The sequence below is a fragment of the Lampris incognitus genome, chromosome 14 (genome assembly GCF_029633865.1).
Source record: "Lampris incognitus isolate fLamInc1 chromosome 14, fLamInc1.hap2, whole genome shotgun sequence".
NCBI classification, from domain to species: domain Eukaryota; kingdom Metazoa; phylum Chordata; class Actinopteri; order Lampriformes; family Lampridae; genus Lampris; species Lampris incognitus.
In genome coordinates, this window is record NC_079224.1 from 19,831,559 (window position 1) to 19,970,966 (window position 139,408).

Sequence of the window (139,408 nt, forward strand, 5' to 3'; positions counted from 1 at the left end):
GCACCAACTACCAGAGTTTTAACTGATGAGAAAAGCTGACCTCTTGTGCGTCACCTGACACGCTGACGGCACTTTATGGAAACCCTCCTATCAACTGCATGCACCTACCACTTGATAAGCTGCTCACTCAACACTCCCTGGCAATCAGGAACACATTCATCATCAGCAATTACTCATCTTAAATAAACAAGTTCACTCATGTCTCACGTTAGCCGTCATACGTTCTTCCTTTCCTCGTCACCTACCAGTTGCCTATGTTGTCATGACACCCAAACCTTTGCATCAAACATGTGTTGTTTCAATACACCCGGTGACGAACAGCGTTCCTCACATCATGTTTGTTGAGGACTTTCATCCATCCATTATCCAAACCGCTTATCCTACTCTCAGGGTCGCGGGGATGCTGGAGCCTATCCCAGCAGTCAGTCATTGGGCGGCAGGCGGGGAGACATACTGGACAGGCCGTCACAGGGCTGACACAGAAACACAAACACACACACGCCTAGGGACAGTTTAGTACGGCCAATTCATCTGACCTACATGTCTTTGGACTGTGGGAGGACTTGCTGAAGTTATTTATGTCTCCGGTGAGAGGGCGGTGGTCATTTTGCCCTGTGTATTAGGGGTTACACTTTTATTATCCACCAATATCAATGCAACATGTAATACCAAGAAATCAACACGTCAAAAGGAGATTTGTGGGTTATTTTTCCACCCTTAAACCTCCTCCTCCTAATCCTCTAAGTCAGTTCATTAAGCAGACAGCTGTGCACTATGTACACACACACACACAACACATGGGAAAAAAATAATTTTAACTTCCATTTGACGAGTCTTGATAAAACAAATTAAAGAAAAATAAATCCTTCGAGACATTTGAAATTCTTAATTAGCTGTCAGTTTTACTCATTTAAGCAAATGTTTTCATCCCAAACAACTTACAACACGGTCAGCAATTGGCAGATAAATATGAGTGTCCCAGACTGGCTTCATACAGCGCTACAAAGTCTTTACTATGTCCCAATAAAGTGGCTCCTATCAGCACATACCATGATAATGTATGAAAAGTTTCATTATTCACATTACCACGCCAGTAGTTGCTCAATAGGGGACATCTCACATCTCATTACAGATGAGCCTTTAACTTCAACATAAAAAAGCGTTTCTGTGCGGACATGGCAGCTTACAATATGTTGTAATTTGGATATATTTAACACTGGCACAGGTTGAGTAAAATAAAGTAGACATGAAGCTGAGGATGTAAGAAAGGGGCACAAAATAAATGTGATGGAAAGTGTAAAGCAAGCCCCATTAACACTTCAACATGCATTACTACATTGTGGGCTGTCTGCTCTTCCTTTCAGATCAACAATTAATAATTATAAACAAGCAATAACACATTTCACAATTCACACTTTTGACTTGGTCCACAAGTTCAGATTGCACAACAAACTGAGCTGAACAAAAAAAGCAAGTACAAATGGCTCTGCAAACATCACCACTGCTGGGATATGAGTATTGAAGAAGTCAGGTCAAAGAACACACATGTTCAATAAAGCACTCGAGCACAACTAACCCATAAAAAAAAAAAAACCAAAATGCCACACGTACAAATTACAGCAGCATTACAGGGCGTACAGAAATCATTCCCATATCTTTTGTTAAAACAATCACAGATAATCCCTTATTTTACTTATGCCTAACTCACATACAGACATACACAGACATTAGTTTTGCACCCAAACGAGGATGGCAAAATCCCATTTAAATATTTCAAATATGTAGCCTTGCTTTATATATGGTACATATTTATGAACCCAGCCACACTTGGCAAATGAGAGCGACACTGGACTCAAAAGTGACTTGGATAATGAAGCACTAGACACACCTGAATGCCAGGGCAATAAAAAAACTAAGTCGCAGTAAATAGTGTTGGCATGCTCTTGTGTATGTTTCCAGGAAATGCAATCAATGCGACACAATTAAGAGCTTTTCACGCTGCTACATTTTAAAAGCTAAAAAAAAATTAGTTGTACTCGAGAGTTAAGTCAATTTTATTTATTTTCTATTTATATTATATTATATTTATTTAATTAAATGTTGCCCAGTATCACAAATTTGCCTCAGGGGGCTTTACAGCAACACAACATCCTGTCCTTAGATCCTCGCATCATATAAGCAACAACTCCCTAAAAAAAACCTTTAACAGGGAGAAGAAATGGGAAGAAACCTCAGGGAGAGCAACAGAGGAGGGATCTCTCTCCCACCATTGAAAGATGGATGGATATATATATATATATATATACATATATATATATATACATATACATAAAACTTTGTTTAAAGAAACACTCAACGGTAGGGAATATGCTCAACAAATAAGGAGCAAAATAATCCAGTGAGTCAAGTAAATTCTTTATGAGACAATACAAGCCTGTTTTAGGCCATAAGCAATCATCAGCTGGCTGATGATTTGCCTACCGGCATGGGGATTGCCAGTTCGGGTCACTGTGTTGCCTCCGGCTTGATTGGGCGTCCCTACAGGCACGGTTGGCCATGTCTGCGGGTGGGAGGCTGGATGCGGGTGTGTGTGCTGGTCGCTGCAGATTCAAGTTCCCGAGGATGCCCTTTGGCATTAACACTGCCTCTGAAGTTTTCCAAAGAACAACGGAACAAATCTTTGCTGGATACCCATGCACAATAATTGTGGATGACAGCATCGTTGGCAGCAAAGGAGTTGAGGAGAAATGACGGAAACCTGAAAAAAGTGTTGGATCGAGCCGGACAGGTAAAGCTCAGACTCAACCCAAAAAAAGTGCACATTCAAGCTCAAGGAGGTGAGCTATGATGGACACATGTTCACAGAAAAAGGCCATTAGAATAAAAAGAAAAGATGCACTGATCACCAAAAATTCCCGGACAATCACCAAAGCAGATATGAAAGGTGGTGGTGGTGGTGGTGGTGGGGTAATCAAATTGTCACTCATACTCTATGGGGCTTTTTATTCCAAACTTCTGCCATGTAGGGGCTCCACTTAAAAAACAAACCTGACCTTCAAAGAGGCACTCTTGCAAAGCCTTGAACAAGATAAGTGAAAATAAAATGTGTGTATTGCTGTGAAGGCTAAAACAACTTTCGGGGTGGTGGTGGTGTGTGTGTGTGTGGGGGGGGTGTCATCCATTCTTGCACAGGGGAGACAGCTAGGAAGGTACTTGGTGTGTCATCTGGACAGGAGGAAGGAAGACAAGGAGACTTGGTGGTGGAATAAGGAAGTACAGGAAAATATATGGAGGAAGAGGTTGGCGAAGAACAACTGGGATAGTCAGAAAGATGAAGAAAGACAGGAGTACAAGGAGATGCAGTATAAGGCAAAGAGAGAGGTGGCATAGGCAAAGGTCAATTTTATATGTATAGCCCAATATCACAAATTTGCCTCAGGGTGCTTTACAGCAACACAACGTTCTTTCCTTAGACCCTCGCATTGGATAAGGAACACCTTCCTAAACAAAACAAAAACCTTCAAACAGGGAGAAAAAATAGGGAGAAACCTCAGGGAGAGCAATGGACAAGGGATCTCTTTCCCAAGACGGACAACGTGCAATGGATGTTGTGTGTACGCAATTTATAGAATACAACATTGAAAGAGGACAAAAGAATTATAATGGAATTATAAAATATATGAAGAATATCATGAGGAGGATGCCAAGCAGTGTCCAGACGCCACTGGAACAGCCCAGGACTCAAGCCACTTGACCACCATCACCATGTAGACAAAAAATAAATAAAAGGTATATGATGAGTTGTATGAGAGGTTGGACACTAAGGAAGGAGACAAGGATTTCATCGACTGGCTAGACAGAGGGACCAAGCTGGGAAGGATGTGCAGCAGGTTAGGGTGATGAAGGATAGAGAAGGAAATGAGGAGTGGAGTGGAAATGAGGTGAGGAGTGTGTTGAGAAGGTGGAAGGAGTACTTTGAGGGGCTGATGAATGAAGAAAATGAGAGGGAGAGAACACTGGATGATGTGGGGATCAGGAAGTGCAGTGGATTAGCAGGGTGAAGCAAGGCCAGCTATGAAGAGGATGAAGAGTGGAAAAGCGGTTGGTCCAGATGACATATCTGTGGGGACATGGATATGTTTAGGAGAGATGGCAGTGGAGTTTTTTTAGCAAGATTGTTTAACACAATCTTGGAAAGTGAAAGGATGCCTGAGGAGTGGAGAATAAGTGTACTGGTACCGATTTTCAGGGGAGTGCAGAAGAGAGGTGAAGAAGAGAATGCAGGCAGGGTGGAGTGGGTGGAGAAGAGCGTCAGGAGTACTTGCAACAGAAGGGTACCAGTAAGAGTGAAAGGGAAGGCTTACAAGATGGTAGTGATACCAGCTATGTTATATGGTTTGGAGACGCTGGCACTGATGAAAAGACAGGAAGCGGAGATGGAGATGGCAAAGTTGAAGATGCTAAGATTTTCGTTGGGAGTGACGAAGGAGGACAGGATTAGGAATGAGTATATTAGAGAGACAGCTCAGGTTGGACGGTTTGGAGACAGAGCAAGAGAGGCAAGATTGAGATGGTTTGGAATTGTATGGAGGAAAGATACTAGGTATATTGGGAGAAGGATGCTGAAGATGGAGCTGCCAAGGAAGACGAAAAGAGAAAGGCTAAAGAGGAGGTTTATGGATGTGGTGAGGGAGGACATGCAGGCAGTTGGCATGACAGAGGAAGACACAGAGGACAGGAAGAGATGGAAATGGAGTAGCCTAAAGACAGGAGTAGCCTAAAGACAAAGAAGAGAAGAGTGAGTAGTTTTGCTACAGAGTTTTAGACTAACGCTAACCAGTTAACAGCGTCTTGGCTTTGGCAGGAATAAAGAGCATTACAGTAATCTAAGTGGGAGGACACAAAAGCATGGATAACCATCTCTAACTGCTGTAAAGGTAACAATGGGCATATTTTTGCAATATTCCTCAGGTAAAGGTAGCAGGACTGAATAACTGTCTTGACGTGGTTATCAATTTTCAACTGGTAGTAAAAAATGATGCCTAGGTTTTGGGAAAAAGATTTTCTATTGGTGGCCAGTGAATCGAAGTGTTGGAAGATGTGTAAGGTTAGGACTGTGTTCAGGATTAAATAATGTTCTGCTATTAGTTATTTTAAAAATGGAGAAAGCATGGGTAATATGACATGTATTATGTTAGTCAATGTAGAGTAGTTATACGGGTTTTAACTGCTTTGCTTTAAGTTCCAAGGGAGTGTTCTTGGTGGGAGCATTTTTAGTAAGGAACATGAGTAAGAGACAGCAGGCATAGTAATAAGCGAGTGGTATACAGAGTGGATATCTGCTGTTTGGCCAGAAAAATAAAAAATAAGTCAACAGAACCCGATCGTAATCCGAGTGGTTTATCTTCACCCCGGAGACTGTGAAGGAGACTGTATATAGTGTCAAACCATAGATTACAGACTGGCGGCAGCTGGGTTTTCTTCTCATCATATCTCATCTATGGCCAAGGCAAAACTACATACCCAGTGGATCCAGTGAGCCAACCTACATGGTGAGTGGACTGGTGCAAAGTTTCGCAACTGAAGTGTCAACGTTTGCCAGAATACATTTGCACATTCCATTGTTGTTTTTAAGTTGGATAATATAGCTCGGCTAGCAAGATGTCGCTTGCAGTGGACGTAGAGCACGAGGATGTGCCATTGCCTGTTGACAGGGTAGACGAGGCAAACGGCAATACTATGAGGGTTATTCACTACAGAGTTTAACTCCCTCTGTGTTTCCACAGAGATGGCAAAGACAAGGACCGTTTTTCTTTCAAGAAAGCTAGATTGGAGCTTGCTGTGAATGCTTGTGCTGATGCACAGAAGGAAAATTTGGCTTCCATTCTACCTACCAGATTAAATGATGATGCACTGGCATAATGACTCTCTCACAATAGCTGTGCAGCAAAATTATGATCAAAGTGTAGCTAAGCTGAATGTTGTCTTCGGTAGGATACAATTTTTGCTACACTTTCAAACTTTAATGAATGCAAGGCTATGCATGCCTAAAGAGCCATTAGAAGTCCTTGCAGTTAAGATCGGAAGACTTGTGTTGGAAGCTTTTCCAGACTATGGTGTGCCTGCAATTGCTATGGAAAGGTTCAGAGGATTCGTCGCTGGTCTGGAGCCAACTATTAAAGTAAAATGACATAAGCACGGGCCTACCACGTTAGAGGAGGCTTTATCCATTGTATGCAAATGGAAACACACACAGGAGGCTCTGTTTGATACTGGCTGCCCCAACCAGCATACACCCATCAAGTTTGTCCATTGCCACCTCCTTGGGTGAGGTCACTGCAGGCATGGTGTCCTCAAAACACAGTTCATCTGGCCAGTCTCCTGAACTTTTGCAGGCGGTGAAAGACCTATCTGCTGATCTCAAGGCCTGAAAGTGGAAGTGACTCAGCTAAAACAACACAGCCCTGGCATATGCAACCCTTCTTGTTGAGACATGCTTAGAGACAGGCACTACTCACTCGACTGGGCCCATGTAGAGAGGAGCAGGGACGGTTATCGCCATTCTCCACATCCATCTCCTGAAAGGTATGCCCACACTTCATATAGCTGCCACAGTACATCTCCACCACCAGGCGACCATGCATGGCACAGTTACTCCACAGGTCAAAGAGAACAGCGAGGGCATCCGGGTAGCATAGCAGTCTATTCTGTTGCCCACCAACACGGGGATTGCCAGTTCGAATCCCCCTGTTACCAGCGGTTTGGTTGGGCGTCCCTACAGACACAATTAGCCATGTCTGCGAGTGGGAAGCCAGATGTGGGTATGTGTCCTGGCCACTGCACTAGCACCTCCTCTGGTCGGTTGGGTGCCTGTTCCTTGGGGGGGGGGGACTAGGGGGAATAGCGTGATCCTCCCTCGTGCTACATCCCCCTGATGAAACTCCTCACTGTCATATGAAAAGAAGTGGTTGGCGACTCCACATGTATCGGAGGAGGCATGGTCTGCAGTCCTCCCCGGATCGGCAGAGGGGCTGGAGCAGCGACCGGAACAGCTCAGAAGAGTGAGGTAACTGGAAAGGTACAATTGGGGAGAAAATCCCCCCCCCTCAAAAAAAAAAGACAACAGTGATACTCACCCACACCTCCATTTTCCCCATGACGTCCATCTGCTTGCCCGGAGAACCAGGCCCCTACGACTTTACAATCACCTACGCTACATGACACCCCTACATTGTACTTGTTTGCTGTCATTAAGAACACTGCTGTTAAAGCTTTTCTTGACACGGGATCTGAAATTTCGTTGATCAGTGAAGCTCTGTGGATGTCAATACCTGCTCTACAGACAAAGCCCATTCATAAGTTATATATACTGGCAAGGTCAGTGACAGGTGAGCCTCTTAATACACTTGGTATGTTGCCCATCACTATCAGACTAGGGATGAGTGTGTCACATACAATGCCCAGGTAGCGAGGAATGCTACTCAATCAGTGATTCTTGGATGGGACTTTTTGCTGAAACATCATGCAGTCATTGACCTGACAGAGAATCATCTGAAACTCTGGAATTGGACAGTTCCTCTGCTCCACACAGATTGCCCCTCTCAAGTGTAATACTGTGTCTTTAGCACCTGTGACTATTCCCACCATGTCACAAACGAACATGTTAGTCAAGATCTGATCTGCCACAGGTGAGCTATACCAAACCCCTAATCACATGGGCATCTTGGAACCTGATCCCATCACTCTGCCAGGCCTCTTAGTTTTATGCACATCAACCCATGTCAAAAAAAGGCATCAATTGTGTTCATGTGATGAACCCCACCAATGATGATTGTCATGTGTCATGTGACACAAGAATAGGGGAATGTTACTCTGTTGTAAATCAGTGTGGAGAAGAATTCTCAATTGTCGGATCAACAGTAGCTGAAACACAGGCACAGTCATACCCCATTGTCAACCTCAGCCAGGCAGCACTGGACCATGAACAATGGGGCCAGCTGCAGAGTTTAATCAGAAAATATTCTGTCTTCAGTGCTCACAAGCGAGACTACGGAAGAACTGATCAAGTCAGACACCATATCAAGACAGGTGATGCGGAGCCCATCAAGCAGCGAGCCTACAAAGCATCACCCAACATCCGAGGTGAAATAGAGAGGCAAGTTCAGGAGCTACTTGATAATGACATCATCGAAGAGAGCTGTAGCCCATGGTCTTTGCCTGTCGTTTTAGTGAAGAAAAAGGATGCAAGTTAGCGATTTTGTATTGATTCACTGTGAAAGATTCATATCCCTTGCCATGCCCAGCAGATGCCTTAGATAGCTTGTTAGGGTCATCTGGTTCTGCGCCATGGATCTGTCCAGTGGCTACTTGCAAGTGGGACTGGAATCCAAGGACAAACAGAAAACTGATTCACCGCTGGAAGTGCTTTATACCAGTTTAAAGTCATGCCGATGGGAGACGAATGCACCCCGACGTTTCAAAGATTGATGGAGTTGGTGCTTCGTGGCCTCCACTGGAAAGAGTCTCTCATTTATCTGGACGATGTGCTCATCTTTAGCCCAACCTTCCCTGACCACCTGAAAATCCCTGAAGAAGTCTTCAGCCGTTTCCGTTCCGCTGGCCTCAAGCTGAAAGCCGCCAAATGCTGCTTTGCATGCAGCCAAGTAACTTTCGTAGGGGATACTGTTTCCGGCCAAGGTCTCCAGCCTGACGCAAAGAATCTGGACAAAGTTCGTGAGTGGCCAACCTCCAGAACGACCACTGAAGTAAGAGCCTTTGTAGGTTTGTGTTCGTCCTAGATGCTTTGTCAGGGACTTTTCAGTGATTGCATCACCTCTTCATGCTCTCACACAAAAGGGTTCTCTATTCAGGTGGACAACGTTATGTGAAGATGCTTTGAAGTCCCTGAAGTATGCCCTCACCAATCCCCATGTAGTGGCTCATACCATCTTCTCTTAGCCATTCCTGCTATACACTGATGCATCCCAGGAGTCTGTGGGAAGCATGCTGGCTCATATTCAAGACCACAGTGAGTGAGTTATAGCATATGCGAGTTGCACCTTGACCCCATCACAGCGAAAATGGTCCACATATGATCGTGAGTTGTGGGGTATTGTGTGATCTGAGACATTTCAAGCATTTTGTCATAGGTACCGCAAGATCATCACTGACATAAGCTGCTGCTGAATCTGAAGAGAACACCTGCTGACAGACCTGACAGGTAGACACGGACGATGGATACTGGAGCTTGATGTGTATGACTACACTATCGTTCACAGGGAAGAAAACATGCATGCCAATGCAGGTGCCATGTCGACGGCTTAATTCAGACACAAAATCGAAAGCAGTTCAGCGTGTATTATCCGCTTCCGGTACTACGCCAACAGTGACATCTACTGGTGAGAACTCAGATAACGCCACAACAGTTCCAAATACCTGCCCCACACTTCAACTGATCTGGATGTGTTACGGAGACAACAGCAAGAAGACAACTCCCTCCAGACTGTAACTGCCTGGAAAGAAAAATACAAACACCAGCCACATCGTGGACTGTTGAAGCGCTCATCTGCAACTGTGAGGAAACTCTGGCATGAATTCTCCAGATTTCTCATTCAAGATGGCGTACTTTGTAGAAATTCAAATCACCGCACACAGCACCTGTCTATCAAGTGGTGCTTCCTGAGGGCCTTATTCCCACAGCATTGAAAGCTCTGCATGACAATGAGTTTAGTGGACATTTGGCAGCTCATCGTACTTTGCATGGAACGCTTGCCATGTCAAACCCAGAGTTCTCCATCTCCTCACGAGTGAGCCACATTGCAGTCAATTCAGCAGACCATTCTTTCCAGAAGGTTTCTGTTGATATAACAGAGCGTCCAGTCAGATCACAGGGAAATCAGTACGTGTTAATCATTATGGACTATTTTACACGCTGTCAATCTTTTCCCCATGAAAGAGCAACGTCCGACCATGGTTGCACAGTGTATTTTTGAGGAGTACATTAGACACCATGGCATTCCCGAGTCCATCCACAATGACTTAGGTAGGCAGTTTGAGACTGACTTAGTTAGACAGCTGTGCGGCATGCCGGGAATTGAGAAGACCCATAACTCTCCATATCATGCTCAATCCGATGGTATGGTTGAGAGGCTTAACAGGACGTTCAGAGCAGCTTGCATATACATGTCTCAGAGTGGGGGTGAATGGAACAAGTATTTGCCACAGGTGGAGCTTGCCTATAATTCTAGCACACATTCAAGCACTGGGTTCTCTCCCTTTTTCCTCACCCATAGGAGGGACCCACACTTGCTTGTGGGTATATTGTTGAACTGTAGTCTGACTGTGACGGCCTCCACACCAGGAACACCGGCAACATATTCTAGTTAGCTGACCGTGCAGTTATCTCGGGCATTTGGGGAAGTAGCACAGAAGTCCGCCATGTCAAAACTATGGCAAAGACACCAATGACAAGAAAGTGGTGTTTTATCCACACAAGATGGGAGAGCTTGTGCTGCTTGATGATCCAGCTCAGCATATGACCAAGTTGGCACCCAGATGGAAAGGATCATTCCTCATTGTGAGGCGGACGGACAAGGATGGCAGCCCAGGTGTGACGTATGAAATTACAGATCCACAGAATGAAGCTTAGCAGAAATTAGTAGTTCACCATAACCGCCTTAAAGCTTTCAAGGGAACTTTGCCTATTGGCCCAGTCAACCCCAGTACCTCAAAGTGATCTGATGTGAGTATGGGTCAGGTGCCACACCAACCTACCCTCACTACATTGTCTGGCGCTCTTCCTTATCATCCTGCCACCCCCTCCATACGTGCCCAGACGAACTGTTCCAACGACGAGTAGGCCTGCCCAGCCTGTTCCAGTTCCCCATTCTCGCCTTCCCCCATCTGCTGCTGTTGGTGCAGATGACAGCAGGCCCCCCTTCTCCTGCCCTGGCTGAACCCTCTTACACTACGCGCAGTGGCCGCATGGTCAGGCCACCCAAGAAGTTTGGAGACTTTCTTGTTTGGAAAAAAAAGACAAGTCTTTTGGATTTTCATGTTCAGTATCTCCCCTCTTCATACATTTTATTGTAATTTGTGTACATGCATTGTGTAGCCTCATGCAGTTAGCTGGATTGATGTCAGGATTTAATAATGTTCTGCTGTTAGTTATCTTAAAAAAAAAGAGTGAATGGATATGACTTGTATTGTGTTAGTCATTGCATAGTGGTTTATACATTTCAGGGCTAATGTGAACCACTGAAATGAGCAAATTTCTTTTGCTGCAGGGGATGACTGTGAGGTTAGGGTTAGGTTCAGGATTAAATAATGTCACTATGGTCTGCAGGAGGCTAGCGAGGCCTACCTGGTGGGTCTGTTTGAAGACACCACCCTGTGCGCCATCCATGCCAAGCGTGTCACCATTATACCTAGACATCTTGCTGGCTCGTCGCATCCATGGGTAATGTGCTTAAACACTGTCCTCTTCTGCCTCCTTCTCACCTCTTCTCCTTCCTTCACCAGTCCATCCTTTCCTCACCCTGTCCTTAGCCTGTTCCCTTCTTTCCCTATGTTGGTAGTATGTAGAGAAAAAAATTATATTATGAATTAAGTGTATAGTTGTGGCCCTGTGATTCCAAGGTTTCTCCCCGTCTGCCACCCAATGACTGCTGGGATAGGCTCCAGCATCGCTGTGACCCTGAGAGCAGGATAAGCAGTTTGGATAATGGATGGATGGATTAAATAATGTTCTGCTATTAGTTATTTTAAAAATGGAGAATGCATGGGTAATATGACATGTATTGTTAGTCAATGTATAGTAGCTATAAGGGTTTTGACCGCTTTGCTTTAGTTCCGAGGGAGTGTTCCTGGTGGGAGCATTTTTAGTAAGGGACACATGAGCAAGAGAGAACAGGCGTAGTTATAGGTGAGTGGATATCTGCTATTAAGCTGAAAAATAATAAAGAAGTAATCCAAGTGGTTTATCTTCATGCTGGAGACTGTGAAGTGTCAAACCATAGGATTACACATGTTAGAAGAGACCTGATCTGGGGCGAAAACCAATACTTCAGTTTTACTGATTTTAATTGAAGAAAATTTTGAGACATCCAGTTACTAATCTCAGCCAGACACTTGTGCAGAGTAGCTAAATTTGAGAGGTCAACATGCTTAATGGATAAATAGAGTTGTGTATGATCAGCGCAACAATGATAAAACACACAATCACATTGATGGATCAAGCGTCCTGAGGGGAGCATATATAATGAAAATAAAATGGGTCCAAGAATTGAGCCTGAAGCACCCCACAAGTCAAAGGCTTGGATATCTTGTCATCAACGGATACAAAAAAAACTTGCGGTTATATAAATTAGAGGAAAACCGGTTTATAGCTACATCAGATCCAATGTAAAAATGCCCAGCACAATCCAAGCCGTAAGAAGGCAGGTGCTGGGCCGAAAACAAGCAAACAATGAAAAGAACAACAGCTCGCACACTGCAGGGCTCCAATTTCCATTTATTTATTGAACCAACACCACTGTGACGTTTCGAGTACCACTGCTCATCAGCCGATCAATTAGAATGGCGTGATCAATAGCGTCAAAGGCCACAGACAAATCTAGAAGAACTAAAATGGAAATTTCTCCGGGGTCGAGCTGCATGAGAATATCATTCATGACCCATAGCAGAGCTGATCAGGGCTATGTTTGATGAAAGCCTGATTGGTATTTGCAATTGCCATTTTCTTCAACCAGTCCCAGAACTTGCTTGCAGACCAATTTTTCCAAAATCTATCTATAACATTAAATCAATAAATGGCCCCATAGGTTTGAGTCATCCATCCATTATCCAAACTACTTATCCTGCTCTCAGGGTCGCGGGATGTTGGAGCCTATCCCAGCAGTCATTGAGCGGCAGGTGGGGAGACACCCTAGACAGGCCGACAGGCCATCACAGGGCCTGAAGGACACAATATTTTCAATAAATTCCAGTCCAGCTGTCATCACAAACGCAGTACAGAAACAGCACCACTATGAGTGACAAATGACATCCTCATGCGAGCTGACAATGGCGAACATTCTATCCTGGTCCTGCTTGACTTAACTGCTGCTTTTGATACTATTGATCACTCCTGCAAAATAAAATTCATTACAGTCTCGCACTTTCTGACCTGAGCCCAAGTATTGTCTGTAATCTATTTTCAACAGACTTTCAGTAATTGTGTGAATGATCTTTGTTTGCTATTAAACCAGCCCTCCCAAAAAAAAAAAAAAAAAAAAAGCAAATTAACACTGTTGGGCCGTTTATGGAAAGTCAAACTAATACTGAAAATCACTGTGATAAATTCAAGTACAGCTTTTTTATATGGAGTTGTTCTTTATCTGATGCGAGGGTCTAAGGACGGGATGTTGTATGGGCTAAAATTGAAAAGCTTGATTCAGGTCTGGTCACAGTGTGTTTAAAGAAGAAAAAAATTGCAAAATAACTGGCACATAGGCGTCCGGGTAGCGTAGCGGTCTATTCCGATCACCAGTTCATATCCCCGTGTTACCTCCGGCTTGGTTGGCCGTTCGCTACAGACATAATTGGCTGTGTCTGCAGATGGGAAGCCGGATGTGGGTATTTTTCCTGGTCACTGCACTAGCGCCTCCTCTGGTTGGTTGGGGCGCCTGTTCAGGGGGGAGAGGGAACTGGGGGGAATAGCGTGATCCTCGCACGTGCTATGTTCCCCTGGCAAAACTCCTCACTGTCAGGTGAAAAGAAGCAGCTGGCAACTCACCATGTATCAGAGGAGGCATGTGGTAGTCTGCAGCCCTCCCCGGATCGACAGAGGGGTTGGAGCAGCGACCGGAACGGCTCGGAAGAGTGAGGTAATTGGCCAAGTATAACTGAAAAAAAAAGGGGGGGGGGATGCAAAAAAAAAAAACAACAACTAAATTCAGTTCAGTAAACTTTGTTGGATTAACAAGGCCTTCTTAACACCGCTAAAGCTTAGGTGCTGTCAGGTGAAAAGAAGCGGCTGGTGACTCCCCATGTATCGGAGGAGGCATGTGGTAGTCTGCAGCCCTCTCTGGATCGATAGAGGGGGTGGAGCAGCGACCGGGACGGCTTGGAAGAGTGGGGTAATTGGCCAAGTACAAATGGAAGAAAAAGGGGGGAAAAGCAAAAAAGAATAAAAAAGTAAGCTTTGTTGGCGCAACAAAGCCTTCTTAACACTGCTAAAGCTTAGGTGCATAATACATGTCTAACAGGTCACCATTGTAGCAAAAAAATAAAAAAATAAAAAGTATACATATTGTTAATTTAGATTCTTCTTCGTTGGATTTTAGAGGCTGTTTGCATCCAAAACGTTGCAATACTGCCTTCTACTGGATTGAAAATAAGAGTAGATTCTCGACCAGGACAGCTCAGAAGAGTGGGGTAATTGGCCAAATGTAATTGGGGAGAAAAAAGGAGGAAAAATAAAAAACAAACAAAAAAAATCTATGACAGACAAGTTTTGTAGAAGGCACAGTCAATCTTAGCCAGCTCTGACCACCAACTCTTGGAGGAATTTATTCTTCTCCCCTCTGGGCGGAGACACAGGTCCCCCAGGGTAAAAATCAATCAGTTTAAATTTAAATGAACTAAAAAATGTTTTTAATGTAGTCTATGGCACATCTGAGTCTTCATTAGGATCCCTCGTCACCAGGCCTCTTCAGCACAGCATTATATTTGACGGCAGCACCATCTGATCTTAGCTGCACCTCCACTATGCTGAAGACTGAAATGACCTGCGGAGAACACACAAATTAGTCAAAACAGTCTTGGCTGTATAATCTGACTGGTCAAGGATCATGTTAATGACTCCCATTATGCACAGGGAGCTCTGCCAAATCTTTGACCCAGGAGTGTTTTGTTCAGCTTTCTCCTTTTGACTTCCTCTTCTATTATTCTGTTTTTAAACTTTTTTGACAAAAACATTGACAGCACTGAAATCACAATGCCTCAGGACCTTTTTCTCAATGTGATAAGGTAAACTTTGGTACACAGCTGTGCCTCAGTGACTGTTACCATTGTACAAATAACGAAAAGAACACTTTTTGGGTATCACTACTAGGTTGTTTGCTTTGGAAAATTGACTTCTTTAAAAAAGATACCTCCATCTAATCAAGGGTAAGACCTAAGAATAAAAAGCCTGGAATTAAGCCTGGTTTCCTTATTTGTCCGTACAAGCTTCTTTTTTTTTTGTGGTTCTTACCTGCTGTGCTGAGGATTTCCTTGGGTCCTCTGATGCCCAGATTAGAGTCAGCTCTCCTTTTTTACCCACCTTGTGATAGTGGAATGTCTCCAGTCCTGCCAGAGACTGAGACAAAAAAACATGGATGTTTTCAAATGACAACAAATTTACCGCAAAAAACAATCTATCTTAGCCTAAAGTATGACGTATAATGAGATAAACTGCAAAATATACCAGGACATAGGATGAGACAAAAGGCCTTTTTATTTACAAATGAGAAGGCTATATGATCATAAATAAGGTACAATTTTAATGGTCCTCTGCGTGGAAATTAAAAATGCAAAATGAAAAAAAAAAAAATTCAAGACACGTCAAAAAATGGCTTTGGGAGAGCATTTTTCACCTCAAAATCTCTACTTTGTTGACTTGCACATTCTTTATTTCATGGATCTAAGAAGGTAACATTTATCTGGCTGAAATTGGACTTTAGCCCAAAAAAACCCAAACAAACAACCGTCAATTAAGGCTGAACGATTAACAGAATTCAAACCGAAATCGCAATGTAATAGAACACAATTTTCAAATCGCAAAGGCTGCGATTAAAATAAACAGTTTTTTTTAATGTTATATAATCTAACCAACCAGAGGGTTGGAAACACCCGGCCATATGGGGTTCATGTACACACATGCTACCCTACGTTCACGTGACATGTGAGTGAGAGCAGTAAATGAAGAAAACAACTTGCCACGCTACGCTGTGATTGTAGCAGTAACATTACTATCTTGTGAACATGGCCTCTGCAGAACCGAACACCGAGGAGGTGACTTTACTGTCAAAGAGGACCAGTACGTCGGTTGTCTGGACCTATTTTGGATTTAGGAAAGACAATGCTGCACAGAGTCAGGTATTGTGCAGAATGTGTCTTGCTACCATAACAACAACACAGGGCAAGAAGGGTGGCGTACAAGAGTGGAGGAAAGTGCACAGGTGGCTATATCTTATGTAGAAGGCGCAATCTGAAAAGGATTGGACACCGCAAGGTGGTGACAGGGGAGAACGTAGCTAGGCAGAATCGGGTGGTGGTCTGTAGGATGACTTTGGAGACCAAGAAGAGGAAGCAAGTGAAGGCAGAACCAAAGATCAAATGGTGGAAGTTGAAGAAGGAAGACTGTTGTGTGGAGTTCAGGGAGGAGTTAAAGACAGGCACTGGGTGGTAGCGAAGAGTTGCCAGGTGGTTGGGCAAGCACTTCAGAAATAGTAAGGGACACAGCTAGGAAGGTGCTTGGTGTGTCATCAGGGCAGAGGAAGGAAGACAAGGAGACTTGGTGGTGGAATGAGGAAAGCACAGCAAAGTATACAGAGAAAGAGGTTGGCAAAGAAGTGGGATAGTGAGAGAGATGAAGAAAGTAGACAGGAGTACAAGGAGATGCAGTGTAAAGCAAAGAGAGAGGTGGTAACGGCAAAGGAAAAGGCATATAGTGAGTTGTATGAGAGGTTAGACACTAAGGACGAAGAGAAGGATTTGTACTGATTGGCTAGACAGAGGGACCGAACTGGGAGGGATGTGCAGCAGATTAGGGTGCTCAAGGATAAAGATGGAAATGTGCTGAAAAGCGAGGAGAGTGTGATGAAGGCGTATGAGTTTAAATACTTGGAGTCAACTGTCCAAAGTAACAGGGAGTGCAGAAGAGAGGTGAAGAAGCGAGTGCAGGCAGGGTGGAGAAGGAGTGATTTGAGACAGAAGGGTACCAGCAAGACTTGAAGGGAAGGTTTACAAGACGGTTGTGAGACCAGCTATGTTATATGGTTTGGAGACAGTGGCACTGATGAAAAGACAGGAGGTGGAGCTGGAGGTAGCAGAGTTGAAGATGCTAAGATTTTTGTTGGGAGTGACAAAGATTGAAAGGATTAGGAATGAGCATATTAGAGGGACTGCTCAGGTTGGACGGTTTGGAGACAAAGCAAGAGAGGCAAGATTGTGATGGCTTGGACATTCGAGCAAAAACATAGAATAAACAAATGGTTGCTACATGTATCCACATCTAGGTTGTGATCCAACATGGCAGCAACGAGAAAGTCATGTGACCGATGGGAATAATGAATTGAGAAGAAGATCCCTTGCCCTGGTGGAAGCTGCACAAGATCAACTTTCCATGACTAAGCAAGTTGGCCTGCAAGTATCTTTGTGTACCAGCCACAAATTCTCCATCAGAATGTCTGTTTAGCTCTGGAGGGAATATAGTAACTTAAACTTGTTCGTCCTTAAAACCAGCAAAAGTGGATATGGTTTTCCTGGCAAAAAAACCTGTGAGTTACTGAGAACCATACAGTAAGATGACATAGTGGCTGCCAGAGCCACACTCCTGGTGCACTTTAGTCTTTGGTTTGTTACTGTCAGTAAGATTAATATTTAATATTTATATTAATTTTCAGTTTCTTTTTAGATTTTATTAAAAAGCAAAATCCAGATGTTTACATTTTACATGTTTATTACAATGACTTTAAGTTATCTAAATATTTTTAGAGTGGTAGAGCCACAGATTTGTTCTTTTTTATGTTTATGTACTTTAGTTTGTGTGATTAGTTACTGTTACTGACTGGCGATCAGTAAGATTTGTATTTTTCATTTTAATGTTCATACCAGGCCCATTTTTCTGCAGTGTTTTTTTTGTTCCTCTTTCAGATTTTATTAAAAAGTTCAGTCATAATTATATTACCTGTTTACAAGGCCTGAAGTCAGTCAATATTCTGTGATTGAAGGTTTTTATTTTTACAATTCAGTATTTAAATAAAGACATGTTATTGATATCAATTCATGCATCAATTCATCTCAATTTATCATAACACATAGGCCTGGCCTACAGGAAAGAGCAGTTTATATGTTGAGTGTATCCAATGTTGTTTTGATCATACTATGGAGTGATTTATTACTCGTGTTTAATGAATAATACAGGAGATAAGGAACTTTAAAAAAATTCCATACTAAATCACAATCGCATTATCGGTCTAAAAAAAAAAATCGCAATTAGATTTATTTTCCCCAAATCCTTCAGCCCTACCATCGACTGGACTCAGCCAGTCGCCCAATGCCGATATTTTCGTCCAATTGCCCCAAATGTACGTCTTCTGGAAAGATGATCGATAATCTGAGAAAAAAAGAAGGTTAAAGTGAAAATTTTACTTGTAAATGGATTGAAATCCAACCAACCTTGCAATAAATACGTTTTTGAACCCCATAGCGAAGCACCAGCACATCAAAGGACTGATCCAGCACTCCCATCACCATGGCCTCAGAGTCCAGAGGACCACACTCCTGTTGAAAATATTGTAGGACGACTTATCAGTTATATGGCTGTCTTGGATACTAACACTTAGGTTGTGAGTTGGTATCATGAACATAGCATCAAACAACTTTTAAGTTTACATTTCAGGAAATTAGCTGACAAATTTTACAGCTCCACCCAAATTACAAGAAATCTTTAAAAAGGAGGAGTGCAAGGGTCAAAGCCATTGTAAAGTGGAACTCCGGTGACCAAGGCAGTCCTTAATAGAAAAAAATGTGCTTCGACAAAGTCATTAAAAAAATGATAAGGAGGGGGAGAAAAGGGACGTTTGTGAGGAGTTAGTGATTAGAGGTTAAAAATGGGGAAATGGCATTGGACCGGGTTTATTCAATGTTCGTAAAACAAGCTTTTTATAACAAGGATTATATTGTAATCTGTTGTATCATGTCCACGATAATATGGAAGAAAAAAAACAAGCAAGTATTTATTTAAAGTCCTATTTTCAAACATCGTGTTGTGATGTGGCTCCGGTACCTTGACAAATGCTCCAAAAAACAAATCTGTGCTGAGCTCCTGGACTCTCTTAGAGGCAGTTTTCTTGTCATTGCAATGTAATGCCTGCTTATGGACCTCCTCTCCTGTCAAACCTATACAGGGTACGCAACCTACAAGACGCAAACATTCGTTGGACAGATATGGACAAATGTAAATGAGAATAAAAAAGAATAACAAAAAGCACAAAAATAAATAAACCGATTCAAACAGTCACAAACATGAGCACTCGCACACAAAGGAGGCAAAGACTGGGGAAACAATAGTAATTCAAGAGAACATGACAAATGTTGAGTTCAGTTTGAGATCTGAGGCTGTCTTGTGTTTTGTTCACATTTGCAGTTCTACAATATCACCCAACAATGTCCAGCATCACAAGAGAGACACTATCCAAAAAAAGAAAAAAAGAAAAAAAAAAGACGTCTTTTGTATTGGTGTGTGGGTAAGAGAGGGATGGATCCAAAGCACGATGCAGAATATGAGCCCCCCCCCCCCGACACGGCTTGTTATGGCGGCAAACTCCACCAAACTGGTATCACTGAAGGCTCTAGTACACTCTCCTATACATTCTTCTACTTCTCCCTATACTAAAAACACAATTGTTAAAACCTCTCTTGGGATCTGGGTTCAGTTTAAGTGCTATTTTGGTCTACAATAATTTTCTACCTATGCCCCATTAGCTGATAATCACCCTCCTTCCCTGGCAGACTGTGCTTTCTTGATTTGGTCAAATCTTGGTATCAACACTTTTAAAGACTTGCATATTGATAACGTTTTTGCATCCTATCAGCAACTTTCAGACAGATTTTCACTTCCTAGGCAAAAATTTTTCAGATATTTACAGGTCCGTAGTTTTGCCCGTAACACATTCCCCATGTTTCCCAACCTACCAAATGATTCCATTGACACCAGTCCCAACCCTGAAAGGCTCAATTTCATATACAGTGCATCCGGAAAGTATTCACACCCCTTCACTTTCCCCACATTTTGTTATGATACAGCCTTATTCCAAAATGGATTAAATTCCTTTTTTTCTCATCAATCTACACACAATACCCCATAATGACAAAGTGAAAAAAGGTTTTGTAGAAATTTTTGCAAATTTATTAAAAATAAAAAACTGAAATATTGAATGTACATAAGTATTCACAGCCTTTACTCAGTACTTGGTTGAGGCACCCTTGGCAGCGATTACAGCCTCAAGTCTTCTTGGGTATGAAGCTACAAGCTTGGCACACCTATATTTGGGGTATTTCTCCCATTCTTCTCTGCAGATCCTCTCGAGCTCTGTAAGGTTAGATGGGGAGCGTCGCTGCACAGCTATTTTCAGGTCTTTCCAGAGATGTTCAATGGGGTTCAAGTCTGGGTTCTGGCTGGGCCACTCAAGGACATTCACAGACTTGTCCTGAAGCCACTTCTTCGTTGTCTTGGCTGTGTACTTAGGGTCATTGTCGTGTTGAAAGGTAAAACCTTCGCCCCAGTCTGAGGTCCTGAGCACTCTGGAGCAGGTTTTCATCAAGGATCTCTCTGTACTTTGCTCCATTCATCTTTCTCTCGATCCTGACTAGTCTCCTAGTTCCTGCTGCTGAAAAACATCCCCACAGCATGATGCTGCCACCATCATGCTTCATTGTAGGGATGGTATTAGCAAGGTGATGAGAGGTGCCTGATTTCCTCCAGACGTGACGTTTGGCATTCAGGCCAAAGAGTTCAATCTTGGTTTCATCAGACCAGAGAATCTTGTTTCTCATGGTCTGAGAGTCCTTAAGGTGCTTTCTGGCAAACTCCAAGCGGGCTGTCATGTGCCTTTTACTGAGCAGGGGCTTCTGTCTGGCCACTCTACCATAAAGGCCTGATTGGTGGAGTGCTGCAGAGATGGTTGTCCTTCTGGAAGGTTCTCCCATCTCCACAGAGGAACGCTGGAGCTCTGTCAGAGTGACCATCGGGTTCTTGGTCACCTCCCTGACCAAGGCCCTTCTCCCCCGATTGCTCAGTTTGGCTGGGCGGCCAGCTCTAGGAAGAGTCCTGGTGGATCCAAACTTCTTCCATTTACGAATGATGGAGGCCACTGTGCTCTTCGGGACCTTCAAAGCTGTAGAAATTTTTTGTACCCTTCCCCAGATCTGTGCCTCGATACAATCCTGTCTCGGAGGTCCACAGACAATTGCTTTGACTTCATGGCTTGGTTTCTGCTCTGACATGCACTGTCAACAGTGGGACCTTTATATAGACAGGTGTGTGCCTTTCCAAATCATGTCCAATCAATTGAATTTACTACATGTGGACTCCAATCAAGATGTAGAAACATCTCGAGGAAGATCAGTGGAAACAGGATGAACCTGAGCTCAATTTTGAGTGTCATAGCAAAGGGTGTGAATACTTATGTACATGCAATATTTCAGTTTTTTATTTTTAATAAATGTGCAAGAATTTCTACAAAACATTTTTCACTTTGTCATTATGGGGTATTGTGTGTAGATTGATGAGAAACAAAAAGGAATTTAATCCATTTTGGAATAAGGCTGTAACATACCAAAATGTGGGGAAAGTGAAGGGGTGTGAATACTTTCCGGATGCACTGTATATACAACCAAATCAATCTTTTACGTCCAGAGTCATTAAACTCTAGTATAAAGACCCATTGGGAGGGGGATCTGGGGGAGGTAATACCAGAGGAAGTTTGGGTGGAGATTTTAGAACGTGTACGTGGCTCATCTATTTGTGCAAGACATGGTCTTATTCAGTGTAAAGTGGTACACCATACTTACTACACTAAGGCTCAGTGGCTAAGGTCTATGACGGTATATCACCAGCCTGTGATAGGTGTCAACAATCCCCTGCAAACCTCATACACATGTTTTGGCTTTGCCCATCCCTACAAAATTACTGGACAGAAATGTTCAATACCCTGTCAGAGATAACTGGGGGAAAAATAGAACCAAATGCTCTTGGTGCTTTGTTTGGGGTCTCCACCCCATCGCCCTCCCTCTCTAAATCCAAAAAAGACGTTTTGGCTTTTGTCACCCTACTGGCTAGAAGATTAATCTTGACCAGGTGGAAATCAGCTGTAGCTCCCTCTCATACCCACTGGATAAGAGACATCCTCTACTTTCTGAGATTAGAAAAAATCAGATTTTCGTTAAGTGGCTCCATTCTTCTTTCAATTTGATCAGAAAATGAATTTCCAATTTATCCCTGATTGAGGCAGCTCTTGTGGTTTAGATGGGCACTAATATTGAGTCTGTTTTGACGTGGGTGATGTGTTGCTGCACTGACTATTGGTGTCTACTATTGACAAGGTTTATTGTTGGTCAACCGATGGGGGCTTTTTTTTTTGGTTGTGTGGTTTGTTTGTTTTCTTGGTTTCTGTGGGTTGTTGTGGTGTTTAGCAATGGGTCAATTGTGACTTTTTGTGATGTGTCTTTGTAAAGGGAATGTGTACTTTTCACCCTTTTTGAATGCTCTGATGACACAGGTGTATTTTTTGTTGTTGTTGCAAATCCCAATTAAAAAAAAAGAGATGCAGAGAAAATGTCTTGTGCTTACTGTGTGGAGGCAACTCACCCAATGAGGAGGCCAGCAGCCTGTGTACAATGACATCTGCGTAACGTCGGATGGGAGAAGTGAAGTGGGTGTACAAAGGAACGTTGAGGGCGTAGTGTTTAAACAGGATCTCATCTTTCAGCACACTGGTGCAGAAGTACACTGCCATCTAGGAGAAACAAATGACCCACGTTAAAGACATCATCTAGTGACTTTAATTCATAAGATCCCTTAGATTGCTATGAAAATACCTGGAATGTGCAATGATTCAGTAAGAAATGCTTTCAATGACGTTTCCACTGACAAACTTATAATGCTGAATCACTTAACCCTCCTCAGGCTTCACCATAAAACTTCAAGATAAATCTATACTTATTAGGATTTTAATTGCATATCAGCGCTTCAGTGAGTAGAGAGCAGGTTGAGGAGAGCCTTGAGAGTTGGAATGATGCACTGGAGAAAAGAGGAATGAAAGTCAGTAGAAGCAAAACGGAATACATATACATGAATGAGAGGGAGGACAGCAGAATAGTGAGGATACAAGGAGTAGAGGTGGCGAAGGTGGATGAGTAAGTAACAGGGGAGTGCAGATGAGAGGTGAAGAAGAGAGTGCACAGGGTGGAGTGAGTGGAGAAGAGTGTCAGGAGTGGTTTGTGACAGAAGGGTACCAGCAAGAGTTAAAGGGAAGGTTTACAAGATGGTAGTGAGACCAGCTATGTTGTACGGTTTGGAGAAAATGGCACTAATGAAAAGACAGGAGGCAGAGCTGGAGGTGGTAATGTTGAAGATGCTAAGGTTTTTGTTGGGAGTGACAAAGATGGACAGGATTAGGAAAGAGTACATTAGAGGGACAGCTCAGGTTGGACGGTTTGGAGACAAAGCAAGAGAGGCAAGATTTAGATGGTTTGGACATGTGCAGATGAGAAATGCTGGGTATACTGGGAGAAGGATGCTGAAGATGTAGCTGCCAGGCAAGATGAAAAGAAGAAGGCCAAAGAGATGGTTTTTGGATGTGGTGAGAAGAAGAAATTAAGTTATTATTACGTTTCTTTTATTAAATCCCCTTGGGTAAATTCAGTTACTGCAAATTAACCCTCCCTAGCTGTGGTCAGTGTAGCTAGGAGTAGTGGGCTGTCGCCTTCATGCTGCATCCAGGGACCGACTCCAGTTCCTTTCCCATTACCCTGGTCAGAGGCACAGTCAGGAGTATAAGTCTTAATGTGCATGTTTCTTTTGATGGTGGGGGAAACCGGAGCACCCGGAGAAAACCCACCGCAGACATGGAGAGAACATGCAAACTCCACACAAAGGATAACCCTGGGACTTGAACCCAGGACCTTCTTGCTGTCAGGCAACAGTGCTAACCACTGGGCAACCATGCTGCTGAAAAAGAATAATCAGAACAAGAATCAGTGCTTCCTCTGCCACAGACATGTTTGGCACATTCAGACTTACTCAGATTACAGTAAAACACAGTTGCATACTGTGGGGTTTCAGTCAGGGCCTTCAGTAACAAACTGCAGCCCCCCCACTGATACAGCCAACACAGCCACATACAAAATATACTATCACGCACTATATGCACTACTGAACACCAACAAGACAGCTGATCTTCAACAACAACATCGCGCACCGCTGCACTATAGCAGCTATTGCTACCATCATCATCAGATCTTCCTTTATGTCACTCAGCAACCAGTTTGCACACGTACACATGGCACAAAAACAACTAGAAGTGTATACTCAGTAGAGTGCAGATCTCTGCCTGGCATATCTCCCCTTCTCTGGTGCTCGGACTTGGCGACAAACCACCCCTTTTTTCGCCTACCAAGAGAAAGGGACCTTATTAGAAGACTTCAGATGTGTTTAACAGGTGGCGCAATGGTTAGCGCGGTCGCCTCACAGCAAGAAGGTGCTGGGTTCGAGCCCCTGGGTAGTCCAACCTTGGTGGGTCATCCCAGGTCATCCTCTGTGTGGAGTTTGCATGTTCTCCCCGTGTCTGCGTTTCCTCCCACAGCCCAAAGACATGTAAGTCACGTGAATTGGCCGTACTAAATTGTCCCTCGGAATGAAAGAGTGCGTGTGTGTGTGTCGGCCCGGCAGCCTGTCCAGGGTGTCTCCCCGCCTGCCGCCCAATGACTGCTGGAATAGGCTCCTGCATCCCCACGACCCTGAGAGCAGGATAAGCGGTTAAGATAATAGATGGATGGATGGATAGATGTGTTTAACTGTCACGGTTTTCATGATCATGATATAAAATGAATGTAGGTGAATGACTTCCATTCATGCTAAACCAATAAAACGGTAAGAAAATATAGCTCAGCCACAGGAAATTTTTTAATGCAACTACTGAGGTGATTTCCAGCTGTGGCTGTCATTAATCCTACTCTTGACATTGTGTGTATATAGATGAGTTTGTAACATTGGAGTCTATAGCACTCCAGCGTCTACAGGGTTCCCGTGCATCCTGGAAATTTATGGACTAGTTTTCCAGTCATGGAAAACACCTGGAAAATTTGAAAACTTATAAAATGTCCTGGAAATAGTCATGAGATCCTAGAAAATTATAAAGTTGTTAAGTCATATGTTCATCTAAGATTTAATTTTCAAAATGTTTTACTGAGCTCATATTGCACATTTTTAGCCACGGATGCCCCATTTCAGCCCTCGTTGATACCCAGCTATTGTCTGACTGTTCTGCAGTGCCACATGTTTGGAAAGGAAAGGAAGCTTTGATCAACACAGTGTTTATGTGAAAGCAACACATTTATGCATTGTATCCAGTTGTTAGCATGTTCATTTTTATATATAAACAGGTGCAACGTAAAAAAACGTGTTTACGTGTTGAGACATCAATTTCACGTAGTTTTGAGCTGTTTGGCCACCTTGTCAAATTTGAATCATTCATAGGTGACCTGTGAGCACGAGCAGATTCAGTAACTTATATACATATATATACAAGTCACTGAATATGTCCTTGAAAAATCCTGTAAAATGTTTTCCTTTCAAGAGTGGGAAACCTGGTCTAATCCCCCTCATGATGTCAGTTAAACAAACATATTTTGGTTCATCCAGTGTTCCTCCAGTTCTCCTGTGCCGAGATCAGCTGTGAATTATTTGCCTATTTGTAAAATACAATTGACGTCTCGTTTACTTTCAGTAATCTTACCTGAATATATAATGGGCATTGTTGCTCCCCGATCTAAATTAACCATGTGCATGGGTGCAGTAGGGATGGATATTATAAGGATTTTAACGGCACAACTATTCTTACTGATAACTGCCTATCGATCCAGTACTTTAACTGTACACTTATCAGTTCTTTTTATTTTCTAAGGAATAAAGATTGAGAACATAACTAACATTGCTATATTTTCTCATGTCTGGACAATGTTACTTTTAAATCATAAACCTATGTTTCTATAATTTAGTAATATCCATGTAGGCTCTAGGCTGCTGGCATACAGTGCATCCGGAAAGTATTCACACCCCTTCACTTTCCCCACATTTTGTTATGTTACAGCCTTATTCCAAAATGGATTAAATTCCTTTTTTTTCTCATCAATCTACACACAATACCCCATAATGACAAAGTGAAAAAATGTTTTGTAGAAATTTTTTGTAAATTTATTAAAAATAAAAAACTGAAATATTGCATGTACATAAGTATTCACACCCTTTACTCAGTACTTGGTTGAGGCACCCTTGGCAGCGATTACAGCCTCAAGTATTCTTGGGTATGAAGCTACAAGCTTGGCACACCTATATTTGGGGTATTTCTCCAATTCTTCTCTGCAGATCCTCTCGAGTTCTGTAAGGTTAGATGGGGAGCGTCGCTGCACAGCTATTTTCAGGTCTTTCGTTGTCTTGGCTAAGTGCTTAGGGTTGTTGTTGTGTTAAAAGGTAAACCTTCGCCCCAGTCTGAGGTACTGAGCGCTCTGGAGCAGGTTTTCATCAAGGATCTCTCTGTACTTTGCTCCATTCATCTTTCCCTCAATCCTGACTAGTATCCCAGTTCCTGCCGCTGAAAAACATCCCCACAGCATGATGCTGCCACCACCATGCTTCACTGTAGGGATGGTATTAGCAAGGTGATGAGAGGTGCCTGGTTTCCTCCAGATGTGACGTTCGGCATTCAGGCCAAAGAGTTCAATTTTGGTTTCCTCAGACCAGAGAATCTTGTTTCTCATGGTCTGAGAGTCCTTTAGGTGCTTTCTGGCAAACTTCAAGCGGGCTGTCATGTGCCTTTTACTGAGCAGAAGTTTCCGTCTGGCAACTCTACCATAAAGGCCTGATTGGTGGAGTGCTGCAGAGATGGTTGTCCTTCTGGAAGGTTCTCCCATCTCCACAGAGGAATGCTGGAGCTCTGTCAGAGTGACCATCGGGTTCTTGGTCACCTCCCTGACCAAGGCCCTTCTCCCCCGATTGCTCAGTTTGGCTGGGCGGCCAGCTCTAGGAAGAGTCCTGGTGGATCCAAACTTTTTCCATTTACGAATGATGGAGACCACTGTGCTCTTCGGGACCTTCAAAGCTGTAGAAATTTTTTTGTACCCTTCCCCAGATCTGTGCCTCGATACAATCCTGCCTCGGAGGTCCACAGACAATTGCTTTGACTTCATGGCTTGGTTTCTACTCTGACATGCACTGTCAACAGTGGGACCTTATATAGACAGGTGTTAGCCTTTCCAAATCATGTCCGATCAATTGGATTTACTACAGGTGGACTCCAATCAAGATGTAGAAACATCTCAAGGATGATCAGTGGAAACAGGATGAACCTGAGCTCAATTTTGAGTGTCATAGCAAAGGGTGTGAATACTTATGCACATGCAATATTTCAGTTTTTTATTTTTAATAAATTTACAAAACCTTTTTTACTTTGTTATTATGGGGTATTGTGTGTAGATTGATGAGGAAAAAAAGGAATTTAATCCATTTTGGAATAAGGCTGTAACATAACAAAATGTGGGGAAAGTGAAGGGGTGTGACTACTTTCCGGATGCACTGTACATAACATATCTGAGGTGGCTAGGGCAACACGAGATGACCTACAAGCTAGGCAATCAAAAACTGCATTTCTCCGCCTGTATTTGATGCACCTTTGCTATGTTTCCAAAGACTGCTTGTGTTTCCGCCCTTATATGCAAAAGACTTGTTGCACTTGTGGCAACGAGCATGGTCAGCATTGACTCTCGTGAACTATAACCAGTCTTTTGACTGTTTAGTTCTCTCCGCCATTGTCACTAAGAGCAGGCTCTCGATTCAGTTGCACCCCTCACTACCACAGCTAGGCTACTTAAGAGGCCTACATCCTGGTTTAATGACAAGACATGTGCGCTTAAGCAGGCCTGCAGTACACTGGAACGTAAATGGCGAAAATCAAAACTGGAAGTTTTTTACCTATCTTGGCATGAGTGTTTATTGAAATACAAGCATGCTTTATCTGCCGCAAAAGCAGCATATCTCTCTCAATTAATTGATATAAACATAACCCCAAATTTCTCTTTGACAGTATCTAAACTTATTAAAAAGCAGCCATCTAGTAAATGCTCACCATTCATGGCCCATGATTTTCTGGACTTTTTCTGCAATAAGGTTGATGAGATCATAAACAAAATTAGTTCAACTCCAGCTACTCCTGCAGATCCTGTCTTTCCAAATTCATATCTATACAATGAGTCACTGATAGTTCGTTATCACAGCTTTTGAAACTATCTCTCAATACTTTGACTAGTTTGTGTCGGCTTCTAAACCAACTAATTGCCTACTTCACCCTTTACCAGAAAAACTTTTTAAAGATCTCTGACCTTTCCTGGGACCTACAATGCTAGACATTTATCACTTACTATGGGCAGTGTTCCTGGAAGTTTTAAGACAGTTGTGGTTAAGTCTCTACTTAAAAAAAAACCACACCTTGATCCAGGGTCTCTTAATAACAATCGATCAGTCTCTAATCTTCCATTCTTTTCTAAAGTACTAGAGAGAGTTGCGTAACAACTTTCGACCCCTGTAGAAGAAAACTATATTACCCTTTTCAATTGGCTTTCAGGGCCTGTCACGCCACTGAAACTGCTCTGACCAGAGTGGTGCACGATCTACTAGCTATGGACTCTGATTCCACTTCTGTTCTTCTACTACTGGACCTCAGCGCAGCCTTTGACACAATTGATCACTGTATACTATTAGAATACATTTCATGTTGGTTGCTCTGGCTTAGCTCTCTCTTGGCTTAAGTCCTATATATCAGGAGAACATATTGTGTCTGCTACAATATTATTACATCAAAATTCTCTGGCATTAAAAATGGCGTACCTCAGGGCTCAGTTCTTGGCCCTCTACTTTTTTCTCTTTAAATTTCACCTCTTGGCCAAATTACATGCAGTTATGGAATACATTTCCAATGCTATGCTGATGATACTCAGCAGTATGTGCCTATAAGGGTTGATAATCATACTCAAATGACTAATTTAGAAGCCTGATTGGCTGCTGTGAAAAACTGGATGTCACTAAACTTTGTTTTTAAATTCAGATAAAACCGAGATGCTGGCCATTGGCCCTGCTAGACAGATACCAATTTGATCAAGCAACGATGACAACTCTTGAGTTCACAAAGTGTGGCAGCCAAAAATCTTGGTGTTACGTTTGATCCCAGACTTTCCTTTGATAAGCACATTACAGAAATCACCAGATCTGCCTTTTTTTCACTTACATAACATAGCTAAAATTCAATCTTTCCTGTCCATGGCTGACACAGAGATGCTAATCTATCCATGTTAGATCAGACCTTCAAGGTGCTTCAGCAGACTTATAAAATCCTAAACGGGCTTGCCCCATCTTACCTGTCTGATCTCTTTAAACTGTACATTCCATCTTGAGCTATTCATTCTCAAAATACAGGGGTCCTGGGTGTACCCAAAGTTAAGAAGTCAGCTGGTGGCAGAGTCTTTTCCTATCAGGCCCAGTTCTTGTGGAATAACCGGTCTGCTGCTATCAAACAATCATTCTGTTGAGTCTTTTAAATCCAAAATTAAAACTGTTTTTGCCTTAGCCTACAATTAGTTGCCTTCAAGTGCTTCACAACCTGTACTACATGAAGGGCCAGTTTCTGTCTCAATGAATTTACCAAGCACTATTCTGCCGACGAGATTGTAGCATACAGATAATTGACTATTGCAAGCTGTTCTCCTATCTTACGTCTATTCTCTCTCTCTGAATGTCTTCTTTCTTTTGTGTGTGAATGGTATGATGCGAGTCGCCCTTGTGTGCACGTGCAGTCTGTCCTCCTCCCAGGTCACCATGGTGATGGTGGTCGCCACCTGGATACTGCTTGGCATCCCCCTCATCACATTTTCTTTTTATACATTATAAATCCATGTCATTTGTTATCCTGTTTCAATGTTATAGCCTTCTATCACTCAGATGTGTGGCTAATGTGTTTTTTGTCTACATGGTGTTTGTGGTCCTGTGGCTCGGGTCCTGGGCTGTTCCGGTGGCGTCTGGACACTGCTTGGGATCCTCATCATACTGAATGAACGAATGCTGATTTATTTCGAACATGTAAATAAGCAGGATATAACATACAGATAAGCCATTGCCAATAATCTGAAGTGATCGATAAATCCACACATCAAACTCAGCGAACAAATCTCCATATGCATTACGTTGTTACATGTTCGAAAAGGAGTAGGGGGAAGTATAAACTTTTTTCCTACCCCTTCTCACCTATTCTCAATTAAGCTATTATACATTTCAAACTCAATTGCCTTTGTACTGCGTAGTTCAAATTCAATGCAAGCTGTGCTGCACAATACACTCAATTACTGTGATCAAAAAGAAAAAAAAACATATCAAAAACACATCAGAAAAAGAAAACCATCCTAATGTCATGTACCAAGAATGAACAGATCTCAATGCTACGTACAACCAAAATAACTACTTGTCATAGAAAAAAATGAAAAAGTAGTAAGAATTGTTTAGAGATAAATGAAACTTGACAGTTAACTTTTCGACATCCCTATATCTCGATAATCAGTCCTTTGTGCTTCTTGAACTGCGTAATGTTTGCACTTTGAGTTCCACAATTTCACCTCACAGATTGAAATGCCCATGCTCTTCAAACTTGTATGAACACAATTTTTGAAATTTAATTTCCCTCTCAAATTATTTTCCCCTTCTCTATCCAAGAATATTTTTTGTTTTTTACTCAGTAGTAGATTGTTCCTTGCTTTGAACATTATCTGTGTTGTGTTAAATTCCACTAAATCCCTGAACTTCAAAGCATTTGACTTTAAAAATAGCTTGTTGGTGCTGCAGCCTCTCTCCCTTACCTGTTCAATTTGGCGATCGAGCCACTCGCTACAGCTCTTAGGGCAGAGGATGGCTTTAAAGGTATCTCCCGAGGCGGTAGATTGCATAACATATCGCTTTATGTGGATTACCTGTTGTTATATATATCCAACCCAACAGAATCCATACCAAGACTATTACTTATCCTGGATAACTCTGGTTGCCTATCAGGTTATTAGATCAAGTATTCAAACTGCCTGCTTTTTCTAATTAACCACACTGATAGCAATTACACTAGCTTTTCATTTAAACTTGAACACAAGGTAGTTACATATTTAGGAATCAAAGTCACCCATTCAATGGGGAGGTTATATAACCATAACTTTAAAACGCTATTAGAACGAACAAAATATTTTTAAAAGGTGGTCAATGCTACCAATTTCATTAGCTGGCCACATTAATATAGTTAAAATGACAGTCTCACCCAGATTTCTCTTTTTCAAATGATTCCCATATTCATAGCTAAGACAACTTTTTCAATAACTAGATAGGTTAATTTCATCATTCATCTGGATCAATTCAAACCCCAGGATGAAGAAACTATACTTGGAGGTCCCTCAGGAGACAGGGGGATTAGGCTTGCCTAACTTTTATTTGTTACTACTCGGCTGCGAACACTGTAAAACTTTTACATTGGGCATTTACATGTAAGAATAAAGAGGGCACAGATTGGGATCACATGGAACTGTTTTTTTTTTTTTGTATTTTTCTCTTCTTTTTCTCCCCAATTGTACCCGGCCAATTAGCCCACTCTTCTGAGCCGTCCCGCTTGCTGCTCCACCCCCTCTGCCGATCCGGGAGGGCTGCAGACTACCACGTCTCCTCCGATACATGTGGAGTTGCCAGCCATTTTTCACCTGACAGTGAGGAGTTTTAGCAGGGGGACGTAGCATGTGGAAGCATCATGCTATTCCCCCCAGTTCCCCCTCCCCCCTGAAAAGGTGCCCCGACCGACCAGAGGAGGCGCTAGTGCAGCGACCAGGACATGTACCCACATCCGGCTTCCCTCCTGCAGACACAGACAATTGTCTGTAGAGGCGCCCGACCAAGCCAGAGGTAACACTGGGATTTGAACGAAAGATCCCCGTGTTGGTAGGCAACAAATAGACCACTACACTACCCAGACGCCCACATGGAACTCTTATCCAATTCTTTACTGATATTCACCTCTCCACTATCACATAATCGTAACATACAAATAACAAACCCAGTGGTGAAAGCGTCACTTATGATATGGCTACAGTTTAGGAGACATTTCGGATTAGAGCTAGCTAGTGGGCTTTTTCCAGTAGCAAATAATCAATTCTTCTCATCATCTGTGTTAGAAAACGCATGTCAACATTGGCATAGAAATGGACTTGTGTTTTTCTACAGTCTATTTACAGAGGGAATGTTCACCTCATCTGAAACGCTTACCAAAGACCATAAAATACCCAGATCCCATTTTTTTTAGGTACCTTCAAATCCGTAGTTTTGCCAAGTGTTTCTCTTATTTCCTTACCTGCCACCCAGGAGCCAATTGTTATTCTGGAGCTAGATCCCTTTGAGAAGAAATGTGTCTCTATAATCTATACACTGACACAGGGATTAAAACAGATATCCTGGGACAAAACAAAAACAGCATGGGAGAGAGATTTGGGTGTAGAGCTTTCTGAAGAGGCATAGCGGGACAGCTTAACTCATATATGCACTTCATCATTGTTTATACGACATGAATTAACTCAATTTAAGGTGCTTCACCATCTTCACTACTCGGGGGACAAGTGTGCCGGAATCTTTCCCACCACAGACCCTGGCTGTCCAAGGTGTAGCCATAGACCATTCTCAGTGGTACACGTTCTGGGCATGCCCCTCTCTCAAAAATTACTGGGGACGTATATTTAATGTATTCTTGCATATTTGTAAACAGACCATAACCCCCCATTTTCACACAGCCATCTTTGGCATTCCACCCCTCTAACTGTAAGATCACAACATTGCAGGAAAATACTCTAGCATTTGCTTCATTGCTAGCTTGCAGACTTATTCTTTTTAACTGGAAGTCGAATAAAGCTCCATCATTTGTGCAGTGGTTAAGGGAGGTGCTGTCCTTTCTACCTTTAGAAAAGCTCAGAGTAAAGCCTGCAAGAACTGTGCTTTGACCTGGAGTCCTTTCATAGACTTTATTGAAGGTTTTCCCTTTTATTGAATGTACTTTTTACCTGGTTGTAACTACAATATATATATATATATATATATATATATATATATATATATATATATATATATATATATGTGTGTATACTGTTATACTGTATTCAAAAGTATATTGGAATAAGAAGTCCCTGCATAGTCTTTTTTTTCTTCAACATTGGGGGAGGGTTCCGACGTGTTTTTTTTTTTTTGGTTGTTCGTGTATCCTGTATACCTGTTCTAAAAAACTTGAAAATCAGAAAATAAAGTTTTCAAAAATAGCTTATTGGTGTGCTCACGATATCCTACGTTAACTATCCTTACGGCTCTTTTTTGTTGTAAGTGGGTTTTGTAGGTGTTACCCCATACCTCCACACAGTAGATCAGATATGGTAAAATGTAAATGAACAATACAGAGGGTACAATGATTTATGATCCAGAATGTGTCTTGCTATTCCCATGACTGCAATGCTCCTAGCCAGCTTTACTCGCACATGTGTTATGTGAGGTTTTCAGCAGATTTTATGGTCTAGTATCACACCTAGGAATTTATTTTCATATACTCTTTCTAGTTGGTGTGGTGGCCAGTGATAGAGAAATTGAACATCAACAAAGTTTGAGTCAGGTCTGCAGAGTGACTCAGACTTTGTTGATACGTCAATAAATAAACGTCAATAAAATAAAAGGATCCTCGTCTCATTGACTTTTTTTTTTTTTTTTTGCAATTTCTCTGTATCACTGGCCACCACATTGGACGTTGTTTATTACGACTTTTACTTTGGTGTTTATTTTATAATTTCCAAACAACATAAACTTTGTTTTGTCCAGATTTAAGGATGACTTTTTTTTCATTATCATTAATCAAACCACCATTTTAATTTTTCCATTTCTACTGTGGTCACCTCCAAAAGCTGCTATAAATTCTCACCAGAACAAAATATATTGGTGTCATCTGCAAATAAAACAAATTTCAATATTTTTGATATCTTGCATATCTAATTTAAGTACAGAATGAACCGTTTTGGAACTAAAACCGACCCCTAGCATACACCACAAGTAATATCCATGTGTGACGATTTATGATCGCCTATCTTTACAAACTGCTGCCTGTTGCTTAATTAGCTTAGCCAGTTCTGCATCACCCCTCTGATACTATACCTTTCCAATTTGTCTATTAATCTATTGTGATAGTGTCAAAACCTTTTTTTAGATCTATAAATTTCAATTTAATTTAAAACGTTTATTTGGGAAGGGACAATGTACATTAATCAACATTTGAAACAAATGTAAATGTACCCGTCCTGAGTTAGCTATTAGGCTAGTTTCCATCGGCAGTCCCTTTGCCTGATGTTGTTAGGCATCCTAGGATAATACAATAGTATCAATAAATAAATATACAACATAGTTAAAACACAATACAACAAGAGCAAACAAACAAGAAAATATATACGGAATATACAAATAATGTAGAAAAAAATAAAGATAATATAGAAAATAATATGTATAAAAAGCACACATACAACACATCTAATGTACAGTTAAACAACATGTTAGAGGTGTGCGTGCATAGCATCAATGTTGACATCGTTGGTTCTTAAAAAGCCATTTCTTGACATTACACTTAAATGAATAATAGGATGGGGACTCTAATTGATCTTGGTACTGAGTTCCATTGATGTGATGTAAAGGAGCTGGGCCTGGGATTAGGAACGCTGTGTACGCCAGCCTGATTGAGGCGGCCTTGGAGTAGAAACACTATGTACACCAACCTCATTAAGACGGCCTTGAAGCAGGAACGCTATGCACATAAATCTGATTAAGACACGTGCTACACCTGCAAGACAACATGAGGGAAACAGGACCGACAGTGACGAAAGGAAACCAAGAAGAAGAAGATCACGCCTGTCTCCGAAAAGAACCACGCCTTGTTGTTTTAGTATATATGATTATGTTCTTCCACTATTTGGCAGACGACTCCCGGTTGCACCGAGAGTACGTCTCCAGCGCTGCTACATTACCTGTGAACTATTTGTTGTGTGCTAAATAAAACATCACGAACCAGCAAGAAGTCGTCTGACTTCTTATTTGCCTATGTCGACCTGAATCAAAGAACCGGGTGAGCCTTTTGCAAAAGCGAAGACTCAACAGATGCTCTAAAGGAGAAGACGGCCTGACTGGGATTGTGCGGTCCCCTCTAGCTGCGCCTCTAGTAGCTCTGTTTGTGGTAGATTTGAAGGTGATGACGCTGGACAGAGGAGGAGCTAAAGCATGCATGAGCTTATAAACTAGGCAGACCTTTTTGTATTCGATGAGGTTTTCCCAACTAAGTAGATTATACTTTTTTAGAATATGGCAATGATGAAAAGTGAATGGCTTCTTGTCTAAGGTTTTCAGTGCTTGTCTGTATAATGATACCAGTGGTTTTAATGTTGCAGAGTGTGTGTGTTAGACCAGGTTATCAGACAATAGGTGATATATGAAACAGCCATTGAGTTGTTGTGGAATATTCCCACAGCAAACATTTTTTGGTCTATGCAATTAGCCATTTCTTCAATTAATTCAATGAGCACCACAGATGTCAATCTGTTTGGTCAAAACCTGTACTGACTACCAGCAGATTGTGCTTCTCAATGAATTTGTCTAGTCTAGCAGCAAATTGTTTTTCCAATATTTTGGAGAATTGTGACAATAATGAAATCGGTCTATAGTTTCTAAATTGGTGTCTGTCTACGATTTTACACAAGGGTATAACTTTTGCAATTTTCATTTTGCTTGGAACTTTACCAGATTGAAAGGAAATGTTATAGACGTAGGTTAGTGGTTTTGCAATATCTTCAATTACTTTAACTACTGTGATATCAGTATCATTCCAGTCAGTAGATTTTTTTTTTAAGAAAAATTGAACTTGGATTTCTGTCCCTGTAATCACCATCATTCCCCTCTGTGATTGTTTGTTGTCAGTGGGTTTTTTTTGTCTACCAGTTTTGGGCCCATGTTTACAAAGAATCTGTTGAAGCCAATGACCACGTCTTCCATGTTATTTATAGTCTTATTATTATCTATAAAATACTGACAGCAGCTTGGGCTTCTAAATCCATTTCTAATAATACTATTCAACACATTCCATATACCTTTGGTGTTTTTATTTGTCTCCAATTCTTTGTTGTAGTATTCCTCCTTGCATATCCTCATGTTAGCTTGTTTTTATATTTTATTTTATTTCTGCTTCAATGGTTCTGTGCTTTATGAATTCTTTATAGTGCTTATTTTTTAGGACAAGCATTATGCAGTCCCTTTGTGATGGCCTATCTCTATTTGTTTACTGTTGAATCGTTTTATTGAGTTTTTGTCATGCAAGGATTAAAAGATGTTTAGGAATGTATCATAAGCTTAGTCTGTCTTTTTCTTTGTATACTATATTCCAATTATGTGTTAGTAATTCATTTTTGAAAGCATTCATGGATTCCTCTGTTCTTCTTAAAATTAGTCAGACTGTAAAACTCAATGGTCAATGATGTCATTTATTAAAAGCCCACTCCGTGTTGCCTTCTATAATGTTTGTGAATACATTGTCTATTAAGGTGGCACAGTGTGGTGTGATTCTGCTAGTAATGAACTCTTGTCTTTTTGTGCTTATTTGGATTTAGGTCTATACTGAAATCCCCACATTTAAACACATCCTTTTGTGTTGATTTTGAATACGTTTCTTCTATCCAGTCCTTAGATATTAAATATTTGATCCTGGTAATCTTTATGTACAATTTATGATCACATTCTTCTTTTTTTCCATACAGATTTCAATTGTGATATATTCCAGTACATCAACAGCTGTTGACAATACTTCTACCACCTTGTAATTGAGACTGTTGCTCACATACAAAGCAACCCCCCCCATTTTTGTTCCTCCTGTTCTTATAAGACAATTCGTATCCAGCCAACTCAAAGTCAACACCCTTCTCAGGGCTAATCCATGTTTCCGATATATGTAGCTATTATGTTGAATGGATTCTTGAAGTGGCTTAAATATTCTTTGATTTTTGGAAGTTGGTATATAGGCTTTTGCTGTTAATGTGGACAATTGAAATTTTATAATCTGAGTTGCCCATCATGTTAAACTGATCATTGGTGTAGTATAGACAGTTGTCGATGTTGAAGAAAATTATTTTCTGGGCCCAGTCCTTTTCCATATCCTGTGATTTGTGTTCAGAATATCTTAACATTGGTCTCTAATCCTTGCCGTTTGCTGATTATCAATTTCTCCAGCTGCAGATGAAAGACTACTGTCTGGTCTTGTCATGGTTGTGTATAATGGTTTACTTTGCATGTTTTATTGATTGGGGTGATTGCTTTTCTATTATACAAAGAAAACAATACAAAAACCAAAAGGTCTGGATTGCACCATCTCCACGAAGTCCACGCATTTCTGTAGCATATTCAGCGCACCATTCACTTATCTAGTCGCCGATACTTAAACATCGTCAATTTCTCTCGACATTGCTTCTCTTGAGTTCTTATCCTGTGAGTTAACAGTTCCATATCATTTATTGCTTTCGCTATTTTCAGCCATTCATCCTGTGTTGGTGGCTCTGCATTGTACCATCTTTTCGTAATGGCCTTTTTACAAGCTGCCAACAAGATTTTCAACAAATATCCATCTTCTCTTAACACAATATCTCCTATCATATTACCAAAGTGCAGTGCCATACATGATATAGGTATATCATAGTGCAGGATTTAATTAATAACCATATGAACATTTTCCCAGAACTGTATGATCTCAGGACAAAGCCAAAATACATGGGAATGGTCTACATTTATTGCCCCACATAGTCTTCAACATGGTTGTGCTATTGAAAAGTATCTACTCTTAATTTTAGGTGTAATAATCTAATTCCATTCTTCCAACAATCTTCTCTCCAGGTATGAGAGGATGTTGTAGACCCTCAGTTTTCAAAGCGGGGGCCGCCAGGAGGCGCTAGAGGGTCCGGGAGAGGAAAAGGAAAAATGCAGTAAAAAAAAAAAAACTAATAAAAAAAAATATATAATCAAAAAATAAATGTCAATTCAAATTCAATTCATAAGATTATTGTGCCGGTTTAAAATAAAATATCAATTGTTATAAATCCTTCCATACCGAAATGAGGTCTTTGTCACGCCCTTCTTTCAATCGCAGCCAATAAATAACTAACCATCTGCCTGTCAATCAAAGCATTACGTTTAGCTGCTAACTGAATAAATAAAAAGAATATTGAATATAATACAACTGAGAAATTTTTTGAAATGTAAATTAAATTAATATTGCATTCATAAAAATGAGGAAATATTAAGAAGCTGTATGTTAAGATTTTTTTTATATTTGCCAGTGTAATTTAAATTTTTTTAAGCCATGTCGCAATACAGGGGCCCCCAGCCAGAGGCTACTGCTATTAAGGGATCCTTGGCATAGAAAAGTTTGGGAACACCTGTTGTAGACTGTTGTGTTCTCCAAATATGTAACCATTCATCTTCTGTAATAGTCACATCTAGCTCTTTTTCCCATTTCAGTTTTACATATAATGTTGTGTTCCCTCTTCTCTCCATTAAGTGTTGATATAATGAAGATATTATTCTTCATTTCTTTGAATTGTAAACAATTATAGTTCTAATTATTCCATTTTTATCTAAATTTACATTGTGCTTTATTTTGTCGTCATAAAAGTCGCTTAATTGTAAATATCTGAAGAAGTCTTTCTTGGTTGTTTAATGTATAGTTTTGTTTCAGCTCCTAGCAACTCATAACATTCCTATCTTTTATTACTGTATATAATACTGTTATACCACTTGGAATCCATTGTTTGAACCTCTAGTCGAGTGCCTGGAATAAAATGTCTGTCATAGGCTATCCACCATATAAGCAGTCTGAGTGCTTCCTCTAATCTATATTTTCATACAAGATTAAGCGACAATTCTAATGTAAATCGGGTGACAGCATCTACCTGTTTGAGTAAATCTTTTGCTACTTCTCTGTCTCCAGTGAGGCTTTGAATTTCCGTTCCTTGTAGGTATCGCTCTAGATTTTTCCATTTTGTTTCATAGTCCTTAGCACACCAATAAATTACTTGGTCTAATATGCGCGGCATGGAAATACTCTAAAGTTCAGCAACGCCATACCCCATTTATGTTTCAGATTTGACTGTTGGCCCTTGACCTTGCTATATAAACCTTGAAATTACATTATCCCAGGCTCTGAATTGTTTCTCTGGAATCCGGATTGGTAGTGACTTAAATAAGTAGAGGAGGTGTGGGAGTTTTTTAATTTTTATGGTATCTATTCACGAACTGAGGTCTATTGGAAGGACAACCCACCTCTCAATATCATTCCTAGTCAGAAGGTCATTTTGACTTTTCTCAATTGTTGGTAAGGCCAGTGTCTCTAGAAAAGCTCCAATTTGGTTGATGTAGCTGACAGAGGCTGGCTATACAAATTTCTGTAATGGTTCTTGAAGATAACTTCAATCTCTTTGGGTTCAACGGTTATCTGATTTGTGAGTGTATCCCTTATCTTATGAATCATCCTATCTACTTGTTTTTGCAGTCTTTTCTCCTAGCAATCTGGTTGCTCTAAGCCCCACCCCACAGTAAGATTGTTTTAGAAATCTTTTCTTTTCCATCTCTGTGGTTAATAATTTATCTATACTGTCCCTTATTTCTTTAATTTTTGGTATTAATCCGGAGTCTCGTGTCTTCTCATGCTGTTGTTCAATTTCAAACAGTTTTCCCTTTTCCTTCTTACAGGCTTCTTCTTTAGTTTTCTTGATAGATGCTGTCCTAGCTATAAGATTTCCTCTCATGACTGCTTTAAGAGCATCCTACAAAATAGCTGGATTAAGCTATCCATTATCATTCTCATTTTGATGTGTTGTATTCTCTTTTTTGATCTCTTCAATAGCTAATTTATTATCTAATAATCCAACATTTAACCTCCAGTGTTTTTTTTCCTCATGGTTTTAATTTGACTTTTAATTAAATCGCAGATCCGATACATCTGCATTTTAAATTTCACATTCCTTTACCCTGTATGTCTTTTTTATTCATAAAAAACAATAGTCAATTCTAGCGTAACTTTTATTAGGTGCTGACTAATGTGTATAATCCCTTTTAGAGGGATAAAGTTCTTTCCAAGTATCAACTATATCAAATTCATTAAATATTGTCTTGATCATTTTTGTAACATGGTTGGTATTTTTCTTGTTTGTTGTGTCTACATTACTATTCATCACTATATTAAAGTCACCCCTACAGATTAATATTCCCTTCATTTCCATAATTATGTTATCAAACAGTTAAAAAAAATGCTTTTCACTATTAGGGGGGGCACAGACATTAACCACTGTCATTTTTTCATTTTCCAGTTTTCCTTTCACAATGCATCACCCTTCCTTGTCACTGATTTCTTTAGTACATTCAAATTTCACTGTATTAGGAATGAGTATAGTCACACCCCTTCTACAACCATGATGAAATGAACTATAGAATGCACCTGTATAGCCAAACTGCTTAAGCTTCTCATTTTCCTGCCTAGACAGATGCGTTTCTAGTAAATATATAATCTGTGCTTTGTCCTTCCTTAATTTGGTAATTATCTTCCGACATTTAACAGGGTTATTCAAACCGTTGATGTTCAACGACAGTACCTTAATATTATTCTCCATCATTCCTATTTATGGAGTTGTGTTACAATCCAAACCCAAACATAAAAAAAACAAAAAACAACCATATGAACTATGGAATATCAGTCGAACACAGAACTTTGTGACCCCCCAAAAAAGATGTATTTTGCCACCCCTTACGGTCCCTGTTGGTGGGTGAAGGGTAAAGTGCCTCATTACTGTAGGGGTCCTCCCTAGTAGTGAGAAAATACCCAATTGTACTAGAAGTGTCCAACATTCAGCGCATAGGGGAACCACTCCCTCTACCGGTTTTCCTATTGTTATTCTGTGAAGTCAAAAGTCTTTAATAGTGTATGGCCCAGAATTTTTACATTTTCAAATAGTAAAGATCACGACAAATAAGAGGAAAAAACAACTAATTGTCATCTTCGTTATTTAAACTAAAACTATTAAGGGACATGTTTTCAAAGTTTATGTTGTAGAAATAATAAGAGGATTGTAAAAACAGTATTCAAGTTCAATTGCCATAGGTAGTTCGAATAACTAAAAGTATACCTGTCTAACAAGGTGCCTCTTCCAAAACAGGATGTATTTCCAAGTTCTGTCTTATAGGAGTCTTGGTTTAATAATTTCATGTTCATTACCTATCTGGACCACTCATCTATTCAATCCCTCCAGTTTTAGCACTGCAAGCTTCATCTGAACTCTGAGCTTCTTTCTCTCTTGCATGCTGGGCTGTGGTGTCTGTCGCGTTGTTATGTTTCCATGGCATCAACTCGTTCAGTCTCTCCTCCACGGCTGCTACAGTGTTCACTCTCTTCGTCACCATCAGCTTGATTTTGTGTTTATTCAGATCTCTGGCTGCCTCATCCGCACTGTCATAGATCTGCAGTCCGGAGTCCCAATGCACTCGCATCAAAACGATACTTTTATATTATGAAAACAGCTATTTGATCTGGCTAATAGGAATCTGTCTCTTTAAGCACGTTGACAGCAGTGATGTTACGCTAGTGGTGTGTGTGACGTTGTGGGACACAACCCTGAGTTTGTAATGCAAGCCGCAGCAAGCGTGAAGTGAATTGAGAGCAACGATAGAGAGAGCGGACCACTTTTTCGTTTTGTTCAGAGTCTGGACTTGGAGAGATGACAGCAACTTCAGCAACACCTGAACTCGTTGGCAAAGAGGGGGCCCAAAGTGGAATATGGAGATAAAGTGGACGAAAAAGGCGAGCCCTTAAACACAGCAGCACCGTTGCATAAGCGCTGTTTTAAAGTGTGTCTCACAAAAGGAGGCGACACGTCAAACCTAGCCAAATATTTGTCAGACAAACATCCCGACCTTTTCAAGGAATTCAAAGACCAACAGGTGATAGTTGACTAGTTTACTCCCGTTATGTCCTTAAAAAGAAATAGAGTGATCGAAAAACCTCTTCGTAGTAGTAACATATAAATACTCATACATAGCCTACATATTTGCGTAGTGCTGAAAGTGTCACCCATGATATTGTATGCAAATAACGGTGTCGAAGACACTGTCACTTAACTGCGGAGAGACATTTCAATTCTGCATATGCACCAAGCTAGCAAACAAGTCATCACAACATCTCCTGTACCCACAACAGAAATTAATTAATGCACATTTGCATCTCTATATAGCAAAGTCACAAACATGATTTTATACAGAGAGATTTGGCCATTGCCCATTTAATGTTTCATACATATTGTAGAAAGACAGCACTGGAACTCTTATTTTATTTTTTGTGAAACAATATGATATAACCTAGTCATAGATGATATAATCAGTCTCATCATAATGTTTTCTAGGTATGGTATCTCACCAACTAATTAGGCCCACTGCTATGACAAATTCATCACCATACATTTTCTAAACACCCCCCCCCTCCCCCCAAATACAGCAGTCTAGTACCTCTGGCTCAGAGAGAGTGACTCCTTTCACTCAGAAGCAACTCAAGTGCCAGTATATTTATTTGAGAAAGCTGGGTTCAGAAATCTTGTACACAACCTGGACAAAAGGTATGACCTCCCCACAAGGAATTTCTTTATGTATAATGAAATTCCCAAGGTGTATGGCGAGACAAGGTCTATTATCAGGGCACAGCTGACACCAAAGCCATTCTTCTACTGCACTGTGGACCTCTGGGCCAGCAAAACTGTAAACACATACATGGCTCGAACAATCCAGTTCATCACAGAATCCTTTGAAATGCAGTCCTGGTGCTTAGGATGCTCTGCATTGCATTCTGACCACACAGCTGACAGTCTGAAGGAAGCCCTATATGATATTGTGACAGATTCTTGGGGACTAGATATGGTCAAAATGTCTGGTATCACAACAGATATTGCTTCCAACAACCGCAAGGCTTTTGCTGACCGCACCTGGATACTCTGTTTTGGCCACAATCTGCATTTGTCAGTCAAGAAAGCCATAGACACTGATCGTATGGCAAGCTGTCTTTATCAACTCTGCAAGACTGTTTCTGGCTTCTCAAGCTCTAATAAGATGTCAAGACTGCTGAAAGACAAATAGAAATCTTTAAAGCTGCCACAACATACACTAAATTCATGATGAGCCCACCTGATGGGGTTCCACCTATGATATGGTAGATCAGTTTTGTGAGCAGCAGCAAGCAGTCTCTACTATTCTGGCTGAGGACAGAAAGTAGTGGCACCTGGTGCCCACAGACACGACAACTTTAGAAACAGTGAGGGATGTCTTGGCTCCACTCAGTGATTTCACAGATGCCCTAAGGCAGGGGTGCCCAACTCGAGGCCTCAAGGGCCTCAGTGTCTGCATGTATTTGCTGCAACCATGCACTACACCACCTGATTTAACAAATTCCTTTCCCTCCTTGGTCCAAGAGGTGAGCTAATTAGTTAAATCAGGTGGTGTAGTGCATGGTTGGAACAAATACCAGCAGACACTGCGGCCCTTGAGGGCTGGAGTTGGGCACCACTGCCCTAAGGGGAGAGAGAGAAACAAGTCTCTCATCAGTCCTGCCACTCATGTGGAAGATAAGAACCTGCCTGAAAGATGAGAAAGGTGATAGTCCACTAGCGCTGGAAATGAAGCAGAGCACTAGAGAAGACTGAAAAAAGATACGATGAGCACGAGCTGAAGATGACACTAAACATCTCCACTTTCCTAGGTCCAAGATTTAAGAGCACTGTTGTTATTATGGAAGAGAGAGTTAAGAGGGAATTGCTCATAAAAGCTGAGACAGTTAAGCTTCCTAGGGAGCACAGTCAGGAGCAACAAGAATACTCAGAGGACAACAGAGGAGCAGCTGCTGCAGCAAAGAGAAAAAGAAGTGATCTAAAAAGTTTGGCCTGCAGTATCACCTCAGAAAAGAAGGGGGCAGATAGTTCTGGGACAAGACAAGATTCTTCCACACCTACAACACAGTAGATAAACTAAATGGTGAGATCACTGACTATAAACAATTAAGAGACATCAGCCCTGCAGACGACCCCCTGACTTGGTGGTGTCAACATGAGGCACACATCCCCATCCTGCCTCACTTTGCAAAACAGCATCTGTATTCCAGCATCAAGCTGTGCTTCTGAACATGTCTTTAGCACATCTGGAAATATCTGCAGTCCTAGGTGTTCTAGACTGAATGGAGAAAATGTAGACACTCTTGTTTTCTTGGCCAAAAATCTAGACAAGGCAAGGTGACTGAGTAGCAAATGAAAAAGAAAAACCGTCAGCCACCCTAGGACTACGGTTTAGGCTGAGTAGTGACAAGAATACAATTCAAGCCAGTTATGCTGCTTTATTAGTTGGGCCATCAATGTTCTCATTTTTGTCATAGATCTAATTGTGTTGAATGTCATTTCTTATTGTTTTAATATATACAAGTATATATTTAATTGTAACAAAGAAAAGCTCAATGGTTGAATTGACAACACTTTTCCTGACCGAGAAAAAAAAAAAAAAAGATTACGGTGCAAAGATTTAGGCTAGGTTAGAGGTAGCTGAACAGTTTGAGATTATGCTGCCATTTTAGTTAACCAAGATTGTCATTTTACATTAAATACCACTGCTTTAATTTATTTTATTTATTGTTCTCACTGTTCTAAAGTTTGTGTTTCGACTGAAAACATTGTCCAGGTTGGAAATAAAGCACAATAATTATATTTGAGTGTTTTTCTCCCTTCTTTTTTTTTTTTTTAAAAAGTATCAAAATTCACGACTTGTTAATGGTATCGAAACAAAAACGTTGGTATTGTGACAACACCACTACAGATGTGATCCATTTAGATGACGCAGAATATCTCTGCTCAGCCCCAGAAGAAAACAAGTAATTGAATTCAGACACATTTCAGGCATACTTCAATTTAACTATGAAAACAAATGAGGATTTTGACAGGGCAAACAGAGAAGGTCCTGATGGCCCTGACAGCCCACCAGAGGTAAAACAAGCAGTCGGTCAGTGTCCCTAAAGCAAGCTCATTTTGATATGAACTCTTCACATGTTGTCGTGTTAATTTGCAAACACTCATATCCCATGTAACTAAATATAACTGGTTCAAGTACAGCAAATGAGTCACGCAGATGAATGTGTCCAGCAGAATACATCCTAAAACCTTGAGGAAATCTGGGTGTCAGTGCAAAGATCTCACCTGCATGGGTCTCGAGCACATGTTGGTGAGGACTTCTTTCCTGGCAACAGAATACTTATCATCACCAAGGGTGGCATGGAGACTCCTCTGAGGATTGGAAAGTAGAGATTTAATTCAATGGAATGAAAATGGCTGCTCTTGTTCTTTGTTAGAGGTTTCCAGTAAGACTTTTGATTGAAATTTTTTGTCTATTTTGAAATCTGAGGAAAAGACTGCTCTTTAGTAATTTTCCTAGGAGAGGATAAACTCTAAACAGAAAATAATGAGCATCTCAATGTAAAGCAGAGCATCTCACCCAGTTTTTGTTCAATAAAAAAAGCAAATGTACTACTAGGTTGTTCTAGTGTTAAAGTCAAACACAAACTCTTGGTTGATAAGCAAGTTGGCTAGCAAATGTGGGGTTGCTAAACCTCAAACTGCATGAGTTTAGTAGGAAAAGATGTGAAGGTAACTATTTAGATATTTGATGCTGCTTACAAGAACTGGGGGAATATTGAATGACAAGAGTTTTTTGGAATTTCACAGTAGATTTGGCCAAATATACTACTGCCTAATCTTGGGAGAACCAACATGCAATGCTCCAGCGGAAGAAAAGTCAATGTCAAGCCCCATCTGGTCGCAGAACTCCTGCAGCTCATCAACCATCTTGGTCTGAGGCGGAGGGTGGCGTCTGAGCAATGCCTGCTCCGGGAAGATCCGGTAGATCTGGTGGGCTGTGGCTATGTTAGCTAGCAGCATGAACTCCTCCACAAGCCTAAGAGAACAGACAGTTGGACGGAGAGATGAGTTAGAGAGGATCGAGGGAGGAGGGGTTCAACATAAAGCAGTTTATTTTAAAAAAAAAAGACATTTTAATAAATGTCATACATTGGCAAAGTTAATTTCAGACCTGCCGACACCAGACACATTTTTTGAGTACCATTTTGGGGGAGTAAACCGAACTCGATCAGACACTGTTGTACACACAGCACAGAACATTCAGAGAACAGCCTTTCAAACAAAAAGCAATACAATTCATGCATATACTTTGAAAAAATAACACTTTGGTGTTGTTATTATCTCTCAAGTGACAGTATGACATTAAATGAATAGATAAAACGATATTGAGCAAATTGCAGCAGTGATGTGCAATACTTGAAGGGTAAACCAGCACCGACTTACTGAGGGCAGAAAACTGCTGCAGCAGGAGCTTTCCATCAGCTGTCAAAGGCAAAACGCCTGCCATGGCATCAGTGATTGGGCTGTGGCCATGAAGTGCAACATGCTAGAATGTTTCAACCCACACGGATCAGTACAGCAGCACTTTCCTAATTTATGTCTGAACTGAAAGCCAGTGTATTTTGTTCACTGTCACAGAAAAGAAATAAAGTCCCTGTTCATGCAAGGTTACTATGGTGTCTTCCCATATTCTTCACAACAGAGTTGTGAGAACAGTTATTTACAAGCCACAAGCCAGGCCAAAGTAAATTATAATGACCTAAAACCAGAGATTTTAGTTTTAAGGAATTAGGGTGTTGTACATTTAAATGATGAACTAGTGCAATTTCGCCATTGGGGCCCTGTGATGGCCTGGCGGCCTGTCCATGGTGTCTCCCCGCCTGCCGTCCAACAACTGGGATAGGCTCCAGCATCCCCGCGACCCTGATAGCAGGATAAGCAGTTTGGATAATGGATGGATGAAACATTTGTAAAAGCTTTCATATAAAGAAAAGTTTTAAGACAAGATTTAAAAAGCTAGAGACTTGGTTAGTCAGTTAGTTAGATGGATAAAACCAGAGGTCTCTCAACTACAGTTTGGAGCTGTAGATCTCTAAAAGGTAACTTATGCACAGGTAGAGTAAATGCCTTGCACAGCATCAACAACTACGTATGTATTGAGGAAGTGAATCAGATGATTGATAGCGGAACGTTTTGTTCCTTATATGATTTCGTTTTGCTGTGGCGACAAAGAATTTTCCGTGGCAGCTCACCACAGAAAAACATTACCAGTGGAAACACTGTTGCTCAAAGCTGGATGCATTTGGCTGTTAGTGTAATCGAATTAAAACATCCAAGCTACATGATCTCACTGACAAAGTGCTTCATAATGCATTAAAACCCTGATGTTTTATTTCACATGCAAATACTGAGGCATATCGGCTTTCCATCACCCCATTTTCCTTTTGCACTGTAATGTTTGATGCACTTATCCTCAGAAGTTTTCCCCTTTGCCCTGATTAAACTACTATTATTACAAATTCAACACTTCCTGCATATGCTTCACAATAAAGGCCTTCTTGCTTCATACCTTTTTGACATGCTTGTTTTGATGTCAAAATGTGTACATGATATGCAAAATGCATACATGTTGGCAGGTCTTTAATTTGCCTCCCATTTTAGAAGACAAATAAATGGTACGCAGACAAAGACACAGCTAAAGTCAGTCTTGGACTCACTTGTTGCTGTCTCTGTATTGGTAGACATAGCAGCCTTGTGGCATCATGCTCTCTTTGTCCAAGCTGAAAGATAGCTTCAACTGAAAAATGAAAACATTAAAAAGCATTAAATAAACAATTAATTTGTGAGTTTGTCTAATTGATATGCAAAATCAGACAGGACTGAGAGGATGCATTAAAGTAATTTCACACTTCAGCCAATTGGAGGGGTTTTCCCCAGATTGGGGATCAATTATCCTGAGATTAAAAAGAATACCAATTAATTAGTATGAATCAGGAATATACCATGTCATCAGGACACCGTTAACAACATTATTTGAAACTGGCCAACAACTGATGCTAGCAGTTCAGGGTTTAGGATGGGGTGCAGACTTGACTTGCTATCATTGTTAGTTTAGCAGGGTGGGCCACCCATACATTATATCAGAAACCCTTTAATGCCCTGTTAAAACTTCTCCTGCATGTCTTCTTATCTTTCCCAAACATCCTTCAAGTCACTCCATAAATGTTAATATCAAGACAATTGGGACTAACTTGGTCTAGTCTGAGGGCTCCTCCATCGTAACGCTGAGCTCGGAGGTTCTGGGCAATGGAGTGCAGGTTGAGCACAGCTTGGTGGATCTCGTCAATGGGATGATCAGGGTCCACGGGTGGCAACTCTCCAGCACTGCACAGCTTGTCAGGGGCTTCAATCATATTCTGGGCGTGGTCATAGCTCAGCTTCACACAGGAGCGGATCACGGAGCGGCCAAACCATTCACTCAGAATCTGGGAGATGGGGCAGGAGCAACAAATTAATTAAATACAACCAAGTAGTGCTAAACTAAGACACTTTACTCCATTATATCTGTGTGCTGTGAAACTTCATGGTTTATAGCTTTGTAGAAAATTGCTCAAAAATGTATGCCTGCTTAAGTAGATACTGCTTTTTCAGCAGTATCCACTTAATACAGAGGTGTTAAAGTTCTACAATTTAAAATGTAACATTCATGAATCTGCATATCCTAATTATTCCAAAAAGGAGTTTCTTTATCTCTTATTTCATTGACTAATCTGCATTTGAAGATTAATCTCCTTTGTTTTTAATGCATCTTAAGAGGAATACATGTTGTCATAAAGGACTTTTGTCAAAATTCACAATCCTGTCTGACATTATTAAAGCCTGACATGTCATTAGGCAATTTTATTTAAAATGTTTTAAGCTAACTAGCGGTTACTTATGAAGCAATTAGTGCACTACAGGAATGACCAGAATCTGTACTTGAAAAACATACCTTCCCCTGGGGTGTGATCCTCCATATGACAGAGAATGTAAGTCTGTCACTGAGAGGATTAAGACTGCACAGCTCCTCACACAGCAGCCTGGGCAACATGGGAATAACCTGAGGGAGACAAAACATGCGCACGTAGCATGCTGGCAGCAGATATTTAAATAAATTCTCTCCTGAGATGTATCAAACAATGAAAGAATCAGATTGAAAGGGTCAAATGATAAGGGACAACTGTAGCAGCTAATCACATTGCAGAAAAGTAATTAAACCAATGGAACTCAAAAGATTAGGGTGTATTTTAAAAACTTTAAAATTAAACTAAAATAAATGAGAGTTTAACAAAGTTTTATGATCAATGAACAATTTCAAGTAAATATTAACAAGAATTAGAGGCCAAGGATATCAGAAATTGCTGACCTTTTGAACCAGGTACACACTGGTGGCTCTCCGGCTGGCCATGGTATCCAGAGCATTGCCTTCTTCCACAAAGTAACTTACATCGGCAATGTGGACCCCCACCTCAAAATTACCTGCATTTAAGACAGGCTATGAAGATGGCAACCACTTAAAACCATTTCCCTATAGAGTGGTTCCGATACCAGTATCAGAAACGACTCCAATAGTGCCTAAAATGCTGGATCTGGTATCTGCAAGTTCACGAGTCTATGCACTGATCCGATATCACGTACCTTATTAGCCCTGAAATGGGATCAACTTTAAAGTAGTTTCGCCTGGATAAAACAGCTGTTTTCCTGGAAATCAATTATTCTTAGCTACTCTAAAACAGTAGCCTACACAGCAAGTTGCGTAGTGTTGCCACTGGCAGCTACTGTTTTACAGTGGCAAAGAAGAATTGGTTTTGGGTAATTAGTGTAATGCTAGAAAAATGTCAGCAATTAGGGAATATTTTACACTGCAAAATCCCACCAGTAAAACGGCAAAGTGTACAGTATGCAAGGCTTTAGTTTCAAGGGGTGGCACTAGTGTTGCCAATTTCAACACCAGCAATCTTATAAAGCATTTGAAGAACACATTATGCGAAAGAACACGAGGAGTTCAACAAGGCATGGGGGGGGGGGAGCACAAACTGCAGCAACAAACGTTGGAAACTGCATTCCAACAACACGATAAATCCCACAAAGATGGCCCAAAAGCAACAAAGATAACCCACAAACTTGTCAAATCATTGTTCTGGATGACCAACCCGTCGGTCTTCAAAAATGTGTGATTTCGCCGCTTAATGGATCATTTGGAGCCAAGGTACAGTTTGCCAAATCGCAAATACATCTCCGAAACGGCCCTTCCCAAACTATACGAGACAGCGAGGGAACACATTTCATATAGTATCTAAAAAACACACAGGCGATTAGCTTTACAACTGACATTTGGAGCAATGATGTATGCCCAATGATGTCTTTTCTCAGTTTTACTGCACATTGGGTGGACATTCGACATTTGCTCTTCAAAGTGCAGTGCTGCAAGCAAATGAATTCCATGGGTCATATACTGGCACGTCAATTGCCGAAAACAGTTGAAGGAATGATGGTAAAATGGAACATTCCCAAGTGCAACGTTCATGCTGTTTTGCGCGACAACACAAGAAACATGAAGAAAGCGATTGACAAGTTGAATCTGTCAAGTTTGGGGTGCTTCGCCTACTCGATCCAGCTGGTGGTGCCATCACAGCGAAGTGTAAGCGATGTGCTGGCAAATGCTAGTGTGGCGAGCCATATAAAACTGACTGGCTTGTAAAGGGTTAAATTGGCTCCAATAATGAGTGAGCATTTCATCAGCCAATCAGCGACTGTCAAGAACTGTAAACCTATTTTAAAAAAAACACACAGTGGTAGAGGGCGGGACTTGTGTGATGACGAAATAAAGAAGAACATTGTGGCTAAGTAAGGAAGTCAGTGAAAGTTTCAGTGTGGATGAGAAGTTGATGTTCGATTGTGATAACGTAACCAAAAAGTTAGTAGCTTCAAAACGGAGTTGTGTGAGTTCGAGTTGAGACACAAGGAAATGGACGACAGCCGCCGTGTTTGAGGTGAACGGACCGTGCTACAGTAGCAGCAGCATCCTCAACGAATCTGTTCAGCAAGGTTGGATGTTCCTCACTTCCTTTTCTCCCACCTCCCTCCTGTGAGCACTCCCTGCCACTTGACTTTGTCCACTTTAGCAACGGGCTTTTAAAAATAGAATTTCAGCTATTGTTCGCCATGCTGCGTGGCACTGCGCTGTCATTCTTCATCCAGCAAAATGAACATGGTTGACGGTTTAAACGAGTGGAAATTTATGAACTTTATACAAACTGTGCAACAGAACGTATGATGGACTGTGCAATACTATGGTGAAATGTACTGTCGTGAAATGTTTGTTGTGTCACGTGTCAGGAGAGAACCCAAAAGCAGACGGGACAACCAGGTAAGGGAAGAATCAAGTCTTTATTGAAGTGACCGATCTCGGGGTAGAGCAGGAGCTGGCTCAATGGCAGGTAGGCAGGCAGGCAGAAGTCCATGAATGGCGACGTTCCAGCGAAGACTGGTCCATAGTGGAGGCTTTTTAAGGGTGAGGGCGATTGCTTGATGGCCAGCTGGCGTGCCGGGGTGAAGGGGGGGGGTCAGCAGGTGTCAGCTGGTGTAGCAGGTGTCAGCTGGTGTAGCAGGTGTCAAGGGCGATCGCTTTGATGTCAAGGGCGAGAGGCTGTGACAGTACCCCCCATCCGAGGGGCGCCACCGGGCGACCTACCAGGCCCGTCAGGGTGCGTCCTGTGGAAGTGCCGGATGAGGTTCGCGTCCAGGACAAGGCAACGAGGGACCCAACACCGCTCCTCCGGGCCATATCCCTCCCAGTCCACGAGATACTGCAGGCCGCAACCGCGGCAACGAGAGTCCAGGAGACGACGAACGGTGTAAGCCGGATGATCGTTGATCTATGAGGAGGTGGGGGCGGGGGGGCCGGAGGAACTAGAGAGCTGGTAGAGACAAGTTTGAGGCAGGACACATGGAAGGAAGGGTGAACCCGGAGAGTGCGGGGCAGCTTCAGATGGACCACAGAGGGATTAATGACTTTGACAATGGGAAAGGGACCAATATACCTGGGGGACAGTTTTTTAGTGTCCGATTTCAAGGGTAGATCCTTGGTAGAGAGCCATACCTGGTCACCGGGGGAGTAGTCCGGAGCAGGGGTGCGATGACGATCCGCCAAGCGCTGGTAACATCCAGAGGCCCTGAGCAGTGCAGCACGGGCTCGCCGCCAGGTCCGACGGCACCGACGGACATGGGCCTGGACAGACGGAACCGGAATGTCTACCTCTTGAGAAGGAAAAAGGGGAGGCTGTTAGCCGTAAAGGCATTGAAAAGGGGACAACCCAGTAGCAGACGATGGCAAGGTGTTATGGGCATATTCTACCCAGGGAAGTTGTGAGGACCAAGAGGATGGGTTGGCAGACACCAGACAGCGGAGAACAGTCGCCAATGCCTGGTTGGCCCTCTCGGCCTGGCCGTTGGTCTGAGGATGGAACCCCGATGACAGGCTGACGGTGGCATCAATGGCAGAGCAGAAAGCCTTCCAGACTGCAGAAGTGAACTGGGGGCCACGGTCAGACACTACATCACGGGGAAGACCGTGGACCCGGAAAACCTCCCTGACTAGCAGATCTGCAGTCTCTCGAGCCGAAGGCAGTTTAGACAAGGGCAAAAAATGAACAAATTTACTGAAGCGATCAACAACAGTCAGTACAACAGTGTTACCGTCGGAGGCGGGCAGACCAGAGACGAAATCTAAGGACAGACGCGACCAGGGATGGTGTGGAACAGGCAGGGGGCGCAGCAGACCGGCACTGGCCCGAGTGGAGGGATTATTCTGGGCACAAACAGGACAGGCAGAAACATAAAGACCCAGTATCCTCCGTCATGGAAGGCCACCAGAACCGCCTACGGAGGAAGGCTAGGGTACGGGTTACTCCAGGATGGCAGGTAAGTTTGGAAGAGTGAGCCCACTGCAACACACTAGATTTAACAGCGTCTGGAACAAACAAGCGCCCAAGGGGACCGTTACCTGGGTCAGGCTGAGTCTGTTGTGCTGCCATGACCTCCCTTTCAATGTTCCAGGTGACAGCCGCAGCCGCAAGCACACAGGTAGAGGGAACGATGGTGTCAGGTTGGAGCTTGGGCTCAGACTCCTCCCCATGCACACGAGACAGAGCATCGGGCTTGGCATTCCTGGAGCCAGGTCTGTACGTCAAAGAAAAATTAAAACGACCAAAAAAAGAGCGCCCACCTGGCTTGGCGCGCGGTGAGCCACTTTGCTGACTGGATGTATTCCAGGTTCTTATGGTCAGTCCACACTATAAAAGGAAGCTCAGACCCCTCGAGAAAGTGTCACCATTCCTCCAGTGCCAATTTCACCGCCAGGAGCTCACGATTCCCCACATCATAGTTCCTTTCAGCTGGGGAGAGACGGCGAGACAGGAAGGCACAGGGGTGTGTCTTGCCATCCTCACTGGAGCGCTGAGAAAGGACCGCCCCCACCCCAATCTCAGAGGCGTCCACTTCTACAACGAACTGTTTGGTTGGGTCTGGCTGGATGAGGATAGGAGCTGTGGTGAAGCGGTGCTTGGGGGCTTGGAAAGCTGTCTCTGCTACAGGGGTCCACAGGAACTGTCTGGAGGTGGAGGTAAGAGCAGTTAGTGGGGCCGCAACGCGGCTGTAATTGCGGATGAACCATCTGTAGAAGTTGGCAAAACCGAGGAACCTCTGGAGCTGCTTACGGCTGGTCGGGCTTGGCCACTCAAGAACCACTCTGACCTTGGCGGGGTCCATTCTCACCTGCCCATCGGCCACGATGTAGCCCAGGAAGGTGACTGAAGGGGCATGGAATTCGCACTTCTCTGCTTTTACGAAAAGGCGGTTCTCCAGTAGCCGTTGAAGGACTTGGCGGACGTGCATGACATGCTCTGACAGGTCTCTGGAAAAAAAATCAGGATATCATCCAGGTAAACAAAAACGAAACGATCCAACATGTCACGTAGGACGTCATTGACCAGACTCTGGAAGACAGCTGGGGTCTTAGTGAGACCAAATGGCATCACCAGATATTCAAAATGCCCCAGGGGGGTGTTGAAGGCAGTCTTCCATTCATCTCCGTCTCGAACCCGGACCAGGTGGTAAGCATTGCGGAGGTCTAGTTTAGTGAACACTGTGGCTCCCTGGAGAGAATCAAAAGCAGAAGTCATGAGGGGCAGAGAGTACTTATTCTTGACTGTGATGTTATTGAGGCCTCTATAGTCAATACACGGCCGGAGGGTTTTGTCCTTCTTGGCCACAAAGAAGAACCCTGCACCAAGGGGTGACGATGACGGGCGAATAAGACCAGCCACCAAGGAGTCCTTGATGTACCTCTCCATGGACTCCCGCTCAGGCTTGGAGAGGCTATATAGACGACTGCTGGGGAGGGGAGCGCCCGGCAGCAGGTCAATAGCGCAATCATAGCGGCAATGAGGAGGCAGGGAGAGAGCTTGCTGCTTGTTGAACACGGCTTGGAGGTCATGGTACTTTGGAGGCACCAGTGACAGGTCAGAGGTCTCAGAGCTTGACACCTGACTGGGGACAGACTGAGGCAGAGCAGACTGGAGGCATATGGCATGACAGACGGGACTCCAACTTGAAATTCTGGCCGATGACCAATCATTATGGGGACTATGCTTAACCAGCCAGAGATGACCAAGTATAATGGGAACAAATGGAGAAGTGATAACGAAAAAACTTAGCTCCTCTTGATGGTTTCCCGACAACAGGAGGCGCACAGGCTCGGTCTTAGAGGTTATCCGGGCCAGGAGACGTCCATCCAGGGCATTAGCTTCAAGAGGCTGGTCCAGACTCACAGTGGCAAGACCTAACTGCTTCACAACACTTGCATCCAAAAAGCTTTCATCAGCTCCAGAGTCAATTAAAGCCAAAAGTTTAGTGGACTGACCTTTAAAACTGATGGTAGCTTGCAACTGGGTACGTGGACGAGGAGACAGAGGGCAGACAGTTGAGCTCACTGGGATCCTCCCTCTCCCTCGTGAGCCGGCTAGTTTGACGGACGGTGAGGGCAGGAGGCGAGAAAGTGACCAGGCTGACCACAGTACAAGCAGCTGTTCTCGGTGATGTGGCGTTGACGCTCCTCCGGGTTGAGCCGGAAGCGGCCGAGTTGCATTGGCTCCGAAGCTGGGGAGGAGTCATGCCTCAGGCTTTCTCGGAGGACGTCAGCCTCAGTCGAGCGAGCTCGGCCCCCAGCGTTTGGAGGTGTGGCCCATGGAAAGTTGTTGTGACCAGGAAAGCGGCGCGTCCTCTCTCTCCTCCGCTCCCGGAGACGGTTGTCCACACGAATGGCCAGGGTAACCAATTCCTCCAACCCTCCAGGCTCGGGGTAGGAAACCAATTCGTCCTTTATGGATTCGCTTAGACCGTTGGAAAACCCGGCCTGGAGGGACTCGTTGTTCCATCCGCTCTCCGCTCGGGAACCCTGGCGGAGAGAGATCAGTCTTTTTGAAGCGTCCTTTCCCCGCACGGGATGATCAAAAACCTGGTGAAAAGCAGTGGTGAACTCAGCGTAGGAGGAGGAAGTGGAGGCCCGCATCTCCCACACTGCTGTAGCCCAATCCAGAGCGCTTCCCCGGTGAAGACCCATGATGTAAGCGACTTTGGCTCCATCTGTGGAATATGACTGGGGCTGCTGGTTAAACACAATCTCACACTGCATCAAAAAAGGGCGACAAAGTCCAAAATCTCCATCATACTTATCGGGCGGGGCAACCCATGGTTCCTTAGCCGAAGTTGATGGCGCTGAGGGTGCCGGAGATGGAGGGGCGGGTCCCGGGCTAGCGGAAGCTCTAAGTTGGGTCTGGATTCCGGAGATCTTTGAGCAGAGCTCACGGAGGGCGTCAGCCATCTCCTGTAGCACCTGTCTGTGCTGGCCGAGGACCGATTCCTGGTTGGCTACAGCCTGGCAGACCATGGCCAGGTCTGTGGTGGAATGGTCTGCTGGGTCCATAGTGGCTGGAACGTACTGTCATGTGTCAGGAAAGAACCCAAAAGCAGACGGGACAACCAGGTAAGGGAAGAATCAAGTCTTTATTGAAGTGACCGATCTTGGGGGTAGAGCAGGAGTTGGCTCAGTGGCAGGTAGGCAGAGGTCCATGAATGGCGATGGTCCAGCGAAGACTGGTCCATAGTGGAGGCTTTTAAGGGTGAGGGCGATTGCTTGATGGCCAGCTGGTGTGCCGGGGGGGGTCAGCAGGTGTCAGCTGGTGTAGCAGGTGTCAGCTGGTATAGCAGGTGTCAAGAGCAATCGCTTTGATGTCAAGGGCGAGAGGCTGTGACATGTTGTAATGCTGGAGGAGCAGACTGAGTGAGGTTGCAGTCCGGTTTTGAGAAAACATTCAAATAGTGTGGTTTTCAGGAGTAATCAGGGCATTAGGGTTACATTCTGGAAGTGCAGCATTATGTTGCCTTCACCTTTTTTTCCTCAACAGAGTAAAGCAGTTTAAGAAGGAATTTCTTACTGAAAATAGGAATAAGGTTATTTCATTGTCCTGGGACACTTTGAAACTTAACAAGAAACTCCACTGGTGTGAGAAAAGAAAGTGTGAATTTATTGAGTCATCTGATTTGAGTTTACAGTTTAGAGACACGGTGAAGGTTTCTTTTCCCCCCCCCCCCCCCCCGGAAACTAACTGCTGGGTTAAGTTTAAATAAATTTGTTATTGCTCCAGTTCACTACTCTACCAACTGTCTGCTAGCTAGAGAGAAAGGGTGAGAAGCTGTGAGGTGGGTACACATTCACTTAGGCCTATACCAGCACACAAAATGCAACATCCCACTACATGGGTACAGTTGACCCGTTACACTAGAAAGATAATTGGGCACTTTAAACACTTGCAACTGGCCACTACACGCCTGGAGGATATCTAGAAAGATTTCCAAATGCCCAGCAAACTTCTGCACCAAGACGTGGTGATGAGGTGGAACAGCATGTTTTATATGGTCGAGTTATTTAATATATTATATTGTTATTTCAGATACTTAACAAGTGCGGACAGCATCAAGCATACAAAGGATGTACTGATGCAAGAGGTGGAGAAAATGGAAGAGTCATTAAAGAAGACCACAACTGAGACAGCAGAGCCAGTGCCAGAAAAGGTCCCACGTATGGAAGCACAGGCAAGTAGCAGCAGCAAGAGCTGCTTGAAGGGCCTGTTTGAAGAAATCCTGCATGAGCATGATGAGGACTGTAGGGTGAGTAGCACAAGCACACAGGTTCAAATACAGACATATTTTGACAGTGAAAACTATCCCAATGCTCAGACAGCCCATTCCAGTACTGGAGACGCAACCTAGTTCGGTTTCCCACCCTGGCTGTCACTGCTGCAAAATTTCTCTGTGCTACTTGTACCAGTGCGGACAGTGAGAGACTGTTCAGCGCAGCCTCCAATATTGTTGATGCAAGGAGGTACAGAGGAGAGAGAGCAGAAATGCTCATCTTCTTGAAAAAGAACCTGCCATTGCTCTTGTCATTGTGAGCAGTACTAAGTTGCTAATGCAATGTGTAGCCGCCTACTTGTTTCAACTTTTCTGTTTGCTGTGTACAGTTAAGGTCAAAATATTAGCCCCAAGGAACTATGGAACATTTCCTTAAAATTCTGCCCAATGTTTGCATCATTCATAAAACTTTACAGAGTAAAACATTCATCAATGTTAAGGCCCCTATTTAGTACATTTTGGAATGTAAAATAAATCTTCAGGTTTGCTTTATACCAAATGTAGTGAAAATTGAGATGGTCAAAATTATTAGCCCCCCATGTGATTTTTTTGCTTTCAAAACAAACCTAAGCAATCAATCAGCTTTCAAACCACACCTGAGCAATCAATCAGCATTGAACTTTACTTAAGGGGACTCCAATGAACAGGGCTGGTGGCACTTGAAAACTTGATTGAGAGGGACTACTCTTAAATTCTTGGTAAGAAGTAATTTGATCATGCCAAAAAGTAAAGAAATCATTCTGGAACTCAAAAAGAAGATAATGGATGATCATGTTAAGGGGGAAAGCTATACGGCCATTTCCAAGCATTTCACAATGTCTAGAACAACTGTGCATTGCATCATTGCAAAGCACAAGGAGACAAATTCTGTTAGAAACAAACCTGGACATGGCCGAAAGTGCAAGATTTGAAAAACTGTAGACAGGAAAATAGAGATGTCAACAACAATCCCTGGATCTCTGCCAAGATGATTGTTGCTGAACTGGCCTCTTCTGGACTTGATGTGTCAAGGAAGACTGTTGTGAAGGCTGTTCATCATGGTGGGCTTCGAGGTCATCGTCCAAGAAAAACTCCATTGCTCACACAGTGGCACATCAAAGCCAGACTAAAGTTTGCCCGTGAAATCATGGGCATGAGTTTTGGAAGTCTGTCCTTTGGTCTGATGAGACTAAACTTGAGCTGTTTGGGCACATGGGTGGTGCTTTTGTTTGGTGAAGGAGGGGAGAGGCCTTCAACCCTAAAAATACAGTTGCCACAGTTAAGCATGGTGGTGGGAGCATAATGCCGTGGGGCTGTTTTGCTGCTTCAGGCACAGGGAACCTTGTTCGGGTGCATGGGATCATGAAGAAAGAAGATTATGTTGACATTTTGAAGGATAATGTAAAGAAATCTGCTGCCAGTCTAGCTTTAGATTGCTGCTGGGTCTTCCAGCAACACAATGACCCGAAGCATACATCCAAGTCGGTCCAAAACTTTTTGAAGGACACCAAAATCAAGGTCCTGGAGTGGCCCTCTCAGAGCCCAGATCTCAATCCTACTGAGAATCTGTGGCGGGAGCTCAAGGTTAATATCCATGCTGGAAAACCATGCAATTTGGATGAGCTGGAAAAATTTGCCATGGGAGAATGGGCTAAGATCCCTGAAGAAACATGTGCCAACCTAGTTAGGAACTGCCATAAGAGGTTGTTGTTAGTAGTGAGTCAGAAAGGTTACACTATTGACTATTAATTGTCAGAGGGCTAATAATTTTAGCCTTGTTATTATTGTTTTTTCTTGTTTCAATTCAACGCATCAGTAAAATATCTGAATCAAGCTTAGTGGAGATTTTGTCTTTGTTCTTTTAGAAGCAATTAAACTATAAACCCTTTTGGTTATGGTCATTTTCATGGAAAAGTTAAGGGCTTTGTTTAATTTCATAAAGGGGGCTAATAATTTTTACCTTAACTGTAGCTGTTGCTCTTTTGTTTACACTTTAATTGTAATTCTTGTTTATCTTTGAATGTTTATTTATTTATTTTATTTCACCCACGTTTTCTCCCAAATTGTACCCAGCCAACCACCCCACTCCTCCGAGCCATCCCGGCTGCTGCTCCACCCCCTCTGCCGATCCGGGGAGGACTGCGGACCACCACATGCCCCCTCCGACACACGTGCAGTCGCCAGCCGCTTCTTTTCACCTGACAGTGAGGGGTTTCACCAGGGGGACAGAGCGTGGGAGGATCCCGCTATTCCCCCCCCCAGTTCCTCCTCTCCCCCGAACAGACACCCTGACCAACCAGAGGAGGCGCTAGTGCAGTGTAGGGACGCCCGACCATGCCAGAGGTAATACAGGGATTCGAACTGGCGGTCCCCATGTTGGTAGGCAATGGAATAGACCGCTACACTACCCGGACACCCCGAATGTTTCGTTTTTAAGTTGATGTTGCACTACTGTTTACTGTTAGTGCACTATATAAAATTTACCATTTTTTTTATTTTACTAAATTGTGGCTGCACTTTGTTTTTTTTAAAGGAATTTTTATTTATTCCTAAATTTATTTATTTGTGCTCTTTTTCAGTTGTGACTGTCAAACTAGATAATAAAAAAGTTCTATGGCATTAATTCTCTGTATATATTTGTTCATGTTTTACAACGGGGTTAACCTTAGCCAAGCCATATGACAATGACAGCAATCACTACATTCATACAGGGTTAGTAGTATACAGCTGTAAAAAAAAAATACACACACACACACACACACACACACACACACACACACACACACATATATATATATATATATATATATGTGTGTATATGTGTGTGTGTGTGTGTGTGTCTTTGTGTGTGACGCGCTGGTATCGGATCGGTACCGGCAGATATGCAAGCCCAGGTCTCGGAATCGATTATCGGGATGGGGGGGGGTATCAGAACATCTCCATTTCCTTACCCCATTAAAGCCTTTCAGAATCAGAATCGTATTTATTGCCCAGTACAAGAACATACAAGGAATTTGTCTTGGTGCAAGAGGGAAAGATTAATATTAAATATGAAGATAAAAGTTAAAAAGTACAATAAATAAAATACATATACAAGATATAATGAAATAAATATAAAAGTAAGGTGCAATCAACCCCCATTCAGAGTTGAAACATGAGAGACCAAATGGCAGCCCCTGGTGCCCGGCACTGGGTGGCAGGAGCTGCATTTACAAAAGGTCAAAATTGTAAGAAGTTACTCTTACAGAATAAGAGTTATTTACAAGGTAGTGAGGGTTTTATGCAAGGTGTTCATATACAGAGAACACAGTAGGAAAGATAGAAGTGGGGGCAGAATAGCTGCAGTGTCAGGATCTGTGGGTGTCTGGGGGCTTGTTAGAAAGGCCTACTGCTGTAAGGAAGAAGCTGTTCTTGTGGCATGAGGTTCTGTTTTTTATAAACCTTAACCTCTTGCCAGAGTAGAGTGATTTGAAGAGACCATAGCCTGGGTGGGAAGGGTCAGCAATGACCTTTCCTGCTTGCCTTATTTTCCTGGGGGTGTACTGGTCATGGAGGGATGGCAGGTTGCAGCCAATCACCCTCTTCGCAGAGGGAATATACTATATTGTGTGACGATAGAAAATCTCTATCGTTTTATATTAAGCTCTATCGTTTATTTCGTTGTGCCGCAAATCACACTCTTTACAACAATATTTTTCATCATTTGGACGACCCTTTCCACTCTTTGCACAGCACGGACGACGGCAGGAAATTTGCATGAAGGCAACACAAACAAACATGGAGGATAGTGAACTTAGTAACATAGAAAGGGGTAATTCCAAACAGAAGGACTCCGATCAGCCAGGACAAAATGAGGAGCTTGTACCTAAAAGAGGGGCTACTTCAATGGATGTGGTTTGGGTATGGAAAGTCTGATACGGACCAGAAAACCATACTTTGCAAAATATGCCGCATGCTGGCCCCCACAACAGACTCAAACACCACAAGCCTTTTTTACCACCTTCGCAACTATAGTTGAAAAGTGTTTTCTATTCCCTTTTTCATATTTTATATATTCATATTTTATATTTTGTTACATGCTTAATTGAAAATTTGTGCAAAGGTTCTAAATAAAAGGGGAAAAATAATCAAATATGAGTAAGTACTTTTTATTTGTCAAGTATATAATTCAAAATATAATAAGAAATATGCCTTTCCATGTTGTCATTTTATATAAACTATTTATTCATTGAATTTACAGAAAATGTCCTATATCGTGATATGTATCGTTATCATGACATGAATGACCTATATCGGGATATGAGATTTTGGTCATATTGCACAGCCCTAGTGTGACAAAGTGGGTGAGAACACAACCATTTGTCCCATCATCATCTCAATTAGTACCAGGTGTTGGCTTTCCTTGCCACAGTGGTGCAGCCTAAACTCAGGTGCTGCTGATCAACTCAAGGGGAGGATTTAAGCAGTTGTTAGGGGGCTGTAGGACGACAGGGTATAGATGTGTGCACGTTAATTTCAGTTCAATTGTTATGAGCTGAGTTCTGTTCAGTTATTTGTTAACTTAAAGCTCAATTATTATGAATTTTGTTTATTTGTTAGTTTAAACTCAATTCTTGGGAAGGGAGTTTTTCAGTTAAGATGCGTTAACTGTTAATTTGTTCGTTTACTTTTTCATATATTGTTTTACATGTAACTACACCCGGTAAATAATTTTGTATTGTATGGAAATACTTTTGAGTCTGCCTCCTACATTTTAGCCACTCAGGCCAGGCTCCCCCACACCTAGGAATTATATGCTGCAGTCTGCCCTTGTCTTTGGCAGTGGCAGCAGTGTACCAGATAGTGATGGAGGAGATGAGTTGTGGAGAGGCCCATGCCCTTGCTGAGGTGGGGGAGGAGCAGTTGGTGGATGGAGTCACAGGGGATGGTGTCAGGACTGTCCCATTGTCTTCCAAATCGACAACAGAGCTCATTCAGATCGTTGGCCAGCTGCAAGTCGTTGGTGGAGTGGGGGGCTTTCGGTTTGTAGTTGGTGATCTGTCTGAGGCTCTTCGAGACAGAGGCCGAATGGTTTTTTGAGAACTGCTGTTCAAGTCTCTTAAAGTCATTTAGCACCTCTCACAGCCTTGCTAAACCTGTATTTAGACTCTTTAAGCCAGACCTTATCCCCACTCAAACGCTTCCTCTTTTTCCAACCTAAGCTGTCCGAGTTTAGCTGTAAACCAGGGTTTTGTTATTATCTTAACTAACCCTTGTGCGTGATGGCCCACATCTGTCCTCACAGAAGCTGATATAAGATGTCACAGCCTCAGTGTACTCATCAAGACTGTTGGTGGCATACCTGAAAACATCCCAGTCAGTACACTCCAAGCATGCATGAAGATCCTCCATAGCTTCGCTGGTCCACTTCTTAGATGCCCTCACAACAGGTTTAGAGCGTTTTAATTTCTGCCCGTTTGCAGAAATCAGGTGGACCATGACATGGTCAGAGTGTCCCAGTGCAGCATGGGGGACTGAGTGATGGGCACTGTTGATTGTAGTGTAACCGTGATCTAAAGTGTTCTCTTCCCTGGTCGGGCATTTAATCAGCTTACAGTATTTAGGTAGTTCATGGCTGAGATTCCCTTTGTTAAAGTTGCCGAGGACAATAATGAAAGCGTTTTTGAGTTTGTCTGCTCCACACATAGTATCTGGTTAGCGAGCACGCGTCGTGCCTTCTGCACGTTGACCTGTGGTGGAATGTAAACCCCGGCGAATTCACGGGGGGAATATAAGGGTTTGCAGTTGATGAAAAAAAATTCCAGAACATGAGAAGGAAAGTGCTGCAAAATCACTGTCACATCTTTACATGACCTACAGTTAATATAAAAACTAATACCCCGACTTTTCGTTTTGCCAGACAGCTCTGTGTTGCAATCTGCTCTGAACAGAGGGCAGCCTGCCAGTTGCAGTGCAGAACTGGTACTGATCCACACAGACAAGTTTCCATGAAGCACAAAACACAAGATGAAGAAAAGTCTCTATTCTTCCCCACCAGTAGATGAAGTTTGTCTAGTTTTTTGCACAGTGATTGCATGTTAGAGAAATGTTACCGGCAACGGAGTGCATAGTCTGCATCTGTAGAGATGCACAAGTGCGCCGGCACCTTTCCCTCTCCTTCAGCGTTTCACTATGTGAACAAGGGTGAGTGCACCTTTGACACAAATGTCCAATAACTCCGCAGATGGGATGGGAAAGTCAGGGAATAAATCTGCAGAAGTAGTTTCCCTGATGTTCATAAGCTCTTCTCTGGTGAAAGAGCTTCAAGTATTGTAGCAAAACACAGAGTCTGCAAAAAAAATTAAAAAAACTACACAAAGCAAAACAAAGCACACCAACACATCGAGGCTGCTATCCACGGTGCCATATTGCAACGCATACCCTTCATTTAATGGAGGAAAAAAATCAAAACAAAACAAAAAACACATATCATCACACCACGATATTACACAACAGCTTACCATCAGGAAGTGGTTTACAGGACAAAGCATCATCCAAATCCCTGGCAGTAGCAGGATCAATGGTGAAGATGCATTCCTTTCTGCAGATGATAAATGAACAGTAAGTAGATGCTATGTGAGTAACAGTGAGATTATCCTATTAGCATGATGAAAATTTACTTATACCCATTAGATTTGTACAACATAAATTACAAGAGCCCCTGGCAAATGCTGGTCAGTTTTAATTGTGACTGGGAAGTCTGTAAACCACTGTGGATGTTATCCAGAAATGTGGATTAAGTTAAAGGTCAACAAAACACTCCAGTTTAGATAGACTGCAGCCCCATCTGAGATTTTAACTAGAAGAGTGCACTCAGTAGAGTGCAGATCGCTGCCAGGCGCATCTCCCCTCCTCCAGTGGTCAGAGTTGGCCACAAACCATCCCCTTTTTTCGCCTACCAGAAGGGAAAATACAAACGGGCACTGCCTGCATATCTCCCCTTCTCTGGTGCTTGGACTTAGGTGAAAAACAAAATGAGGAGATAGCACTTAATTACCCCATAAAGCAGGATTTTCAAAGGTTTTTAATCACCGTGGCCATGACAGATTCTTGATCATACAATCATAACTATGCACAAAAATTAGGCTGACAGGCCGAGTAGTATGTGAGATTTGCAGAGGACAGATACACGCAAACACAGACAGAAAAAGCAGTGTTTTTCCTGCCATTATAACCCTGAGCTCACACTGGCAGCGACTTTGTAGCTGTATGTTGCCAAGTTGCTGTCGTCTAGCTGTCGCTTTCGAACAGCTTGTGGGCGTTGCTAATGTAGTTTTGAGGAAGTGAGCTACAAATGTATTGACAGGAGATGAATAAACTTTCTAAAAAATATATATATATATATATATATATATATATATATATATATATATATACACACCAACATTCTAAATATATATATTACTCACTGCAAAACTCACCAATGCAGCAAAGGTACTGAAAGCATTCACAGTCGTGTTCATGCGTGTTGTGGGCTGCCTAGTTTGTGATTTTGCCTTATTAGGTCCAAATGAATGACAGTGCTGATTGGTGTGAGGGATAAATAGAGTAATGGACACAGTTATTACAGCCACATCTTACACCAGCTCGGCAACATATGTTGTCCTGTGGAAATCCATTATTGGGTATTAAGTCTTGCAAGTTTTTCCTCCCAGTGGAAACTATCTAACTTTATTAAGAAAAAAAAAGAAAAAAACAGCACTTAGCTGAAATTCACTGCTTGCTTATGGATCGTATAGATTGTGCCAAAATGTTAAGATAAGCACCAGAGTTGATCTCTGACTTCCATGTGTCCAAGTACATCAGTATTCAGTGAAAATGGGTTGTTTTAATGTTGTGTAGACCTTTGAGTGCTGTGTGTACTTGTCTACTCTAAGGCATGAGAATATTTGAAAGATAACATTTTAGCTGCTGGCCTCAATCTAAATGTCTCAACTTATTCCTGTGGTGCCATTGTTATTTTAAAACTGTACCTTGCCTTTATTCAAAGAGTAAAACCCACAAAAAAATAAAAGCATAATCTTACACTATAAAATGGGGTTGAGAAGTACAATGTAAAAGATCTACTGGTCTCACCTCAGGTCTCTCCTCTTACACATCTCCTGTGGCGGGATGGCCCAGGGCAAGTTTTTAGGTAGACAATCCAGTACCTCATCGGAGAACTCAGAGAAATCCACATCATACTCTGTTAGAATGCCCTCTGTCTCTGGCTCAATCTCTCCGGCCTGGCCCAAGGACTTGGAAAGACGGCTGGAGAAAAGAGGTACAGACAGATATGGAGGAAAAGCTTTACAGCCAGAGTACACCACCTGAATAATAATAATAATGATGATAAATAACAATAATAACTTTTTTAGCACTTTTCTAAAACAATGTTACAAAGTGATTTACAGATTTATAAAACCAGACAAGGCAAAAATAAGAGTAAGCCCAAATAAGTAAGATTAAAAATAAAAACAGCATAAATAAATAAAAACAAATATCAAACATTTGTAAAAGCTTTCATAAAAAGACAGGTTTGAAGACAAGCTTTAAAAGAAGCTAGAGACTTGGTTAGTTCAATGGGGGGAGAGTGCCGGGGGCTCTAACAGCAAAAGCCCGATCACCCTTTGTGACAAACCGAGACATAGGAATAACCAGCAGGGCTCCGTCTGCGGATCTTAATGGTCGAGAGGGCGTATACCAGGTCAGTAAATCAGAAATGTATGTAGGCGCAAGACCATTTAAGGCCTGAAAAGTGAGCAATAAAATGTTAAAATCAATTCCAAACATAACAGCGAGCCATTGTAGGAAAGCGAGCACAAGAGTGATATGGTCATGCCTTTGTCCCGGTAATGAGCCAAGCAGCGGTGTGTTGTACCAACTGTAGACGATGGAGGGAGCCTTGGCTGATACCAGAATAAAGTGCATTATAATAGTCAAGCTGAGAATGGATAAAAGCATGTACAACTTTTTGCAAATCGGCAATTAATAAAAATTACCTAATTATAGAGATTAGCTTGAGCTGGAGAAAGCATGACTGAACATGTTTGATTTGATTATCAAAACTGAGGTTAGCGTCGAATATTACCCCAAGATTCCCAGCAGCCAGCTTAAGACTACCTGAGAGACCGCCAAGATTACTAATAAAAGGGTTGACACCCATGTAGCGAATTCAGGGGCTGCCGGGAATTCGTTGAAGCTGGGAATCGAACCCGGACAGCCCGGACATGGGCGACTGCGCGAACCAGTCACCTAAAGAGTCGGACTCTTTGACTGGTTAGCGCAGTTGCCTGTTGTCCAGGCTACCCGGGTTTAATTCCTGGCTGCGGTGGATTTCCAGCTGCCCTCTGAATTCGCTACATTGGTGTCAAAAGTGGGATGATGAGACTGTGAGGCCATCAGAAGCGCGTGCGCCCAGCGGCTCGAGGGAGCCGATATGCTGAAGTGCAAGGACGTGCTTCCCGAATGGGGGGGGGGGGGGGGTTAGTGTAACGACCATGGATGACTAGACTTGCTAGCCCTTGGCTAATGGGTCAGACCCTTTAGTTGACTGGTTAGCGCAGTCGCCCATGGTGTGGGGAACCCAGGTTCGATTCCCGGCTGTTACCTGAATTCGCTACATTACATTTATCAACTACTCAATCAAAAAAAAAAATAATAATTTAAACTCTACAGTTTACTAGATATGGCTATCTGTTACTGCAAAAATTCTCTACAGTTGGCCAATTGATAAAAGGCCCACCCTTCAGCAAAGTTGTTGTCGGCTGGCCAGTCTGTGATACGACAGATGAACAAAGTGTTCAAGTAGTCGCCTGAGCGAGAACTGAAGTCAGCGGGACAGTCAGCCAGGGGAACATTAATCCGGGGCACTCTGTGGTCCACAGGGGAGAACATGGCAAAGGGCTTGTCAGGAAGGAATTTGAGGAACCCAGTTACTGCTCTGGAGTGTTTCCGCTCAACAATGTACACCACCTAGAAGAGAGAATAAAAGAGATGGGGAAGAAAGGTAAGTGCGCTATTCAATGAGCAGAATTAAATTATTTTAGAGTCATTTAATCATTTTAATCTAAGAAAATTGAATAGATGGGAAGAGGGAGTTGGTGTTTGACCTCACAATTTCGGTGAGGAAAAACTTGCTAAACACTAAAGAAGAAATAAAGATGGAAAGAAAGAAAGAAAGCAAGGGAGACTCACTTTAGCAGTCCTTTGAATAATTTCTCCATTGGGTCTTAGGGTTGAGGAGTCTTCCTCAGGTCCACTCCTTTCCTCATTCTCTGGAATGGATGAGTACAAACAGATTAAAAGACAAGACATATTAGCTCTATAATTTTGCTTGGTAACCAAGAGACTACTTTCAATGCTTTCCATCATTATATCATCACAAATAATTGGATTAAAAAAACAATACCTGAGGCACTAAGGGTGATATTTCCAACTCTGCTGACAATCTCATCCTGCTCACTGAACTGGTTTTCCACAATAACATCTGGACTTGGTGGTCGCTCTGTCTTCTTTGGTGGTGCTGGGGTCTTCTTCCCTTCCACTTGGGCCATCTTTCCTGTCGGTTTCTCTGATTCACTGGTGCCCTCATAGTCAGTGTCTGACCTCACAACCTGGGCAAGCGAAACTTAATTGCTAACCCACTCAATACTGGTGGTTGAAAGCCAGGGAAGGCAACTTTCTTTTAGTGTCATTTGTGAAAAAATCTAATATCCCTCACACAGCAATGAGTAATCCAAATGTTACTTCAAAATTGTCTTCATGCATGCTCAATTCAGGTAGGAAAATTAAATAAAGTTGAATCAGTTCATCTGGATACAACGTTTGACAGATACTTTTCATCACTCATCTAAGTGACCTCTTTAGTCTAAACTGACTGCAAGTATCCCCACCCTTATAAACAATACAGTTGCATAACGACCAAAACCAACGATCAGTTTCATATGCAAGTATGGGTGTGACCATAAACTAGAGCTACAATGGCCATGTGTACTATTCACAGAGGATTTGGGAATGTTTGCAATCACAGCAATAAAATGAATAAGTGAATAAAATTATACATTAAGCAAAAACTACAAAGTAATATCTTTATTGCTGTGAAACTAATGTGTTCATATATTTTCACCATTACCTAACATTTACTCATATTACTCAACATTATATTACCCAATATAATAATAAATATATAATACAAATTCTCAACATTTACTTTCCACTCTCCTAAAAAGGAGGCAAGTCTCCCTCAAACTGGTTGTCTTTGGTTTTCCAGACAATTCTGCTTTTTTTCTGTCCTTGAGCTCTATCAGGTGGCACATCCTAGGTATCCTCAGCTCCACGGTCACTACTGCTAGCAGTTGTTAATCCTTTTTCTGGCAGCCATTCATCATCACTGCCACTAGCATCATCCTCACTTGACTTAGATGGTATTTGCTCCACTATCCTGTAAGCCTTTTTATCATGCACTGCACTTGAGCTCTAAAAAACATAAAGACACTACCTGCTACTAACATAATGGAACTATCCATCCATCCATTATCCAAACCACTTATCCTGCTCTCAGGGTCGCTGGAGCCTTATCCCAGCAGTCATTTACAGCCTGTCTAGGGTGTTGTTGGAGCCGTTAGTGACCAACGACGTCCAACGACTCTCATGACCACTGAATAATGAAGTCGAAACCAACACCCCCAACGACTGTCGCTGCTAAACAAATGCAAATCAATAGCTCCGATGGCGACGGGCGTGGCTGGACATCGGAGCACAGGAGAGCCACGCATGTCAATAGCTCTGATAACGACGGGCGTGGCCAAACATCGGTACACAAAAGAGCCACTCATATCTATGGTTCTGTTAGCGACAGGCGTTGGTAAACATCGGGACACAAAGAGCCATGGATATCTACAGCTCTGACAACGACTCCTAGAGGATAAATTCTGAGTCTCATCACCAGCCAGTCAGACTAGCTTGGTCTAGTCAGAAAGGCATGAACTGAGGAAGCCTCTTGGATGAGAGGCGAAACATCTACACGGATATATACCAAGTCCAGTTGCAATTGATTCAACTCCTTTGGATAACCATGACCTGGATGAATGAGAACATTCACAGACAATACTATCAGCGTTTAGTTCCCTATAAGCCTCACTTTCAGGCTTATAGGGAACCAAATTCTGTCTGCCACCGGGTATGATCTCACAGTAAAATGAAGGCTCGATTTACGGCACAAAGGAAGTGCGTAAACTATTGTACAACCAAAATAGGAAGAGGATAGCACTTTCGTAGATATCATTAGTCACTGATAGCTATCCCCAGTAGCAGAAATGGCAGACAGTGGAACAACCGAAGTGACAGTGGAAACTCTAACCAGCAAAAGAAAATGAATCTCGTTGATGGAGGAGGCAAAGGCAGTGAAGAGGGAGAGTGTTAGAAAAAGAGGTACAACAAAAGTGAATCTCAGACCGGCATTCACTTGATGGATCGAGCTCAGTTGTAGTATCGAACTGTTTCCCCTAGCCAGACGAGATCATTTGCATGGAAACAGGTTAGCTATTGGTTAAGATTAGGTTAAGGTAACCATTAGGTTAAGCTTAGGGTTAGGTTGAGGTAAGGTAAAGGTTAATCAAGCTTCCCGGTGTTGTATCGAACTCTGGCTAAGGGGAAACAAATCTTGATGGGGAAACAGAGGTCGAAACAACACCCTGGACTTGAGAGGGTTCCAAACTGATATTCAGTTGACATTCTTTCTACTGGATCAGTAAGTAACACAACCTGCCTACTTATTAATACTACCGGATGTTTTACTCTGCCTTTATCATAGCACTGAGATCGGGGTTTCTAGTTCCAATTGTGATTCTTACAGGTTTTTTTTCTTGCTTTGCACAGTAGCCAGGCTGCTACTAAACAGAAAGCAATCCAGTTGTCTTTGCGGCAGCGGGAACATAGAAAAGTTGTCTATAGCTGCTTTAATGGAATTGAACTAAGTTAAAGCATTAAAACAAATGTTTATCAAAAAATATTGTGCAACTTTCAAATTTAAAGGGGAAAAAGATGATAAACCCTATTTGACTGTCAAGCAAATACATGGCATTTGCTATAATAAATGAATAGAAAAGTACAGTTTGATGATCTCTCACCTTCCACTGTTCCTGAGGGAGGACTTGCACCACTACCACATCCCCATTCAGTGCTCTATTTCGAGCTACGATGCCATCAAGGAATATATCCCGCTTGCCATCCTATAGAGACAAGTGAACACATTGTCTTCAATGTGCCTTCAACCAGTGATGGAAATGGCATAATTTCTGCTTGCACTGTTAAGTTCTATATTCCTTACATATACATGCACAAGCAGATTCTGTGAGATCACATTTCCCAAGTCAAATTCACAAAATAGAAATTTAACAGACTAACTGCAAAATGCATTTACAGCATCCAACTGACAGGTAATAACATCAGCAAATGATGACGTATGAACACATCTTCCTCGTGTGGTTGTTAGGAGAAAAAAAACAATACAAGACATGAATGAGGTAACTTACAGGAGATGGGATGAAAGCCTCATGGTACTTCTTGGGGTTTATTCTTAAAGGCCCCTGCAGAAAAACACAAGATATTTACTTTCTAGCAGACTGATTAACTTTAGTGTACCTTGGCAGGGGCTTGTTAAAGACCTCAAAATGAAGTTATTACTCTGTAATAAGCATTGACATGTTGACATTCAATGCAATACTATTGCTAAACAATACAAGTACACAAAATAATAAAATGGACATTGTTATTTTTGTTGCAAAATTATACCCTTGCAAGTAGAGCTGCACCAACTGCAATTTTCTTGGCAGATTCTGATTTATTAAAAAAACAAAAAAAATCTGACCTGCCAATTTTGACGGATTCCATTTTTTCCACCGAAGAACTATAATTGACTACATACACAAACATTTTTGTAACCTTTATTTAATAGAAATTTCAACTGTATGTTCATAATAAAACATTGACTATTAAATTACTTTTACATTTTCTCCAAAACTGCACCAGCTTACAGGACCTTCTCTCACTCTCGCTCAAACAAATCTCAAAATAAAAAAGTGCTCCAGGTTACTGGACAAAGCTTTTTTGCACAATAAACTCCAACTGAAAATAACTTGCTGTATAATCCCACTGTAACATGTTTTACTTTCCCCAAGTAAATGGCGGCTGTGACTCATACCTTCAGTGTCCGCGAGGGTCCACATGATGTAAATATCATCCGCCCATGTCTGCAAGGACATCCACATGCAGCCCAAAATTTGTGACCATGTGTACTGTGTGCATATCAAGCACATCAACTGCACATGCTCCAGATCACAAAATGGATGCTTGTTTTGAAGAGCAGTTATGCGAAGAGATCCGCCATTACCCACATTTATATAATTTAACTTTGACAAAAGGTGTTGAATTCCTGGCGAGAAATTGCACAAATGCTTGGGAGAGATGAAAATGCCTGCCTGTTTGCAGTTGGTTAACAACGTTATGGTGAATTACTGCCACCAACTGGAACGGCGTGTGGATCGGGAAATGCGCATGTGTGTAACACCAGACTAAATCGGACCCTCAATTCTAGTATGAATGGAACAGCGTGCATGTCCGCACAACCGATACAAGTCCACAGCTGTCCGCGGAACATAGAAAGTATGTCTGAGACCGTCTGTGCTGCTGTGTGTGTGACGTGAACCATCGTGCAGTGCATGCGTATAAATTTGACTGGCACCGAATCGAATATATCTGACTGACTGGCTGGTCACCAGTCATGGCCAATCAAACTGAAAATTGACCCGATTCCAGTCATCGGCCTATCAATCAGTGCATCTCTACTTGTAAGTACTTGACTTATTTCTGTGTAATATTTTTCCATAGTCAAAAGTGATCTTTGTAAAGATTCTGTGATATCACCTGAATGAGTTCTCCTCTTTTTAGACAGTGGGAAACCTCCTCAGATGTCATATAGGATTCAAAGACTTGCTTCTTTGTGCCTCTGCCTCCTTTGTTCTTCTTACTCTTATCAACAAAAGAATTGGCATTGGAAGCTGTTGAAGGAAAAATAAAAGCATTAAGTCAGTGACTACATATTTCTTAATCACTTAACTGAATAAGTCAAAGTCAAAATAGGTTGTCCCCAAAGGGGCAATTGCTGTGTAGCAGCAGCAACATTCTAACACACAAACACTCCAAAGAACACATAAGGCAAATACATCCAAATAGATAAAACATGAAGAGAACAAAGCCAACAAAAACCAATGCAACAGTAAATGGTGTTAACAGTGTTTATCAAAGTGGAGCTGGTGTTACCTCTTACTATTGGAGTTTAGCAGTGAAATGGCTGAGGGAATGAAGGAGTGTTTGTATCTATTGGTTTTGACTACAGGGTATTTGAAGAGGAAACCAGAAAGCAAGGTCTGAAATTCTAGGTGCAGGGGGTGAGTGCTGTCAGACAGGATGGATTCTGCTTTCCTTAACATGTTTGTTGTATAAATCAGACTTTTCTGTTGGGTATCTGTTACGCTACTGCAGACCTTGATCACCTTTGTTAGTGCATTTTTCTGTTTAAGGTTGAGAGAAGCATATCAGCCGATCAAAGAAAAAGTAATAACTGACTCAATGAAAGAGCTGTAGAACAAAGTCAACAGTGACCTGTCGACACCAAACTTAGCCAGCTTCCTCAGACAAAAAAGGTGCTACTGGCTTTTTTTGCATAGCAAATTGGAATTACAATCAAACTTCAGCTTATTATCAATTGACTTAGAGCGGAACGATTTGGGAAAAATATCTAATTGCGATTTTTCTGACAGATATTGCAATTTGATTTGCGATGGAATTTTTGAAAATAAAACTTCAGTTCATTATTCATTGTATAATAAATGTAAAACGTGATGGCGCATCACCACTTGAGAACACTGAAATATTAATTGCTCTTTATAATATTCCAAGGAGGTGAGTGAAAATATATGAATAGATTCAAAATGTATTTATTAAAACAAAAAATGGTATAGAACATACACAAAGGCACATAGAACAATTATCAAAAGCTTTGACTTTTAATTTAAATAAATAAAAAAACGATAATGAAAGTAAACAATTCCAGAATATAAGAAAATGTATAAAGTAATTTAAGAAAATATGATTTTTTGTAAACATTCCTTTCAGTTTACATTCTGTAAACACTGAAATTCCCTGTAAATTCTGTAAGAGACTCCGAAATTGTAGTTTGCCTACTTTTATCTGTTGTGGCGGCAGCAGCACCGCTTTACTCAGTCTTCTTTTTCGAACACTCATCGTATAGGTGTTTATGATGGCCTTTCAAGTGCTTGCACAAGTTTGTTGCGTTACCTCGGGTGGTAGCCACTGTTCAACGGCAGGTTTTGCAGAGCACCGTCGTTTGCTGCACATCGTTTTTGGAAAATCCAAAATAGTCGAAGTGCCACCCTTCTTTGGCACCAACTCTTCAGGTGCTTCTCCTTCCGCAGCACTGGAAGCCATTTCTAATCTCCTTTCTCTATATCTGTGATTCCTACACCACGCGTTTCCTAAACGCTCTCTCACGCACGTGTTTTTTTGTTGGTGGGCGTACTCGATCGCTATAAGTTGGGCCATTTCTGATAGGTGAGTGTGTCTCCTACGAGGAGCACTGATTGGTGAGTATGACTGTCACACAAGAAGGACGACACAGACTGATTCATGCAGTCGACAGGCCCACATGAATTTTTAAACCATATACACTCAATTTACGACCGTATCAGTCACGAGCAGCTGAATTAATTGCAGTCTTTGCGGCTAGCTAATCACGTTAGTTCAAATCGCGATTTCGATTAGAATTTGATTAATCGTTCAGCCCTAGTATAACTCAACAATTTCAACTTCATGACCACTAATCTTAGTGCTGACTGGGCTGGAGGGATTATGTCTAAAGTCAATACATGTCTTTGGTCTTAGTCACATTTAATTCCAAAAAGGCTCCCTGACATCATTTGGAGAAATAGTCTACGACAGGACCATGGGGCATTTCATTCTCCTTCAGCAGGCTCACTATCACTGTGTCATCTGCAATTTCACAATGTGATGATTTTTGAACTCACTGCGGCAGTCAGTGTACAGGACGTATAGGAGAGGAGGGAGGACACAGCCCTGAAGGGAGCCAGTTGATGTTCCAGTCAAGCCAGAAAAGTGCCCATTCACTCTCACTCTGAGATCGGTTGGTGAGGAAGTCCAAAATCCGTCCAACGATGTTGGTGTCAAATCCAACACATTCCACAAGCTTCTGCACAAGCAGGTGAGGCTGTATAGTATTGAAGGCTGATGAGAATTCTATGAACAACAGTCTGGCATGGTTCTTACTACCCTCTAAGTGACTGTGAATGAAGTTAAGCTGGTTGCATGGTTGCATCCTGAACCCACAGTCACAAAAATCTGCGAGAACTCCCGGGGCAGGTAGAATGGACACAGAAACAGAAAGCAGTTCAATATCCTTGGTGCATAGTCTCTCTCTTACCATTGTTTTTTTGCACCAGTGTTCAATTATGTACAAGCAAACTCCACCACCTCGCTTTTAACTGGAGATTTCAGACCGTCGATCCGTGCGAATGGGTGCACCAAACCCGTCTATCACCAGCTCCGCGTCGGCATCCTTCTCTCCAGGCCATGTCTCCATCACGGCCATGATACAGGCTTCTTTAAACTAGTGTTGGTAGTGGACATGAGCCTGAAGCTCGTCGGTCTTGTTACAGAGGGACCGCACGTTAGCCAAGATAATGGAGGGCAGCGGGATACGAGACAGAGAATGGCACTTCGTTCGTTCATGCAAACCACCCCTTTGACCACGCTTCCTATTATTCCGACGAGGCATGCTGGAAGGACCACTTTAATTTAATTCACGATCGAATTCATCAAGATTTGGGTAAGTTGGATCCAGAATGTTTTTGAGCCATAACATAGTGTAGGTCGATCAACAATGAAAAACGATAGTTTGAAGAAAAGTTATTTATCGTTTTTTAAACTTAACAGACACGATATATTTATATATTAAAAAAAAAACATACTACTGGTCACTTGCGTGCGCATGCACCCATGTAAGTACACTATATACAGTTAAGGTCAAGCCCCCAAGGAACTATGGAACATTTCCCTAAAATTCTGCCCAATGTTTGCATCACTCCTAAAACTTTACTGAGTAAAACATTCATCAATGTTAAGGCCCCTATTTGGTACATTTTGGAATGTAAAATAAATCTTTAGGTTTTCTTTATACCAAATGTAGCGAAAATTGAGGTGGTCAAAATTATTAGCCCCCCATGTGATTTTTTTTGCTTTCAAAACACACCTGAGCAATCAATCAGCTTTCAAACCACACCTGAGCAATCAATAAGCATTGAACTTTACTTAAGGGACTCCAATGAACGGGGCTGGTGGCACTTGAACACTTGATTGAGAGGGACTACTCTTAAATTCTTGGTAAGAAGTAATTTGATCATGCCAAAAAGTAAAGAAATCAGTCTGGAGCTCAGCAAGAAGATAGTGGATGCTCATCTTAAGGGTGAATGCTATACTGCCATTTCCAAGCGTTTCAGTGTCTAGAAGAGCTGTACGTTGCATCATTGCAAAGCACAAGGAGACAGATTCTGTTAGAAACAAACTTGGGCGTGGTCGAAAGTGCAAGATTTCAAAAACTTTGGAGAGGAAAATAGTCAGATGTCAACAACAATCCCCGGATCTCTGCCAAGATTGTTATTGAACTGGCCTCTTCTTGACTTGATGTTTTAAAGAACTGTTGTGAGGGCTCTTCATCGGGGTGGGCTTCGAGGTCATTGTTCAAGAACAACTCCATTGCTCACACAGCGGCACATCAAAGCCAGACTAAAGTTTGAAGAACATTTGAAACATGGGCATGAGTTTTGGAAGTCTGTCCTTTGGTCTGATGAGACTAAACTTGAGCTGTTTGGGCACATGAATGTTGCTTTTGTTTGGTGAAGGAAGGGAGAGGCCTTCAAACCTAAAAACACGGTTGCCACAGTTAAGCATGGTGGTGGGAGCATAATGCTGTGGGGCTGTTTTGCTGCTTCAGGCACAGGGAACCTTGTTCGGGTGCATGGGCTCATGAAGAAAGAAGATTATGTTGACATTTTGAAGGATAATGTAAAGACATCTGCTGCCAGTCTAGCTTCAGGTCGCTGCTGGGTCTTCCAGCAAGACAATGACCCGAAGCATACATCCAAGTTTGGCCTAAAACTTTTTGAAGTACACCAAAATCAACACCCTGGAGTGGCCCTCTCAGAGCCCAAATCTTAATCCTATTGAGAATCTGTGGCGGGAGCTCAAGGTTAATGTCCATGCTTGAAAACCATGCAATTTGGATGAGCTGGAATAATTTGCCATGGAAGAATGGGCTAAGATCCCTCAAGAGACATGTGCCAACCTAGTTAGGAACTACCATAAGAGGTTGTTGTCAGTCAGAAAGAGACTATTAATTGTCAGAGGTCAAATAATTTTGGCCTTGTCATTTTTGCTTTTTCTTGTTTCAATTCAGTGCATCAGTAAAATATCTTAATCAAGCTTAGCGGAGATTTTGTCTTTGTTCTTTTGGAAGCAATTGAACTATTAACACTTTTGGTTATGGTCATTTCCATGGAAAAGTTAAGGGTTTTGTTTGATTTCATAAAGGGGGCTAAATAATTTTGACCTTAACTGTATATATTGTACTTATATGGGTGTTTATGTACTTATATGGAATATAAGTACATAAACATAGCAAAAGATGTGTAAAATTACTGTACATCCAAATTCATGTACAATTTGTGTACATCTGTAGACAATGGATCTTTTAAAAGCAACCGTACCTTGAGATTGCTGCTGGTTTTTTCCTTTGCCATGAGGGGACAGAGCCCTTGACATTCTAGCATCAACTACAGATGATGCCGTTTCATCTCTGCCGCCATCCTCCTTGTGACTCTTGTGTAGATTGTTCTTCTTCGCCTTCTTTTCTTGTTCCTGACCATGTGATGTTTTCCATGGGGACTGGGGACCTCTCTGACAATCCTTTGATGAACGGTCCCTTTTCTGGTCCTTGTTTCTCCTATGCTCCTTCTGGTGTTCTGGCTCTCCCAGCTTGAGAGACGCAAGCTCTTCGCCAGACTCAATGTCCCCATCTTGACTGGTGTTTGTGATTCTCCTCTGCCCACACCGCTGCCTAACAGGCATGTCCTGCCTCATGTCACACTCCTGCCTCCTGTCACACTCCTGCCTCCTGTCACACTCCTGCTGTGCACCACGACCATTAAACTTCTCCATATGCATAAATTCCTCTCCTTTACCTCTCACAGAGGAAGGGGAGAAGTCACTCAAATCCGAGCAATCTAGAAATGTTTGGTCCCGTTGTGGTATGTCCACTCTATCACTGCGGGCTTTAAGCAGTACACTGGACCCGTTTGCTTCCCCTTGCAACGATGACTGCTGTGTACACTCCTCTAGGTACAACATGAACTTGCTGCTGTTGTGCTGGCTGAGTAATCTGGCATAAGCATCTTTCTGAGGAGTGCTCGAGTGATTTTGACTGTGTTTTGACTCTCGGTTACGGTTTGCCCTGTTAGATTGTCGGGGGGAATCCATGGCAATCCTTGACAGTGTAGCTGAAAAGGATAAACAGTTAACTTGTATTATCGCTTTGGTTTCAATAACAGTTTCAATCAACATAAAGTTCGCTTTCGACCTTGAAATTGACTCATCACATTATTCTGAGGTGGAAAAAGAAACTCACTCAGCTGCTGTGCTGTAACTGTGGTAAAGTTAGTTTTCTTTTGCATATTCGTTTGATATTCAACCAATCGGTCTGTGAAATGTTCCAACCATTTGACTTTATGTCAAATATGTTAGAAAAGATGCTGATTTATACTCTTCACACACCACAAAGCTTAGTTTGAGGGATATATATTTTATCGATTTATTTTAATATGTATTTTCCAGGCTTGCAAATGTGTAAATACCTATGTAACTACCTAACCAACACCCTTAATGCTGTCAAACGTGGTCTGGGAGAATCATATTAACTTTACACACATACCAAAAGACTTTAAAAAAATATATATATATATATATATATATATAATATGCACATGCACTGGCTTGTGCATCCTCATTGGCTGGGTTTTATATATCTATAACTGATGACACTCAGTTATACATGCCACTAAAACCCACAAATCGTAGCGCCCTACTAAATCTCATAACTTGCCTCTCTGACATTAAATCATGAATGTCCAAAAATTTTCTCAAATTTAATGATGATAAATCTGAGGTCATTCCATTTGGTCTCGAAAAGTCCATCAGCCCTTTTGTTTGTAATATTGGCGGTCTGTCAGGTAGTCTTAAGCAGGCTGCTAGGAATCTTGGGGTAATATTCGATGCTAACCTCGGTTTTGATAATCAAATCAAATGTATTCAGTCATGCTTTCTCCAGCTCAAGCTAATCTCCATAATTAGGTTATTTTTATCAATTGCCCATCTGCAAAAAGTTGTACATGCTTTTATCTATTCTTGGCTTGACTATTGTAATGCACTTTATTCTGGTATCAGCAAGGGTTCCTTCTACCGTCTGCAGTTGATACAAAACGCCGCTGCTTGGCTCATTACCGCGACAAAGAGGCATGTCCACATCACTCCTATGCTTGCCTCCCTCCACTGGCTCCGTTACATTTCAAATTGATTTTAAAATGTTATTGCTCACTTTTAAGGCTTTAAATGGTCTTGCTCCTACATACATCTCTGATTTATTGTCCTGGTATATGCCCCCTTGACCATTAAGTTCTGCAGATTGAGCCCTGCTGGTTATTCCCAGGTCTCGGTTTGTTACAAAGGGTTATTGGGCTTTTGCCGTTAGAATCCCCACACTATGGAACTCTCTTCCTATTGAACTAAGACAAACCAATGGAAATTTCACACACAGGATGACCCAGGACAACCCCCAAGGTTGGACTTCCCTGGGGCTCGAACCCAGGACTTTCTTGCTGTGAGGCGATCGCGCTAACCACTGCACCACCATGCCACCCCAAATGATTGTTTTTATTTGTTTATACTGTTTTTATCTTTACTCTTACTTATTTGGTCTTACTCTTATTTTTGCCTTGTCTGGTTTTATTTCTTTTTAAAGCACTTTGTAACACACACGCACACACGCCATACCAGATCTTGATTCTTTGAAACCAAGCGTAGTCTAACTATCATATGAAATATATCATATAGTGGTTAGACTACACTATTTCTGGATCCCACTAGTCCAAAGGAGGTCCAACCAAAGAAATGAACATCAGTGCTGAGACGTTGTTGATCTGTAGTTGTGTCATCATTATATTGTTCATTTCAGAGAATCCTCTTTCAGTCAGCACTGCCAACATCAAGTGATTTTACTACTTCTTGCACTTTCAGCAGCCCATCAGTCACAGGAATTTCTGGATACTCTTTGAAGTCTCTATCTGTCTGACACCAGAAAAGCCTATGTTTGGCATAAGAACACTGATTTGGTCAAAAAGTGATGTTTCATTCTCAGTCACCATTCGTGTGCACATGCCATCAGTGAGTGCTTCATACAATTTCTGAGGGTTGATTTAAGTTCTGCCTTGAGTCATTTTGCACTGTTACCCCATGGAAGCTTCCATGTTCAACAGCTTCAGCAGCCTGTCTGTAGTGTGGTCTAGGATTGTGTTGTATGGCCAGAAAAACATCACTTTGCCTTTTAATCACGTTCATAGCATGAGACAATGTTATGTCCCTTGACTGCAAACTTTCAGACAAATCTTTGAGCTCCTACCAGAGCATCAAGCATAAGACCCGTGTGCTTTATGAAGTCACCTGATGTCAGCTTTGTGGCACGTCACTCAACCATGCATCTGTCCTTTGAATTGTGTTCAGTATCTTCACTAGCCCTGCACAAATGAAAATAAAGAGTACCAGGCATTGTCCAAACTGCGTTCACTGCTCTATATGGAACCCATCTCACACCTAGGACTCGACCAATCTTTTTAATCAGAATGCCTATTTCTGCGGCTACAGAGATCAGTTCTCTCAGATTTTTGGGGGCATGGTGGTACAGACAATATCATCTATCCATAAAAATAGAAAACAACTTATTCAGTGCAGTACAGCATCCCTGGACTTGTAAGTTCAGTGACTGTGGCTGTTACACCAGATCTGTGACCCTGCCCTTAAAATGCGCTTATTTCGGCCATCCCCCCAGATGCCAATCCAAATATTAAGCCCATGCCAAAAATCAACCCTCCCTCTCCAACAGCATACCTAATCGTAACCATTTCAAGTTTTATGCATAAATGTAACCGCATCAATCCGACTACCATATCCTGTCGGAAATACCGTATTTTAACACTACAACAACCTAGGCTGTCATTTTGATGATTTTCATAGTTTAATAACTTTGTGGAAAAAATTGAGCTGCTGCTCTGAGTGCTCCTAAAATTGGATGCATTTGCATTAAAATGAGTTTTAGATCAGTTGCACACACCCAAAAAAAAAAAGTTACGATAAGATCTACTTAAAACGACCATGAGCCATCAAAAAGACAGCTCATAATTTGTGCGTGATTATGCGCGTCACTATTTATGACGTGTGTTGGTCACATCACTTCCTCTGCAAAGCTCATTGGTCCATCCTAGAAACACACTAGCGTTCTCCAGTGCAGAGTAATAGTCTAAACTTGATTTCTGATTATTGCCAACATGTGGTTACAGACGCCGTTTCAGACACGCCATGACTACCACCGAGGTGTTGCATTATTTACAGGCGTTGGACATCGGCAATTTTAAATTGTTTGAAAAATAGTATTAAAGTTGTTAAAATGTTAAGTTTGGTGTCAGTCATTTCTTAACAGACATACTAACATATGCAATGCATTAATATCTGAATTGGATATTTATCTTGAGAAAATATAGAGTCTAAAAACCGTGGGTGGTCATTTTGACAGCCCACAGTCGTTCTAGTAGTTTTTAAGTTCTGGTCATTGTTTGGGACCATTTAAATTTATTTTCAGTTCTTTTTTCTTTTCACATTTCACGTCTTATAAGCTTTGTTACATTTGTTAGATTAGCTATATGTGTTTTCCGTTTTGTTTTTTCAGGTAATATTTTTACTTTTTCCATTTTGCTACTCAAGTTCGACCATGTCTCTCTGAAGTTTAAATTGTTTAAAATTAGTATTATAGTTGTTAAAATGTTAATTTTTGCATCAGTCATTTCCTTACAGACATACTAACGCATTAATATCTCAATTGGGTATTTATCTTGAGAGAAGATAGAGTTTAAAAACCGGCCGTCATTTTGACAGCCCATGGTCGTTTTAGGTAGGAGTGAAGTCCCGGTCATTCTAGTGTTAAAAGCACGGTTTGATAATATGACTCATCACAGATTTCGGTGTAACACCTGCCCAGTCTCATTGCGAATCATTGATAAGAACTACTACTACTACTTTCGGCTGCTTCCGTTAGGGGTCGCCACAGCGGATCATCCATTTCCATCTCTTCCTGTCCTCTGCGTCTTCCTGTCACGCCAACCACCTGCATGTTCTCCCTCACCACATCCATAAACCTCCTCTACGGCTTCTCTTTTCATCTTGCCTGGCAACTCAATCTTCAGCACCCTTCTCCCAATATACCCAGCATCTCTCCTCCGCACATGTCCAAATCATCACAATCTTGCCTCTCTTGCTTTGTCTCCAAACTGTCCAACCTGAGCTGTCCCTCTAGTATACTCGCTACTAATCCTCTCCATCTTTGTCACTTCCAGCGAAAATCTTAGCATCTTCAACTCTGTCACCTCCAACTCTGCCTATCTTTTTATCAGTGCCGCCTCCAAACCATACAACATAGCTGGTATCACTACCACCTTGTAAACCTTCCTCATTCTTGGTGAGACCCTTTCTCTTGCAAATCACCCGACACTCTTCTCCACTCACTCCACCCTGCCTGCATTCTCTTCTTCACCCCTCTTCTCCACTTCCCTGAAAATCGGTAGCAGTACACTTATTCTCCACTCCTCAGGCATCCTCTCACTTTCCAAGATTGTGTTAAACAATCTTGTTAAAAACTCCACTGCCATCTCTCCTAAACATCTCCATGCCTCCATAGGTATGTCATCTGGACCAACCGCTTTTCCACTCTTCATCCTCTTCATAGCTGCCCTCACTTAATCCTAGCTAATCCCACATCATCCAGTGTTCCCTTTCTCTCATTTTCATCATTCATCAGCCCCTCAAAGTACTCCTTCCACCTTCTCAACACACTCCTCCCTTGTCAGCACAGTTCCATCTCTATCCTTCATCACCCTAACCTGCTGCACACCCATCCCAGCTTGGTCCCTCTGTATTGCCAATCGATGAAGTCCTTTTCTCCTTCCTTGGTGTACAATCTCTCATACAACTCACCATATGACTTTTATTTTTTTAATTTATTTATAGTCTACATGTTGATGGTGGTCACGTGGCTCAGGTCCTGGGCTGTTCTTTTGGCGTCTGGACACTGCTTGGCATACTCATCATATTATTCATATATTTTATAATTCCACTATAATTCCGTTATCCTCTTTCAATGTTGTATTTTGTAAATTGTGTACACAACATCCATTGCACACTGTCCGTCTTGGGAGAGAGAGCCCTCCTCTGTTGTTCTCCCTGAGGTTTCTTCCCATTTATTCTCCCTGTTAAAGGTTTTTTTTTTTTTAGGGAGTTGTTCCTTATCCAATGCAAGAGCCTAAGGACAGGACGTTGTGTAGCTGTAAAGCCCCCTGATGCCAATTTGTAATTTGTGATATTGAGCTATACAAATAAAAATTGACCTGCATTTTCCTTTGCCTATGCCACCTCTCTCTTCACCTTATGCTGCCTCTCCTTGCACTCCTGTCGTTCTCCATCTTTGACTATCCCACTTCTTCCCCAATCTCTTTCTCCTTATACTTTCCTGTACTTCACCATTCCACCACCAAGTCTCCTTGTCCTCCTTCCTCCTGTTCAGATGACACACGAAGTAACTTCCTAGCAGTCTCCCTCACCACTTCTGTAGTATTTGTCCAACCATCTGGCAACTCTTCACTACCACCCAATGCCTGTCTTAACTCCTCCGTGAACTCCACACAACAGTCTTCCTTCTTCAACTTCCACCATTTGATCCTTGGCTCTGCCTTCAATCTCTTCCTCTTCTTGATCTTGAAAGTCATCCAACCGATGCTGCCTAGCTACGTTCTCCCATTGACACCTTGCAGTCTCCAATCTCTTTCAGATCATAACTCCTGCTTAAGATACAGTCCACCTGTTTGCACCTTCCTCCACTCTGTTACCCTGTGTTCCTTCCTCTTCTTGAAATATGTAGTCACCACAGCCATATCAATCCTTTTAGCAAAATCCACCACCATCTGTCCTTCCACATTCCTCTCCTTGACACCATACCTACCTATTACCTCCTTCCTTCCCACCCTCTCCCGCTTGCGTACACTCTCTACTTCATCCAACTCAATCCAGAATTCTTCTTTCTCATCCATCCTACACCCAACTTGCGGGGCATATGCGCTGACAACATTCATCATCACACCTTCGATTTCAGGCTTCATACTCATCACTGTCTGACTCTCTTTACCTCCAACACTATTGACAGGGTAGGGGTAATTCCTTCAGCATTACCCCTACCCGGTTCCGGTTTAGCACGCACTGAAGTAGGGTATGCAAACATGAGCTCCACTGGGTTAGCCTCACAGTTGCTTTTATACTCCAATTATGTACCTCAAACCTTGAACCCAAGCTAGAAACCAACTAACTCTACTGGTTGTTTCATGCCATGGTACAATCTCAGAAGGAAAATTACTACTTCACTGAAAAATATTAATAAAACAAAAACGCAAGATCCTTCGAAAATGGCAAATGGCAAGAAAGGATCTCTTTCACTCGAAGCTGTGATGTCAGCGATACATGATAGCAAAGACGACTTATCCAAGCAGTGAGACGCTACAACAGCCTGTATCCAGACTACTCTCACAAAAATTGAAACCTCACTCTCAACTTTATCTGACGAAGTCGAGGCAATGGAAGAACAGGTGTCGGCTAACGAGGACAATGTGAGTGACACACTCAAATGCCTGGACAAAACGGAGGCGTTAGGGTAGATCAATGACAAACTGGTCGATCTCGAGGATAGGAGCAGGACAAATAATATATGAATCTTCAACCTACCAGAAAAGTCAGAGGGCCAGGATGCAACTGCTTTCCTCAAACGGATTATCCCACAAATTCTCAACCCTATCGTATTTGATTCTCCCATCATCGTTGAGAGATGTCATTGCCTCGGCAAAGCCTCAGACAAGACCAGGCCTCTGATACCTAAATTCCTTAACTTTAAAGACAAATAAAAGGTGCTTTACCAGGCCAGGGAAACGGAGATGTTTTTCGAAAACAGAAGAATTTACATCTATGCCGACTGCAGTGCCGAGACGCAACAGAAGGAGGACGCATTCAAAATGGGTAAAAAAAGATGCTGTGGGAGAAGGGCATTGAATACGGCTTGCCCCACCCAGCCAAGCGCCGAATATCATATGAGGGAATCGTCATGAGTTTCACTACACCTGCCGACGTCATTGAGTTTTTGAGCAACGAAATTCGCTTTTACTCCTTAACAGATTGCCTAACAGCTGTCATGGGACAGTAATGTTATCCAGCGAAAATGTGCGAGTTAATTAGCCATCAATCGACTTCACCCTATATAGATTATCATCGTTTGAGCCACTTGATGGCGGCGGAAAACAAAGTATGGCAACTAGCATTGCAACCCAACCTACATTTAACAAACAAGGATTGTTTTCCCATTAGGCTTCTTATTGTTGTTATTTCAGATTTAAAGTGGCTCCGTTGACTCCAGCTTGTTTTCCTTTACATTTTTAATTGTGTTTTGATTTCTTAATTATCCCAATTGGTTTCGTAACTACCAAGCATGGGTATTGATGAGGTGGACCTGGCTTTCAAATTATTGTGGGCAGCCGATTTTTATTTACCAAGCCCATGGTCCATTCTGAATAATGCAACTAACGTGACGCTCCCAGCCTCCTGGAGTGGTTGTGGATAGGCTCATGCATTGGGAACGCCGGGTCATCCTTTCATCACGGATTAAGTTTGAAAAGTTAAAGATTTACAGCAACTGTAGAGGCTACCCTTTAGTTAACAAGGGTAGCCCACCGAATGTTTGTCTTTGTCTTTTTCTTTTTTGGGGGTTTGAGTGGGTCTATTTTGAGGATTGGAATGGTTACTTTATATGCTCTCCATTGTTTTCAGAAACAGCAACATTTATGTGGTACAATGTTAAATGGTTAATACTTTTTACATACTTACATGACTAATCAACTAAATTGTGTCTCCTGGAACGTAAAGGGAATCAATTCCCCGATAAAGAGGAAGAAACTTATTACTTATTTAAAGAAGCCATCTACAAGTATTGCATTCATTTAAGAATCACACCTTACTGATATGGAACAAGAGGGACTGGACCGGACATGTCTTTTTTCCCCTCTTTTACCTCTAAAGTGAGAGGGGTTGCTGTACTTATAAACAAAAACTGTTTAAACTAAACTCAGTTGAAAAAGATAAGAATGGTAGATTCCTGCTTATTGTGTTTTGAATATGAATAGGGTGACATTGGTAAATATATATGGTCCCAACTATGACAACCCAGTCTTCTTTAATGACCTACTTCTAAGGCTAGCGGCGGTTGAGGGTCCCTGCCTTATTGGTGGAGACTTTAATCTGGTCCTTAACCCAGCTATTGACCGCTCACTGCCCAAGGCACTTACACCATCTAAGACAGCTTCAATATTGAATCACAGCATAAAAGAACTAGGGATATGTGATATTTGGCGTACTCTCAACCCTAACAAGAAAGATTTCTCCTTTTTCTCTAATGTCCATAATTCTTACTCTAGAATAGATATGTTTTTAGCCCCTAAAAATATACTCACTAGGAGGAAGGATTGCTCTTATCTGGCTGCTGCACTATAAGATCATATTGACGATCCATTGAAGATGACCCGGGTAATGGAGCCTGTACAACCATCCCCTCAGAGATGGGAGATTTAAAATATTTATGCTGCAAGACCCTGAATTCGTTGTATTTCTGAACTTCCACATCGACCTGTTCCTTGAGGCCAATCTGAATTCAGCTTCTCATGCAAATATTTGGGAGGCTCTCAAGGCATTTATGAGGGGATGTACCTCATCCTACAGTGCACATAAGTTAAAAGAAAAAAGCCTTGTCAAAATTAGATGAAGAAATTAGAATATTTGAGAAACAGCACTCTGAAACTAAAAGAGTGGACATTTAAACTCTTTAACCATGAAGCGGATACAGTACAATAATTTATGCACTAACAAATCCGAAGCAGCTTTAGCTAGGACCAACTACCACTATTACGAGTATGGAAACAAAACTGGCAAGCTCCTAGCGTGGCAGATTAAGAGGGAAGAAACAGATAAAATTATCCACTCAATAACTACTGATGAGGACAGATCCCTGGTTAGCCCATTGGAGATCAACGCGGAATTCAAAGTTTTATGGAACACCGTATAGATCGGATCACAACACCACTAATATTGCAGCGGGCAATTTCTGGAAGGTTTACCTCTTCCTCAGAACAATGCAGAAGTTAAAGATCAGCTGGATGCTGAAATAACCGAGGGGGAGGTTGTCCCGGCCATGAAGTCATTGCAGAATAATAAAGCCCCGGTGCCAGATGGCTTCCCAATCAAATATTTTAAAACATTTTCAGATGAACTGTTGTCTCCTCTAACAAGTAGGATTAAAGAAGCTTTGGACAATCAAACTCTGCCAGGCACTCTAGAATTAGCAACTATAACACTGCTACCAAAACCAGATAAGGACCAACGGAGGTGTGACTCCTACAGGCCTCTAAGGCTGTTGAACCCTGACTATGAAATTATTTCCAAATTAATAGCTACCAGATTAGAAGCCATTATATCAAAGATAACCAAACAGGATTTATCAAGAATAGACAAGGGTCTGACAATGTTCACCGGTTATTTCATATAATGGACTATGCACAGAGGAAAAGGGAACCCATGTTGATAATATCAATGGATGCTGAGAAAGCGTTTAACAGGATCGAGCCTAGCTTTATGTTTCAAACACTAGAAGCCATGAATTTCGGGAAGAGATTCATCCAATATACAACACTTTTTAATGCCCCCAAGGCTCAAATCTTAACTAATGGGATCCTGTCGGATGCTTTCTCACTCTCTAGAGGGGTTCTTCAGGGCTGTTGCATCTCGCCATTGTTATTTTCAATAGCCATCGAACCACTCGCCATCGCCATTTGAGCCAATACAGCCATTTCTGCTATCAAATTTGGTACTTCTGAGTAGAGGACTGCATTGGAATTGGGATCCCGCAGGACCCAACGCAAATCTTACGGGAGCGGGTGGTTTTAACTTTGCTGCAGGTGGTCAAAAAATAAACTGCGGGTTCCGTGATTTAGCTAGTGCTAACAAGAAAGATGGCGTCAACAAATGAAGTTGAAAAGAAACTCAAAGTTGGTCATTACAATACAAAAACAAAGCAAGGAAGTCGTTGTTTTGCATGCTTTGGCAATATGTACACAAATGTATATCATGCCAATAAAGCAAATATTGAATTGAATGGCAAGGAAGTCTGATATTTGTAAAAAATTCTCAGTTGTGACAGAAAGATGGCAAAGAACTGGACTTCGTTAGCTGTGACAAATGTGCATAAGTGTTGATGTACAACGGGCACAAGTCTGGCACCTCTGGGTTGAGGTGACATACCTGCTCCCTTCTCCCCAGTCAGAGTAAGCCGTCTTTCAAAGATTAAGCACTTCTCCCTGCACATATTAGACAAGACATAATCGAGAAATGTGTCGCACTTTGCTGTGGAGATATTCGGCCGTATGACTTCGTCGCCGTGAAAGGCTTTGTTGACATAGTTCAAGACACTGTTAATGTAGTTACTAAATATGGCAAATTTGATGTAAAAGATGTTTTGCCTCACCCAACCTCTGTATCCAGACATGTGGAGGGGAGAGCTCAGGCACTGCAGGCGTCATTGGCAACGGAGATAAAGCCCATCATGGAAATATATGGATGTGCCATCACAACAGATATATAGATTGTCAATCTGAGGATTACTACAAAACATCATTCATATCGAGCACCATCCGTTACGCAAATAACGATTTCAGTCTCGTTTCAAGGGTGTTGTTTGAAGATGGCAAATCAAAAACAAGAGACAACATCAGCAACCTGCTGTTTGGGAAACTCCGTGCATTTGACGCATCACTGCTAGTTGGCCGTGTTATGTTTGTCACAGACTGTGGAGCCAACATAGTTGCTGCACTTATTTATTTTTATTCATTTTTTTTTTTAAATCAGCTGAATTAAAAAAAAAACTGTTGCAAAGCAGTTGATAAATTTTTCGGTTGTGTTTATGGGTACAATATGTTTGACACATCGTGTCATGTATGAATGCAGAGGAGGAGAACAAAATAGATGAGTGCTACTCCTGATCAGTGCGTTAAGACAGGAAAATGTAAAACAACCTCAGCAAAACAAACAAAATAGGTTCTAAAATAATAACTCAAATAGTTTGATTTTGCCCTAGAATAGGTGTACTTACACTGGAAGATCTGTAATTATGTATTAGTACATAATTTCGCTCTGTTGTTACCGAAAGGTATGCATCCCTTTATTAATAGTACACAGTAAAATAATGTGTTTTCCCTGCAGGACAGGAGAAGAAAAAAAAAAATCAATCGAATTCTACTGTGCGGGTCTGAATGGTCAGAATATTTGTGGGAGCGGGCGGGAATGTAACACACACACATTGCGGTGCAGGCGGTAATGGTCAGAAATCCAGCAGGAGTGGGATTAAGAAAACAGTCCTGCGCAGGGCTTTACTTCTGAGCACAAAAATCTCTCTCTACGCAGACGGTGTTTTAACATATCTAATTGACCCAACTGATTCGGTCCCTCCTCTTTTTCCATTGTCTACAAGAATACAGTTCAGCTTCAGGATAAAAAATAAACTTATCCAAGAGTGAGGTTCTGCCCTTAAACACACAGGACTTGAACATTAGAGAACTCACTGAACCACTGAAGGTACATTATGTGTACAAACGTATTGGGACACTTGGCCATTACACCTACAGGAGCGTATATGACATCCCATTCTAAATCCATAGGCATCAATATGGAGATCTCAGACAGTTCTAGTCTCTACATAACATAGGCAAATGCAATTTAATATTTTTCACAGAATTTATCTCATCCCACACAGAATTGATGGGAATATATCTGCCATGTGCCAGAGGTATAAGATAACTGAAGGCAATCTACTCCATATGCCCTGGAGTTGCCCTTACCTAGAAGAGTTTTGGAAGTTCATTATAACCACTGTTTCTGATATCATAGAACACGAAATACCATATGATCCCAGGATTTGGCTATTGGGTGACACTGACATGATAACAGTAACTCACTCAGAAGTATTTTGTATTACTTGCCAGCATAGCAGGGAAACAAATTATCCTTATAAATTGGAAAACTCACCATCATGAAAGCACTGGCTGAATGAACTTTCATCATATTGCACTCCAGAGAAAATTCTGTACAATGTCAGGGGAAAACCTGCAATATTTAATAAAATCTGGGGCACCTTCTTGGACTCTCTCCTTTCAATAAATCCACTTAGTTGATTCACTTATTAGAACTGCTGTTGTAGAGCATTGTAGAGCAGTTTGAACCCACCTCCAATGTTCCTTGCCTTACTCCCCTTCCAACTGGTCTCTTGCACACAGTATATCTACTTTCCTTCTCTCCATCATATCAGCCAGTTCTCTCCCTTTACCAGTCATAGTGCCAACATTCACAGTTCTGACTCTCACCTCTACACTCTACCCTTCCTCCTGTCCCACTGCCTCCAGACATGCCTTGCCCCTCTTCTTGTCCTTCACCCAACAGTAGCATAGTTTCCATCAGCACCCTGCTGGCCAACAGTATTGGTGGCAGTCATTGGTAACCCAGGCCTTGACAGTTCCGATACATAAATCTGATTTGCGGTCCGCATTTTTGATATGGTAAAGGTTTCATGCCGGGTGACCTTCCTGACGCAACCCTCTCCATTTATCAGGGCTTGGGACTGGCACTAAGAATGCTCTGGCTTATGCATCTCCTCAGTGGCTGATTATCATTGATCTAAACTGGTTAGAGATAAATACAATAAAGTCTGGTAAAGTCGAGATGACATTCTTACAAGCGCTTTTAACGTTACACCTATTAAACATTTAATGCAGTAAACGCTTTGCGTTTGCACATCATAATACACTAAAATATTAAGGGCAAAAAACCTTCAGGGAGCGTGTGTATTTTTGGAGCAGTGGGGCTTTTGTTTTCGGGATAACAGGCTGTCGGACAAATGGGCTTTCGGTCCAATGGGACATTTTTTTGACTATTGGGGTTTTGGAATAATGGGTCGTTGGAAGAATGGGCAGTCCCCAGAAGGAACGCCAGGCTGTAGCACACAAAAATTAACTCGCTTGACATTAATATGATTTATTTACTTATTAATCGAGGGTGTCGGAACACCATTTAATTAATCAACTTTTGTAAATGCCATTTTCTTTGCACCTCAATGTAATGAAGTGGAAATGGTTTCAGCCTGTTGTATTACTTCTAATGTTATTCTAATGAAAGAGTTCCATGACAATATATTTGGATTCATTCATTCATTATCCAAACCGCTTATCCTTCCTCAGGGTCACGGGGGTGCTGGAGCCTATCCCAGCAGCCATTGGGCAGCAGGCAGCCAGACCATCACACGGCAGTAGAATTAAGATTTTCAAACATAAAACAACATCCAATTACTTCACACACACACACACACACACACACACACACACACTCCAAGTTTACAATATATTCAAAAACAATGTTTGTGAAAAAACATCGTCACAGCCAACTTTAACCCCTGCATCATAAAGATAAATGGTAAGAGTGTTCAATTGAACAATTGGTTGAACATCAAACGAATATCCAAAACAGCTAACAGTTAACTTTACCGCAGTTGCGCTATATGGGTTGATCACTCGGTGCAGTGTCACATCACGTCGTTAACCTAACGTTAGCTTAGCTGAATTTGGCTAGAATTCGGTGGTAGCTAGCGTTAGTTTGTCAGTAACTAGTCATTAAGTCGGAGCGACTTCACAAAACATTTCCGCAAGCTTTTTTCCCCACTAAACAATTGTGAAAAACAACGGTCACAAAAACAAGACTGCTATGAGCCCCACAACGTTACAACTTAACCGGCCAACGAACGTGTTTTAAAAGGTAGTTAGCTAACGGTAAACGTTAGCGGACAGAATACAGGTGTAACGTTTAACGTTTCCTAACAAAGGCCACAAACTTTACCGTTAAAACCATTAGCATCTACTTTTCTGATATCCGATTTTAGACAGCTGACGATATGGAAAAACAAGAAACGTTATGACTAATATAATGGGGTTAAAATGATTTTCCATACGTTACCTTGCTGAGAGATACCCTTTCAACCGTGTTAGGATGTTTTTTCCTCTTCGTTTTTAGGTTTATTGGTGGTTAGCAAACAACAATTTGGTGCATTACCGCCACCAACTGGAATGGAGTGTGAACCAGGGGAAAAAACTCATCTTCTGAAACTAGTTATTCTAAGTTACTGAAAAAAAACGTGATAGCACTCATTTCCCGAGTTCTTTTGTACAATGTCTATTAAGTCCATCTCTTCCTTTCTGAGGTTTCGAATCAGATTCCTTCTTTCTGCTTCATATCTCTGAGTGTAGCATAACATGCTCTATTGCCCACAGTAGTCTGATCTGCCCGTAGTTATTTTTAAATCGTTTTATTGCATTTTTCCACAGAATTAAGACAAATAGAGCAAAATGTAAACGTGCCTGTTAGTTTTATCCCATGAAAACCAAACCCGCCAACCAATAACCCACCCAACTGTACCCTAGATTGGAGAAGCAAATCAAGCTATAAAAAAAAATATATATATATATATACACACACACACACACACACACACACTTTTGTTGAATCACATTGGCAGCTTATGAGTGCGCGACGCACGAAACAAGCTTGTACTGCTATGTATTAAAATGTTTTCCCCTGCATTTATCTGTTAAACACTTATCAACACCAACTGACCGCCCCCGAAGAAAACCCGCTATATATATATATAATCCAGTGATTCAAGTAAATTATTTAATGGACATCCAAAGGAGTTGAATCAAGTGCAACTGGACTTGGTATGTTGGTATGTATACTGCTCAAAAAAATAAAGGGAACACCTAAAAACACAATATAGACCTCGATGAATGAAATATTTCAGTTGAAAATCTTTACTTATTAGACAGAGGAATGTGTTTAGAGCAAAATAACCTAAGAATGATCAATGGAAATCAAAATCATTAGCCCATTAAGGTCTGGATTCAGAATCATACTCAAAATCAAAGTGGAAAATGAGAACATAGGCTGATCCAACTTCTGTGGAAATTCTTCAAGACGATTCAAAATGAGGCTCAGTAGTGTGTGTGGCCTCCACGTGCCTGTATGCACTCCCTACAACGTCTGGGCATGCTCCCGATGAGACGACGGATGGTCTCCTGAGGGATCTCCTCCCAGACCTGGATCAGGGCATCGGTCAACTCCTGGACAGTCTGTGGTGCGACATTGCGTTGGCGGATGGTACGAGACATGATGTCCCAGAGGTGCTTGATTGGATTCAGGTCTGGGGAACGTGCAGGCCAGTCCATAGCATCAATGCCCTCGACATACAGGAACTGCTGACACACTCTGGCCACATGAGGACGAGCATTGTCATGCATGAGCAGGAACCCAGGGCCCACTGCACCAGCATATGGTCTGACAATGGCTCTGAGGATCTCATCCCAGTACCTAATGGCAGTCATGGTACCTCTGGCTAGCACGTAGAGGTCTGTGCGGCCCTCCAAGGATATGCCTCCCCAGACCATCACTGACCCACCGCCAAACCGGTCATGCTGGAGGATGTTGCAGGCAGCAGAATGTTCTCCACAGCGTCTCCAGACTCTCTCACGTCTGTCACATGTGTTCAGTGTGGACCTGCTCTCATCTGTGAAGAGCACAGGGCGCCAATGTCGAATCTGCCAACCAAGATGTTCCCTGGCAAAGGTCAATCGGGCTGCACGGTGTTGGGCTGTGAGCACAGGCCCCAATTGTGGACGTCGGGCCCTCATACCATCCTCATGCATTCTGTTTCTCACTGTTTGAGCAGAAACCTGCACATTAGTGGCCTGTTGAAGGTCGTTTTGTAGGGCTCCGGCAGTGCTCCTCCTGTTCCTCCTTGCACAAAGGACCAGATAGCGGTCCTGCTGCGGGGTTGTTGTCCTCCTGCGGCCCCCTCTACGTCTCCTGGTGTACTGGCCTGTCTCCTGGTACCTCCTCCATGCTCTGGACACTGTGCCGGGAAACACATCAAATCTTCTTGCCACAGCACGCATTGATGTGCCATCCTGGATGAGCTGCACTACCTGAGCAACTTCTGTAGGTTGCAGATACTGCCTCATGCCACCTCTAGTGGTGAGGGCACTAGCAAAATGAAAAACTAACCAAAGATCGGCCAGAAAAGATGAGGACAGGCAAATGGTCTGTGGCCACCACCTGCAAATCCATTCCTGTTATAGGGGTTGTCTTGCAAATTGTCTAATTTCCACCTGGTAGAAATTAGACAATTTACCAACAGGTGAAATTGATTCACAAATCAGTGTTGCTTCCTAACTGGACAGGTTGATATCTCAAAAGTGTGATTGACTTGGAGCTACATTGCATTGCTTATGTGTTCCCTTCATTTTTTTGAGCAGTGTATATTATACGAAGTCCAGTTGCACTTGATTCAACTCCTTTGGGATGTCCATGACCTGGATGAATGAGAACATTCACAGACATATTTAATGGACAGTACAAACCTGTTTCATGCCATAAGCAATCATCAGCTGTTCAATAAAGCTACACGGGAAAGAACATAACATTAACTGCTTCTTCCTGCACAACGTCCAATGGAGAAGGTGCTTACGTTCAAAAATTCAAAAACATGTGACCGCTAACCGTCCATTAGAGTAGACGCCCCCCCCCCCCCACTGGACAGTTGGCGATCACATGTTTCTGAACTTTTGAATGTAGGCACCTCCCCCTTCCCCATTGGCTACTGGGCTCGCTACTGCAAAGTGGAGCGGCCTTTGTCTTTTTTTTTTTTTTTTTAAATCAGCAGGGTGATTGAGGCCTCCGACATTAAGCAGACCAGTGACAGACCTGATCGTTATGCAGATAATGGACTGTCGACAGCAGTGGAATGGTCACCAGAAACTACCAAGTTATTTTCCTGCACCTAACGTTGCCATTTCCATTATTATCACGTGGGAATGAATCAGAGCCCCCGAATAGCGCACAGACTTTGTATATTAACACGGCCGAGTGGGTCTCCATGTGAACTGTTCGAATAGATTTAATAATTTCAGCGCATGCCAGGTTAACCACATGCATTAAAATTGGTTGTCACTCAACAAGTCAAACAGACTGACGAATGGATTGCGTTACTGACTAGTGAGCCACTATCGCAGCAGTGTTGTCAACTAGCACCTGCTACCGTCAACATTACCGTTGGCCTAACATGATATTTAACATCCTGTGAATTTACAGCTATCATTCATAACTGCTTGATTTTCTAGTAACAAAATATGAGGGATGAGGTAACAATACGACTGGTTATTTCTCCCAAATTTACCGACTACACTGCGGCCGTATCCACGTGCCACTTGCGTAATGGCTGGGCAGCTTGCTTACATACACAAACTACAGCCTGTGTCGTTTAAAAACACAAGGCGAAACAAATAACAGCTCAATACCACATTAGCCAATATTTTATAGAAGTTATTAATTACCTCGTCCAGTGTGTCTGTGACGGGAAGAAAAATCTCTATTGTAAGCGGTCCATTCCTTCTCGTAAACTCTCCACCGAGACGCCATCTTTTAAGTACTAGATGTTAAGTTGTCAGTCAGTCAGCGAACGTCAAATGGGGCGTGTTTACCGCGTTCATGAGAAGAGTGTGTACGCCCCCCACGACACCAGAAGTGGACATTTTCTGGAAGCTCCGAGTTTACGAGCTGTGACGTGTTTGCGGGAGTTTTCAGAAATGGTGGAGGCCATGGAAGTCCATTTTTCGGTGGATGGTTAAGTTAATATATTGTAATTTTAGTTGTATAGAGTTGTTCTTCGTAATTTTATGTCCGACGAAAATGTTGATATTCCCAACGGCCTCATCTTTTCATTATGACTTTGCATTTCCTACGTTACCCGCTCGTTAGCTTGCTAAATTGTTAGCCTCGGTGGCTTATAGACGCCGACAGTCACGTTAATATTAGCTAATGTGCTTTTTAGCTATAAGTAATGGCCGCAAACTGTAAAAGCCGCGTGCTAGTAACTTATGCAAGCCTGGCTGTAACGCTGCGTTACGCATGTTTACATTGGGCCAAGTGTTTCATGTTGTGTGATCCGATTAATTTTTAGTCCCATTCAGTTTTTGTAGATGCTGACATGAATTTTTACTAGGACAATGAGCTGTTACTCCCAGTCACTTAGACTATTTAAACCATTTGGGTCCACAGACATCTTCATTGATGAGGCCATGACTGTTAAGCTCAACCCTATCCAGGTTGGACCCAGAGCTGCAGGTAATTTCACTCCTGGCTTTATTGTTGACTTATGTACATACATCTAGATCAATCAAGTTGGGCATATGACAGTTCATTGAATTATTGATTCAATGTGAAACAACATGGCTGCACGATTTGATATATTTTCAGTACAGCACAAATATAGTTAACTGGAATCTGCTTTATGTTAATATGTCCAATAACAACAACTTTTGACTGAAAGGGGGCTGTGCACACAAAACTCTTGATATAAAATCTCTTAATATAGGAGATCTACCCTCATCCATTGGACACACATCCACCACCTCAGCTGGCTTCTCCCCAACCTCAGCTGGACTTTCATCACCCACTAGACTGCCTAGCGTCTCTGGCCTCTCCACCTCCTCTTGCCTGCTTACTACTTCTGGCCTCTCCACCTCTGCTGATGTGCCTGTCCATCAGTTCTTTTCAAGGGAGCAGACTTTCTATAGTAGCCAAAGTATTGGGAATCCCTAGTTAGTGAACAGGTGAAAGAGTATTTATACACTCAATCAGTACTATCCAATCATCAGTCAGGGTTCAGGAAGAAGCATAGCACTGTTACCGCTGCCATGAAAGTTGTAAATGACATCAGCAGCACGTTGGATGAAAAGCAACACTGTCTTTTTATTGACTTGTCCAAAGCCTTTGATACCGTGGATCACATTCTGATACAGCGACTTGTTAATACTGGCTTCTCTCTACAGACTGTAGGTTGGTTTATCAATTACCTTATGGATAGGACCCAAGCTACCCAGTTTGAGGGGCTTACTTCTGAAGTCCAAACAGTCTGCAAGGGGGTCCCTCAGAGTTCTGTCCTGGGTCCACTTTTATTTACTGTGTACATAAACTGCTTGGGAGAAAATGTTCAAAACTCATCTTTCCATTTTTATGCAGACGATACGGTTATTGTTATGCAGCTACTCTCAGCAAAGCTTTTGAGTATCTGCAAAATGCTTTTAACAAAGTGCAAGCTCAGCTTCATCAACTGAAGCTCGTCTTGAATGCTGAAAAAAAACGTATGGTGTTTTCAAACACTAGGAAGTTAGAGTTAAATCAGAGCATTATTACTACTCAAGGTAAACAAATTGAGGCAGTCTCCACCTACAAATACTTGGGATTTTTAATTGATGACCACCTCTCTTTTAAGCCCCATATACAGAGTCTGGTGAAAAAGTTGAAATTGAAGTTAGGTTTTTATTTTAGGAACGAGTCTTGTTTTTCTCTCGATGTCAGGTGAAGACTCGTTGAAGCAACATTCTTGCCTGTTCTTGACTATGGTGACTTACTGTACATGAACGCATCAGCCCATTGTCTCCATATGTTGGACACTGTATCATGGAGCATTACGGTTTGTTACAAACTGTAGAGCCCTCACTCATCACTGTGTCCTTTACTCCAAAGTCAATTGGCCTGCTCTATCAACACAGCGACTTAGTCATTGGTATGTTTTTATCCATAAGGCCATTCTGGGTACCCTCCCCTGTTATTTATCCATCTTTCTGTCCATAAAACATGGCACTTATGGGTTACGGTCTCAGGACACCTTGCAAATGACTGTTACTAAAGTTCGGACTGAGCTGGGCAAGAAGGCCTTTATGTTTTCTTCACCCTCTGCCTGGAATAGCCTGCAGAATAGACAAACTCCAGGACTTGGTTACTCTATCCACATTTAAAGGTATGGTTAAGTCTATTGTAAATTGTAAATGATTCAATTGATAACAGGTTTGTATCTTTTCCCTCCATTTTTATGCTATTCCATTGTCTTCATGTGAGTGTGTGCTGAAACTGATGTACTGCTGCCATTCTTGGCCAGGCCTCTTGTAAAAGAGATTTTAATTTCAGTGGGACTAACCTGGTTAAATAAAAGGTAAATGAAGGGAGCAGGCCCTTTTTTATTATTATTTTTAAATTGATTTAATAAGGCCGCATCTCACTTCTAATGACGAAACTTTGCCAATTTCCTTAGCCGAGCTTGGGGCCAGAATTCATATGGCCCACAGCCACAAAAAACTCTTGGCAGGAAATATCTCAAAATCTCTCTAAGCAGTTTAATCTTAAGTTCGACCCAGCTAAAGTGTCCCATAAATGGCAGACACTTGAAGATGCCTTCAAAAAAGTGAAGGATAACAACTACTCCACTGACCGAGGATTTGTGAAGTTTGAGTTCTTCGCAGAGATGGAGGAGCTGATTGGGGGTCATCATGACATCGCCTTCCCTGTCATGGACATCACAAAGGGGCATTGAAATTAGAAGACCAGGGGCTTTTAGAGGACTATCAACTCCCACCTCCCAAGGAGAACCAGCAGGTCCCACCTCAGAGATCAGCCGACTAGTAGCCCCTCTGCTGAAGCCTCTGACGGCCACACCAGCACTCCCACAACCACTGCTGGCAGGAGACACAGGGTGAGGACCTGCCGCACTGAAAAGAGCCAGCTGATTGGCTACCTCAAGGAGTCCGAGGCTGTAAGCCAGAGATGGCATGAAGAAAATTTGCAGCAAATGATGACCTTTCATAAGGGGTTTGAGGGGCCCATTAGCTCTTTACTTGAAAAACGGTGATGTTTGGAAGCTATATGCAGCATTTAACCTGTAGACAACATTCAGTTTGAGGGGGAGGGACCAAGAATGGGAGAGGGGGGAAAAAAGTGTGTAAAGAGAGCAGCAAAAAGGAATAGGAAGGGATTACTTAGTCCGTTGTTTTTATACAAACAAGGGCTTTATACCTTTATATATGTTCTTATTTTAAAAGCAAGCTGTGCCTTTTTGGATTCATTTTCTGCTTTTATTTACTGTTCAAAAAATTCAAATGCACCTTTGTTAAGCTATTTTTATGCACATACATGAAAAGTTATGTTAATATACTATGTTAACATACTTATAATGAAGCTCTGGGGATCAACTGTTCACAATTCTCAATGAAATAAGCTACATGTTTGTGTTTGGTGCCATTTTTGTGCACCTGGTGTTCCTTGAAAAGTTAACCAAATTTAACTTGGCTTATTGCACTTTTTATGCATTTAATTAATTGAATGCTAAGCTTTTGTGCAACACTGACCAGTTGAAACTTAAATTCATGCACTTAGGTACACTTACACCATTTTAAAGCTTTTTTCCAATAGTGTCTCCCTATACTTTTTCATAGCATGTTTCAGTAAAGTTGTAATGTTAATGTAATTCATGTAATGTCAAAAGTGTATACAATAATCCAACCACCATGCCATTAGGTATCACAGCTGTAAATAAGAAGTTAGCTGTAAAAGACAGGGGGCATAAAAATGTCTCTGTGGTCCCATCAAAAATTGTCAGCACCTAGTCTTGGACATCCACAAGGATTTTCCCCACAGATACTGAACACGTCAATGCCCATATTGTGCAGAGTACAAGCTGCAGTGATCATCTTGACCACAATGTCCAGTCTGGTGTTTTGAAGATCACGAAGAAAATCATTGAGAAAAATTAAATGGATTGGCCGCATATATAGGCTTTGAAGGCTTCCTAGAGTGTTCTCCTTGTGACGTCGATTGTGTCATTGGTCTCAAAAAAAGAAAAAAAAAAAGAGGGCCATCTGTGAATTCAAAAACTGTCTAAATGAGTCCTCGGCCAGTAAAGAAGTGAAAGGCCATTGCTTAAGGCAGCGTTTCCCAACCCAGTCCTCAAGGAATACCCATCCTGCACATTTTCATTGCAACCCTTCATAGGTAGCCCTGCTTGTACTTAACCAATCATCTCACAGCACTTAATTATGCAAGGTGTGCAACATCTGACATAATTAATTGCTGATTGGTTGAATAACTACTAACAGGTGTTCCTTGAGGACTGGGTTGGGAAACACTGGCTTAAGGGAAGGGGTGGGAGGGTTGAGACTAATGTCAATAGAAACAGGCATCACCCGAAATGGCAATGCTATGATATTCACAGGCGTTTATTTTTTCAATTATTCTGCTGTCTACTAGAAAGACATCCATTCATGAGTATGAGTGATGTACGGGGGGGGGGAGTCTTACTTGAGGGAAATTTGGCTCTCCATGGGTCAGACAGCCCTAGACATACGTATCTAGTACCTTTGCTGAATTAACTAGCACATAAGGTTTGTCTGAGGATCTGTCAAGACTGGCATCTGGACCAAATTGAAATCACCCCCTAAGAGTGGGTGTTGGACTCCACCTTGAGTTTCTGAACTTGCTGTTAGTATCAGGAAGTAGTGTGGAAAAACCTGGAAATGAACTGAACATCGTCCCAGTTGGGCGCGTACATGCTTGCTAGTACAAGAGGGAGGTCCCTTAGTTTCCCGGAGAGAATAACGTAGCATCAAGGCTGGATTTTGGAACGAGGGGCCCCAAAAGCTCAGGGGTATTGTGTTTGCGTATAGTCGAGATCCCCAATCATACCCTACAAGGGACGTTTGTTCCAACCCTGCATCGCGATGCGGGGGCCCCAAACTACAGTCTCTACTGATGCAGGGCCTCAAGCTACAAGGTCTGTTGATGGCAATTAAGAGTGCAACATGTGCCTCGTGTTTACATTGTAGCATTGAGAGTGCAACAAAGCGCAAACTCGATGCTTATGATCAAATTCATTGTTTCGTTGTGTATAGTTAAATAAATATGCTAGCTAGAATGCCCATACTGAAAAATAATTACACATAGATTTAACTAAAATATGCCCATATTTCACCAAATTATTTGCTCTGAAACAAACATTTCCTGTTGGTAAGCGGGAAGAGGGCTTCGCAATATGTTTGCAATGCTGTGAGCTGCTATTCTCATGTTCGTTTTGTGATTCAAAATTGTGTTGTACTTTGTTGTCGCCATCGAATCCCATGCAGATTGGCATAGTGTCGACTACCATGTTGGCTATTTGCATTAGTTTTACATTTAACAATGTTTTGTATCGTTTGCGTAGCCTATCTGACGAGGCAGGGGGCGGGGTAATGGACGTGCGTGCCCTGGTGCTCCCTGGTGGGTTAGCATCTGTTAGGATCAGACAGGATAATAGTTGGTTCAAATGGGGTGTCTTATGAATCAAAATGGCAGCGCCTCCAGCTCTCCCGTCGAATTTCGAATGGCACAGTTGGCCAAGCCTTTTTAATTCGCAATATATCGCCAGTTCCAAGGTGCGTTTCCTGGATAAAGAAAATGTTCCCCTTGAGACGTTGAAGATGAGCCATAACTCTGCTTATTTTTGTGGGATTATTGGCTCCCTTGACATTCCATGTGATGAAGATGTTACTGTTGTTTATCGTCTTGGCCGTTATTACAAACTGGATGCATAATGCAGACTATCCGACACCTGGACGGTCGAGCAGGGATGAAAGGGGAAAAGAAGGAGGGCAAAAAGGGAAAAGAAAAAAACCCTAAAAACATCCAAAATCCACATCTTGGTGCAAAAGTCCCATACGTCTTGCATGGTAGTGCCTTCCTTACGGGAAATATCCGGTATCCCATATCCCGCATATAAGTACAACAGTAGTAACCCGTAGTTCAATGGTAAAATGACCGAACACACTTAAATATGGGGGAGTTGCTTAGGGTAGAATAAGTGGCCTTGCCCCCACGCACATGCACAAATATGTAAATGAGTGAACAAGGGCAAGAATACAGAGTAACTGTCGACTGCTCATTGTCAAAATCAGTACATGAACCCTATAAAACAGCAGAGCGCATGAGAACAGACGTGATCCAAATTTGACAATAAACGGTGAACACCCAACTAAGGAAGTTATGAACACAACGAAGACGAGCTAAAGCAGGGAAAAAACTGGTTTGCCAGCTTTGCCATCAGTCCATTGCTAAACCATGTTAGCACGTAGCCATAAACAAATTAGCAGCATCACCCTGCAGCTTTGTCTGACCCAGGCTTTAGTGCAAACCCCGTCCGTGTAATTATGAACACAAGTCGAACGAAGCTAAACATTAAATCTATATATTGTGTGTCTGAGGACTAAGTTTCACTTGAACATTGGGGGAGGGGGGGACACATTTAGCGGGGGGTCAGGGATTCCTCCCCCTGGAAATTTTGAGCATAACACATTTAATTTCCTGCATTCTGGTGAATTTGTATGCACCAATTTGCTCTTTATCTACAATTTATTGTGGAAATGTCTTATTTATGTAAAAGAAAAACAATTTTCAGATAGGCTAGCCTATAGTGACACAAAAAGGAAAATAATGAAGGAGACTGTCATTGTGCATTTCAAATATTTATTCTCCTTCAGCTATTGTTCACAAAGTTGGATTCACAAAAATAACAATACTTCACTTTGTATTTAACATAAAGATAAGTCTAATAATCACTATACAATGTGTTCCAAAAAAGGAAAATAAAAAATCTGTTAATAATCTGTTTCTCTTGCCATATCAGAAAAAAGGTAAGTAAGGCAAGTACTTCCTTTTGAACCATCTAGACCGCTCAGGTCATCTGGCACAGGTTTGCTTTCTGTCCCCAGTCAGAAGTAAACGTGGAGCAGCATTCAGATTTTACGCTCCATGTCTGGAATAAACTGCAGGTCTGCCGAAACCCTTAGTTTGTTCAAATTAAAGACCTTCCTATTTGTTGCTGCCTTTCATTAAATTAGAAAACTATGCAACTTTATTTTCATATTTTAATATGCTTTTAAATGTACTCTTTTAAACGTTGTCCTGCTCACTGTCCTTTGTTTTGATGTATCATAAATGTTTCATGTGAAGCACTTTGAATTGCCTTTTGGTTGTGCTTTATAAATAAACTTGCCTTACCTACGTGTTTTGTCCTGTTTATGCCACCAGAGGGCGCTAGTATACAAATCTACTCACTAACGCAACCCCCTAAAATGCCCCAAAGACTTCTGCGTCTGTCATGTAGGGAGATGAATTCTTGACAGATTTTCTTTCGACCCACACAGTCGAATTTTGCCTTGTGGACATGAAATACAGCCATATGGTTGAGGCGCTTGTCCCCCATTGTGGACCAAAGCCATGTTTTGAGCCTCCTCAGGGCACTGAAGCTTCGTTCAGCTTCAGAGGATGATGCAGGGATTACAGGTAGCAACCTGATGAGAGCTTCTACTTCTGTGAACAAACTACAAACCTCGACTGGCGCTTGCCGTAGAATATTGGGAGCTTCTTCGCAGGACCTATACATGCGTTTGGCTCGAAACATAGACAGCTCAACTTTTAGGCTTTGGCTGTTAAGCTCTGGATATTAGCCCACTACTGTGTCATCAATTTCCCCTGTAAGGAGAACTTCCTCAAGCTTCTGAATCACATCTAAACTCTCCTGATCAAACCTGTCCTTCAACTGTACATCAACAGTGTCAAGCATGCTAAACTACTCTGCTCTGTAGTACTCAACTGCTGGGGCTGGGATATGCATGTCTGCTCCACCAAGGCGCTTAGGTGGTTTCCGCAAGCGAGGTACCCGAATCACCCTAATATCAAGGGTAGTCACCATATCCTCTGCTTTTGTGAACAGCTCTTGGAATACTCTCATCCCGTTTCATTTGGAGTGTGCTTCTTACGCAATCTACCGCTGCTCTCATTCCCCCAGCTGTTTGTGTTCTCATTTGGAGAGACCTGTTAAGGCCTTCCAGCTCTCCTGTCACCTCTGACGCAAGGATAAGACCCAGCACTGTTGTTCCTGCACTAAACCTGCCCAGCAACCCGTTTGCCTTGGTTGCTGTATCTACTGTACCTGAGGCCATCTGCTCTAGACTCTCCAGCACCGAAGGATATTGGTCAATGACTGAGGTAATTAATGGCCTTATGCCTTACTGTCCACCCGGTTGGGCATAACGGCTTGAGTCTTCTGTATGGTGCTGATGCTGATTTAGCTATGTTTTCAAACACGGTCTTGAACTTTCCTGACAGGTTGAAAAGATTCCCTAGTTCATGAACCCACTGCAAGGAGTCTCGAATCAGAGGCGATGATTTTGCATGCAGCCTTGGTTGCCAGGTTAGCACAATGTGCCCCACAGCGTATGTACAAGGCCAGTGGTTGCCATTTCTTGATCAGTGCCTGTCCACCCATGTTCTTCCTAGCCATGTTTGCAGCCCTATCGTATGACTGTCCTCTTAAGGAGGATAATGTCAAATTCAGCCGTTTCAGTACATCGATAGCTATGTCACTGATAGCTTGTCCAGTTGTTGATGCCATTTGGTAAAGGCCAACAAATTCCTTGTGCGGAATTAAATCATGGTCAACATATCTGATACAGATAGACTCCTGCTCTTTTCCAGATACATCCTGTGTGCCACCAATGATCAATGAGAACTGTACAACCTGTGGAGCTTTGACAGCTGCAACAATGTCCCTGACCACTGCATTTCCTAGGAGCTGAAGCATTTCGTTCTGCCTTTGTGGGCTAATGTAATCTTGGCTGCGCTTCTCAAGCCAGTTAGAAAGAATGGGGTCCCTTTATGCTTTAGACTTTTAACATCCGATAGAGATTGCCCGCCTCTTTTTCATGTCCCCTGAAGGCTATCCCCTGCCTCACCAAGAATTTAACTGCACCAACTACTTCTAACAGACTGTCTATTCTCCTCTTGTTGCTTTTGCAATGCACTTGATAACTGTGTCTCAACGGACTTCCCTTTCTGGAGACTTACTGAGACTGAGTGGCGGTGGGCATGGCTACTTGCATGGGCTTTGAACTTTTCTATCCCCTTCTTCCAGTTTCTAAATCCTACACTAACAAATGCAGGATCAACCTTTGCACTAAAGGCAGCATCTTTATCATGAAAGGTCTTCATACAATGGAAACAAAACCCCTTTAAGCCTCCGATCACAATGTAACCAAGGAAAGTCCTGAAACCACTTCTCCTGAAACTTAAGAACTTTATTGGATAGTGCTTGTGGCTCGATCTCCCTCGTCTTTGGCTGGTAAGGCGCTGTTGGATCCCTGTCTGCGCCCTCAATCGTCACAAACAAACAAAAACAGATTTCTTAATGCCCATGTATGCCCTTTCCATAATCTTCAGGTCATGTTTTCTAATGCCAACAATGAATTCTTACCTCTTTTTCTGCCTCGGTGACCCCTTGCTCTCCCTGCCTCACAGACTGGTACTTCCTATACACATCACATCATATAAACAATATTTCAGCTCAGTGGCCTTGTGGTAAGTGTGTCCACACTGAGTTCGATCCCCGACCGAGTCATACCAAAGTGTTAAAAATGGTACTCGATATCTCCCTGCTTGGCACTCAGTATCAAGGGTAGGATTGGGGTAAGTCCCTATGACATACTAGTGTCATGTCCAGGAAGTGTACTTGTACATCAAGCTGCCTCACACTTAGGAAACAGGAGATTGTCTCCTGCCCTATGGGCCACTGCTTGCTTACTTATGCCCTTTTTCATAATCTTCAGGTCATGTTTTCAAATGCTAACAATGAATTCTTACCCCTTTTTCTGCCTCGGTGACCCCTCGCTCTCCCTTTCTCTGCCTCACTAACTGGTACATCCTACACACATTTCACATGTTAACAATATTTCAGCTACCGTTATTTATTTGGATATTTGATTCCCGAGTAGTTAAATGTAACCCATCCTAGCCATGGTCTAGAGCTGACAAGGTCATTGAGTAAGTCACCGATGGTTAGTAGAGACACAAAGTGAGTGCCCTACAGAGTGCTGTGGTCTCTCATGTGCTTGGCGCTTGATGAATACCAAATGAGGGAATTCTGTTTATTGCTTCACTCACTTCAACTGCACTGTCTCCACTCTCCCTGTCATCAGTAGGCCTAGTATCCTGACAGAAGGAAAAAAATGAACAAATAATAACGATGAGGTGACTGCCATTTCATCACTGTGTATGATGACTGGTCAGGGTGAATTGAATAAATGCATTCCATAGCTGTCGCAGTCTTTTTTCTTACCTCATTGCTACTAGGGCCGGCCTGCTCACTGTCCTCTGTTTCCTTAATACAACAGCACATAGCCTACATGTTAAACTCACCATCAGTAGGCCTTTTACAGAGCATCCATACCAGTGTCCTCAGCTTATGTCATAGTCTACCATTTAATATCATCATCATCACTACAGCTGATAGTGACCTCAAGGTGATCATTATGGGTCCAGCAGCATGAAATAACTTTTTAATAGTAACTAAATCTAAATAGTTCACCATTTGAACAAATTCAAACATTCACAATTTGAACAATCAAAGTTATCTTAGCTTGTGTGACAACCACAGAAAATAGCATAACAGGAAAAATAATCTGTAAACTTAAACTAGTAACCGTTAGCTGTTAGTAGAACTAGCTAGGTTCTTCTAGGAAATTCTCTCATCTTACTCTCTTTTTTTGCACCAAAAAAGCACCGGATATCTTGTTACTTTCCTCTTGCTTATGTTGACTCTGTGAATGAAAGTAGTAGATGCATTTGAATTAATACAATACCCTTGGCACAAATTGGTTTGTAGATGTACCTATTGTGTTATCTCATGTGCCCGAAATTATCAGTTCAAGTTAATTTAAGCTAACAAACATCTAGGGGCTACTGTTAGCAAGCGCTAGCTAGCTAGCTAGCTAGTTCGTGAGGGAGTCTGAACTTATAACCCCAAACACAAGTTATAAACTAGATAAGGCTATAATTCATCCGGAAATACGTAAGAAAATCTAACTCAGAAACCCCAAAGGTAAGAAAGGGTGGTGTACTGGGCTAGACAAGCAAGCTGGCTAGCTACGTTACTTACACTTGCTTACACGATCATTCCTGCTCCGGTCTCCTGGTTGTCAGGAGCAACTGCAAGACGGCAACGAGGTCGGCAATCTCAGTGGCAAGGTTAAAATGGTATGGTCCAAGCATAGGGGTGTATGAAATCGTTGGAAAACAAGTATGAATGACATTTTAAGTAGTTCGACTGTCTGTGTTGTTATTTTACCTTTTTTGGCAAGGGAGTTAACATTACCATTTATGATATATTTTTGGGGGAGACAAATTCAGCTCTTCTAAATATTGAGGGGGAAATGCCCCCCCTGATCCCCCATAAATTACGCCTGTATTGTGTGTTCTCCAGTGTAAAATTTTAACCTGTATAATATTTGCAAAGTGAATTTATGATAACAGTGAATTTATGATACTCACCTCTGCACCCGATGTAACTTCTTCTGAGGTTTAAGACTGAACTCGTGCATGAACAGCACCGTCAAAGAAAAAAAGCTTTCGTGGGAGACCTGAGGCCGTTTGGTTTGATGCCTGAGACTTGATGCCTTTTGGCTTGACAACTGATGCCTTTTAGTCAGAGAACTGAGAATGTTCTATTATGGACACTGTACCCCGGGCTTCAGTTTACTGTTGAGAGCGCGGTGCGCCTAGTCCAGCTCAGGGAGGGAGTCCAGAACTTTGTCGCCAAGTAACTTTACCAGAAATTCAGAAAAGAAATTCCTTGGCTGTGGCCCCTCGATTGACTCTGGCAGTCCAATGATGCGGATGTTGCGTCTGCGGCTCCGTCCCTCCAAATCCATAACGTTGGCTTTCAATCTAAAGTTGTCGCTAGCTAGGTCTGCGTACCTCACCTCGATGTTATGGCAACGGCCGAAGCGGGACCAAACGAGGCAGTTCAGAGAAAGCCGCATCTTTAGCCACCGGGAGGGCGGATTTACTAACAAAATTAAACAAGGACAAAAACACAAGAATAAAGTGTATAGTGTATGGTGCGTTGTTCGTCTTGTTTGTGGGACGTGTGTCTAAACTATGTGTGATGACCAGCGGGTTGTGTGTCTAGGCCAGTGTTTCTCAACCGGGGGTCCGCGGACCCCTAGTGGTCCGTGGTGTAATTGCAAGGGGTCCGTGAAAATAAAATATCTTTTAAAAAAAGATCCTACGACATTTATAGAAATAGGATTATTTTACTCAAATGTGACTGAGACCTTTATCTACCTAAACTACAAAGGGTAACAGGACTTTTTTCTCTAATTACATCTGTTTCACAAGTGTAATTTATTGTATTTTAATAAGAGATCTCGCTCCCGTTTGCATTGTTAAAAGTTACTGCATAAAAATTCTGTTGTTACATATATCTGAAAGTTACTGAATACATATTCTGTTTTGTTACATATATCTGAAAGTTACTGCATAAGAATTCTGTTTTGTTAACTATATCCAAGTTACAACTGAAAGCTCTTATTTTTGCCCCAAAGAGTGAATAAATGCTATAATGCAATTTAAAATGCAGTTTCTACAAATTGCAACCCCCCTCCCCCAAGATCAGGTGGAGGGGTCCTCAGGGTAGATCAAAAATACGCAGGGGGTCCAGGACCCCAAAAAGGTTGAGAACCACTGGTCTAGGCTATGTGTAAGTATTTACTCTACGTGTGGTGCGGTATGTAAATGACGTGTCCAATGTATGAAATGGGCGTGCAGGCAAAGGTGTCCGTGATCCGTGATCCAAGAGAGAATCCTGTAGAGGTCCAAACACCAAAAGCCGGGAGTTCCAAGTGAGAGGTTTGGATTCGTGGGAGAGGGTAGAGCTCGGGAGGGTTCTTAGGGAGACAGGGAAAACAGGATTAAAACAGGGCACCAGACGACACGAAGGAAAACTTTGGTTGACAATTAGACTAGAAGGCACAAGTAAACTAGGTAGGCTAAACAAAGTTACCGCCCGTCACTTAGGCACGTTCTGGCGATGACACAATGGGTTGTCTGTGGTTTTGTAGATTGGTGATGAGCTGATCACTCGCAGGTGTGGTGGTTGTGTGGACAGGTGCGCTGTTGTAGATTGTGTCTACGCGAGCGCGCGCAGACGTACCTGGTATTTCAGAGACAGGTGATAGAGATGTGCTTCGTGACCTCACGGTGGAGCCAGAGGGCCGCGCAGGGGACTGAATCACAACACTCATGGACATGTCGGTGCCGCTAGCTAGCAAGTCCGCTTTTTTGGCGACGTTATCATCTTTTTTTCGTTGTTTGCTAGATCTCGAGGCCACGACTTTGTAAGATACAAGATTAAAAGTGTGCTGTTTGGTAGAAGACATAAAATAAGCAAAATATTGGGTAAATAAATATTACTTATTAAGAGTTAGTTGCGGGAGCATGGGACAGACGCGTCTACTTCTTGCTTACGCATCACCGGAAGTCTGCCTGTATTATGTTGGGATCGACCGATTATCAGAATGGCCGATTATCGGCTTAGATATTCGTAATTTTTCGTAGCATTGCGTTGCTAAAAGAGCGGCGATCATTGCTACCCAATTTCCCATCGGGGATGAATAAAGTTTGACTGCTACAAATGTTATTACTGTCATTGTTTGGTGTATTTTGTTTGCATATATTGTTTATGTAGTTCATTTTCATTAATATTGATTCATTTTGTATTAAAACTACACAGAAAGTACGTTTATGTTCTGTGTTGTACAGGGACACATTTAGTTGTAATTTCCTCCAAGAAGAAACGTGAAGCGGGAGAAGTTTTTATACTCTGCTTAAAAGTTTGAGTTTAACAGTGATATTGCATAGCCCATTTGAAGATTTTATGTTTGTTCAAGTGGACTCATTCCCTCTCGGTTGTGTGCAGCCAGCGAGGTATGTTTATTTATTTGCTTTATATTTTGTCACACATAATTATAGTTAGGTTGCCAAGGTTTGTGTGCGATATGAAGGCGTGCTTATTCTGTACATTGTCATGTATCTGAACAGTTCGACGGTGGATTTGATGATGGTGATGTTGAATGAAGTACAATTAAGATGAATAAATCCATCAGTAACAGAAGAACCCCCTCCGAGAATCGCCACCTTAATGTGGTGGAGGGGTTTGTGTGTCCCGGTGATCCTGGGAGCTGTGTTGTCAGGAGCAATAGCCACTGGTAGGGTCTCCCAAGGTAAATTGGTCCCAGGGGAGGGGCCAGGCTAAGAGAGATTCCCAAGAAACCCAATGAAATTACACCAGCAGAGATACAGCACCTCACCTGAAAAAGGGAAAACGGGGCCCCTCCTGGAGCCACACCTGGGAAGAGAGCTCGCTGGCGAGGGTCCATACTTAAGTCCCCGGTTGAAAACCGCGGTGTTGGAGTTCTCCCCGGGGAATGAGGGGATCGCATCTATAGGACTGCGAGTCGCAGGGGGAAGGCTCTGACTATTGTGTGTGCTTATGCACCAAATAGCAGTTTGGAGTATCCAGCCTTCTTGGAGTCCCTGGGTGTTGTCCTCAATATGATTCTGCCTCGGGACTCTATAGTTCTGCTGGGGGACTTCAACGCTCATGTGGGCAACTATGGAGAAACCTGGAGGGGCGTGATTGGGAGGAACGGCCTCCCTGATTTGAACCCGAGTGGTCCTTTGTTATTGGACTTCTGTGCGAGTCATGGATTGGCCATAACAAGCACCATGTTCGCACATAAGGGAGTTCATAAGTGTACTTGGTACCAGAACATCTTAGGCCGAAGAGTGGTGATAGACTTTTGGTCGTATCATCAGATCTAAGGCCATATGTTTCGGACACTTGGGTGAAGAGAGGAGCAGAGCTGTCAACTGATCACCACCTGGTGGTGAGTTGGATCGCATGGCGGAGAAGGCTGCTGGTCAGACCTGGTAAACCCAAACGTGTAGTGAGGGTGAACTGGTAACATCTGTCGGAGGCCCCTGTCCGTGAGGTCTTCAATTCCCACTTCCAGAAGAAGTTAACGTGGAGGCTGGGGACAAGGATTCTGAGTGGGCCATGTTCAAAGCCTCTATTGCAGATGCAGCCGGCACGAGCTGTGTTGATAAGGTCATCGGTGTCTGTCGAGGCGGCAACCTAAGAACCCACTGGTGGACACAAGCGGTGAGGGAAGCCATCAAGCTGAAGAAGGAGGCCTTTTGGGCTTGATTGGCCCAGGGGTCTCCTGAAGCAGCAGACAGGTACTGGGAGGCCAGAAGGGCTGCAGCTTCAGCAGTGGCGGAAGCAAAAACTCGGTCGTGGGAGGAGTTCGGAAAGGTTATGAAGGAGGATTTTCGGTTGGCCTCAAGGAAGTTCTGGCAAACCATCTGGCGACTCAGGAAGGGAAAGCAGGGCGTGACTCAGGCTGTGTTCAGCCGGGCAGGGGAACTGTTGACCCGGACTGGGGATGTTGTCGAGCAGTTGAAAGAACACTTTGATGAGCTCCTGAACTCGGCTAACACATCCTCAGTGGAGAAAGTAGAGTCTGAAGACTCAAGGGAAGCCCCACTCATATGCCTGGCAGAGGTCTCTGAGTTAAGAAGCTCCTCAGTGGCAAGGCACCGGGTGTGGATGAGATTCGCCCTGTCTTGGTTGACACACCTCTTCAGTGTCACATGGAGGTTGGGGACAGTACCTGTCGAGTGGCAGACTGGGATGGTGGTTCCCATATTTAGAAATGGGGACCAGAGGGTGTGCTTCAATTATCAGGGCATCACAGTGCTCAGCCTCCCGGGGAAAGTCTACTCTAGGTGATGGAAAGGAGGCTCCGACCAATTGTCGAACCTTGGATCCAGGAGGAACAGTGTGGATTCTGTCTTGGCCGTGGAACAATGGACCAACTCTTACACCCTTGCAGAAGTGCTGAGGGGGTTATCGGAGTTTGACCAGCCAGTCTACATTTGTTTTGTGGACTTGGAGAAGGCTTATGACCGTGTAACCTGGGGCAGTCTGTGGGGGATACTGCGGGAGTATGGGGTACCGGGGCAGTTGCTACAAGCCATCCGGTCTTTGTATAACCAAAATGAGAGCTGTGTCCGCATTCTTGGCACAAAGTCAAACACTTTTTTGGTGGGTGTCGGACTCTGCCAAGGTTGTCCCTAGTCTCAGATTCTGTTTGTGATATTCATGGATAGGATCTCAAGACGCAGCCAAGGTGAGGGGTGTGTCTGTTTTGGGAACCTCAGAATTGCATCTCTGCTCTTTGCAGATGATGTGGTTTTGTTGGCTTCATCAGAACACGACCTTCAGCGCATACTGGGGTGGTTTGCAGCTGAGTGTGAAATGGCCGGGATGAGATTCAGCACCTCCAAGTCTGAGGCCATGGTTCTCTACCGGAAAATGGTGGATCTGACCCATCTGATCTCCTTAAACCATACATTCCAGCTTGAGCTTTTGGCTCTAAAAATACAGGGCTCCGGTGTACCCAAAGTTAAAAAGAAGTCAGTTGGTGGCAGGGCCTTTTCCTATCAGGCCCCATTCTTGTAGAATAACCTGCCTGCTGCCATCAGACAATCAGAGTCTGTTGAGTCCTTTATATCCAAACTTAAAACTCATCTTTTTGCCTCAGCCTACAATTAGCTGCCTTTAAGTTGAGTGCGTCACAACCTGTACTCCATGGTGGGTCAGTTTCTGTCTCAATGAATTTACCAAGCACTGTTCTGCCGACGAGATTATAGCATATAGATTATTGACTATTGCAAACTGTTCTCTTCTCTCATGCCTTTTTTCTCTCTCTGAATGATGTCTTCTCCTTTCTCTTTTTTCTGTGTGTGAATGGTCTTCCTTGTGTGCACATGCAGTTTTTCATCCCCCCAGGTCTCCATGGTGATTGTGGTTGCCACCTGGACACTGCTTGTCATCCCCTTCATAACATTTTCTTTTTATATATCTTATAAATCCACGTAATTTTGTTTTCCTGTTTTAATGTTATATCCTTCTCTCATTAAGATGTGTGACTAATTTCTATTTTTTTACATGGTGATGTTGGTCGCGTGGCTCGGGTCCTGGGCTTTTTTGGTGGCGTCTGGACACTGCTTGGTATCCTCCTCATCATATTCCTCATATCTTATAATGCCATTATAATTCTGTTATCCTCTTTCAATGTTGTATTCTTTAAATTTGTGTAAACACAACATCCATTGCACGTTGTCCGTCTTGGGAGAGAGATCTCTCCTCTGTTGCTCTCCCTGAGATTGCTTCCTATTTTTTCTCCCTGTTAAAGGTTTTTTTTAGGTAGTTGTTCCTTATGCTAGGGTCTAAGGACAGGATGTTGTGTTGCTGTAAAGCCCCTTGAGGAAACTTTGTGATATAGAGCTATTCAAATAAAACTGACAACTTGACTTGACAATTGGCTGTGTCTGCGGGTGGGAAGCCGGATGTGGGTATGTGTCCTGGTCACTGCACTAGCGCCTCCTCTGTTCAGTTGGGGCGCCTGTTCAGGGGGGAGGGGGAACTGGGGGGAATCACATGATCCTCCCACGTTACGTCCCCCTGACTAAAATCCTCACTGTCAGGTGGAAAAATGCGGCTGGCGACTCCACATGTATCGGAGGAGACGTGGTAGTCTGCAGCCTTCCCTGGATCAGCAGAGGGGGTGGAGCAGCGACCGGGATGGCTCAGAAGAGTGGAGTAATTGGCCGGCTACAATTGGGGAGAAAAAAAGGGGGGGTAAATAAATAAATAAACAAACTCCCTGCGTTTGTTCTTCTTTTCTAATCACAGAAAGGTGAATCAGTTCATGACTCATCCAAGTGGCCTCTTCAGTCTCAACTGACTGCAGGTATCCACACCCTTATAAACAATACAGTGGCATAACAACCAAAAACAACAATGCAACAATGCAAATTGCCGTGACCTTTATATAAAGTTACAATGGCAATACATACTTTTCACAGAGGACTGGGGAATAGTTGCAATCACAGCATTGTAAGATGGCGACAGATGTATTCATAGCCCCCCCCCCCCCCCCCCCCCACACACACACACACACTCCCTCCCTCGGTTCAGGGATGGTCATTTTCTGTTCACCTAGTTAGCCTCTTTGACTCCCCGTTCACAACAGCATTCCTCCCTATCAAGGATGTACACATCCTCATCCTGTGGTAGTACAGGCCACTAGCCTGTAGATGGGTGCAGACTGCGGACTTCTGGCCTGATGGGTTATCAAGGATGTAAGTAACTGTAGTAATTCTAGTTAATGGTCATGGCAAATTGCATGTGAAATGGATCGTTGTTTTCGGTCGTTATGCCACTCTATTGTTTATAAGGGTGGGGATACCTGCACTCAGCTGACACTGAAGAGGTCACTTAGATGAGTGATGAAACGTTTCTTTCAATAAACATTGTGTCTAGATGAACTGATTCAACTTTCTGTGATCTCTGCATCTGTCTTTCTTTCTCTCTCACACAAACAAACACACACACAAACAAGCACGCATGCAGACACAAGCATATGTTCCTGAATTTTGTTGAGCCGTGTCTCCTCCAAAAAGCAAACACGGGAAACTGGAAAATTAATTCTTACCTACACAGCCATTAGCCAGTCCTTTCATTGAAACCAGTTAACACAAACTTACAATTTTGTCATTTGTCCTTTTGTGTTGTTTGAACCTCATTTGGAAGATGTGTCCCCAGTCTCTAAACTTCCTCACTCAGGCAGCTTCGTCAGGCCAAAGGCTAGCCTTCAGGAGTGGAGATGGGATCCGGTATAACAAAGCCAGAAATACACTCACAAAGGAGATCAGAGTGGTAAAAAGGTGGTACTCTGAAAAGTTGAAAAACAGGTTTTCTGCCAATGACCCATCATCAGGCTGGAGCAGTTTGAAAGACATAACCAACTACAGGAGACCCCCCCCACACACACACACACTGCAGGGAACCATCAACTGACTGATGATCTAAATGGGTTTTACTACAGGTTTGAAATGCAAACTTTCATACCCCTCACCCTTTCCAGCCACAATACACAACCAACTGCACCCCCTGCGAGCCCCTCTCCCCTCCCCACTGAACCCCCACCTGCACTCAAGATCTGTGTTGAGGACATGCGCCAGCTCTTCCAGAGACAGAAGACCAGGAAGGCACCGGGCCTGGATGGCATGTTACCCTCCTGTCTTGAAGTCTGTGCTGACCAGCCGGCTCCCATTTTCACAATGATCTTCAACAGATCACATGAGCTATGTGACATTCCCTCCTGCTTCAAGAGCTCCACTATCATCCCGGTCCCCAATAAACCCCATATCACAGGATTTAAATGACTACAGGCCCATTGCCCTAACATCTGTGGTCATGAAATCCTTCAAGAGACTGGTGTTGGCCCACCTGAAGGAAATCACAGGTCCCCTGCTCGAACCCATGCAGTTTACCTACTGAGCAAACAGGTCTGTGGATGATGCAGTCAACATGGGATTGCACTACATCTTCCAACACCTTGACTCCCCAGGGACATATGCAAGGGTCCTGTTTGTAGCCTTCAGCTCAGCATTCAACACCATCCTCCCAGATATCCTCCACTCCAAACTCACCCGGCTCACTGTACCAGCCTCCATTTGCCAGTGGATTAAAAACTTCCTGACAGACAGGAGGCAGGTGGTGAGGCTGGGGAAAATCACATCCAGCACCCGGACAATCAGCACTGCCCCCCCCCCCCAGGGATGTGTGTTCTCCCCTCTACTCTTCTCTTCTCCCTCTACACAAATGGCTGCACCTCTGGTGATCCACCTGTTAAACTCCTTAAGTTTGCGGATGACACAACCATCATTGGCCTTATCCAGGATGGTGATGAGTCTGCATATAGATGGGAGGATGATCAGCTGGCCCTCTGGTGCGGCCACAACAACCTGGAGCTGAACACGCTCAAAACAGTGGAGATGACAGTAGACTTCAGGAGGAGTCCCCCAACACTGCCCCCCCCCCACCATACTCAACAGCACAGTGTCTACAGTGAAAACCTACAGATTTCTGGATTTCCACAATCTCCCAGAACCTAAGGTGGGCATCCAACATAGACACTATCATCAAAAAGGCCCAGCAGAGAATATACTTTCTCCGCCAGCTCAAGAAATTCAACCTGCCCCAGGAACTGTCGATTCAGTTCAACACTGCAATAATCCAGTCTGTCCTCTGCACATCCATCACGGTCTGGTTTGGTTCAGCTATCAAACAGAACAAGGACAGACTACAATGGACAGTTAAGTCTTTAGAGAAAATCATTGGTGCCAACCTGCCCTCCATTCAGGACTTATACACCTCCAGACTCAAGAAATGGGTAGGCAACATCACTGCAGACCCATCACACCCAGGTAACAACCTGATCTAACTCCTCCCCTTTGGCAGGCACAACAGAGCACTACCCCAAAACAACCAGGGCACTACCCCAACACAACCTGATACAAAAAGTTTCTTTCCATGGGTTGTCATTCAAATGAACGCTTAACACTGTTAAATAAATCCAACCATTTTGTATATAATATACTGTACTGTACATTGTATGCTCTGTCATGTCCATCTACCTCAGGCATATATGTAAACAACCTGCTAACATCTATTTCAGCATCTCTGATATATTCTCTGCACCACTGCACTTTATCACCTCTTATTTCGCCTGTATAAGTCAATCCTTGTGTACATATCTAAAGATTGTTGTGTTGTAGTGTGGTTATTCTATGTTAAGTACACAGAGAGCCACAAAACCCAAGTCAAATTCCATGTGTGTGCAAACCTACGTGGCCAATAAACATGACTCTGATTGCATTTTTTTTCCTCCAAATATCAAAGAAAATGGATGATAAAGTAAATAATCCGCCTCATTCATGCTAACGCCCGCTCTCACCTTCCCCTCCCCACTCTCACACAAGTAGCACCTCACTGTACCATTACTCTGTACGTCCACTATCATTGGTCAAAGGTCAGTGGCCTGAGGGCTGAATGAATTTATCAATTTAATTAATGTATCTTGTGTTGGATGATTATTATGTCCTTTTAGATTAACACAGTAATTTAAATATAGCTGTATTCTCTTAATTCCTGCGGCATTTCTCCGCTTTCCACTTGTAACGCTGATGTTGAGGTTATTCTAATGACACCTGAACAAAGTCTCAAAGCCTGATACTGAATACTGTCTAACTTTTGGAGAGATGAATTTACTGCAGATCCAAACGCTAAACACCCATAAGCTAACACTGATTATTAATCCTTTGTAAATAGTCCTCTCTGCTCTCAATGCTGTTCTCTCTGCTCCCCTTCCACCTCCTACCAGACATCTCATCACATTTAATACTTGCTTACACTTGTCAATTACTTTCTGAATATGTACAGCCCATGTAATTCTTTCATCAAATCACAATCCTGAAAATTTTAATTGCTTCACTCTCTCCAATTCTTGATTATACAATTTTAGTTTTAAATTACTTCCAATTCACTTTCTTGTAAAAACAAACAAACAAACAAACAAACAAACAAACAAACAAACATTGTCTTGTTTTGTCAGGCTATCCTTCGTTATAGTAATGCAATGGCTCTCAGTAAATAATAGACTTGGTCACCTTCCACATATAAAGTTCACTTTATTCCTCTCACAATCAGCCGCCATCAATATGTCCCGCCTCCCACCACCAGACCACCAACCACAGAGCCCTCCTAGCTCACCATACAGGGGTACCCCTGTGATTGGCTAGCCTGGGTAGTGTTACTGGCTTTACGCCCCCCCCCCCCCCCACACACACACACACACATGAACTATCATGAACTATGCTATAACTTCTCTAACAAGCACTCAAAACACAGGTTGCTACAGTAATATAGAAAAAAGAGAAAGAAAAACACATACAATCTCTACTCAGTTGTCCGCTGATTGATTATATTTCTTTATGATAGCTGTCGAGAAAAAAAAAATCTCTACTGAATAGAAATTTTTTTGAGAAGGGCGAGAATATTTAGTAGAAGTAATGATGCGACCACTAGAGGGAAGCAAAGACATCTTGTTTATTCACACCGTTAAAAAGGGGCAGCCTGTGTAACGTTATAGCGTTCAGATAATAATGTATACAGTCATGTGCAAAGAAAAACAAAGGCATCCCAGGGTAAAGTGCATATTTTGCTGAATCTCTTAGTGAGACAGAAATAAATGCAACGTATGTGTAACCAAGTAACTATTTGTCCCTCTTTAAATAGAAATAAATCAAGATGAGACCGGATTTAAACTGTACTCTAACAGGAAATGTTTTCTAGGCCTGGCAGTAGTATGCTACCAAAGTCCACATAATCAAATAATGGACTGGAACGTATCTTCCTTCAAATAAATGTCAACTCAACCCTTTCAGACACATTTTTGTCTTTTTGTTTCAGTGTAGAGATTGCTTGTTTTATTTCCCATTCCTTATCTTCTGCTGTAATTTATAAGTTCTGACTTATAAATGAAAGAGAAAAAAAAATCAAATTCTTGTTCAATATCTTTTTTTATCTTTCAGTCTTAATCAAAAGTGAAATGAATCATTCAGAGATTGTCACATTCACATTTCTGAATGTATCAAAAGCTTTTGACCGAGTTAATCATGGTAAATTGTTTGTTAAACTACAAGAGCGAGGGGTCCCCTCTTATTTGATAAGGATTTTGCATTTTTGGTATTCATATCAAACCATGCAAGTCAGATGGGGTAAGAGTATATCTGCACCCTTCCCAGTGACCAATGGGGCCCGACAAGGTGGAATACTGTCACCTGTTCTCTTCAGTGTGTATACGGATGATCTCTCCAAAAAGTTAAAAGAGTGTAAGACTGGCTGTATGGTGGGGGACAGTCTTATTAACCAGCTGATGTACGCTAATGACTCAGCCATATACTGTCCATTTATAGTGCTGGCTTACAGCAATTGCTCAGAGTCTGCTCAAGTTATGGTGTGCAGCATGACGTTAAATTCAACTCTAAAAAGAGTGTTGTCATGATTGCTAAAACCAAGGAGGATCAGAAGCAAAATGTTCCATCAAGAGTCAGGTAATTGGCTGGATACAATTGGGGAGAAAAGGTGGGGGGGGGGAGACTTGGGACTGAGTTGTGTTCACCTGGCTTAGGGATGACTCATGGGATGGCTAAAGGAAATATCTTGAAGTTCAGGTTTAAGCTGTTTCATTTTTTTCTTTTGGCGTCAGCAAATTAATTGGGGGGGGGCGTGGGATCTAAAATTTAAAAACCTGTGGGGAAGCCTGGCCTGAGTGGCTAAAATGTAGGAGGCAGACTCAAAACAGTTTCTAAAATAATTATACCTGTGAAACAAGAATATGTACACAGCAAAGGAACAAATTAACAAATTAACTCAGCTGAACAAAACTCAACTCCCAATAACTGAGCTTAACTTAACATCAAATGAACAAAACTCAACTCATAACAATTTAGCTTTAAATTAACAAAACCGAACTCACAACAATTGAACTGACATTAACATCATGTGCACACATCTACACCCTGACGTCATACAGCCCCTAAACTCCAAGGCTACTGCTTAACTCCGCCCTTGGAGCTGATCAGCAGCACCTGAGTCCAGGCTGCACCACTGTGGCAGGGAAAGCCAACGCCTGGCAACAACTGAGATGGATGATGGGATAAATGACGTGTTCTCCCACACTTTGTCACAGAACCGTAGTAACGAGATAGTTTTTATTTTCTGGCAAAAGATTGTTTTTGTAGCTTGTATTTTGTTTTTGTTGATTTCAATTTTGGCGCACATTTGCCAGCCAGCCCGTCGCCACATAGGCACGGCCACACTACAACCTGCTCGGCCTTCCGTCACAGATTTCCACTGCTGCGTTGACAAGGCAACCTCGATTAATTAGTCACCATTGTTATTCTGCCGTAAAGCATCAAAATGATAGGAAATGGCATACCATTATCCTTATTAAGGGGGGAAAAAACCATTGTGAGGCTTTCTCCAGTTGAATTGTCTGCCATTTAGAACAAAGCTGTTACAGAAAAAGCTTCACATTTGTGTAGCCGGGTGGTAAATCTGTTAAATATGTTAAATGATTTTCCACTTAAATTTAGTATAGTTTAACTGTTAATATATGTAATTGTTACACTGTCAAGCCATGTAAAATGTCATTTGATGTAGTTAAATTGTGAAGCAGATTGTGAGTGTATTTTTATAGTTTTGGTTGTCATTGCATGTTTTGACCAGTAAGTGGCAGTGTTGCGGACTTTTATTGTAAATCCGTGCAAGTTATCCAAGTGCATCTTGGGTATTCTTTTTTTTTCTTGTGTGGAGCGCCTGAAGATTGCGGTGTGACGGTGTTCTGACTCCGCAGTAAGTAAGGGTAAATATCTTGTGAAATATACCTGTAACATTATTCCAAACAATATTGTATGTCGGTAATTTGACAAGATGGTTTGATTTAGACGCTACTGGAGTTGACGTTCGGTGATTTTGGGCGCGAGCCGTCGACCACTGTTCGCCATTGCAGGCATGACAAGGTAATGTTGGCGTGAATAAAGCCACACCATGCCATTGTATTTGGGATGTAAAGGTTTTATATGCATTTTAATTCTGTTTAAAGGTAACTGATAGAGTGAGAAGTTGCACGATCTTCAGGAAGTTCCACATGTCTTTGTTAAACCCTGTTTAACATATAGTCCACTGCCGTATTTTGCACCGTATGTTGTATGTTGTATTTATTTTCCTTTTAAAATCTTTTCTGTTAAACTTGCCACATCTGTGAACATTTATGAGCTGTTTGCTCGAAAGACACAGAAATTTATGCACTCAGTAAAACGATCTGCATTCGAAGGTTCAAACAATAAAATTAAAGCTACAAGAACCCCGGAAGTAATTGTGTCCTGTGTGGTATCTAATTCCACGGGCTACATTTGCAATGTTCGAGCTAACGTTAGTTAACATTAGCTCGAACATTCACAGATTGTCACATTCACAGTTTGATGTCACCTGAAAGAAGAATATATTGTAACGTGCATGGATAAGTAGACACGCTGGCTGAGGGGTCCGACCCTTTATGCTACGTTCAGACCAAAGGCGGCGCAAATTTTTGGGGCGGCGCGAATGCATGCAAAGTCAATGGGAGGAGGCGAATGGGTGGAATAATTCGCGGCGAAATTACGGGCGGCGCGAATTGGGCGAATCGAGCGACGAACGCGCCTTCGCGCGAGTTCAAAAATGTCCAACTCGGGCGAATATTTCGCCAGGCGATAGCCAATCACCTTCAAGTAGGGTTAGAACCCGCCTTCATGTTGGGAAAGAATACACGCCCCCTACCCAGAATTCTTTTCGGACGCCGTCCAAACGCAACTTCTGAACGAGCCGGTGAAATTCGCCAAGCTGGGCACGTCTCCGGTTTATGCTATGAACCCAAACAGAACGCTGACGCCAGTTTCGGCGGCGCAAGTTGATATAAAGCAGAGCCGCCGCAACTGATCTCTGTCGCTCATCCATGATGATCACAAGTAAACGCAAACTGCTCGTGTGTGGTATTTGTTGTGTGCGGTCTAGCAAACTTGGCTAGCAGCGTTGGTGTAACTCAGGGGTCAGGAACCTTTTTGACTGGGAGAGCCATAAAAGCTAAATATTTCTAAATATATTTCATTGAGAGCCATATAGTATTTTTAACGTATAATAAATTAAATATGTCTTACTTTTAATGTGACTTCTGGTGCTGCATGGTTTTGCTGATGGCCTTGTAGTCTGGTTCATACGTGGTGAGGTTGAGCTTCATGCAGGCGTTGAGGCTTCCATCAGTTAAACGTGAGCGTAGGTTGGTCTTAATGTTCCTCATATGCGAGAATGACTGCTCACATGCATATGTAGAGCCAAACATGGTCAATACGGCAATACTCACACGCTGCATTGTGTGGTATGTCACAGGAAGCTCGTTCCAAGTTTTAAGAATCAGCTGGTCTTCAGGTTGAAGATTTTTCATTTCTGTCCACTTGTGTTCCCTCGCCAGCTCTGCTCGCTGTCACGCAAGACTTTCCAACTCTCCATTAAGTGACTTGAACTTGCTCATCCACATGTCTGATGCCTTCAGGTCAGCAACATCCAGCTCAAAGTCTCCGATAGAGACCCCGGGGATGCATGTCAGGTCGATTTTGTCCACTGCACACTCATGTGGATGAGTGATGAACTTGAAAAGACCAGTGCGCGCACGAAATTCTCCAAAACGTGCTTTGAATGACTGCAGGAGATTGAACGTAAAGCCAGCTAGCTGCTGGAGATCCAGATGTTGAGTGGAGTCACTTGCTAAGCATGCATCTCTAAATTGTTGCAGTCTTTCAAAGTGCAGAAGACGACCTGTTTCAATGTCCCTGAGAAAGACTTCCAGCTTGCTTTCAAATGCAAACACTGCTTGTTGAAGGGATGAGATTGTATTTCCAATACCTTGCATTTTCACATTGAGCTGGTTCAGATGGCCAGTTATGTCCACGAGATAGTGAAACTGCAGGAGCCAGTCAGTGTTGTCTAGCTCAGGATGCTCGACACCTTTCATTTCAAGAAAAGTCCGGATTTCACTCAGCCAAGCTGCAAAACGGCTGAGCACCTTCCCCCTTGACAACCAACGCACGTTGCTGTGTAAAAGCAGACCGGGATAATGATTCCCAACTTCTTCTCACAGAGCTTTAAACTGGCGATCCTTTAAAGCTCGGGCAACAATAAAGTTGACCACTCGAATGACCAGCGACATCACCTCGCCAAGCTCCTGGCCACACGTCTGAGCGCAAAGCGCCTCCTGGTGCAGGATGCAATGAAAACTTAGGATGGCGCTCTTTTCATGTTCACGGAGAAGCGCTACAAATCCTTTGTTCTTCCCCAACATACAGGGTGCACCATCAGTACAGACAGAAATAAGTTTATCCATCGGTAGTTTTTTTTCTTTAGCAAACTCCATGAAAGACATGAATAAATCCTCTCCTCTTGTTGTCCCTTTCATTGGCAAAACAGCCAAGCTTTCCTCACGCAGTGTGTCACCTGCAGCATACCTGGCAATGATACTGCACTGAGATAGATGGCTAACGTCTGTTGACTCATCTAACGCGAGAGAAAAGTATGTCCCGGCGTTTATGTCCTTAATTTGTGTTTCCTCGACTTGATTTGCCATCATGATGCTACGACCGTGCACAGTTCTTGCTGACAGGGGCATGTCTTTTATTCGTTTGATTATCTTGTCTTTATTTGGGAAGTCATCAAACAGTTCATTGGCCACATCAAGCATGAATGTTTTGGCATACTCGCCATCTGTGAATGACTTTCCATTCCTTACTATTGCCAAAGCCCCCGCAAAGCTAGCGGAATTCCCGTCCCCTTGCTTGGTCCACACACGTGGTTGCCGCTGACTCGTCTGCACTCTCCGCTGTAGCTCCTCGCATGCCCTTTTCCTGCTGCCCCCCCCCCGCTGGAGATTTCCATGCAAATGAAGCATGGTGCGTATCGAAGTGCCGCTTTATATGTGACCGTTTCATCGATGCAATGTTATCATTGCATATGAGACATACCGCAGATCCTGCTCTCTCCACAAATGCAGATTCCTCTGTGCACCCAGCCTGGAATGCACGGTAATCATCGTCTTTTTTTCTTTTCGCCATCTTTTCCCTTACAAGGGTTGAAGCGGATAAACTAGTTGACTATCTGATAAAATTGATTTCTTCACCTTTACAATGACCCGGACATGCTCGCGAGCCATTGGTTCCCGACCCGACCCACGGGACCCGTGAAATTTATCTTCAAAACTAATTTCTGTTTACTTTAAAATGACACAGTATTATTAAGAAATATCACAAGTATTTTAAAATCGGTTCCAAACTGATTTTTTTTTCAACTCAAAATTGTCTGGGAGCCATATGCGTCACCGGAAGAGCCATATATGGCTCGCGAGCCATAGGTTCCCGACCGCTGGTGTAACTAGACTGCTTGTTGTGACGTCAACACAGCGTATTCGCGTTCTGTTCGAACACACCTGGCGGAGCTGGCGGCCAAACACGGGCGAACAAAGCGGCGCGAACTCTCTCGCCGCCTTTGGTCTGAACGTAGCATTAGTCGAACGGTCAGCGATGTCTTCCGCGGTGCGGGAGATGCGGGTTCGCGTCCCGGCTGCGGCAATTCCTGTGGTTGCCCCCGAATTCGCTACAATATTGTAGCGACATTGCTGACCGCTTGACTAAAGGGCCCGACCCGTTAGCCAACGGCCATCGTGTCTACTTATCCATGTACATTACACTACCCCGCTCCTTCGGGAAAGCGCGTCCGCGCGTATCCCACTTCTGACACCAATGTAGCGAATTCGGGGGACAACCACAGGAACTGCCGCAGCCGGGACGCGAACCCGTAGTGTAACGTGCAGTAAGTAGACACGTTGGCCGTTGGCTAACGGGTCGGACCCTTTCGTCGAGCGGTCCCGTGGTGCGGGAGATACGGGTTCGCGTCCTGGCTGTGGCGATTCGCGGGGATGCGAATCCCGAAGGAAAGGGGCAATGTAACTATCACGGATGAATAGGCTCGGTAGCCCTTGGCTAACGGGTCGGACCCTTTAGTCGACTGATTGACGTTGTCGCCCGCGGTGCGGTAGGTTCGCGTCCCGGCTGCGGCAGTTCCTGTGGTTACAATTCGCTACAATTTTTTTTGGGGGGGGGGGGGCAGGTTTCTCCCCAATTGTATCCGGCCGATTACCCTTCTCTTCCGAGCTGTCCCGGTCGCTGCTCCACCTCCTCTGCCGATCCAGGGAGGGCTGCAGACTACCATGTCTTCTCCGTTACATGTGGAGTCGCCAGCCACTTCTTTTCACCTGACAGTAAGGAGTTTCACCAGGGGAACGTAGCACGTGGGAGACTCACGCTCTTCCCCCCAGTTCCCCCTCCCCGAACAACGGCCCCGATTGACCAGAGGAGGCGCTAGTGCAGCGACCAGGACATGCACCCACATTCGGCTTCCCACCCGCAGACATGGCCAATTGTGTCTGTAGAGACGCCCGACCACGGGGATTCGAACAGGCGATCCCTGTAATGAATGAAAGGTCACGTGTTTAACTTGACCTACTCACGGGTGTACGTGCAGTGCGTGTGACGTATACAGGAAGTTGGAGACGCGCATGTTATGAAGGTTGTATGTCGGATGAACGCTAGTAAAAGCTACACAGTTAAGAGCCTACGAAGTCGGCTCGTACTTGAATTATTCTTATGTCAGTAAGACAAGGCGTCTACGGACATTACATGGTGTCAGAATAGTCTGTGTATCTGAACACGAGCGGTCATGCCGAAGTTTAATCCGCCGAGTGAATTCAAGTTTGACTGCCCCGTTGAATGGCCGGAGTGGAGACAACGGTTTTCGCGCTTCAGGCTCGCGACAAAGATGGATAAAGACGACGGGGAGATTCAAGTGAGTTCGCTGATTTATGCAATGGGCAGCGAGGCTGAAAAGATATTCAGCTCGTTTGACTTCGCGGCGGAGGGTGATAAAGTGGACTATGATATCGTACTGAAAAGGTTCGACGACTGCTTTATTCCCCGCCGTAACATCATACATGAGAGGGCGTGCTTCTATCAACGTAGCCAGCAGCCAGGAGAGACAGCGGAGATGTACATCCGGACATTGTATGAGCTGTCTGAACACTGTGAGTTTGGGACAAGAGGGATGAACATATCAGAGATCGTCTGGTAGTGGGCATAAAAGATAAGGTGCTCTCCCGTCAGTTCCAGCTCACAGCGGACCTTACTCTGGTGAAAGTCATTGAACAAGTGCGCCAGGCGGAGGCAATAACAAAGCAGCTCAGCCTCCAAGCTAACCAACCAGAGGCCCTGCTGGCTAACGTCAATGTTGTCCGATGGCGGGACGAACGCCAAAACAAAAAGGGCGGAAACATCAGCTGCATAGGACAGTTTCAAGCCACAACCAACTACAAGGAGAAACAATACTCCTTTCCAGTGTATGTGATCAAGGGGAGAGGCAGCTGTCTGCTGAGTCGTCTAGAGGCAGTGGAGATGGGTCTAGTGAAGCGGATGAATGAGGTCAGTGGAGTTTTCGGTTCAAGTGGACTGCTGAAAACAGACCCAGTGAAAATAGCTCTGGTGGAGGGTGCCCAGCCATACGCGGTGCATACAGCCAGACGGATACCACTGCCACTTGTACCACTGGTTAAGAAAGAACTGCAGCGCATGGAAAATGAGGGCATTATTGAAAAAGTGACTCAGCCCACAGAATGGTGCGCCGCTATGGTGCCGGTGCTGAAACCGAACAAGAAAGAGGTTCGCTGCTGCGCTGACCTCAGGAGGCTGAATCGAGCAGTGAAACGTGAGAAATACGTGCTGCCCACTATGGAGGAAATAATGCCAAGGCTCGCAGGGTCAAAGTTCTTCACAACGTTGGATGCAGCAAGTGGGTTTTACCAGATCCCCTTGCATGAAGACAGCAGGGGGCTCACCACTTTCATCACCCCATTTGGGAGGTATGCTTTCTGCCGCCTTCCATTTGGTATAACGAGTGCTCCAGAGATTTTCCAGAGAAAGATGGCGGAAACTCTGACCGGGCTAGAGGGCACAGAGGTGTACATGGATGACATCCTTATACATGGAGAGACTGAGGAAATCCATGACCGGCGCCTAGCAGAGGCGCTGGGGGTCATTGAAACAGCAGGTCTCAAACTGAACCAAGCGAAATGCAAGTTCAAACAGAAACAAGTCCGCTTCCTTGGTCATATCATCAACGAGGCAGGCATCAGACCTGACCCGGACAAAGTGGCCGGAATAGAGAACTTTCCTCAGCCCCAGAACGTGACGGAACTCAAGAGGTTCCTCGGGATGGTGAACTATTTGGCAAAATACGTCCCAGAGCTGTCCACTGTAGGTCAGCCGCTTTATGGACTGCTTAAAGCAACGACAGAGTGGCTGTGGGGACCTGCACAGAACACAGCATTCCAAGACCTTAAAGCAGCACTCGCCACCGCCCCGGTACTCACCTTTTATGACGTCACTAAGGCTACGGTGGTGTCAGCAGATGCCAGCAGCTACGGGCTGGGGGGCGTTCTGCTCCAGCAGCACGGGAAACACTGGAAGCCCGTGGCCTACTGTTCCCGACGGCTGAGTGACGCAGAGACAAGGTACGCACAGATCGAGAAAGAGTGCTTAGCCAGCGTCTGGGCATGTGAAAGGTTCGAGAAGTACTTGTTTGGGCTTGACAATTTCAGACTTGTCACCGATCATAAACCACTAGTGCCCCTCATGAACAGCAAAGACTTGGATAATGTGCCCATTAGGTGCCAGAGACTGTTAATGAGGCTGATGCGTTTCAATGCAGTGGCTGAATACGCACCAGGCAAAACTTTAGCTGTGGCTGATGCACTCTCCAGAGGCCCAGAGCAGTGCTACGGAGATGGTGCTTCTCATGATGATGTTGCAGCGCACATTGATGCCATCGTGTGCCAGGTGCCTGCCACACCTCAAAGGATGCAGGAGATAAAACAGAGCACGGATGGGGATCTGCAGCTCCAGACAGTGTTGGGCTTCATCAGACACGGCTGGCCTGAGTATGTCGATAAAGTGCCGGAGACAGTCAGAGACTTTTATCAGGTGAGAGGGGAGTTATCTGAGGTAGATGGTTTAGTCATCAGAGGCAGTCGTATCGTCATTCCCACAGAGATGAGGGAGGTGATCTTAGACAGAATACACGACGGGCACCAGGGGATAGCTAAGTGCAGAGAGAGAGCTAGCCAGTCAGTGTGGTGGCCCAAAATGACAGAGCACATTACAACAAAGATACAGCAATGTCAATTCTGCAGAGAACACAAGAACACACAGAGAAAAGAGCCTTTAATGTCAAGTGAGCTCCCATCCAGACCATGGCAGAAAGTTGGCATAGACCTGTGTGAGTACAAAAAAGCAAAACTACTTGATAGTGTCTGACTATTATTCCAGGTTTTTGGAGATCCTAAATCTACCAACAACTACTAGCAGTCAGGTTGTAGCTAGGCTGAAGGCTACATTTGCACGTTTTGGTATCCCTGAAATTGTAGTTAGTGATAATGGGCCACAGCTAGTTTCAGAAGAGATGAGGTTCAGTGAGGATTATGATTTCATCCATGTGACTTCAAGCCCACACTACCCCCAGAGTAATGGACAGGCAGAGAGGGCTGTTCAGATAGCCAAAAGCATATTAAGGCAGGAAGACCCTCTCCTCGCCCTGTTGACATACAGAGCTACACCCTCTTCTTCCACTGGAGCCAGTCCAGCGGAATTGCTCATGGGTAGGAGACTCAGAACCACCTTACCCACATTGCAGCATAACCTGAAACCGGCCTGGCCTAAAGAGGAACTGATCAAAACCGCTGACGCCGCAGCCAAATCGAGGCAGGCTTTCTACTACAACCGCAGGAACGGCGTGCGGACACTGCGCCCGCTGAACTCAGGTGACGCAGTACTCACCAAACCTGATGGACAGAAAACATGGACAATGCCAGCAGTAGTTCACAGTCAGAGCTCCACTCCCAGATCCTACATAGTGGAGACAGCTCAAGGTGAACATTACAGAAGGAACAGGCGCCACCTGTTGGCCACACCCAAAACACTCACCTTTGTCAGCAGGGATCCTGACCATGTCACTCCAGGGGAGAATGGAAACACGGATGAGTCCCGAGCAGCAGAAATGCCAACTTCCACACCATATGTTACTCGCTCTGGCAGGGTGAGCAAGCCAGCAATCCGGCTGGATTTGTGAGGCGTATGGACTTGTGTATTGTGGGGGATTTTTTATTTTTTTTGTGAAAAGGGGGGTGATATACAGGTTAGAAAATCATCTTAGAGGGGGAGATGTAATGAATGAAAGGTCACGTGTTTAACTTGACCTACTCACGGGTGTACGTGCAGTGCGTGTGACGTATACAGGAAGTTGGAGACGCGCATGTTATGAAGGTTGTATGTCGGATGAACGCTAGTAAAAGCTACACAGTTAAGAACCTACGAAGTCGGCTCGTACTTGAATTATTCTTATGTCAGTAAGACAAGGCGTCTACGGACATTACAATCCCCGTGTTGGTAGGCAACGGAATAGACTGCTACGCTACCCGGACGCCCCAAGAAGAATATGTTGGTCGTACTATATCGTTTTTCAGAACATGCATTGACAATCCTGGAAGGGGCACGAAAGCGAGCCATGATAAGGTGCAAAGCAAGAAGAGCGGGAAGATGGTCAAAAAGAAGGCAACATCACGAAATCCGAATACCTGCACACTCATCAAGAAGCTCAGTGACTTTCAGTGGGACTTTGTCTTTTTTTCCCTTTTTGCACACACACACACACACACACACACACACACACACACACACACACACACACACAAACCACCTGGCACCCTCAACAGGCGTTCACATATTTACTTACTCACTCCCTCAGTGACAAAAACCCATGCAAGCCTTTTCTTATTCACACTGTTGGAACTCAAGGTTAACGTTGTTCAGAAAAACAGCTGCATAATTGTTTTGTGTTCACTTTGCATGCAAACTAGACTGCTGCTTTTCTGCAGCAGGTTAATTAAAATCAGCTAGTCTGACGTTCCTTTCTCACAAAACTTGTCACAATGTTGCCAAATATTGTAATCACTGTTATTCAAATTAAAGAAACTGTCAATGTTTCAAAAGAACATAACAAAGAAAAGTAAACAGGCAGGGCGTTAAGGTTTGTTCAGGTCTAGTTTCTGTTGTGTGCACTGGTGACATGTTCTTATTTTAATCAATACATTAAAAGGAACTGCGTAATGAATATTGTCCCTTTGTTATTTTTTTCATTGTTATTATCATCACCAGTGGTAGTAGTAGTAGTAGTACAGTAACATAAGTACAGGATACATACTGAAATACCGTTTACATACTGTACATATTTACTGACAAAACTGTGACCAGTGTTGTACATTTACAAGAATGCAGCAATGAACTGCAGGACTGTAATTCTAGAATACAGTAAGACACTGCTGGGGGAGGCTCCAGCATCCCGTGACCTGAATTCAGATAAGCAGCTTGGATAATGGATGGATGGAGTAAGAAACTGTTAAAAAAACAGTAATTTGCTGGGGAAGCTGCTGCCAGTTAATTGCTGCAAATTTACAGTGAAAAGTTTTAGACATGGCATTTCATTGTGATCCTTTACATTAATCAGGAACAACCAGCATTTAGCTGTATTTAGTGAACATGCCAGCTAGTCTTGGGTATTGCAGACAAATAAATCATTATTAGCCTGCTGATTAAAACTCAGGCCCCTAGAACCATAAAACAGTCACGTACATACTGAGATGAAAGAAAACATCAGTGTGTGTTGAGCTGTATTTGTTTGACAGAAATACCAGCGGTGACATGGCAATTAAATATACCCTTGTGAAAAACAAAAACCCAGCAATCTATTACCAAATCTAAAGTAGCTACTTATAATCATTTCCATTTATCATGTCTGTACAGCTTATTGCTTTCAAAAAGTATCATGTACACTTAGTGGCCACTTAATATGTACACTACCCTGGGCAAAAATAACTCGCTTCTCCACACAGTGAGTTCTGCGGCTGTGACTCAGTGTATGTGGGACGCAGACAAGGCGGAGAGGTTATGTTTGATTAAAAAGTGTCGACATGCTTGATATGGTTGTTAATGCCAGGCATCCTGGTTCAAGCACCCTGATAATAGCCAATCTGCTGGGATACCTGCAGCAGTGTGTTTAAGAAGAAGGTTCAGACATTAAGTCAGCAGCAGTTCTGAGGGCAAAAAAAACAAAAAACAATGCCTCGATGATGAAAGGCCGAGCCCACGGGTGGGCTGCACAAGTATGGAAATAGCAGTTCAGTGGTGATGATGAATCTCCCAGAGCACATCACCTCATCAAACTCTGACATGGATGGGTGGTAGCAGGGGAAGAAGACCATGCCGTACAATCCTGTCTGCCATTGAAGAACACTGAACAAGAGGAATAGGCTAAAGTGGCCACGTGACCGCCAAAACTTGACGATTGAAGACTGAAGTGTGTGAAGCTGATGATAGCAGTATGTATTCATTGATCTATACTGACACTGGTCAGTGGTACAGGTTGGTGATGGGGGAGTAATACTGTGTAAGGGTTTTCTGAATCGTATTTAGCCACTTTGAGCCAAATGCGCTTCAGTTCAACATAACAAAACAAAACTCAACATCGCTGCTGACCAGGTAAATCCCTTCCTGGTCCAAGTCTACACGCTTTTAAATGGATATTTCAAGGATTGTGGGGATTGCAGCTCGACGGCTTTTAACTTGTATATGTTAACTTGATGAGGAAAAACTTCTGCAGGACTCCGATGTAAGAAAGGATAAAACAAGTATTTTTATTCCACAGCTTGTCGTAGCTACTTACAGGAATATTCAAAATTAATTTCTCCTAATCAGCAAACTGTACTACGGTAAGAAAACCGCGTGGCTCGGTCGTTACCTGAGCTACAACTCAACCCCCCCCCCCCAAAAAAAACAAAACAAAAAAAAACACACGTCTTTTGCGAGTTTGTCTTCGTAAGCCCATGAGCCCTATCTCAAAGTGACAACCTAGATCACCGTTCTAACAGAAAGCTTACACGGTGCTGCCTTTTACAAAATATCATGCTTACATCAACATGAATTCAATGAAATTATTATTAGCTGACTTTTAACATTCATTCATTATCCAAACCGCTTATCCTTACTCAGGGTTGCGGGGATGCTGGAGTCTATCCCAGGAGTCATGGTTGGACTACCCTGGGGCTCAAACCCAGGACCTACTTGTTGTGAGGCGACCGCGCTAACCACTGCGCCACCATGCCGCCCCTGATCCAACCCCGGAACAACTAATCTTGGAAGGTTGAATCTGTTCATCTGGACGCAACGTTGACTTTTAACAATAACTATTAATTAACATATTCAATGAAATTACTTATTTATCTCAGTTTATGTAAGCTAATTACACAAATACAGACTGATTATTTATCGATATAAAACATATGATAAATGTAACTTGGCTCCCACATAATGGCCCCTAATTGTACTCTTAACTGGGAACAGTTACCAAATATATACAACATGTGGAGCCAAAGAAATTGAAGTCTTCCTGTTTAAGCATTCTTCTTTCTTCGTTGCTTGATTTACCATTTAATTTGGGGTTCAAATGTTACTATCACATGTCCCCCATTGGAGGACAGTTTTTACCACTGCCTCATTCAGCCTCCTGTATGAGACAAATGTTCGTAATGGGCCTATCCAGTTTGCTGGTCTTGGTCTTGATACAGACCTGACATAACAGGTCCAAACTTGTTTGGGACTGTTTCGATGACCTTTCCCATGACCCAAGAGTTGCGTGGTACTGAGTCATCAATGATCAACATGATATCTCCATTGGCGAAGTTGCCAGATTGATGGGACCACTTGTGGTGCTCTTGCAGCTGTGGTAGTTATTCTATTATCCATCGCTTCCAGAATATGTCTGCCATGTGCTGGATCTGTTTCCACCTCCTGCATGCATAGAGATAATGGAACAGGCCTGGGGTAGAGAAGTCTTGGTGTTGAGGAGCAACAGGTGATTAGGCGTAAGCACTTTAAGATCATTTGGATTGTTGGACGACTTGGTTATAAGGCGACTGTTGATGATGGCCTTTGCCTCACATAACAGTGCGTGTAAGCCCCTCCCCGTCGAATGTCTGTAGCTTAAGGGTGGTGCTCAGGACCTTCCTTACAGACCTGATCAACCTCTCCCAGACTCCCCCATGGTGGGATCCAGTGGGAGGACTAAACATCCACTGAATGCCGCTTTGATGTAGCATGTTCTCAGTCTTGGAGCTATTCCACTCTCCAATGGCTCTCTTCAGTTACGAAGTTCATTCCATTGTCTGAGCAGAGGATTTTTACCTGGCCTCCTCTAGCTATGAAACGACAAAGAGCACTTATGAAGAAGTCCGTATCCAGTGAATATACTACCTCTAAGTGTATTGCACAGATTGCTAAGCATGTAAAAAATGATGCTGTACCTTTTCACCGTATTTCTTCCACGTTTTACTTTGAATGGGCTGAAGTGTTTGTAAATGGAGGCTCACCTGGCAGGACTCTGCCTCGAGTTAGGTCGGTCATCTGTTGTTGCCCTGCAGCACCATGCGAGCGTCAATAAACATGGCACTTGGATAGGATTCTCCTTAGAGCCAAATCTGCGCCAGGGATCCAATACTTGGATGGCAACTTGGGAGAGCACATGGTTGCGAATGCTGTGACCCAAGTTCTCGTGGATTTCCCTGAGGACCAACTTTGTGACATGAAGATTCTTGTCCAGGATTGCTGGTTGAATTGACTCCTTGGGCATAGCGGCCCTGCTGAGTTTTCCTCCTACTGCAAGGATGCCGTCTTGGAGGACTGGATTAAGCCTGAAAGGGGTACTGCTTCTCTTCACGCCTGCATTAGTCCCAATAAGCAGTCCTATCTCTGCTTCTATTTTTGGGAGTAGCCACTTCTGAAGGTGAGGCCACTTGTCGACATCCTCTTGTAAAGGAAAGTACCTTTAGTTGCTGGAATGGTCTTCTGGGAGTATGTATCTGGGAGCCCAGAAAATCATTGCAGTCTAAATTGCTCACCTGCAACCCAGACACCTTGTGACTGCTAATGATCTTTTTCTCCCCCATGGTCTTTAGAAAGATGTGCGTCTGTTTGCCTGTGAGGTTGAGTTCTTTCATTAGTTCCTCAGTACAGAAGCAGGCAGTACTAACCAGGGTCGAGGAAAGCGTAAATTGTTGTCACCCTTTGGCTCTTGTTGGCCTTGACTTGAACTGGAACTATTGCTAAGATGCTCTCTGTGTTTTCAGCACTTACCCTTTCAGCAATTACCCTACTCTTCTGAGCCGCCCTGGTCACTGCTCCACCCCTCTGCTGATCCAGGGAGGGCTGCAGACAACCACATGCCTCCTCCGATACATGTGGAGTCGCCAGCCGCTTCTTTTCACTTGACAGTGAGGAGTTTCACCAGGGGGACGTAGCACGTGGGAGGATCACACAATCCCCCCCCCCCGAACAGGCGCCACGACCAACCAGAGGAGGCGCTAGTGCAGCAACCAGGACACATACCCACATCTGGCTTCCCACCCGCAGACAGACAATTGTGTCTGTAGGGACACCCGACCAAGCCGGAGGTAAAAGGAGGACTCGAACTGGTGATCTTCATCATTTTGCATACTACTTTAGTGGGGGGGGGTTGTTAAATGTTTCTGTGTTTCAAGTACTATATATATAGGTACTAAGTTAAGATTTGTTGTGAGGCTAGTTGTAAATAACGTAGCCGCATATCTCCCTTTACAATGATATCAGGCTAGTCTGCTTACTGACACTTAGAAAGACACATCACCTTTATATAGGGAGAGTTGAGAATTGAATTTTACTCACGGATTAGCTGTAATTGTGGTTTCAACCCCTTCAACAAATGTCCATCCATTCAAGTTACAACACGGTTTTCTTACGAATGTGGGGGTTGTAGCTTGACAATTGCCTGGGCTTAAACTCATGTAGTACATCAACTTCATGAGGAAAAACTTATTTATCTCAATTTATGTAAGTTAATTTATCGAACTAAAACATAAATAAACATAACTTGGCTCCCAGGAGGATGATAAAGTGCTTTGTTACAAAACACGCACTTGAAATTAAGGTGACTTCAGTAAAGCCTCCTACAGACTGTGCGATGTGGGCTGTCTCAGACGAAAGAAAATGGCGATATCTTTGGTCCTGCCTCCAAAACGATGGTCCTAAGTCGCACTGTGAGACAGGTTCAAAGACGGCCGTAATTATGGTCTTGCAAGCGAAGATCAACAAGCACAAAAGTTTGACAGTGTCAGAAATTTAGGACGACCATCTCACAATGTGACTGCTTCTACCGCCTACGTCTACTCACCAACCAATAGAAATTCAGCATGAATGACGCGACGCAGAATCTTTGCTGGCAAGAAACACAAACAGACTGTTAGCATCTGTGACCAAAATGTGATGGATTCAACAAAACGAGCAACAAAACGAGCAAAACAAGCTGCAGCGACTATTGAAAGGACACGGTTCCTGCTTGGTGTTATGGGTTTTTTTTCTTCTCCAATTTTCCCCCGTTTTCTCCCCAATTTGTATCTGGCCAATTACCCCGCTCTCTTTTTTGAGGCGCTCTCAGACACGGCCAATTGTGTCTATAGGGACGCCCGACCAAGCCTGAGGTAACACGGAGATTCGCCCCAGCGATCCCGTGTTGGTAGGCAACGGAATAGACCGCTACGCTACCCAGGCGCGCAGCCTGGTGTCATGTTGCTCTACCGGCGGAGTAGATTGATTACGCGCACTGATGCGGCACGCAGGCTGATGACGTTTTTATGGGCTTGCGTCTTATGGTCTTATGCCCCTTTTCCACTACATGTTACCGGCTCAACTCGACTCTACTCGACTCTACTTGACTCGCTTGTGTCGTTTTCCATTACCGTAACGGTACCCCCTGGATTTTCGGCTCTCCATTTTTTTCAATTTCAAAATGTATTTTTAAGATAACTCGACCGCTTTGGCATTTAAAGATGCCAGGTGATTATCCCATGCGCGCATTGATGACGCAGTGACACATTTCTCTGACCAATCATAGGTCTGCATTGATTTTGGTACCCCTCCAGTTTTTTTTTGGAACCTCGACGAAGATGGTACCAGTGGTGACAGTTACCAAAATGCCGGTACTATCCAGTAACGGAAAACGAAAAAAGGGCGAGTCGAGTTGAGCCGGTACCATCTAGTGGAAAAGGGGCATTAGCCTGCGATTCAGTAGGCGTCATCGTACAGTCTACATACATAAAACTTGATGTCGTACCCAAGTTTATTAGATCCATATCGCACAGTGTGGCTTGCAGTAAACTTATGGATTGCTAAAATCGTACAGCCTGTGGGGGGCTTGAAAGAGTAACTGTACACGCGAATAAGTTGTTTGAGTCAATAACTGAAAAATGTAGCTTTGTTTCAATGAAAGACATCTGTCCCTGGATGAAATGTCAACGTGCTTTCATGTCGAAGTACTTTCGTCCTTATACATGTCACACATGCAAAAAAAGAGTTATTAATTATATTTTGCTATCACTGACCAGACAATGTGATCCATAGCAACCACGCCCCCTCTCTTGTTCGCGCAAAGAACCCCCTCCCCCGCAGGACAGAGCACAGCTGATACAGAGGATGAAGTCACTCTTTAAGTGCAAGATAACGAAAAAGCCGCCCTCTTATTTTCAACTCAAAAACCAATTAAAAATTTCTCGGTCTTCCGCTGTGTATCAATTATTACCGACCATCGGCAAGATAACGCTTCCCACTTGCACTATTAGTCAGGAATACTCCGTTGATACCTGAGGGTGAAATTGGCTGCCACCAGCATCCGCTGACACACTATGATTCCGTTGGCGTACTTCAGGCTCAGTAAAGACACATGGTTACAGATCTCCCATCCTCCCCTTTTCATTTTAATCAGACAGCTGCAGTTGGGCTAGCTATCAGGCAGTTGGTATTTAGCAGTGTGACTGATTATGGTATGGGGGCAAGGAGGGGGGGGCTGCAATGGCTTCTCATATCAAAATTAAAGAGTTTTTGTGACTGCCTTTAACTTTGCTGTTGCCCTTTTGATCTTTTTCCTCTCATTGAACTTTGATGCTCTGTTTCAGGTTTTGCCTCACTGTCGCAGAGCTGGCTGAGGTGACTGTCAGGGTTGGAGAAGGTCATCCTGTAAAGGTCACAGATCCCGTCACATGACTGTAACTGGATAACATCATACTTGGTTTATTTTCATACTGTTTTTTTTAATCATCATTTTAAAAAGAAAGAAATACACTTTATTTTGTCATTGTACAGTTCAGTTACAATGACATTTGTTCTCTACATTTAACCCATCCTATTGTATAGGAGCAGTGGGCATCTGCAGCGCTTGGGGACCAACTCCATTTCGTCTTTCCATTGCCTTGGTCAGGGGCACAGATGGGAGTATTAACCCTAACATGCATGTCTTTATGATGGTGCGAGGAAACCGGAGCGCACGAAGGAAACCGGAGCAGACATGGGGAGAACATGCAAACTTCACATAGAAAGGACCCGGGAAGGCCTGGGGTTTGAACCCACAACCTTCTTGCTGTGAGGCAACAGTGCTAACTACTAGGCCACTGTGCCGCCTTTTTTGCCACCAAAGACTCCAGAATGGTACTTAAAGGTGCAGTCCATAACCGCCAAAGAACGGTGTGGAGGACTGCGACAAGAATGCTCTACTGACAACGAGGAACATAATGCATCCCACCACCAGGTCAACATTGTGTATTTGTATGAGAAATAGAGGTGAAAGCGATGGCTGGCGTTGGCTGTTTGCGTCTGAGCATCAATTGTGGACTGCACCTTTAACACTGAGGCGCATATTTTGAAGCTAAATAAAAAATTGATCTCTTAATCATGATCATTTTCTTCTTCTTCCCCTCCTCTTCTACATTCGTTGCCAGAGTCTCTATTTTCTATTTTTCTCCATCTTCTTCTATTTCTTTTACCCCCCCTCATCCTCATCCAAGAAGGAATGTTTCAGAAGCCAGGGGAAGTGTGAGATTCATAGAAAAAGGGGGGGAAAAGCGGGGATTGCCGATTCAAATCCCCGTGTTACCTCCGGCTTGGTCGGGCGTCCCTACAGACACAGTTGGCCGTGTCTGGCGGGTGGGAAGCCAGATGTGGGTATGTGTCCTGGTCGCTGCACTAGCGCCTCCTCTAGTCGATCGGAGCACCTGTTCGGGGTGGTGGTGGTGGGGGGGGGGCTGGGGGGAATAGTGTGATTCTCCCATGCTCTACGTCCCCCTGGCAAAACTCCTCACAGTGAAAAGAAGGCGAAAAGAAGTGGCTGGCGACTCCTCGTGTATCGGAGGAGACATGTGGTAGTCTGCATTCCTCCCCGGCTCGGCAGAGGGGTTGGAGTAGTGATCGGGACGGCTCGGAAGAGTGGGGTAATTGGCCGGATACAATTGGGGAGAAAAAAAGAAGGGGGGTGACTTGCCGAGGAGTCTTTACTGCTTGAAACAGTCAAGTCGGAATCATTATGCTGTGAAGTGCGAGACCTTCGAAATGCGGACTCAAGACCAAGTCCACACTCCAGTGCTCCAAGCCCTAAATACTGCTGTTGTTCCACCCGTCCATTTTAATTCAACGGGATGTGCAGAGCAGCCCGACAGCCTTTTTCCTGACAACTTCCTCCAGCTCTCAGGTCAGCTGGGAGATGTTACTCCTGCAACGTGTCCCAGGTCTGCCCCAGGGTCTTGTCCTAGTTCACTGGGTTTGACTTAAAGCGCAATCACATTGAAAGAATTCGCCCTCTTCTTTGTAGAGAAGTGAGCGGCGTGGACGAAGAAAGGGTTATCATTCAAGTGGAAGTAGACAACTTTTCACCCCCCCCCCCATCGTTTCCAAGTGTTTTACTGTTTGCGCCACTGTCGCAAAGACAACCGGATTGCTTTCCGTTTATTAGCAGCCTGGCTACTGTCCAAAGCAAGAAACAACTAATAATCCCAATTTGAACTAGAAAAATCAGACCTCAGTGCTATGATAAAAGCAGAGTAAAACACCCGATAGCATTAATAAGTAGGCAGATTGTGTTACTTACTACTACTACTACTGATCCAGTAGAAATGATGCCGACTGAATGTCGGTTTGGAACCCTCTCATGTCCCGGGTGATGTATCGAACTCTGTTTCCCCGTCGAGATGTGTTTCCTCCTAGCCAGAGTTCAATACAACACCGGTACGCATGATCAACCTTAACCTAACCTTAACCTCAACCTAACCTTAATCTAACTTCAACCTAACCCTAAATGTAACCCAAAGCTTAATTTTAACCAAATCGTAACCGACAGCTAACCTGTTTCCATGCGAACGCTTTCGTCTGGCGAGGGGGAAACAGATCTCGACGGGGAAACAGAGTTCAACACAACATTGGAGCTCTCTCCATTGAATGAACACCCGTCCGAGGTTGACTCTTGTTACCTCTGTTTCTATCTTCCTCTTCGCGTTTTTTTGCCTCCGCGTCAGCTGGGTTCTTTTTGTCTTGCCGGGTAGATTTTCCACCGTTACTTCGGTTGTTCCACCATCCGCCAATCCCCCTCCCCCTTTTTCTCCCCAATTGTATCCAGCCAATTACCCCACTCTTACAAGCCATCCCGATCTCTGCTCCACCCCCTCTGCCTAACCGGGGAGGGCTGCAGACTACCACATGCCTCCTCCGATACAATGACGCCCGTCCACCGTCCGCCATTGCCTGCTACTGGTGGCTGACGGACTTCGTGTGCCACAAATCTATTTGCCGGAAAGAATCGTACCCGGTGGCAGAGAGAGTTGTAGAGTGAAAGCGAAACTTATAGCGACCAATCTAAACGCCGATGGCGCCATTATTCTATAGCCATTACACTGTGCAACCAACATTTACTTCATAAATGATAAGCTAAGGCAAAAAAGTTGTCTACCGCTGCTTTAGAGCCAACGTTTTTAAGGCCAGATGCATCCGTGCTGATGGGAAAATTCAAGGCACGAGTTGTAAATGGATAAAACATTCAAAA

The 139,408-nt window shown here is 43.0% G+C and overlaps 1 protein-coding gene across 1 annotated transcript; it reads right to left on the reverse strand.

Moving 5' to 3' along the window:
• Positions 1–13,857: 13,857 nt before the first annotated feature.
• dis3l2 (DIS3 like 3'-5' exoribonuclease 2) lies at positions 13,858–77,380 on the reverse strand. Its single transcript, XM_056293147.1, has 20 exons — positions 77,271–77,380; positions 72,337–72,470; positions 70,947–71,000; positions 70,542–70,643; positions 67,823–68,027; positions 67,609–67,688; positions 67,157–67,386; positions 65,509–65,682; positions 63,894–63,973; positions 49,529–49,641; positions 49,115–49,222; positions 48,375–48,608; positions 47,841–47,920; positions 45,976–46,159; positions 45,406–45,492; positions 22,616–22,763; positions 19,034–19,164; positions 18,424–18,528; positions 15,236–15,340; positions 13,858–14,768 (listed from the first exon to the last, which is right to left on the reverse strand). The coding sequence occupies exons 1-20, from the start codon at positions 77,323–77,325 to the stop codon at positions 14,667–14,669; spliced, it is 2,511 nt and encodes an 836-aa protein (XP_056149122.1). The 5' UTR covers positions 77,326–77,380; the 3' UTR covers positions 13,858–14,666.
• Between the last annotated feature and the right edge of the window lie 62,028 nt (positions 77,381–139,408).

Bases quoted from the DNA above. Each gene is read 5' to 3' on its own strand.
- dis3l2 (XM_056293147.1), bottom strand. From the start codon at position 77,325: ATGTCAAGGGCTCTGTCCCCTCATGGCAAAGGAAAAAACCAGCAGCAA. The intron at 68,028-70,541 runs GTGAGAGATCAT...TCGCTTGCCCAG, and splicing joins TCCCTCAGGAACAGTGGAAG to GTTGTGAGGTCAGACACTGA. The intron at 67,689-67,822 runs GTATTGTTTTTT...CATCCATTCCAG, and splicing joins TATCACCCTTAGTGCCTCAG to AGAATGAGGAAAGGAGTGGA.